At 37.5% G+C, this 121617-nt stretch overlaps 24 protein-coding genes across 24 annotated transcripts; 10 read left to right on the plus strand and 14 right to left on the minus strand.

The window, feature by feature from the left end:
• Positions 1 to 6652: 6652 nt before the first annotated feature.
• GCK72_024922 (uncharacterized protein) lies at positions 6653 to 7724 on the plus strand (the record flags this gene model as incomplete). Its single annotated transcript, XM_003099742.2, has 5 exons — positions 6653 to 6715; positions 6762 to 6821; positions 6933 to 7031; positions 7397 to 7492; positions 7563 to 7724. 5 exons carry the CDS (start codon positions 6653 to 6655, stop codon positions 7722 to 7724), a joined length of 480 nt encoding a protein of 159 aa, XP_003099790.2.
• Positions 7725 to 9595: 1871 nt separating this feature from the next.
• Positions 9596 to 11538, plus strand: GCK72_024923 (uncharacterized protein; the record flags this gene model as incomplete). The annotated part of the gene is made up of 7 exons (XM_003099737.2): positions 9596 to 9701; positions 9749 to 9846; positions 9936 to 10075; positions 10609 to 10708; positions 10754 to 10870; positions 10921 to 10997; positions 11352 to 11538. The coding sequence occupies 7 exons, from the start codon at positions 9596 to 9598 to the stop codon at positions 11536 to 11538; spliced, it is 825 nt and encodes a 274-aa protein (XP_003099785.2).
• Positions 11539 to 12258: 720 nt separating this feature from the next.
• Positions 12259 to 13411, plus strand: GCK72_024924 (uncharacterized protein; the record flags this gene model as incomplete). The annotated part of the gene is made up of 7 exons (XM_003099767.2): positions 12259 to 12382; positions 12437 to 12558; positions 12648 to 12763; positions 12810 to 12897; positions 12947 to 13069; positions 13116 to 13247; positions 13292 to 13411. The coding sequence occupies 7 exons, from the start codon at positions 12259 to 12261 to the stop codon at positions 13409 to 13411; spliced, it is 825 nt and encodes a 274-aa protein (XP_003099815.2).
• A 2107-nt stretch (positions 13412 to 15518) lies between these two features.
• On the plus strand, positions 15519 to 17377 carry GCK72_024925 (uncharacterized protein; the record flags this gene model as incomplete). Its single annotated transcript, XM_003099770.2, has 5 exons — positions 15519 to 15630; positions 16561 to 16682; positions 16739 to 16866; positions 16947 to 17040; positions 17087 to 17377. The coding sequence occupies 5 exons, from the start codon at positions 15519 to 15521 to the stop codon at positions 17375 to 17377; spliced, it is 747 nt and encodes a 248-aa protein (XP_003099818.1).
• Positions 17378 to 17833: 456 nt separating this feature from the next.
• Positions 17834 to 19609, minus strand: GCK72_024926 (uncharacterized protein; the record flags this gene model as incomplete). The annotated part of the gene is made up of 6 exons (XM_053736119.1): positions 17834 to 17917; positions 17966 to 18220; positions 18268 to 18422; positions 18617 to 18743; positions 18824 to 18888; positions 19528 to 19609. 6 exons carry the CDS (start codon positions 19607 to 19609, stop codon positions 17834 to 17836), a joined length of 768 nt encoding a protein of 255 aa, XP_053579685.1.
• A 7313-nt stretch (positions 19610 to 26922) lies between these two features.
• GCK72_024927 (uncharacterized protein) lies at positions 26923 to 32895 on the minus strand (the record flags this gene model as incomplete). The annotated part of the gene is made up of 8 exons (XM_003099725.2): positions 26923 to 26979; positions 27031 to 27120; positions 27171 to 27505; positions 29684 to 29772; positions 29911 to 30035; positions 30081 to 30284; positions 30873 to 31005; positions 32279 to 32895. 8 exons carry the CDS (start codon positions 32893 to 32895, stop codon positions 26923 to 26925), a joined length of 1650 nt encoding a protein of 549 aa, XP_003099773.2.
• Positions 32896 to 34091: 1196 nt separating this feature from the next.
• Positions 34092 to 34743, minus strand: GCK72_024928 (uncharacterized protein; the record flags this gene model as incomplete). The annotated part of the gene is made up of 3 exons (XM_053736120.1): positions 34092 to 34160; positions 34384 to 34551; positions 34726 to 34743. The coding sequence occupies 3 exons, from the start codon at positions 34741 to 34743 to the stop codon at positions 34092 to 34094; spliced, it is 255 nt and encodes an 84-aa protein (XP_053579686.1).
• A 20493-nt stretch (positions 34744 to 55236) lies between these two features.
• On the minus strand, positions 55237 to 55638 carry GCK72_024929 (uncharacterized protein; the record flags this gene model as incomplete). Its single annotated transcript, XM_053736121.1, has 1 exon — positions 55237 to 55638. The coding sequence occupies one exon, from the start codon at positions 55636 to 55638 to the stop codon at positions 55237 to 55239; it is 402 nt and encodes a 133-aa protein (XP_053579687.1).
• Positions 55639 to 59740: 4102 nt separating this feature from the next.
• On the minus strand, positions 59741 to 60526 carry GCK72_024930 (uncharacterized protein; the record flags this gene model as incomplete). Its single annotated transcript, XM_003101546.2, has 1 exon — positions 59741 to 60526. The coding sequence occupies one exon, from the start codon at positions 60524 to 60526 to the stop codon at positions 59741 to 59743; it is 786 nt and encodes a 261-aa protein (XP_003101594.2).
• A 977-nt stretch (positions 60527 to 61503) lies between these two features.
• Positions 61504 to 63716, minus strand: GCK72_024931 (uncharacterized protein; the record flags this gene model as incomplete). Its single annotated transcript, XM_053736122.1, has 6 exons — positions 61504 to 61545; positions 61594 to 62220; positions 62273 to 62392; positions 62629 to 62760; positions 63342 to 63530; positions 63582 to 63716. 6 exons carry the CDS (start codon positions 63714 to 63716, stop codon positions 61504 to 61506), a joined length of 1245 nt encoding a protein of 414 aa, XP_053579688.1.
• Positions 63717 to 68188: 4472 nt separating this feature from the next.
• GCK72_024932 (uncharacterized protein) lies at positions 68189 to 68407 on the plus strand (the record flags this gene model as incomplete). Its single annotated transcript, XM_053736123.1, has 1 exon — positions 68189 to 68407. The coding sequence occupies one exon, from the start codon at positions 68189 to 68191 to the stop codon at positions 68405 to 68407; it is 219 nt and encodes a 72-aa protein (XP_053579689.1).
• Positions 68408 to 70055: 1648 nt separating this feature from the next.
• On the minus strand, positions 70056 to 75036 carry GCK72_024933 (uncharacterized protein; the record flags this gene model as incomplete). The annotated part of the gene is made up of 11 exons (XM_053736124.1): positions 70056 to 70154; positions 70670 to 70846; positions 70897 to 71428; positions 71494 to 72023; positions 72071 to 72322; positions 72381 to 72563; positions 72607 to 72771; positions 72821 to 72970; positions 74061 to 74168; positions 74213 to 74305; positions 74956 to 75036. 11 exons carry the CDS (start codon positions 75034 to 75036, stop codon positions 70056 to 70058), a joined length of 2370 nt encoding a protein of 789 aa, XP_053579690.1.
• Positions 75037 to 75325: 289 nt separating this feature from the next.
• GCK72_024934 (uncharacterized protein) lies at positions 75326 to 76190 on the plus strand (the record flags this gene model as incomplete). Its single annotated transcript, XM_053736125.1, has 6 exons — positions 75326 to 75406; positions 75450 to 75554; positions 75601 to 75699; positions 75745 to 75825; positions 75872 to 76081; positions 76128 to 76190. The coding sequence occupies 6 exons, from the start codon at positions 75326 to 75328 to the stop codon at positions 76188 to 76190; spliced, it is 639 nt and encodes a 212-aa protein (XP_053579691.1).
• Positions 76191 to 76413: 223 nt separating this feature from the next.
• Positions 76414 to 77052, plus strand: GCK72_024935 (uncharacterized protein; the record flags this gene model as incomplete). Its single annotated transcript, XM_053736126.1, has 2 exons — positions 76414 to 76902; positions 76951 to 77052. 2 exons carry the CDS (start codon positions 76414 to 76416, stop codon positions 77050 to 77052), a joined length of 591 nt encoding a protein of 196 aa, XP_053579692.1.
• A 144-nt stretch (positions 77053 to 77196) lies between these two features.
• GCK72_024936 (uncharacterized protein) lies at positions 77197 to 77905 on the minus strand (the record flags this gene model as incomplete). Its single annotated transcript, XM_053736127.1, has 4 exons — positions 77197 to 77302; positions 77350 to 77501; positions 77554 to 77797; positions 77856 to 77905. The coding sequence occupies 4 exons, from the start codon at positions 77903 to 77905 to the stop codon at positions 77197 to 77199; spliced, it is 552 nt and encodes a 183-aa protein (XP_053579693.1).
• Positions 77906 to 78642: 737 nt separating this feature from the next.
• GCK72_024937 (uncharacterized protein) lies at positions 78643 to 80052 on the minus strand (the record flags this gene model as incomplete). The annotated part of the gene is made up of 4 exons (XM_003099766.2): positions 78643 to 78820; positions 78871 to 79130; positions 79189 to 79702; positions 79985 to 80052. 4 exons carry the CDS (start codon positions 80050 to 80052, stop codon positions 78643 to 78645), a joined length of 1020 nt encoding a protein of 339 aa, XP_003099814.2.
• Positions 80053 to 81824: 1772 nt separating this feature from the next.
• Positions 81825 to 83246, minus strand: GCK72_024938 (uncharacterized protein; the record flags this gene model as incomplete). The annotated part of the gene is made up of 4 exons (XM_053736128.1): positions 81825 to 82002; positions 82051 to 82328; positions 82378 to 82903; positions 83179 to 83246. The coding sequence occupies 4 exons, from the start codon at positions 83244 to 83246 to the stop codon at positions 81825 to 81827; spliced, it is 1050 nt and encodes a 349-aa protein (XP_053579694.1).
• A 1472-nt stretch (positions 83247 to 84718) lies between these two features.
• Positions 84719 to 85946, minus strand: GCK72_024939 (uncharacterized protein; the record flags this gene model as incomplete). The annotated part of the gene is made up of 4 exons (XM_053736129.1): positions 84719 to 84884; positions 84935 to 85194; positions 85240 to 85738; positions 85849 to 85946. The coding sequence occupies 4 exons, from the start codon at positions 85944 to 85946 to the stop codon at positions 84719 to 84721; spliced, it is 1023 nt and encodes a 340-aa protein (XP_053579695.1).
• A 1031-nt stretch (positions 85947 to 86977) lies between these two features.
• Positions 86978 to 88926, plus strand: GCK72_024940 (uncharacterized protein; the record flags this gene model as incomplete). The annotated part of the gene is made up of 7 exons (XM_053736130.1): positions 86978 to 87432; positions 87483 to 87791; positions 87845 to 87961; positions 88121 to 88318; positions 88363 to 88483; positions 88531 to 88794; positions 88840 to 88926. The coding sequence occupies 7 exons, from the start codon at positions 86978 to 86980 to the stop codon at positions 88924 to 88926; spliced, it is 1551 nt and encodes a 516-aa protein (XP_053579696.1).
• Positions 88927 to 91268: 2342 nt separating this feature from the next.
• GCK72_024941 (uncharacterized protein) lies at positions 91269 to 92540 on the minus strand (the record flags this gene model as incomplete). The annotated part of the gene is made up of 3 exons (XM_003099732.2): positions 91269 to 91411; positions 91536 to 91763; positions 91973 to 92540. 3 exons carry the CDS (start codon positions 92538 to 92540, stop codon positions 91269 to 91271), a joined length of 939 nt encoding a protein of 312 aa, XP_003099780.1.
• A 3237-nt stretch (positions 92541 to 95777) lies between these two features.
• GCK72_024942 (uncharacterized protein) lies at positions 95778 to 96824 on the minus strand (the record flags this gene model as incomplete). The annotated part of the gene is made up of 3 exons (XM_053736131.1): positions 95778 to 96050; positions 96109 to 96649; positions 96757 to 96824. The coding sequence occupies 3 exons, from the start codon at positions 96822 to 96824 to the stop codon at positions 95778 to 95780; spliced, it is 882 nt and encodes a 293-aa protein (XP_053579697.1).
• Positions 96825 to 98382: 1558 nt separating this feature from the next.
• On the plus strand, positions 98383 to 98951 carry GCK72_024943 (uncharacterized protein; the record flags this gene model as incomplete). The annotated part of the gene is made up of 2 exons (XM_003099764.2): positions 98383 to 98436; positions 98487 to 98951. The coding sequence occupies 2 exons, from the start codon at positions 98383 to 98385 to the stop codon at positions 98949 to 98951; spliced, it is 519 nt and encodes a 172-aa protein (XP_003099812.2).
• Positions 98952 to 99868: 917 nt separating this feature from the next.
• Positions 99869 to 100169, plus strand: GCK72_024944 (uncharacterized protein; the record flags this gene model as incomplete). The annotated part of the gene is made up of 2 exons (XM_003099774.2): positions 99869 to 100012; positions 100080 to 100169. The coding sequence occupies 2 exons, from the start codon at positions 99869 to 99871 to the stop codon at positions 100167 to 100169; spliced, it is 234 nt and encodes a 77-aa protein (XP_003099822.2).
• A 492-nt stretch (positions 100170 to 100661) lies between these two features.
• GCK72_024945 (uncharacterized protein) lies at positions 100662 to 102292 on the minus strand (the record flags this gene model as incomplete). The annotated part of the gene is made up of 6 exons (XM_003099723.2): positions 100662 to 100787; positions 100837 to 100940; positions 101099 to 101205; positions 101530 to 101630; positions 101675 to 101743; positions 102032 to 102292. The coding sequence occupies 6 exons, from the start codon at positions 102290 to 102292 to the stop codon at positions 100662 to 100664; spliced, it is 768 nt and encodes a 255-aa protein (XP_003099771.2).
• Positions 102293 to 121617: the final 19325 nt, after the last annotated feature.

Below are 121617 nucleotides of genomic sequence, written 5' to 3' on the forward strand. Positions count from 1 at the left end.
TATTCGATTTACTGAACAATGGGAAGGAGGGATTCGAGTGGACTTTGCGCTTTATGAAGATTTTTGAAGATGAAAAACCACACTTAAGAAACTATTTCGTAGTTTTTGGAACATTAAGTATAACATCACGCAAAATTTTTTAGTGGAGCGATGTTTCGGAATACATTGAGACACGAAATCCTAATATTTTGTGAAATTTGTTTTAAAAAAAGTGTTTTCAGGTGGTCTTCTGCAACTTTGCTTGGAATAAATAGTCTATAAAGGTTTGAAGTACCAGTGGTGATTGAATTGAAAAAGAAGATGACGCATGCTGCTCTACCGGCGAGCGGAAAACAGCGGAGGTTGGTTGATTGGCAGCATAATTGGTAGCGAAGAGCAGAAAAATGAGAAAGAGATGAGTTGACAATAGATTGGATTTACTTTGATCATGAAACAACAACTTAAAAAACTTTGAGAGGTAAGACGTTTTTGGAAATGGAAAAGATGAGCATTTGGTGATGATGCATTTTGTTTGGGTTTGGGTTTTATTTCTCGGTGATGATGAAAATGAAAAGTTTTTGGAAGTAAGGCTCTCACGTAAGCAGTGCAGAATGCACTTATACGGGTTCAAGATTTTGAGGGTGGTAGAAAAAAGAACAAAGAATCCCGGTGTCTAGAGAAAACTACTTCCTAATTTAGTTTCTCTATAGCATCGTTCTTTGTTCACTGAATTCACTTAAACTATTCAAAAAAGACACCAGGAATTGAGTTCACTAGACTTAATACAGTCTGACAATGAACTTTACTCAGTAGTGTAAAACCTATCAAATTGGTTTCCGGCAGGAACGGACCTCATAGGGAGAAATAATAGTAGTCATCATATTCCATTTGATTATGAAAAATGAAAAAATAGTTGACGTGAGCCGAATGAATTCATTATGACTATTCTCTTCTAACAAACAAATATTAACTGGAACCACAATGCGATAAAAACAATAAAGAATTCTTATTGACGCACGCATGTTGTAATGGAATTCTACATCAGGGTACCGTGAGAGCCGACACTAAGAACAGATACGTGGTATTATGGCGAGAAGTTCAAACAGTTCAAGTGACTAGAAATCAGAACTTTTATAAAGCTTATCAAGGGTCTAAAAAGTTTTGGTTGCATTTACCCACACAGTAGTTCCGGAGTCATAGGTCATATAAGGGATCTATGAAATACGGAAGCTTGAGGAAGTACACAGATCGACGTACCCAAGGAGTTAAGAATAGACGGGAAAACAACAAAACAATTTAAAATTAGCTTATTTCAATTTTTCCCCCGTCAAGACTTTAATTTAATTACATAATTCTAGTGAGCAAAAATTACTCACAGAGACTTCCTTCTTCCTCTGTCATATTTTCTTGTATGATTCACAAAAGGGACTCTTTGCAGGAAAAGTTCAAACATTTTCCAGTTGAAATGTTTAAGATACACGAAGACGTGAAAAGAAATTATATCAGACATCTAAAGCGGTTTGAGTATGTTTCTTACTTCCCGTCACTTTTTTTTGAATGGACTACGCATCCATGTAGAAACACTGAAACAAATTGAAAATGCCACCCACCCTTCTTGTGTCTGGGATAGTGATCAAAAGACATCTTCGAACCATTACGTAGATTTGAATAAGAGCTCGAAGCTCGAAATAACCTTGAAATTGAATTTTTAAGATGGAACGAGGAAATGAAAAATGAAAATTTCTTGATTAAGTGGGGCACAAATGTCGGAATAAGAAGAACACATGAAAATAATTGAGCGTGAACGGGTTAATTGTTGTTTTTTGTTATTGCTCGTTGAAGAAGCAGAACGTTTTAGTTAGATGAATGCAAGAGAATTCTTTAGACTATCCGCGGGAAACATATCTGTCCCTATAGTCTATGCATGTTTTGTAAATAGCATAAGATTCAAGATTATTTAATTTGTTTCATAGTTTAGAAAATCGTTTTCAATACATATCACAATTCTCACGGTCGTAACCTTTCGTTTCTGCAAAACTTCCATTCTGAACGTACTTTCTGTGCACCTTGAGAATTTTCTATTTTGGTTTTCTTTCTATTTCGGATTATTTTTTGAAAAAGAGTTTAGGTAGTAAAAAAGCTCATTTTCACACCAATAAGTTAGCCGCCATGTTTCTTGTTTCCACATCTTCTTTGGAAAATCACGTTCAGCAATTGTTTGTTTTGGGGAGAAATATTTATAAACGTGTGAGAAGTTTACTTTCTGCAAATTAGATGAGGTAAGGAGCCTATTGAGTTACTCGAAATACAGGCAAAAGGCATGCAAGGGGAACAAAGTGATATGAGACAAATACCGAAAATAAGTCAACCTCAAAATAAAATTGATTATCAGCGTCACAACTAAATTTTCCTGAAACCGAAGGAACGAGAACGATAAGTCGCCCATTCATCAAAATTAAGACCACTTCAGACCGGGCAAGGGAACTTTTGCTGTTTTACTAAGAATCTTAAAGGATGACTGCGGTATTCCAAGAATCCAGATTTTTATATGGATCGACTCAGAATTTTGTAGAAAGAAGAAAAGTCTCTTACTTTGAAAATAAGGCAAATCTTCACGGCGAAAGGCCCTTTTTCGACACTTTGAGGCCTCATAACTCGTTTCAGACCAATTTTCGGACCTGGCTCCAAGAGACGTTTTTCTTTTCTACAAAATTCTGAGTCGATCCATATAAAAAATTTCGATTTTTGGAATACCGCAGTCCCTCTTCAAAAAACGAACTGCAAATTTTAGTTATAAGGGATAGTACAAACAGTTTCAAAATTTTATAAACACGGGAAAAAAAAGAAACGTACGGATATTTATATCAATAGAAATTCCCAGATTGCGTGGATTTTTGGTCTTTTAATTTTGTTGTATACGCTTTTCAAAATTCACTAATTGGTACAAGGGACCAACATCAAAAATAACGGATTGCACGCAATATTTGGTCCTTCTCCCAAGATAGACATTCTGCTAAAATATCGAATTTCATGAATGTTGATTCATATCCAAATGTGCCGATCTTATGGTTTCTTGGAAAAAAAACGATGAAAAAACAAGCAAACATCGAAGTTTCGAAAACTAAATTAGAAAATAGATAACTAGAAACTGGAAAAAATGAAGAGTAACATATGGAAGCTTTGAGGCTGGCGGGCACTTCAGCAGTTAGAAAAATGTGTGTTCTTATTGAAGAATTAACAAGAAACAAAACAAACGGATGGCTTAAATGAGAAAAAAAGAGCAGAGGCCGACGATCCTCGAAACTGCGATTGTTACAACGATAAGGCCATCAATTAGAAGGTCACTTGATGCGAGGACCAGATTTTCATTCTAGATTTTGTGCTTAGATTTAAAACAGAAAAGATATTTGTACATAGTGTTGAAACAAAGTAACAAAATAAATATATATATATTGTTTACAACATATATTGTTTATATGCAGCATTATTGTAAAGTCCGAAACATTTATAAATTCCAGATATGCACCGAGCAGTATATGGAACACATTCGATCAACTTTAATAGTTGTTATCTTATTTTCAAACAGAAAAACATGTGAATGTAACTGACATTTTTTGTTTTCACTGCCATTCCATGTTTTATAAAGCTCATTTTTCATTCGTTTTCAGTTCTTATGTTATATCTATGTTTTTATCTAAATTTCATTTTTCTTTTCATTTTTTCGGCTCCATATTTTATACGTTCCCTGTCTGTCTCTGGTCTGGATAAAAATAAAATAAACTGCCTGAAGACTAAAAATGAATTTTGAGTACCCAAAATTGTGAACAAGGAACAGACCACTCAAACCGTTTGCATCATTTCTCGTGCAAAGTGTGTATCACATGTCATTCATTGTAATTCAGATTACCTCTCTACATTCTCGAAACCGTTGCACCTGCAACTCTACTTTTTCTCCTACTTCTTTCCAGATAGATGACGTGTTCCCGGAAATCGGCTTGGGACGGCTTCTTGATCTTGCTGGCAACAATGGAACCAATTTAGCGTGTGATGGGAGGTATTCCTGAAAGACAATTGAACGTTGTTGAAAAGTAGGAGAAGCTTATTGATGACATCAACATAATCTGTGTGGAGTGTATTCAGAAAGGATCGGTTACGTGTGTTTTCACGTAAAACCTGTTTAGTAATCAGTTTGAAAACGAGAAGTCATCTTTTCAGGTTATAAATAAATGGATTATAAATTGAGATTCAAAAGATTATAAAATCATAAGTGCGTCAAAAATGATTTAAGTGTTATTTTTGTTCTAGATGTAATAAGACAGTATATACAACTTATTTTATTGTCTGTACATCACAAAATTACAAAGTCATTAATTGGTCATTCAACATATTCAGACTATGAATAAACACACTTCCGGGATTCCCCATTCCCCGAAACTTGCAGAAATTGCAGAAGTAAAATGTACAATGGTCGTCATAGTCTACGCTAGTAGAAACTTCACACAATAGCTGCTGATTTTCGATTGTTACTAATGAAAACTGCACTTATTATATGTCAAGGTCAAATATTTAAATACAATTCGAATGGCACATCACTCTCCAGACATACAGCTGATAGAAGGCTGATCAGATTCCACACAGTTGACTCATTTACTTTTTCCCTCTATAAAAAGGAATACCAAACTTCTCAAGTTTTCACTATTCAAATTGGATGGCATCATCTTAATCCAGTCAAGTACTTCTTGTAAAGTGACCTTTTCAACCCTGAACTCTGATGTGTCTTCCCGTTTGAATTAATGGAACCTACATTTCTTTGAATTAAACAAACTTTACTACTTTCAAGTGGTTAGGTTCAAAAATAACTCCAGGACAAATCGATGGCAGCAGGACTATACGAAAAAATTGTTATGCCTTCTAGCTTATGAATTTTGATCAGATGAATTTCGCTCATTCCATTTAGCTCGAAACATAGGCTTCCATATTAGTCTTCTCTAATTTATAAGAAACTTCTGAATATTTTATATCCACTTTTTTTGTATTTTCAGGGAATTCAAAAAGCAATGAACAAAACTTCCATAGAATATTTTCCTCTGGTGTCTAGTTTTGATTCCTAATCAAAACAAGTTGGTTCCCATTTCATTTTCTCATTTTCAAGCATTATGTGATATCATACTTCCTCTTCTATTTTCTCAAGATCTTGCAGCTTTCGGGTTTTTCTTAGATATGATCGCTTATCCAGAAATGTTAATGTGTTAAAAATCAGAGTTGGATAACAAGGTAAACATTTTGAACTGTTCAATACATTGTTATTTCTCTCTGGAAAATTAGAATATTCTTCGTTTTAACCTCTGCATACTTTTGAGCTATGGTCACTTCCAGACCGCCACGAGACTGATCACCAGTCAAAACGTTTACTTTTATGATTTCCATCTGCCCGGCTATCTACTATTCGTCTGATATCCCAAAAAAAAACAGAATCACTATACACGTCATCACTTTACACGTTACTGGGCTATTCTATTGAACATTAAGTTCCCAAAAAAGGTTTCCTTGTCTTCCAAGCGACTGCGCTAATTACTCCAGATTCGTGGGTCCCTCCTAGGTCAAACTTGCTAAATAAAACTTTTTAGAAAATGTCACGGAGTGACGGGGTGATTCTAGTATACTTCCTGTTGTATGCGAGTGTTAGAAAACAAGAAAAAATTGTTTATGTATTAATTTAAAATGTATGGATGTTCCTATTTATATTTTATTGTATAGATGTATTTTGGATTTTTCTTAGTGTTTTGTTTTGATTCACAAGGCACAGTGAAAAAAGAATAATTAGCTGTGTTCTTTTTTGGAAAAAAAAATTAGCTCCTCCCATTTCATTTTGACAGAAAAGAATAGTAAACTCAACTGGTCCCCCACATACTTTTTATTCCAATTTGTCACGTTTTTGATCTCTCTGTAGAATGTTAATAGAAAGTCATCATAGGAACCTAATTAGGCAACAAGTGTTTTACTATTTTCATTATCCTTCTTTCTTGTTTTGTTCCTCCTACTTTATTTTCAAAGATCTCTGGAGACTATTCTTTGGGACCGAGCTCCTCCCACTCCAACTATACTATATTGAAATTTTTATATTCCCCAGAGGAACAATTAGGTGCCTGTTGTCGTACTAATATGCAGAACATTTTTGTAGAGGGGACTCTCCTCATAAATAATTCACCTGGAAAACATTATTAGTTTGATTTGCAAATGAAGAAATAAGAGACGAGTCATCACGTCACTTTGTTCTATCAAATCTATCCGCCCTCCTGAAATTCATGATGAGCCACCTATTTTTTGCTTTTTGAGAATCTATCCTCCATTTTCTGATACATTTTTAGTTGTTTTCTCTCTTCCTCTAATTTTGTATCGCAAAATTTATATCTACAAAACGTTTTATCTTCCTTCCTTTCTTGCAAGATTCATAGAATCCCCTCCCCCTTTTTTTGCTTTCAGCCCCTTTTTGTCGTAGGCTCCGCCCATTTTTTGAAAATGCAGGTGGAAACTTGAATTGCTGCTCAAAGCGGGGCAAAGTCGGTTTTCATTTCATTTATCACCAGGCTCATTCATTTTTGTTTTTGATCCCAAAATCTGAATCTGAATTCTAAGAAAAGCAAAATTTAACCGAATCATAACTCAGGACAACATGCAGTACATCACCGTTATTCTGACTGTTTTCTTCTTTGCTGGGGTCTCCATGGCCATTCAGGTAAACTAGTCATTTTCTTATTATTCATTTATTATGAATTTTTCAGGATTGGAAGATTGCAAAGTTTGGTGACATGAGTAATGGTGACAACTCTCTGAATTTTGATGTGAGTTTTGTGGTATGTTGAACGAAATAGCATTAGTAAAGGGATCTTAGGAAATGGGAAATGGAAAATAGGAAATTGCGTCGAAATTTGTATTTAATTTCAATTTTCCAGAGATATATCACTCATAAACGAGCGATCAACGGACACCTCCGTCGTTCGAGTATTCATTGGGGAAAACGGACACCGACGGGTATGAGGAGTTTTGAAAGAGTGAGTTGGTTAAACACATAACTATTTGTACCTGAAATTAAATATCAGTGTTTTCCCGAAAATTCCTACTGTAAGTGGTGAACATCAAAATACGATGATCTATATAAATTATTCATGAGAAAAAGAATAACAGACTAGACTTCATTTTTTATAGTTTTTCTACTCTTTCTTATCTATTTTTGGCTCTAGTTGGTATTCAAATGACCCTTACTCTTTTTCCATACCCACGAGTTTTTAACAGGTGGAAGTACATTTTGCTAATTGTATAAAGATAGAAAACGAAAAATTTGTCATTAGATTGAATAAACAGGTGAAACCACTTGTAGTATGTGTTGCGATGACTCATTAACACATCAGTATTTCAGGATATTCCATTGGTACCTGAAGAGTATTTGGTAATGTGGCCGGCTCCAGAAGATTCATCACAGAAGATGATGGAAAACGAGGATGTTTATAAAACGGTAAGTCAGGAAATGGTTTTTGTGTTGTCCTTATGTTTTCCCATACTCAATTGAGCAATTTTCATTGCAGACCACTTCGGCACCTGAAACCGCAAACCACAACCAAAGACCACAGGATGAAGTTGAGAACCATGCAGACTCCCTTTTCAAGGACAATCGTAAAATGGAACGAGTCGCAAAGGCCGGAATCCGACCAAAACTTCAGCTGAGCAGCAGACTTTGGGGGCGTTGAGAATGCACAAATGATTTGAGATAGTTCATGCAATTCTTCCCTCCGTGTATTTTGGTGAAATAAAGCTTGTGATCATGTTTCTGTTGTTTTCTTATTTTCTATCTTGTTTTAGAAGAACCTTTATAGGGATTCCCTTCCAGGAAGGAGTTTGCACTTTTCTTTCAGAAATGTAAGGCTTCTCTCGACAGATCATTTTTTTGATGAGCGAAATTCATACAAATTATGTTCAAAGTTGAACTAGAAAGGAATCAGATGCAAATTAAAAATAAGGGATGCATATTTTTTGGATAATAGTGTCGTGTCATACAATACAATTTACAGAGAACTGACACTTGTCTGACAAAACTGGATCTGGTATCTTGCGGGAGGAAAATATCAATAAAACCCTTTTTTCTGTGTGGATCGTTCATACGAAAATGAGAAAGTGAGATCATATTGCATTTCGCGCACAACACGTAGGCCAATCGTTTCCTGATCAAATTATTATGATTCACACCTATTATCTTTATTGCTTTATTGTCGGTTAGCTGGAGAAAAGGGTCTTGACAATTTCTCGTTTATGAGCGACTGTGTCTTATATCATCTTCCACAGTCTTATATTTTTTTATTCCTCCATCGGCCCACCCTCCGAGTGTCTTCCTACATTTTGCTTGTTTCTGATGATGTGAGTGATCGTAGTCATCTTTTCTCCTCGCATATTAATCTATTTTTACACAAATACATCCACACAAACGCTTGTTATTTTTTAAGAACACCAATATTAAATTTATGAAAATGATGAAGCTTCGTTTTCTCTCCTACTATCTTTTTCAAAATGAATTTTTCAATTAGATTTCAAACTTTCGATTTCTTCAACTTTCAATAGTTTTTCTTTCTTTTCCAAAAGATTCAAATAGTTGAAGCAGGTGAGAAATAATGCAATGAAGATTAGACAAGTATGGTAGGTCGTCGGCGGTTCAACATACTCGTTTCACAAAACAGTTCACAAGAAAATAATGTACGGATGTCACACTTCACAATTCATGCGTGAATCTTTATGAATCAAGTGCACTCAACCGTCTTCTCGCTATTATAGATCTTGTATAAAATCAGTCAAGATGTGGTACAAATTCAGTTCTAGTTTCATTCGTTTCGAAAAAATTTCAAACTCTCCGAAACGTTTTTTTGATTTGAGATATTTCTTGAAGATCGTTAGTGTCATAAAACATTTTTCTTGCAAAATGGATTCTCAAAAACATGTTTAGTAACTAATTGATTTTCTAACTAAAGTTCCAATCACATGACTTCCTTTGTTGGAACTTTCCAAATAGTCGTTTCCCAGTATTAATTTTCGAAGGCATGTCGGTTTGTAACTTGTTCCACATCAAAATTCCAGAGTGAAATACCTTTGGAACGACATACCAAGGCAAACATCGAATCAAAGACCAAAAGCAAAAAATAAAATGGTCACTTCACCGTCTTCCTGGTCGGACACGGACTTCTTCATTTTCCTCTCATTTTTCCATTTTTCTTGTGTTTCCATCTGACTGTCTGGGCATTTCGTTTGACTTCTTCATCTCTGTATATCTTATCCGCTTCTCTCTTTTCATGCTTAGGCAGATCTCAGTAGCTAAGCTTACGTAACAGGTTCTCTCTATTCGTATCGTTTCTTCTTTTTGGCGATTTTTCCTTTTTCACAGCTACTTTCATGCCGCTTATGCCTTCTTTGTTAAACTAGGATAGACTTGAAATTTGATTTGAAATCTTGATATGAAACACTTGAAATTTTTTTGGTAGTAACCCTTTATAAACCTCTCAATCTTCTTGTTTTTGCAACATTTTCCAGTTTGCAAGTTTGTTTCCTTAATTAGATCGCTTTTTCCAGATTGGTGATGGTTCAAACTTGTCTCATCCTTTTCGTATTTTCTCTTTCTTTCGTTTCTGCTCAATATCTAAACCTGAACCTCCACAGACATCAAAGCTGTGCTTGGAGAAAAAGTAAGCCGAAAATCTTCCGTATTTCACACCAAACCTATCCTTTTTAGGCTCTCACTGGAATCGCAAAATCGAATTCCAAGGTGGTCATTCGGACAGCGGAGCACTTCTCAAGTCAACAGAACAAAAGGGATGCTATGCAATTAGTGTGAGTGGCAATTGAGCCTCGAGGGTATTCTGAGAAAAACAACGGAGAGAAAGAAGTGAAAGTGTAGTAATAACTGAAATTCTGTTCAGGGAAAAGTAAAAATTCATGAAGACGTGAGCGACGAGCTGTTGATATATTTGTCTGTCTCCACCACCGGTGACACCCAGAGACCACCAGAAGTGTGCAGGGATGCGAACCCGGAGACTGGATGTGGAGGAGTTGGATCATGGTAATATAGTCGAAAAGAAACAATGTGAAAGTTTATAAGACCGAACATTCCAAATATAGACGAAAACTTCTCAAAAAAATCAGGCGTCAATATTGAACTTTTCAAAATAAGTGTCGTTTATTTTTATTAACCCGGACGCAAAGCCTGATAATAAGAGTGAAAATATCAAAACATGAAAAAAATAACTCTGATTATCAAAATAGAAAAAAAGAACTGAAGAGAGTGGGATTCGAACCCACGCCCCCGAAGGGACTGGTGCCTTAAACCAGCGCCTTAGACCGCTCGGCCATCTCTCCACATGCGTAAGGGTGAGGCGATGGTAATGATAAACGCGCCGCGCTAGGGGTTTTTTTCGAAAGTGAACGATTTTGATAAACTGTATACCGTTATAGGGAATTAGAACTCAAGTTTTGTGCAGTTTAGAGTTTTTTCTGTCTTGTTAGTATCAATTTAATGTTTTATGTAGATGTATTTTAATTAGCATAGTTATTTCTCAGTGTCTTCTACAGTATCATACTAGAATTCTTTTCCAGCCTTTATTGCCGCCCATGCGACTCTCTTGACTCGCTGACCAAAATTCTTGGCGCTCAACTTGTTGTTAACGGAAAACCAGCCGGATGCGAACCATTGAAAGTGAGATAGAAAACAAAAATTCATTTCTAATGAGTGTTTTTCAAGAAAGGAGAATACGACAATGTGGAACTCCGCTTCTGCCTTCCAAAACTTGCCGCTCTTTTGGAATGGCAGGGGATATCTGAAGATGCGTTGGATCATATTTTGGCAGCGACCACTCAGGTTCACTGGGATGACATGAATTGAAAGTGAATAGTGTTTTTTTCTTTCAGGAAGGAAACGGACCACCAAAGCTCAGTCTTTTTGTTACCGTATACTTGTTCGACAAGGATATCAAACCACTTCTGGTGTAAGTTTAGAAGCTATTTTACAGAGGGCGGTCTGAAAAATTTTAACACAGGTAGAAATATGTAAGTCCAAAAACACTATCAAGAAGTCCGATTGGTTTTGATGTAGTGATTTCATTTTCTATTTGAAACTTTTGAGATCTATGGAATAGTTCTATCACCTGCAGGCAAAAAATTCGTTACCCGGAAGTACATCAAAGTGAAATCACCTAAATATCTTTCAAAAAGTATTTCGGTGTTTTTCCATCAATTTGAATACCAAAGATGCTGAAATCTAAAAAAAAATATTCGGAAGTCACTTTTAACATTTTCCAAATACCAATAGGAACAATAACTGAACCTTCACCCTTTTACAGCTCTCAACGAAAACTTGAGTCACGCATCCGGGAGTTACGCAAGCTGAGCAACGACGAGCAGGTGGATTCTCAAACGTACTGGAACTTGCCCTTCAACCAAATCATCAAGAAGCAATCAGTATTTGTCGGATGCCACAAACTGTACGGAACCATTAGTTTGAGTGACATTCAAGCCAAGAGAAAGTAGAATGAAGATGATGAAAGAATTGGATGAATTGATAATTTCCTGTTTATTCTTTTAGTTTATGCGGGTTCATTTTCTGTGAATTTTGAAATAAATGTTACGAAAATGGTTTAGTTTTGATGATATGTTGTGCTGAATGCAAAGGAATCTATGCAGTACCGATGATCAATAGTCCAACAGACATACGTTAGCAAGAATGACGTAAACTCACATTTTTGTGGCAAGTCACAAACTGAACAATCAAATTATTTGAAAGTAGCTTGATGTCTCCTACGTTACATTTTGTAACTAGCTTTCTCGAGGTAAACGACTTTTGTTCAACTTTTACAGTCGAGACACTTGGCTTCTGATTCATTATTTTTTCCTGTTTCAGCAGCTTTACCCTTTATTGTCGTAGTATCAATAACATCTTTTCTATCTCTCTATTCATACGTCATAGTCTCATAACCGTCATGACCTCGAAATGAGATTTTACATATGAGGTAAAAGTAGCACTGAAAAGACATGAAAAAAGAGGAAAGTGGTTTTCATCACTTTTCATGTCTGACTTTCGCAATTGTTACACTTTTGTACAATTCTTCATATTCCCCTTTCACCTCCCCCACACAAAGTCACTGTAAACTATTCTGAAATCCAGCTGAAAAGGGGTGTGAAAGGAGGGCAGGTCCCTCGATTACTTCATAAGCCACGACACTTTCATTTTCGTATTGGTTTCAGTCGAAGATGTTGGCCGTCTTCTTAGCTTCTTCGTTTATTCTTGTCTCTGTGTCCAATGCGTTGGAAAATGTCGAGTTAGGCAAAGATCTCAGTGTGGCTCTCGAACTCATCAAACATCAACCATGTAAAGGTAAGGCTGTCGCAAAAAAAAATTGGAGAACCGAAGTAAATTTATTTGATTCAGGAGGAAAGTGGACAAAAAAACTCGAGTTCGAGCCGGGAAATGATAGAAAAGGTCCAAAGTTGGAACCACAAGCAGGAAAACCGAACTGTTTCACCATTGGAGGACAAGTAGAAGTTTTGGAAGTAAGTTCTGCAGATACAGTTAAAAAATATCTTGCATCGATCAAAAATCTAAATTAACCCACACAAGTTTTATCAAATTCTGCTTTAAGGATTTCGGAGGAGATTTCTCTATCTACCTTGAGCTCAAGAACACTGCGAAGAAGAACACAGTCCCAGAAAAATGTGTGAGACAGCCAGAAAACGGATGTGGAGGATTCGGATCTTGGTATGAATTATATCACCAACACGAAACTTTATAGAACTGCTTTCAGTTTATACTGCAACGCTTGTGAAACTTTCGGAGACAAATTAGGAGTTCAAGCTCAACTTCTCCTTGACGGAAGTCCGATCAGCTGCAAGGTATAGTTGCAAACTTACTTTTTTTTTAAACTAAATAGTAGTGTTTTAGGATGGATTGAAAAAGGGGAGCTACGATAACCTGAAACTTGCTTTCTGTCTTCCTGACATTGATGATGTCATCACTTCTCAGGGACTAAGCAAGGAATCTTTCTTGCAATTGATTGCAGGCGATGTGAGTTTAAATCTATAGAAATTTAGAGAAATTTAATTTTTTTTAGGATGGAAACGCTGTTCGTGCTATTGGAATTTTTGCTACTGTCTATGTATTCGATTCGGATGTCAGCAAGCAAATGGCCACCCAAATCAAGATTGAGGGAGTTTACCGTAGAACTAAATACAGCTTCTTCAAGGTAAACCTCACAGAATGTCAATTAAGTGTATATGTGTATTACAGGATCAACCACTGCCAGCTGAGGTCTACTGGTCTCTACCATTCAACCAAATGCTCAAGAATCAACAGAGCTACGTTGCCTGCCATAAGATTTATGGAAACTTGAAGGTCAATCGTAAATAATTTACTATTTTATGATATTATTTGTAAATAAATGTAATATTTGGTTATTGTGATATTCGTATGAATGGAATATGTTTCCTTTCAAAATGTTCAAGCTCGATTCAGTGCAGACTGCCTTTCCAAACAAAACACTGCATAGGAAAAGTTTAGGTGAATAATACAGAAATTCCTGCTCAGAAATTCGCTGAATTACAAAAATTGAATACCAACAAAAATGTGGAAATCGACTTCTTCCAGTGATGTCCTGATAAATTCATCAGATTTTTTCAATTCTTAATTTTATTGACAAAATTCTTAGAAGGTATTTCCCTAAAATCGTTCTCTGAGTTAACACTCTTTGTTTTCTTGGGAATCACAGTCTATCTTAATTTAGATAACAATCTCTGAGTGACACAACAATAAAAAGTCTGTTTGATGTGTGACAAGTACAAGATTGATATGATAGACATGATAAGAAAATGGTATCTCTTGGGATTCAACATTTTTATTTTAGAAAAATCACAGATAGTGAGGTCGCAGCTGATATTATAAATTATGACCAGTTTTTCAGCTATTTTTTTTCTGTTGACAGTTGAAGCTATCACAGTGCCACTTGGAAGGACAAATTAGAATTTGTGTTGAACATTCACAACACTTCAGAATTTTTCTAACTTCTAGTTTCAACCTGTTTTCGTTTTGAGTATTGCTTGTTTTGCACTCCTGTTGACTAAAATGTTCGAATGTTTCAGTGGTCACACACACAAAAAGAAACATATGAGAATGATACCCTGAAATTTCTTCTTTTAAACGAAATTTGCATCGAATTTCACAATGAAACAGCCGTCTAGAAACTAAGTATTCCATTCTGTTGTGCCCATTTTCTTTGTTCGAGGTTAGCCTCTTCTCTTTGATGATTTGAAGAAAATGTGAAGCGTCGAAAAAAGAAAAGCGATGAGTGGAATGGTATGACGTAGACAGTCGCCATACAAAGAATCGAAAAAAGGCATTTGATACCAGCTTTCTTGAACTTCTCTTCTCATTGTTCGGTTCCCTCGTTTTGCCTGGTTTACTTGTACTGCTTTACACAACAAAGTAATTGTGTAAAGCTTATGAACTACCTACTTAACTTTTTCTTTCGAAGTTTTACTCACAAATCACGAAATGTGTAAAGAGAACTTATAAAACTTCTCCCAGAAAGGTTAAACTTTGCTACGTCATAAATTTACCCAATTTATCGTAGCTAGAGGGCTACATCAAGATAAAAACAAATACACATATTAAATATGATGGATGAACGTAGAGATGATGTCACCGATAACGGGTCCTTTTCCCCCAGTTGTTTTTGGTTCACTTCTTGGTTTCTACGATTTCGTAGTCGATCATCACAACAAAACATAAAACATCAAACTTGCTGAACAACTAGAAATCAACAACATTTTGTTGACTTGATTATCAGGAACTATACCATATACGAAAAAAGAAAATGTTCAAAAAACCATACAAACAAGTAAGATTTTGGTCCGATAAGATTGGAAGTTTGAACCAAAAAGTCAAGTTTTTGTGATTATTGGTCAAACTACGGAAAAATTATTTCAAAATTACGTTGTCAAGAGGAATTTGAAAATACAAGCAAAGAATTTAGAAAAGCAAACCACAAAAACATTACCGTGGATGCAAAAACTTTTCGATGCCATATAATTCACACAATATTCATACTGGGCCTTTTTTTCACAGTCATCAAATTCAGAAGCTTTGTCTTCCTCAGCACTGAAATAGTAATGCTGAAAAAATCACAAACAAAAACAGTAAACTGCCTTTGTCTGCCGTGATTACCTATTTTCTAAAAGTTACAATCTACGTTTTTTTCAAAAGGTCAACCAACTGCTTTTTGTGCCTGGACAATGGCATTCTTTCTATTTCAGGTGTCGCTCGACCTCTTCTCCTCATCTTACTCCTTGTATTCATCGTATCGTTTTTTTGTCTCTTCAAGAGGTGGGGGTCGCGTGCCTAGGTAGGGTGGGCAGCCGCCTTTCGCGAAACAAACTCACTCCGCCCACTGTATTCTGCCCTATCACGTCGACGTCGACATCTCCTGTGGCCAGTGTGTCGAGAAACACGACTTGCGTTAATGACGACCCGAAGAATCGTACTGTTCTGCGCCGTCGCCGCGTGCGTCTCAGCCGCCTCGTCGGAGATCTCTGTCCGCATCGAGAGACATTTCCCATGCTCAGCTAGCTCAGGTTTGTGAATTATTTTTAGTTTCATCACAAAATAGTAAATACTAGGGTTTGAAAATAGATTCTATCTACTTCCAAAGTAATTTCACTTCTTATGCTGAACGATGTTCATCAGATTGTTACAGAGAAGTTGTCTGCTAATACTGTATACACATTTTTACCACTAACTCCTTAAGTTAATACAAAGAAGTCCTAAATTTAAGTACTTTTCCACTATTTCATTGAAATTAAGTTGAAGCAAAACAATTCGTTCATTAGAAAATCCATGCTTTCTTATTAGTTGATATCCCATTTTTCAAACAGTTCATTCTCCAAATCAAATTTTGAAGCATCAATATTACTACAAATCTTTAGAAGCTGTAAGTGGTCCAGTTTTTTGCAAATTGACCACTTCAGATGACCACTCCAAATTAGATCAAGAGACTACTCACGTCATTTTTTACGATCAGTCTACTAAAAAACGTGTTTCTCGATTGCATGTCACTTACGCAAAGTTCAATGTCTCAAGTTCTTCCCCCGATAGGAAGCTTTACTGTCAGTTGTTTCACAATCTTCTTATCCCAGTCAAATCGCAAAGGATTTTGAGAAAAAAGTGATTTGGACTGCAGGCTAGGAAGTGCGCGGCCTTGGAGACGTATACTGGTGTATCGGCAATAAAATACCGATAAAAGAGTAGAGGGGATAGGGTATCAGAAAGAAAAACTGACGATAAGGATGTCCCGATTCGATTCGATCTCTATGTCCATGGCTATTTCCTGTTTCATGTTTTGTCGGACGCTTCGCCAAATCCCAAGTCGGAAAAGGATACGGATTTGGTGATAAAACTGTTGAGTCTAGCACTACGTCAGAGGGATAGGAGTTTCAGAAGGGTCTACCAAGAAATTAAGTACAAAAAAGGATTAAAGTGCAATAGTTCAAATGAAAAGTTTTCAGGACCAAAGAAAGATACTCTCCTTATCAAGTTCCCTTCATACAAAACAGCTGGAGTTCAGTTCCATGAAGAAATCAGCGAGAATGGACACAAATGCTTCAGAATGTCCGGAGGAAAAGTTGAGGTGAGTCATTCCCAAAACGGATTAATGTAGAAAATTGAAAATTTTGAAAAATTCAGGTGTATGCCCCAGGACTCGATGGATCTAAAAAATACTATGTTCATCTTGAGACTAGAATTGGAATCCACGGAAAGCCAGAGAGATGCGTAAACGCTGACTCAAATGGATGCGGAGGAATCGGATCTTGGTAGGCAATATATATTTTTTATTTTTGAAATCCTTAAATTTAGAACATGAATATAATTAGGTAAAATTGGTCATTTTTAGCGTCCACTGTGATATCTGCCACACTATGGGAGGATCTCTTAAGAACTTTGTTCAAATCTTCCAAGCCGACAAGCCAGCTCAATGCTCTAGCAAGGTAACCACTACCATAAGATTCAAAAAGCATGTAATATTTCTTACAGGGACTCCCAGCCGGATCATACACCGACCTCTCCCTCCGAGTCTGTCTTCCAACCAAAAACGAACTCCTTCCATTCCTTGACCAAAACGCTTCCCGTGCCGAACAATTGTGGGATCTCTTCGTCAGCTCCCGCGCCCGTTCCGGTGAAATTCCACTTGTCATCGCTGCTCGTCTTTTTGACAGACCAATCAACAACATGGATGCCAAGTCATTGAACACACTACTCCATGACACCAAGGAAGGAATGATTGGATGCCACTGGATCTACGCCACTGTCTCCCAACCAAACTAATTTCCCACTAAACATCATTTTTATTATCTCTTGTTCTTTTTTTCTTTCATTACATCGATTCTGGTTGAGTCGGTGTGTGTATCTGTATGTCAGTGGACAACCGGGTAAAACCAAAATTTACAACTGTTTTTCTTTTTTCTCTTTGTCATCTTACCCTTTTTAATTGCAAGTTTTATAGAGGTCAGCACTCTGTATGAATAAATTTCGAAATTCTTTAAATGTAAATCTACATTTGCAAGAGATTTGACAGTACAAAAAGTAAAGGAAAGGAGAGTAAGTCAAAAACGCAGGGAAAATACACACCAGTTCAGGCGAGATATAAAAAAGGCATTGGGGGGAAGAAATGGTTTAGTGGCAGAAAAGATTGCACAGGTTTCACTGAAATTACAGGCAAAAAGAGATCGATAATGATTGAGCATTGATAACTGAGACATTGAGAGGTGAGATACTTGTATTCTAGATTTTTCCGTTGATTTCCTCCTCAGAAGAAGGAGGGCTTGGGTTGATGCGACGACGACGGAAACAGCTTTCGAAGCCCATCTGAAAAGAGAAAGATAATAATTTAATACTAATTGAATTTCTACTTACCTTCGCCACTCTGACAATCCACCAATCCCCATGTTCCATCTCCTCCTTCTTAACATCATCATCACTATCTTTCCTCTTCACACTTCCATTTGTTTCTTTCTCTTTCTTCGTGCTCTTCTTCTTTGACATTTTGACGTCGTCACTCATTTTGGAACCTCTTCTCCACGCGGTGAACGAATCGAAATCCATGTGGACCAGATTGTCCTTTCCTGAGTAGGTGGTGTTACGACGTACGAGAATCGGCCGAGCGGATATCTGAAAGCATGGAAATTTGTAATTGTTATAAATAAGACGCTGATTACCTTTGGCGGACAGAGATCAAACGCGGTGTTTTCAATATCTGGGTACGCTGGTGGAGGTACAGTAACCGAGAAGGAGACCCGTTTGGTTTGTGTTGTCTCACGACAATAGAACTTGCCGAGCTCGACACAGGACCACGATCGACGCATTCCACCAACTGAAACAAAAGGAATAAATGAAATCCTCTCAGAAATCTCAAAAAGTTGAAAACTAACGAAATCAGAAACCCAAGGCTCCTTTCTGAGTTTAATTATCGTGAGCACGCTTGTTTTCAAGGGTGCCCCAGCGTTGTAAATTGTCAGAAAGTACGTCATTCAAAAGCGCTGACAACAAAACAGAAATCAAGCTTACCAGGTTGGTAGAGCTCCTCCTTAAAGTTGGCCATCAAAACTGAATTCCGCCGTTTCAACTGAAATTGCAATTTTCTCTGACGTTTCTCACGTTCACTTCTGGGCATTTTAGTGTCGTTTGCGTTAGCCTGGAAATGGAAGTGGTTAGTTTATGAGGGGGATGTGAATGAGACACTGAACAATTAGAATGGAATGGTGATAAACTTACGTCGGACAGGGAGACGTAGATACCGTATAAGTGTTCAGATGAGGAATCGGTTGGGAGGTATGGTTCTGAAAGTTGACAGTTTTTTTTTTTAATTTTCCAGTTTTTTCAAATTCCAAGAATAAAAGTGTGAGAAAATCCGGGTTGGTATAATTGGAAGACGTGAGAAATTTAAAGTCTTTAAAAATTTTTTAAACTTTCTTAACTTGACGTCAACTAAAAGACTAATAGAAGTTATTTACTCATGGGCCGTGAGCATGAGGTCCCAGTTATAACAAAAAACGTCAACCGGAACTATTGTATGTTCTATCAACAAAAATTTTACGGAAGAAATATCAAAAACTCAGATAATATTCTATTATTGAAAAACGAACAAATGGATGGTAGAATATATCAAAAGATTACTCATGTGTTGTTTTTTTATGAAAATGTTCGTATCAAAAGATATAATGATTGTTCTTAAGCGTCAGACATCACAATATCCAGGGTGTCAATATATTCAACATATTCTGTAAGTGACACTTGACAGGTGGGATGGGGTTTTGTTGATATTCCCTTTTTGAATACAATGAGACCTTAATTCAACTCAACCTCGCGTCACTTCTCAGGGTCACATCATGAATTTCTCTATTTCTTATTTACAGATTATAATCTTCAACTTGTTTTGTCTGCCTGCTTTTTTTTCAAGAATCCACCTATAAACATACCTCGGTCCGTATTCCACCCGCGGAGAAAGTTGAATTCATTAGGCTTAATAAGCACTGGATCAGAAACTGCCGGTCGGAGCATTTTCTGAAACGGAAAGTTTAAATATAGAGTGAAGAAAATAAAGAGAGCATGAGTGAAAAAAGAAAAAAGAAAACAAATAAAAGGAAACGTGCTGTTCCAGATTTTAATTAGGAAAAAAAGGTTTGTCTATCTTTTTTTTTAATGGCGTGCTGGTGGCAATAGTCATTTCATAGGATCTATGTCGCTGCTTAGTATTTTCTGGAACTATGCTCTGTTTTTTTTTCTGCAGGTAGACAATCGTATGCTGATTTTATTTCCAATTTGCAGTGAAATAATTTTTGATTAGGTTCCTTATTACATAAATCTGAACAAAAAACCTGTAAACGAGTGAATTACTTCCTAAACGAAAGAACAGGAGACTCCGTTCCTTCTTACTTGACTGGTAATTAACTAATTGTTAGAATTATTCATTTGAGTGTGAAAATAAAATGAAAAAGTGAGTTCATTTTGCTCCAATGACTTAAAGGAACTTGTAAACCCTACATATGGGCAGACAACTGAACAAAATTCGGGTCTTACCGGGACAGAAGAGGATTACCATCACCTATCAGTGAGAACAAAAAATCTAGAAAGAAAATGTGATATAAATAACTTTCCTCTCCCACTCTTACGGAAAACTGAAAAATGAGCTGGGTTGGGTGAGTTGAAAAATAGAAAAGTACGCAGTGAAGAATTATTTCAACGGACGTGGGAAGAAGCAAAAAGAGTGGGAAAAAAACGGTGATAAATATGATGGGCTTAGGCTATTTTTTCTTTTCTTGGACTTCTCAGAAAATATGGAGAAATAGAGAGGGAAGGAGGAAAGTGATGGGAATAAATTGAAAGGCGAAAATTTTCTTCCGCAAGAATAGTTTTCGAAATTGAAACTTGAAGTCGGAAATAGTTTGTTTATTGGAGAAGTGAAAAGAACATCTGGCACAGGAGAAAATTTATGTTTAGCTTATTTTAGTAGATAGGAAGAAATGAAAAATGAGCAACTCGTGAGGACCAACTGACACTTATATGACGTTCTGTGAAAAGCCTCATTCCTGTATTAAACTAATTTCGACAAGAAAAATCAGACATTGAACAAGTTGAAATACAAAAGTACAGTCTAAAAATGGCTACACCACAAAGAAAACAAAAATTTGAATAACATTTCGGGCTCTTGGGTCTCTAAATCTCAAAACACAATATATTCGGGTCGCAAATCACTCAATGTTTCCTTTGCTTGAAGGGTCCAAATGCAATAATACTAGAAAGAGATAGAAAACGAACAATGGCTCGGTTTTAATTGGAAAACAAAATAAGAAATGATTTGAAATCGTTTCGACTTACTCGTTTCTTCTTTTTTTCAAAAAAAAACCAGTGGGTATGCTCCAAAAGCACTCGGAAACACATGACATTCATTATTTCTTGGTAGCAGCTAAACTAAATTAATCACGAACGTATGGTGTTGGCAATAAATCATCATCTTTCAAAAATGTCCGGAAACAAATACACACACCCACCAGTGAACACTACCTCTTATCGTTTTTCCAAAAGAAATTCGGACATAATTGTCTATTGTGTCGTCTTTCACTATCATTCACTTTCTGGCATTTGTACTGTTGTACTTGTTGGAGTGTTGCAAAAAATGTAAAGGTTTGTCACAACCGGTTATATTCTCCGGAAGAAAAGTTCATGACATTGGATGATCACCGTTCGTTAATAATCTTCTTGTTTTTTTTCTTTTTTTTCAAGAATACAAGAGAATAGACCGAAAATAATAATAATTATTATTATTCCCAAGTTGAACTTCTTAGTATTCGAGGATAGATAATTGGTTTCCATAGGTTCATGGGAACTTGGCGGATTAATGAGTGTGAATTATTGGAATACAGGTAACGGAAGTAGGTTTGAGAAGGACGAGAAAAAATAATAAGGTTGTTATCCTTGAATGTAACTAGAATAAGAATAACTCGTCATTGTGTTGTTGCTCTTATCATTTTTGATGGTCACTTGAACTGATAACGTTAAGTAATGATTGAATTTTCAAAAGTTGTATAAAATTGTATAAAAATGAAGTACAGAAAATCAACATGTTGAAACAATTGTTCTTCCTTTCTAATTTTCGAAATTGAAAACGACAATCTCCCTCACATCAAGATAAAAAAACGAGAAAGACAAGACGTCTGAAAAAAACCAAGAAGGGCATTGGTATTGTGTTACAACTACGTATACGAAGAAGTCACAAGTTGCGCTTCACTTGATAATTGAAGACTACAACTTGAGAACGGACACAAAGAGGACTATTCTTTGAAAAAAGAAAAAAACAATCATTATAGAAATTTAAAATGAACTAACATACATATAATATGCTAATATGTATTTCGAGAGCAATGAAATGGATACATTTGATAGGAAAACTGATTCGTTGTTATTCTGCTAACAAGTACTTTGTAGGCTTCTGCATATAGCTTCAGACTAGAAACTAACTGGTTTTGAATTCAAGAATTCATAGAATCAGAATCATCTCAATTAGATTCACATGAACTTCTCTGCACCCTAAAGGGTTTGAGAAAAAATCACGTAACAAGAGTACGTTTTTCAGATCAAGAAGGCAGATCAATTGTATCACTTTGAAGTTGCAAATATGTAGAAAACAACTGAATAGAAGGAAATTTTTGGTAGGAAGATAGATGCGATTATAGAAAAAAGGAACACATGGAATTCTAAATTCTCTACACAACTGAATGAATTTATACTTCCATACTTATTTTTGAAAAAAATTATTACTGATGTGAGTTATTATATTATGAATACGTAAATACGATGCACAGTATAAGGGATGATATCAAACTTGAAATCATTGGATCAACTCATTTTCTATTTTTACAAAGGGCGTGCAAAGTTACAAGAAATCTGCGGAATAAAATCAGAGAACCATAAGCAAAGCGGAAAAAAAAATGATTTGCTCTTTCAACCGACAGAGCGAAAATTGCAAGTTGAGGAAAATCATTTTTATGAGAAGTGGAGTTTAGGAAATTTTTGAGGTTTATAAATATATGGGGGTTGGCAGTAGAAGGATACAAAATCTGAAATAGGGAGAGAGTATCATATTGTATCCAGCAAGTGGGTGACCAGTCATTGTGTGGTAGTGCCTCCTACATATCTACTAGTCATACTTGACACCTACATACTTTTTTGAGTTTTCCTGTTTTGGATTGCTCAACAATATCTGAAAAGAGTTGTGTTTTATAGTTTCAAAGTTTCAAAGCAACAAGGAGAAACATTTTTGAAAAACACGTGGATATACATAACTCAGAAAGTACGAGTCTCCAAACGCTATCCAATTTTGTTTTCCTAATCCTCCTGTGAAACTGGGTTCTCAAAACTTTAATCCTCGCACCTAGAGTGAAAGTTATTCTTAGCCAAGGGCCGAGTGTACAACACTCCGTTTTTTTTCTGAATTATATGGTTGCTCCTCACGCATAATCTCAAGGTGCCAATCAAATTGGTCAGCAGAATAGGTTATTCAAACGACGTATACTTGATCAAGATCAGTAAAATAAGAGAAACATTAGATGAGTCATAAGGAAGTGTCTTACCCGTCACCTACAAACAATTTTTATCACAGATGTTACTGTTTCACAACACAGTTCTCTCGGTGTCGAGTCTAAGACACAATATTGCGCTTGTCCGATTTCTATTGCTTGACTATTTACTTATGATTTAGTTGACTGGCATTTTTTATTTTTCCTTACTACTCGCAGAAAATCAACAATTCTAACACTCCGACAACTTGATCTTTGACAGACGTACAAACTAAACACTTTTTGATTTTTATTTGTTGTTTTACCTGTTCGCGCTTCAAAATTTGTTCGAAACAGCTAATTTTTTTGAACTTTCGGTAATTTTAGTTAAAAAAATGTAAAAGAAGTAAAAGAAAACGGTTTCCAGAAATCTAGGAAGAGTAATGACTGAATCGTTTCGATAAGTCGTCTGTTATGTACTTTTTGAAATGAAAAATATTGAATCACGTTTTAAATTAAGCTGTTACATAAAAAACTGCTGATTTTTGTTTGTGAGCATCGGAATCTTAATCACAATCAACGAACTTTACGAACTTTTCAATCCCAATCTAGAATGGAAGGTTTTAAAGTCAATACCTTCTCAATAACATTTTTCACATGTTTATGAACTTTTGGAACCGAAGTAAGAAAATAATGCTGGGGACCTTTGACTTTTGAATTTTTGAAAATGTTAGACTCATTTTCTCACAATTTGAAATGAATAGTTTTGAAAAACCATATCCACATACATTATAATTTGAAACGTTTTGATGACGAGGCTCAAAAAAGCAAAAACCAACAGCAAACGAAACAAAAATTTGATTGATACTTTCAAGAGGTAATATTCATCAATAATTAATGTAGTAAAAAGTAGAACAAAACAAAAAAGTCGGTTGAACTCGGATCGGTCGCCACGCCGCCTACACGAGGTGATCGGTGGGGGTCGTCTCAACTTCGAACAACACTATAAAAACTGAAGAGAACCAGGCATTTAGTGTTTCCAAAATCAGAAAAGTACACAAGACTGTTGATATCACTTAAAACGACCACCAGCGGAAAAATGAATTATTTGATAGACACTGATCATGACTAGTTTAACATAGATCATTTAGAAAAAAAGAATTGGAAAAAAATAATATTCACCGGGAGGTTTTCTACTGTACGGATTAGCGAATGGGTGCAAAGAAAGTGGTCATTGTAAACCACGCTGTGATGAAATGCCCACAGACAGTATTATCGAAAAAATTGTTTACGGAACTTGAAACATGTGAAATGTTTCGAATCTTCACTATTCGAAATTCAACTCAAGTCTACTGGTTACTGGATAAACGTCAGGCTAATGTCATTTTTAGCAAAAAAGACAACAAGAAAAATAGGAAAAGAACAAAGCTGAGAGTCCTTTCGGTCGTACGTCGACATTTGAATAATTGATGAAGAACACATATATTCAAAAGGAAAAACTGATTGAAAATAGGATAAAAAGCAAGAAGAGCAAAGTGATGGATTGTATGAAATGGTGCAAGAATCAAATATGAGGAAATGTCAAAGAAATTGAAAGAAAAATAGGAGAAAGGTTCTGAAAAACGAGAAACGGACCTTGATAGAAGTGAAACAGAATAAAAAAAACAAAACAAGTTGATTGAAGAACCTGAACAAACGTATGTTTCGCCAATCAATCTTCGCCTCCTCATGGTTGAAGTGTAGAGGTTGGGTGGGAGGCAGTGGGAGTGGAAAACGAAATGGAATGGCGATTGATAGATACAAAATTTCAAACAAGGTCAAAATTGTTTCACAAATTACCCACTCCTGTACTCTATTTTGTTAACTGTCTGTTGTATTCAACAAATTTCGTTGTGTTCCAATGATTATTGAAGTATAATAGGAAAATTGAAATTTATTCGCCGATTATCTCACTTTGGAACAAATTTATTGTTTAAAAAAAGTTCGAGATCATTTTACAGATTTAATTTCTCAAATATTGCTGAACATATACAATAGTTTGTGTTTATTCCAATTATCTCACAATGATTGTTTTACACCTGAAAATAATGTCATACAGTAAAGGATTTATTTTTTAAGGAAGCTTTTCCAAAGACCAGAATAGGCCGTAGGAACCCCTTTCCGCTATCGAATTCATATTTATAGATGATTCTGTACCTGTATGTAAATACGAAATGCCAAACAAACATGACGTGGTGTATCTCTTGAGAAGTATTCAGGTCTGAAAATCAAATGATGTCAGTCGAGTGCACAATTTTTCAAATTTTGAGTTCAAAAAAATGGAATACAAAAATTTTGTGAAAAAGGAAGATTGTATTGAATGTGTGGATGTTTTGAACAGGGACTTTTTTGAAATACTTCGAAAACTGAGAGTAATTTTTTATTGCCGGCAGACTGTGACAAATAATTCTCAGAACAGAATAATTTTAAAATTAAATTGTATTTTGACTTGCTTTGTAATAACAGAATGTTTTATTTATCAGATTCAATTATTATAATCTGATTTCCCGGAAATCAGATTGCAAAAAATGTACACTTGATTATTCAATCAATAGTGGCAGTATTAATTTAAAAAAAAACAATAATTTTCATTTGAGTTCTGATTTTTTCAAGTTGCAATTTTCTGACCTACTCTTTTCATACCACAATAGTGTCTTGAACAAACAAAATATCGAATCAGAGTGAAAATTGAAATACTTCCACACTACAATAGTTCCAGCAACCAGTTTTGTTTGCATTCCCGTTTTTCCCGGTACATAATAGAACTTATTGCACTTGCGCTATTCATGTTTGTTTACAATCGGTCAAAGAATAAAGCTTGCTAAAAATCTAGCCTTCTCACATCATTTGGTCGATGCTGCTTCAAAATATTTGTGGGACTCTTTTTGCTGAAAAAAACAAGGAGATTGAGATTTTCAAAATTCAGTCGTCATCGTATTTTTATATATATAAAATAAGAAAAAAAACAGTGTTGTTTTTCAGAAATAATTTTATTTGGTTTCATTTGATTAAACACATCGAAAAATACATCAACGTTATTTATATATAGTTATATATTAAATACAGAGACTTCAAGCAGGCGAGAGGCACTACAGCCTAAAAATTAGTTTTTCTTTGTGTAGTTGATTTGCTTCTGGCTATTAAGGAGTAAATACATGTGGAGACTAACATAATAGTTTGGATGGGATCTGTGGTTTCTAAATGACGGTTTGAAAAGCAGAAAAGTGATGGACGAAGACGGGGAAAAGCAATAGGTAAGATGAATTTTTAAAGTTAAGAACAGGAAAATAGAAGTTTCAAACATTTGGGACCGATGGTGGGATGTTGTGTAATGATTTTTGTGGAAGGATGGAATTATATTCAAGGTGAGATTGAAAAATGATAAAACGGCAATGGCTGGGACCTACAGACCAAGCTGACAAGGGGCAACGTTCCTAGTGAAAACTATTTTGTTGGGATTAAATATAAGGGATTGAAAAATACAATATGTTTTTACACAGTAAACATGACAGATTTTGCATCGGAGCACAGCTCGCAAATTTCAAAATACGGGAAAAGGATCGACAAGAAGGGGTGAGAGATGTTTCTAAGGGAATTTTAGACGTGAGAAGGACCAGGAGGACAGGACAGACAGGTTTCAATGGAATAGGAATAATAGTGGATGGTTATTTAGAAAAGAGAGTACTGTAAGCTTAAGAGGAATAGAGGAGGAGATCATAAACTGGGAATTATTGACGAGTTCATCGGGGCAATATTTGTAATGTAGTATGTTGGGTACGTTTACATCAGAAGGATTTGACGGACAAAGTCGATTGTTTGTTGGTTGGAGAAGTCAAACTGAAAATATTCATATATAATTATTATAATTCAAGATTTTGATAAACTTACAGCGCATCGTCCGAGAATAGCAAAGTCATGAACTTGGAGTGACCTCAGGTTCTCCTCAAGTTTGTCGCAGGAGACCGGTAGTTCTGGGTCCTAAAAACAACATTTTCCATATTCTGCCGAGTGATGTTTGCGTGACTTACCTGCATGTCAAAGAACCCCAACTCATTTGGGAAGTCCAAGCTGCTAGCAGAGCTGTTGCTCGCCACGCTTGAGATCGGCGTGTTCTGGTTCAATTGAGCTTGACCTTGTGGCGTGTTGAAGTTTCCCATCTCTGGCATTTGTGGATGAGGCTGTCCCATTTGTGGCGCCGCTTGTCCCATGTTAGAGGGTTGATGGTATTGTGGTGGTTGTTGGGCTTGTCCCATTTGTCCACCATATTGATATTGTTGTCCCATATGGTTGCCCATCATCATTGCTGGATCTGGTTGCATGGCGCGTTGCATTTGAGCTGGCTGAGCTGCTGGCGGAACACGATCTGAAGAAAGGATGAAATGAATTATGAGTCGGATAGGTGTCAACAAGTGGGAGGGTCACATCGAGAGGCGGTACCTATCTCGGAAAGTCGGATATCGTCAGAATAGCTTATGTTTTTTGCATTCAAGAGATTCATGATTTTATTATTTCTTGACACTTTCAAACCCCGCCCACCCGATCTACGCTCGATGATGTTTGGAAACTTTTGGAGACAAATATGTTACTGAAATGAAATAAAGAGATTGGATATTGACATTAAAGGATATTATATCATACTAATAATACAAACAAGTCAAAATTGCAAGAAACAAAAAATGATTTCTGTTTCAGATACTACGGTACTCGTATTTTCTCGATATACTAAAAACGGCTTCTTCAATGAAAATTTTTTGGTTCAGTGGTTCTTAGAAAAAACGACAAGGATTTGGACATATTTTCAGTTTTTTCCTCAGTTATTTTCGTTTTTTCCTGTTATTTTTTTTCTGGCAGAGAACAGAACGGTCGCTGGGAAATAATAATGAGGGACACGGAGACTGAGGAGCACATGAAAACAAGAGTCGAATTCTTTGATCGTATAAAATCGGATCTGAGTGACACATTTATAAAAAAAAAACAAAAATCTCTGTCTTCCCTAAATTGGAATGGCCTGCTCTGCTTGAATTGATATGGTAAAGGCGATGCTTTTTATGTTTTGACATTGACACTCCTAAGCCCCGCCCACTTTTAGACTTTGATAAGCAGAGTGTAAAGTTGGAAACAGAAACAGGGTGTGTGTTTTGTTTTTCAGTTTTTCAGCGTTCCCCCAAGTTCTCAGTGTTCGGTTTTCAGACAAGCGGCACCGAAAACGACAAGTAGAGTGAAAGAAAAGATAGATCGGGTTGAGCGGCGACGACAAATAGCCTGTTTGCCGGAAAAAGCCCATTTTGTTGACCACACATGACGCCGCAGAGCAAAACGAACGGCAAGGGGGAGCAAACGAACACGAAGACGTGCTCTCTTTTTTATTTTTGTAGAATACGTGTTCATGATACACATGTTTTTCAGGCGTCAAGCAGTCGCGCGTTCTCACTACAAATCCTTGCCTTATTATTGCAAACAGAGAGGAGTTCCAGCTACTACGACGACTACTACTAACTACAAAAATATTTATGTCTGATAGTTGTCGTCGTCTCCAACGTCGTGCCCGGTGCCGTTCGTTCACTGGGAGTAGCAGAATAGGGGAAGTGGATGGTCATCAACATGTTTTTGTTTTTCATTACTACCCATAATTGCTCTCTTTTCCATCTCTTCTCGCCCCAAAGTTTTTCTTGTTATACCGTTGACCCTCTTAAGAGAAACTTGAGGTTTTGTTTTTAGGAAAACACTACATGAAATCCCGAATAATGTAATTTTCGAGAAGAGAGATTTGAAATTCTAATCTGCTTGTACATGGTGGTATCTATGAATGCACGTATCAAATCGGCTCAAATAAATCCTTGGCCTCCCACTTGTTTATTATTTATGTACAACATGTTTCTGGGAAGTAGTTCCTGCTCCAAGAGCATGTAAAGATCAAAGTACTCCGAATGCGGAAATGCAGAGCAGTAGAAGTAACAAACAAGAGAAATCTAATTTTCAGGAGTAAAAAAAAGTTTGACCTCTGGGATTTGGAGTTAGATTTTTGGTGTGAACGAAGAAAAAATACTATATATGAAAATAAATTTATAAAAACTGTTCACGGGAAATTTACTCTGGTTATTTCAAGAAAATCAAAGAATCGAATTCAAGTTCCTTATATAATAGAACAGCAGGACTATTTTTCTATTTTTCAGGCTTCAAGCCCTTTTTATAACAAAAATATTTACTCCAATGGCACAGACTTATTCCCGAAAAACTCGAGACAGACCGGCCTATTTTCTTCTTAGAACTCAAGTTGTTTTCTTTCTATCTTCCCTTCCGTGTAACTTTAAAACAAAAACTTGATCAGCTATTTGTGTCGAGTTTACAAACATCACTATTTATCATTTCCGCGTTTTTTCCCACTTCCACACCCCCATCTTCCTCTTATTTCAGTTCGCACGTCATGTTTCGGAAGGAAATGTATCTCTAAATAGCTTAGTGGATAATGAAGTTCTTTCTAAATTATAAATATAAATTGTAGCCCCAGTTAATCATGTTGATGGTCAGAAACCAAACTCACGTTGTTGCTCCAATTGTGGTTGCTCTTTTTGTTTTTGTTGTTTAGCCTGGATGGAGTTACGCAATTCCAAACGAACCATTTCCGAGGATCTGCAATATGAAATTGTTCAATGGAACGGGGAATTCAATAATATTGCAAATGAAAACATATATTCTGGTTTCTCACATAAACTAATATATTTCATGCAACGAGAGCATGAATAGGAACTCATAATCCGCCCGACCTACTTCGTATTAGTGTACGGGGCCTGCGAGCTTCCTGGAGCTCCGTGCATCATCGAATGATGTTGGAGCGGTTGAGTAGCTGGCATTTGATGTCCGCTCATTTGGTGACCTCCCATCATGTTGTTACCCTACAAACAATTGTTTATGAACCTAAAGTGCCACTCCGTTGGTACCTGGTACCCATAACTCGGGGGTGGTTGGAAATGATAGTTTTGTGGTGGAACAGAAACTTGTTCATCTAGTTGAGCCTTATTGACCGTTCTCTTCCTTCTGGAGTTGTTTTTTGGCGCTGGTTTCACTGGAGCCGGAGCTGGAGCCGGCGCTTGAACTGGAACATGAGCCTGAGCGTGTTGCATATGCGATTGGTAGTTCTGCATCTGAAAGATCATATTTTTTGTTTTCAATTTTCAAGAAAGTACAGAAAAACATCTAGAGTGACTAATCACCAGAGTCTAGACAAAATAAAGTGGTACACTATTACTAATACTGAATGAAACGAAAGAACGGAACGAATTAAATGAAATAAAAAGAAGGTGAATAATAGAGAGGAAGAACGTAAGACCCTATAAATCATAGCGCCAGAAAATACTTAATGCAGGATATACGTATTTCTTGCGCAGGTTTCTGGAAGAAAGCTTAATAGTCAAAGTGCTTCTGCAAGAAAATCCCGAAAGAGAAGTGGGGAGAGAGAAACGCACACCTTCCGCTTTCGGAAATTTCTAATGGGGCGTGGTGTAGTTAGCATCTATACATCTATACACTTTTCAGGTCACTCCGAATGTGTTTTGGAATTGGTTGGCTTTTAAGAATTGAGGAAACATCATGGAATGATGTGGTTGTTTGGGTAGAAAAAAAGCTAATTCGATGATGTGGATGGGTTCGTAAAGATTAAAAACGTGGGAGCGGACGGATATAGCAAGAAGCACTAAAATGTTTTAATTCCAATTCGAGAATTTAGTACTCACCTGCATTTGTTGTTGTTGTTGTTGTTGTTGTTGCTGGCGTTGGTAATGTTCCATCCGTTGCTTGTCCTGTTGAGAATACGCGGGCGGGTTCATCATACGTTGCATTTGTGGGTTGTTACCAGGATTGCTGGTACTGCAAAAAGCAAGTAATGAGTCAATGACAACAATGTGTTGTGCATTTTTTGAAAAAGAAAAAAACGAAAAGAAAAAAAAACACATGTGTGATCTATTAGACCCAGCGAATCATACATCACTGGAACATGACTAAAATAAGGAGAAACCGTGATTGTCAAAACAAGTTCTCACTAAGTCATGAACAACATGGCGGGCTACTAAAATTGAGAAAAAAGATATGAACCACGCAAAGACAACTTATCTGGAAAGAACGCGAGAAAAAAGTTGTGTGTACACATCTCTAGTATATCTGTGGTCAGGACCACTTGCCAAAACAACTAGTCTCCGGAACGGCGTTCTGATGGAATAAAGACTGGAATAATGCGAAAAATGGAAATAGACTCGTTCTCCTAAACTATTTTCTCTGAGAGAGCTGTAAATATGTTTATTTGTTTCACTGACAAGTTGGGTGGGGTGGAAACTAGAATTCTGCTTTCTCAAATTGTCAAACTTTTTCCACGTTTTTCCACCGCTATGTTTTTTTCTCTGTTCCATCTTATTTTCAGTTGAAACACTTAGTATTTCCTACTCTACCGCCGAGATGGAAAATGATTTGTTTTCGACAACACACTTCGCTCGTCCTCATGTTTTTCATTCCAGTTCCAGACAATCTCAAAAAACATGGTGATGACAATGAAGCTTCCGATAGGAAAATATTTATCTTCTAGGCTTCATTTTCTCTTATTAAAAAAATTTTGTGTGTTCTGATTAGACTGATTGATGAATGATCAAACGGAAACATTGTATAGACAGACTGAAAGAAAAACAACATTTCATCCCGTTGCACTTTATCTATTGAATTGAGGAAGGCTCGGAGAATATGCAAAGTCACGTGGGGTCACTTGTTTTTTTTCCTGAATGTTTGCTCAGTGAAAGTGAGAGATGTCTGAACTTGGTGAACTAGTAAAATTGACATGTGATATTTGGGAAGTCTGGAATAAGAAAGAAGATCTCACACACTTTTCAACAATAAGAAATTTCTGGAGAATATAATGGTTCAACCCGATTTGAAAAATAACAATGAAGAAAAGTATCAAATTTTAAGCAAAATATGAGTCTTTTAAAGGCTTCTAGACTAATCTTAACTATCTTGAGATCTCCGATGAATCACTTGATGAAATCAAGTCGTGAATTATCAGTTTTCCAATGTAAAATCGTGAATATAAACTTGCACTTTTGAGTAAGAGTTTGGGAAGAATTTAAGTCTAACCAGATCAAAAATTGTGACTTACGCTGGTTGGGGATGCTGATGTTGTCCCATTTGTCCCATACCCATTGGGTGTTGCTGCATTCCCATTGAACGATCACCCATCATACCCATGGATCCTGCCATGGTTCCACTCATTGGGTTGTTCATCTGATTATTTCCTAATTGTCCCATATTGTCCATTCCAGGAGCTCCCATTGGCCGATTGTCCATCTGGTTTCCGACCATTTGTTGTTGACCTGCCATTCTATTATCCATAGCTGGCATTTGAGTATTCATTTGGGCGTTCATTGGCCTATTGTCCATTCCCATAGACCCCATTGGTACAGGTGCAGCCTGTTGTTGTCCAATTTGACGGCCCATCATATTTCCCATATTAGCTTGGTGTTGTTGTTGTTGTTGTTGCTGTTGTTGTTGAAGTTGTTGTTGATGTTGCAACTGTTGTTGGTGTTGCTGTTGTTGTTGCATGGTCCGTCCATCCATCGGTACCATACCACTTTGTCCCATTTGTCCCATTGACCCATATCCTTGATGTGGATAGTTATAGGCAGGCGGCGGTGCTTGTTGTTGAGGTGCATACTGTGCCGGCTGTTGCCTAGGTTGTTTCGGCTGAGGCTGCGATGCTGGTGTAGGTGTGTACATCCTTACAGCCTGAAAAATAAAGCATATTGTCATTTACTTTTAATAATGAAGACAAGGAAATAGCAATAAGGAAATCCGAATGTGAGAAACTGTTTATTGATAATTTGGGGGCCAATGGAATGTTTTCAGTTCGTGAGATATTTGATCAGTTCGCAAAAATGACTATAAACAAAGAGGTGCAGAACACAAAGAAACAATAATCCCAATGTTTTGTTTCGGAGAAAGTACAAGTCTAGTGCTGATGATCAATTGCATGATCAATCGTTACAAACAATTACATTACTAACTTTTGGCAGCTTTTTATCAAGAAAAGAACACACTAAGGCGTTTAGACTTCTTCCAACAAAAAACAAACTTGTATTCAAACTCAGTGGATATAAGATATAAATAAAACTAGGAATATATAAAATGAGGAGAAAAGTGTTTTGATCCAAATCGTTCTGGATCCATTGAAGACAACCAACACACAACAACAAACCGTCTCAGTCCTCTCCGTGTCAGTTTGTATGACCCTTCGCCTCTTATTCCTCTCTTCGCTCGCCTACTTGTTTCTCCGCATGTTTTGAGGATACTGTTTATATCCGATCTAATCAATCCTTAGTCAGTCTATGCCAGACTCGGGTGATTGATGGATTCAGAGAAAGAAAAACAGAAAAATAGTTTCGTACGATAAGTATAAAAATGGGTGTGGATAGAAGTAAAAAGATACAAAATTTGGATTAACTAAAAGACTGGGAATGTTTCATTTGCTGCTTTCAATGTAAAGCTTATTATTTGTTATCTAGAAAATCATCATAAATGAAACAAAAATGAAAAACAACCTAGCCGAAAGAGAAACTGTTGTTTTCTCATTAATGGATGAGAAGCAGGAAAGATTAGGACAGGTTCCAAGCACGCAAATGTTTGTCTGCGGCAATTTTTTTGTATCAATTGACGGAACTTTTGATTCTCTCGAAATGGATTGGTAGGTGAAGATATGTCGGAGCATAAACTTGTAAATCAAGAGAATTCTTTCAGAAATGATATATATGTTCTTGTCATTGTTGCACAGGTGAATTCTCAGAAATAAGTGAACAAACAGACACTACGCTGTAGTTTACAAGTATTATACGGACCATGATTTATTTCACAGTTGTTTTACTGCATTGTCATGAAATTTGGTTTGGGCGTTTGAGAAAAAAACTACATCACCATCCTCACTTTCTGATTAGAGAAATTAATAGAGTAACCGGTTTCTGTTCTGTTGAATAAACACTGTCGAACTGCTGATAAAGAAACAGTTGAGAAGTTCAAAGTGAAATGGTCGTTTACGAGAAATATGGTAGTGAGATACGATGATATGAAGCGGACTGATTGTTGGTGGAACCGGCACGACACTAATAAAAATTATAGAGAAGTTGAGAATCAATAATTACCGTTTAGAAAAATTTGAAAAGCGATGAGTCAAACCACTTCACAACGTGCATTTATTTTCCTCCCCAATGTTACCTTGCATTTCTTATAACACTGGCACACCGGAAGGTCGTACTCGTACCAAGGCACGTGTAGGAGCCGATGGAGCTCCCTTGCCGCATGATCATCAGCCACGTGCTTTGTGTTTCTGCTCGGCTCTTGACCACTTTTCGACTCGTTCAATAGTTCATTTTTAAAGATTGTCTGTGAAACTTTGAGTTGATCAATTGCAGAGTCTAAGGTGATGACATCAGAGAAAGAAGTTTTTGAAAATTTGAATTCTCAGTTGATATTCAGAATCAAAGATCAAGATAGGATGGTGAAGAAAAAATAAGTTCCTTCTGACGTCATTTTTTTAAAGCTGAGAACAGAACTAACCTCCGGTTTGGAAACCATACTTCGCCGAAGAGTTACAGATAGAGCGGAAGAATTACAGTAGGCTATTCTTAGCCAGCAAAAACGGATGAAAGTCAAACAACAAAAAATTGTGAATTTCTACCAACGTACACTACATGTATTCTGCTCGTTACCAGGATTTATAGATCTCAATTTTATGTTCGTGACATGAATCCGATGGCAACCATTCCCTTTTCCCCCATGTCGCCCACGAAAATTCTCCAATTTCAAAAAACCTTTTTGAAACGAGAAAAGGCAAAAAAAAGAAAACAAAGACATCAAGGAAGAGGAAAATTGGTGGTGCGGGGATCATTTCTATCGCAAAGAAAACTGACGCCTTGAAGGAGTTTGTAGAGAGAAAAAATTGAAAGTGGAAACGAGGAAATCGAGATAAGAAGAATTGAGGGGAGAAAACGAAAACGAAAATTGACATATCGTTTCGTTTTACCCTCATTCACGCTTTCGTGTTGCTCGATTGCTTAATGTCTTATTGCACATTTCAGGAAAAAAATTTTCTTTCGCTGGCGTTGGAGCCTGATACCTATTTGCCAAAATACAAAAAGAGCATTGAAAGAACAAAAAACGTAGAACACACAACAACTGTTCAGTGAACTAATCTATACATTGTGGTAGCTATCAAGAGAGAAAAACGGATATGAAATGAAAGGATAGAAAGAGGACATGCAGACTAACTTCACTGGAGTCCTAGAAAAACGAAATGATTTTTCGAATGACTTCGGGTAGGTCACCTTGGATAACACCGAATAGGAATGAACATAAATCTCGAATCTTTCATTATTCTTTACAGTATCCAGATAACCTTCCTTTTATTGGATTGTGAAAAATAAATTAATTTTTCGGATCAGATAAGGGAATGAGGTGAACAAACAACTGGCTGGGTGGTCGAAGCTGTATAACTACCAACATCTAGAAAAAATGAAAGCAACACCATAACTTGACTACCTCATACAACAAATACTTGAAACACTAATCGTCGGTAGAATGTTCGGCAAAGAAACAACAACAAAACAAAAAACACTAAACCGGTCAAAAAAGGAAAGGAAAATTGAAGGAAGGATATTGTCGTCGTCAATTCTAGATTTTCTCTTCTGTTGACAAATAGGCAGATTGAGTATAATAAAAGAAACATACAAGCAGTCAGTGCGATTCCGAGGGATACTGACGTTTTGTGTTGTGAGTGTTGTCTCTCTATACGAGCGGCGTCATCTGTTCTTCAGGCACCATCCTCGCTTAGTCGCTCTCTTATTCCATCCTTTCATTCTGCGGATATGCGACGAACGAAGGTCGTACAGTAGGCGCCGGGCGCCGCCACTCGGTGCGAGGAGCCATTTGGGTCACTATTACATGTACTTAGAAGAGGGGACCCGAGGACAGGCCCAAAATGGGCGATACGCTAAATTATATAGTCTTCACATGGCATGTCGGAGATTAGATGCAAATTACTGTGGTGACAGATGTTTTTGGTTTTTGAAATTGGATTTCAAATTTAATAGACTGAATGGCTTAATGAAGATCTCAGTGCTGATTTAGTAAAAATGTGAGAAAAGCACGAAAAATCGAAGAAGTGTCAAAAAAATCAAGTAATCGTCTGTAATTTGGTCACGTGAATAAAAGGTGAATGTGCAACATTTCGAAACGTACTGACATCGAAAAATCATCATTTTCTCGATTTTGTAGTCAAAATAATTTGTGTACTGTTAACGAAAGAAAAAACGCTAACTCAGCATCTCTTCCTTTTTTCCCGGAAAGAATGAAATTTAGGATTTTAGGATTTGGATTTGAATATGATCAATCTGTTCAAAATGCTGCTGCAATGTTTCAGTAATCTTATCAAATTTGTTATAGTTCAGATTCATTTTGATCTCTACGAACAACAAAACCTATGAATTAGTTTCATTGCCTTCTCACCACAAAACAAAACAAACAACATCACTTATCACCCAAAGAAAGTTCAAACGGAACATATCTTTGTTATCAATCACATATCCGTATCAAGTCCAAATGAAAGATAAACTACAAGCCGGTTATCTCCCAGATCTTTTTTTTTACCTAGTTCCGCATTAAGCAATTGGTCTCCGAAACTATTCTATGGCAGTGCGATGAGGCCCACCCGACAATAGGTCAACAATTTCAAAGTATGAAGATGCAACTACGTGTGGCAGTTTGTTTGTGAGAGGCAAGTAGGAAAGAGAGGTTATAATAGAAAACATAGAGAGAGACCGATACTTTTTTTTGCGTTGTTTTACAAACCAAACTAGAGAGGTTTTTTTGAATGTGGGAGGTATTAGGTCAGAAGAGTAGAGGGTGTAGGTATTAAAATAATAGTTTCATAGAAGGGATGAACTGACAGAATTCAAAAATTCGAATAAATGAGAAGGATGTAAAATATTTTTTGAATTCGCAACATTCGATGCATGTCATGAAATTTATAAGAAGATTAGATTTTAAAAATTTCAAACGAGCTCAAAAAATTCTCTTCTTCTTCAAAACGAAGGAAATATAATGGCTGCTCAGAATGAGTCACGAGAATGAAAAGAGGAACGAACACTGGGTCATATCTATTACACTACGGCATGATTCTGAAGGTCCATCCACCTTTTTGTACTTTCCAAGCACAAAATCATCTTTTTCTCTGCTTTTTAGCGCCAGGCACCGATAATTGTTTATGCATGTTGAAAAAGTGATGTGATGTGAATGTAAGCTACGGAAAAAAGTTATGTGCAAAAAACATTTCGATTTAAGAGAGAAACCTTCGAAAAAAAGGGAATAGATGAAAAAGGGAGAAACATTGCGGGACCCTCCTGAAAGTATCGGATGTTGCTCAAAGGACCTCTACGTGAGAAACTGGATGGCGGCTAGCAAGAAGGGAGAAAAAAGGACTAGCGGAGCATGTTCCTTCCATTCGACCAATAAAATTGTGTGTGTGTTTTATTCTTCTCGCCATTTTCATCGACTTGAGGATGTATGAAGGGAAAAGACAAGGATGAAAATGGATGTGAAGAGGAACCGGTCGATACAATTATAGGTTATAAAATCGAGTCGAGTGACCAGTTCACCCGGGAGGCGACGAATAGTCGAATACAGCAACCTCACAACCACCCTCGTGTTTCGGTAGCGACGTGACTTCACAAGAAATTTGGTTTTTTTTAATGTAGACGTTTGATCTCTCGGAATTTTAGGTAATTTTATTTTCAGTGAATTAATTTTTTGAAAGGAAAGAACGTTTCGAGTGCCTTTAGAATTTTTTTCTGAAGGGTACACGCTACAGTACCGCGTGTTTTTTTTTCCTTTAGAAGGTTCAGATGTTCTTTCTAAATTATTTGAGCGTCCAAAACACATTGAAACTAAAAGAAGCAAAAAAAGTAATTAATTCAAAAAAAAAAACTAGCAAAACCGCATGTTACATGCACTTCTCTATAATTCCATTATCAGCATTTTTCATTTTCTGCCCATTCATCTTTTTGTGAGACCCAATGTGCTCAGATTTCCTTATCGCATTTCCGGATTATTTAGATCATAGGGACCCTGGGATCAAAAATAAACTAACCTTTATGTGAATTCTGCAAAATTCCACTCAGCTATGCAATATGCTGGTTTTGGCTTGATTTAAAAGTTTGACGATCCGAACTGTAAAAAAATAAAATTGATTAGGTTGAAAGAGAACATACACAAAAGTTCGGTTCGAAACAGTAAAACGATAATGAAACATGTGATTTTAAGGAGAAATTTTCAAGGCATGGTTGAGAGAATTGCGGGTAAAAGAAAGAGAAAAAAGAAACACAGATAGTGGCTACCACAGTTTTTTGACTGCCATATAAGCGAAAAAAATGGAGAACGAGAGAAAAGAAAGGGAAAGAAGAGAAAAATATAAAAACAGTACATCTAGAGAAACGGAATGTGAATAGCGGAGAAAGTTTCAAAAAAGAATACGAAACAGATTTGTGTTTGGTTTGTGTGCGAAAAAAAGAACTGACGGTTATCACAACGTTTTTTGTGTCATGAAAATGGAGGAGACATGGTCACATACGGAATTGGAGTACATACATCTTTAAGAAATTGAGCAGTTGATATGGATGGAAATAAAAATATACAAGAGTTAGCTAAATTGTTTAATCAAACTTGGTGGCAAACTAAAAACCAAAAAAACAGCGGTTGGAGTAGACAATTCACCTGTTACTCAATGATGTAACGAATCGGCTCACAGAGTTTAGTGGGCGTATCAATTTTTTTCTAAAAGTGATTTCGGTTGGTGACAATGATTGTCTAATGTCAGTAAATTATTGAGTAGGAGTTGATATGACGAACAATGATGTGTTGCAAATGAGGAATGCGGCTCAAATTGACTTTTTAGGTTGACCCCTAGGGGGATTTGACCTCGGTCCTTCCTCACTGGCGTCATTTGCTGCTCTATATGGATGGAAAGAGTGAGAAATTGACTCGACATGGACTTTGATGTCGGCATCTCTCTCTATTTTCAACCCGAAAGCATTTTCGAATTAGAAAATGGGGAACCTATTTTTGTGCTCACAATTTACAGGAGGTTGGTATTATAGGTTACAATAAATATTTTCAGGTATAAAGTTGTCAAAGTTATTTTGATGTAGTTCTATAAAAAATTCTCTCACATTTGAAAAAAAATTCTGGTAATTACAAAATGAGTGTCTCCCTCAAAGAATCCGATATCTTACAAAAAATGGATGAAGACGATTATGCTTGTATTGTGTTGTAGTCCTATTAATATATAGCAACATGTAGCGTAACAAATATTGCGCAGGATAAAAAAAATCTCACAAATAAAACAAAACCGTGATGCGGGCGGGATAACATGAACAATTTACAATTTCGAAAAATTGCGAATAGTCTCATTCTCCATTGGTCATCCTAGTGTCCACGATGTGATGCTGGATTTCGAAAGAGAGTACAAGAAAAAAGGTGCGGAAAGCAAATAAACGGTGGAAAGGCGCGCGGTGAAATGAAGAAAGCCATGGACTCTGACTCATCTTTGTAAAAATTGAGTTGGACCGGTCCCGGTGACGATCTTGGTATCGTAACATTCACAGTAACTAAATGACAAGCTAACTCTTCCTATTTTCTTACAGGTTTTCCAGTGACTAATTAATGAAAAATGTGTATCGTTATCGAAAAATAACACCCAGAAATCTTATTCTCTAGGTAATTGAGCACGCCCACCTGCTCATCACTCAATAAACTATGATCATTAAGGAAAAAGTGGTGAGGACAAAGAGTGGACGACGGATTCTTGAATTTACGATTACGACCTGAACCAAAACCAGTTAGAAAATTGAAGAGTGAGAGAAACGAATGTTGGTTTGAAGTTTGGTTGGTTTGTTTGAAACAACTGTTGCCATTTGCCAAATGAGGGGTCGAAGGGGATGGGTTGTGTGAACTTGAATGACTAATTCCGAATACTGTTTCACAAAGTGAGGAATTCTAGGGGTGAGCAATGAGAAAATGAAAAGTTGGAGTCTTTCCTGTCCGTACAGAACACAAAAAAACATGTTCAGCTTCCCACAAATTACTGATCGAGAACTGGTGTGAAGAGAAAAGAGAAACGGATGGATACACCACTTTTCATCTCTGCTTTTTTCAATTGACTAGCAGTTTTTTTCCACTGCGTTTTTTTCTTGCTTGTTTGAGAAAAAGAGAAGAAGTTTCGAAACATGACATCATTATTGCAAACGGAAGGAAGAATTGGATTGAGGTGAATTGGAACATAGAAATATCTTGTAAGCTGCTTTCTGGTTTTTCGAATTTATACAGATATTTCCATGGGCGGAGTTTAGCTTTCAGACTATTCTAGTTATGTTCCATTTTCGGAGCAACCAGCGTGAAATGAGAAAACCATGTTAAAAAAATTAGAAAACAACCAGTGGAGCTGAAAGTGCAGAACTGGAACGGCAAAAAGTTGGTAGAGGTTTTCAAGCGTAACTGGAAACTGGTAGGAAAAAAGAGGTGAATTATCAGTGAAGCAATATATGAACAATGAACAGGTCAATGTGGGTCTCTTCAGACCGCAAGCATATGGCAACACATCAAAAACTTAGAATAAAAGTTTCGAGTATTGTTCAACCAAGAATAGAATAAAAAAACGGTTCCGATAAATGTAAATGAGACACAACACAAAAGTTTCAATCTATACATTCAAAAATTTCCCAGACAGCACTGAAAACAAATTGATAAGGCATTAACAATGCAACAAAAAAGTGCAGTATTGGTTTGAAGCGGTCTCAGCGTAGACCAAAAAATTTATTACATGCGAACGACTGTTTGTCAATTCAATTGCTATGCGATGCGACTTGACTCGAAAAAATGCGTCGAGTGCATAGAGGACCGCGGCAGAAATCGGTCGCCGCAGTCGCCAAGGCACATTTTACAGTTTGCAAACAAACCCAAAACATTGGAGAAGGTGGGCGAGGAAGCGGTTGCCTTAGTGTTCTTAAAAATGGACAGTATCATGGGAAGTTGTCTTGGAATAATAATAATATTACAGTTTATTAACTATTAATTAGGTGTAGTCATCAATACTCAATAGAATACTCGCTGAGTGATCCAACCATAGCAAAGATATCTTGAGATACAACAAATTCATAGAAAACTTCAGAGACACCGACAACTTTTTAGTTGACCCAACCATTCTGAACATCTCGTTACAATTTTATGAACTCGGGAGACGCTCCTCCAAGTGCAAACTAGCCGGGGCCCCACCGACCGACACAAAGGTCATTTGGACTGCTGGACGAAACGAGAAGAGGGGACGACAAAATGTTTCGCCCTCCCCAAGAAATATAGAGGGAAGGAACAAGGAGAAGTAGAATAAAACGAAGGAGAAGGAGAGAAGTAGGAAGAGTGGAAAAATGAAGAAAATTTTTGGGGTGAATGTATGGACTGCTGCATGGATTCTTCACTCTTTTGTTCTTCCTTCTTCCACACATTACAAACCCATGAAGCAGAAAGCTGCCAGTAAGAAAAAATAATAAAATTTGGGTGGTGTCGAGGTCAAAGTGATATTTGGTATTTCAAAAGAATCACATAGTAACCTCTTTTGTTTAACCCAAATAGTTGAGTAATAAGTTTCAGATGTATATCATATTTTCTATTGGGTTTACTACTGTAGATAGCTTCTCACTAGATTTAATCAGATTACTGTAGCTACCCGCCACTTTTAAAGGTCTGAGGTGAAACAAAACGTCTTCTCAAAATGGTCCAAATGTTTCGGCCCAAGCGGAAATAGCAATGAGTGCCCAATGAGTGTTACTACCACTTGCTCCAAGACCTCCAAACCCAGAACCACCCATTTGCAACACATAATGAACACTAGGCCCTCTTTTTCATATCCACAATAAATGAGGGAAGAGGAACCGATTTCTATCCATAAGCTAAAGCGAATTGAGAGAAACATCGAGAAGGAAAATTTTGGAAAAAGGGAGAAAAGGGGGGAGGGGCGCAAGAAGATGAATGCGCAGATGCTTGTCTTAATAGCAATTGGTCCGTGGGCGACGAGATTCTTCGTAGTCGTTTGCCTGGATGGCTGACCGCAGAATAAGAAGAGTTTAGTGGTCAACAAAGAAGGCAACGAAGAAGTAGGAAAAGATGAAAACGATGGAAAGAAGATGTGAAGAAGAAGAAGAAGAAGAAGACTACGAAGAAATATGAGCGATAATTGAATAAACGACCAGGGGCTCACTTCGGCAGTTTCAAGAAATAGAAATTCGCATTTTTCTTGTACAAAGATTCAAAAAAGTGGGGACTAACAGACGCTTAATACAAATCTCTGCGTCATACAGTATTCTGAAGTTACCAATACAAAGCATTTTTAGAATTCATCCTACACTTGGACCTTTAGACTACTGGCAGACGAGTTCGAACCAAAAATTCCAGATCACTTCAAAATGCATGAGAAGCTAAGCATTCTTTCAGAAAAAATTTATGTATTGAGCAAAGGAACATGATATAGAGATTTTACTAATTTGAACTTCGAATTTTGTTAACTCTATCTGCTTTTGGACATGGCCATACATTCGAAAGCGTCGCAACTCGTTTGGACTGCCATTTCTCTTTTTTCTCTTTTTCTTCTTTAAAGTTCACATGTGTCCGCAGACGTTTTCACGTGCTCTTGGACTCTGGATCTCATCAAACGAGAGAGCTCGAGCCGAGAACATTAAGAACTGCTGGCTTTCCAACAGCTCGATATTTAAACTGAAGATATGAATGTCGTCCGAGTATTCGAAATTTTAGGAAAAGAGGGAATAACGTTTAAAAATTTAAATGTATTTTTTTTTTCATTTTGAATTTGGATATGTTAAAAACAAACCGACTGAAAAAACTTCAGGGTTATTAGTAGCCTTGGACTACGGTATGTGTGTGGATCCCAAACTAACAACTGACCATCTATAAACAACCCATCCAAAGTTTAAGCAGGAAATTGAGCGCATCATGAAACTCGATCTCGCTCAACTCATAACATTATGCCACAACTCATAAACTAACTTTTTTTTTGCCCGGAAGAGCATCAATGTTTCTTGCTCTTCCCCGTTATGGCCGGTAGGGAAAAAACGGATAGAATAGCTAACTCTTCTTCCCATTTTTTTTTGCTCTAGCCGTTTTTTGCTCTCGTGGAATGACATGAGCGAATGTTGGAGAAAATGGGAAAAAAATAAAGGGGAAAAATACTGAAATGGAAATTGAACCAGTACCACTCTTTCATGAGTTTGATGAATTGACCTATTCCATTTTATTTATTACTTCCCTTGGGAACAGATGGAGATTTTGCAGAAAAAAAATGACTGGCTGCTCAAAAATTTCATAGCGCGACTTTTCTAGGAGGGATCTTGTCCTACTCTCTTGGAAGAATCAGATCGATAAAACTGATGAGTGCAAAATCTAAGGTAGAAAGTCCAAAACGATGAAGAAAAAACCAAGTGACGGTGTGGAGGTGCTGCTGTGTCGGTGGAAAGAGCAAACATTCTAGAGAGCTGGTTTCGGCAGAAAAGCTTGTGCCTTGCAGGTTACCTCCGGTAATAATCCACTGCTGGAGCTGAACCATGGAACCTCAAGAAGCTAACCGTTTTGTGGGAGAGATTGGATTGCTGATAGGATTGTTCCCCGCTTACTCAACGAATAAGGAAAGATAATATCAAGGGACTGCATAAAAATAATCAACTTTTTTGCTATATTCTAAATCCTCTTTATGTGTTTTAATAAAAACCTGAGACGTTCTACTGTCAAAACTATCATATCTTCAAAGAAAGGACAGTTCACGCACTTGTAAAAGTTTGTTGACATTGAAATGTATCAATAAACCTCCGACAACATTAGGTCACTGATATGGTGGTACACTCTGGCACTGACAAGTAGAAGATTCGTAGCTGATAAGAAGATAAAATGTATCCTCTTTTGAGGAAAGTATTTTCCGTTCTGCATTCATTCGTGTTTTTGACCGATAAATCTATGTCCGTTCCACTGTAAACATGTAAACATAAAATATAACATATTAGAATGAAACGAACGACTTCAGATAGGAGAACGAACGAAGAAGATATTTGGATGGAGGTCTGACTAGTTCTTGATTGTTTGTCATGTTCCGTACGTCGGTTGGAATACGAACAACATATGATGATGTTTTGAGGAGAGGATGAAAAGTTTCCGAGTGAATAAATGTTGGATAATATAGGTAAGATGGAAAAGAAAAAAGAGTTAACCGACATGTAAATAGAAACACTGAAGCAGCCGAAGAGAAGAAAACATAAGCAAGTGGGAAACACAAGCCCTATGAGTGTTCTGTGATGTTGCGCGAAAAAAAAAACTTCAATTGCCTCATAGAAGGAGAAAACAAAGTTTAGGAAAGAATTAGAGGGGAATAAGGAGATGTGACGTAAACCAATTCGAGGTGAAGTGAGATGACCACATCCAATGGAATTCAATGATTTCAAGGCTGTGCCTGAGAAAGAATTATGATGAATTTGTTCGTGGTTTTTTTAGTTTTTAAACAGAGAAGCCAAATAACGTCCCGATTTAGAGTTTTACGTAGAACTAAGCTTCTAGATTTTGGATCTTTTCTTAATTCCTAGCCCACCAATTGAGTACTTATGCACGTTTCAAAAAATGTGTTCCTGCTTATAATTTGAATTTAATCTTACGTTTCTATGAAGGAAGTAGGAAATACAACAGGTGCAAAAAAGACTGAAAACCAGTTTAGCATTTATTAAACTCATGTAGACTTTGACGTAGTTATCAATCAAACAGTTCCTACTTATGGATATGGCTCTTCAATAAAAAACTTAATGAGTAAAAATCAACAAATCTGGGATCACTGGGGACGATGAACAAACACAAACTTTTTTCTTAGAATACAAAGAAAGACAGCAGAGAAGTCCTCTTGGCACTTGATCGTTCTCCCGAAAAAAGTTATTTAGTTTGATGCGAAGGGGGGCGTTTTGATTGGATATTTATTATGAGAAATTTGAAATGAGAAAAGGACATGACAGAACAGAACAGATATGAAGAATATGATAGGAATTTGAAACTTCCGTTTGGAATCTGTTTTATGAAACATGTATGAAAACAAAAAGAGAAAAGGTTGTGATGAATGCGAGAACCTTGACTAACAATTGGTTTTTTCAAAGAAGCAACTTCCTCTTTTTTCACTCAGCTAGATAATTTCTTATAAAAAAAAACTTCACAATGAAAAAGTGATGACTGATGCTTAGTGGTGGTACCAGTGGAAAAGAAAAAATATTGGAGGAACACATGGCCAAATTAAAACTAGTCGGTCCGCTGAAGCGAACGAACGGCAGCTTCCATAAACAGAGACCACCATCGTCAACCGGGAGTTGTTGAAGGCTTCAACGCCAACAACAACAAAACAACAAAGTTTCGCGTAAACAAAAAATCAGGCACACTCACAAATACACAGAGATCGGGAAGTGAAGGAAAAAAAAGAGAGAGAATCTGGATATTTTCAGATGACTCCATCCTTTTCTCTTTTCAAGTCTTAGTTGTTGCTTGTGTCAGCAGTGTCAGCAAAAAACAGGCAAAAAACTAGTAGTAGTAGTACATTTGCGTTCTGGAACGAATAAAGCGATTGTTTTTGTTTTGTTTTTGAGACATGTTCGGTGGTATTTTCGACAAACATTCATGTTGAATCCAATAAACTTGTATGGTCCAGGAATAACTAATTTTCCGTCAACATGTAACTTTGTGGATAACTTTTGAAGGTTCGGTCAAATTTCTGCCGCAAACAAATTCGATATTGATAAAGTTTCTTTCCTGACACCTAAAATAGATAAGTAGTCTAAATATAAATTTTATACCTAAATATAGAAAACTAGAAACAGATAGTTGGTTCACGTGACACTACAAAGGATTGCACCTGACCACTTGATCGAAAAAGTTTTAGTTTTTGATGTCACTTCCCTATGTCAAAAAACGCAGGTTGATTTCTTGGAAAACGTTCCCAATTGGTACTGGAAAATGGAATTTAAAAAAAAACAGTAGATCTTAAAAAATCTCTGGAAATATAGATATTAGGTTATTTAGTGATAACAGTAACAAAAAAAAGGTTTCAAGAAATTGAATTATTTCGAGAATTAAACTAACCTGAGTCTAATAAAAAAGTGAAATTGAAGTAACAACGGCTGTGAAATAAAAAGGAAAGTGGACGCAATTTCAACTGATCGTTGTTATAGCGTTACAACTTTGTGTTTTGTAGTTTTTGAAACTATTCATTGATGAATTCAATTCCATTTGTTTCAAAATTACACATCACAGTTATATTCAAGTGTTTGTGACAGATACAATTGTGAAGTTAGGAATTCTGGGTAGAGCATTCTAGCAACGAGAAAAACGGAAGGATCAGAAATAAAATAATTAAAAAATATTAACACTATTGAAAGAAAAATTAACCACGCTAAACATAAAAATTATTCTGAAAAATGAAAAAAAAAGAGAAATATTAACTTGAAACGATTGAACTAATGATCAACTTCGGCCGTTGACGCCAATCTGATTGTTTATTCTGTGCTTTCTTTTTTGTGCCTCTCTCATTCTCTTGTCATAAACTATTGCATTCTTATAAACCCGGCTCCATTCAAACCGTAAACTTATAATTCATAACTTTTTTAAACAAAAAAAACGGAATACTGATAAGGTGTGAAATGTAAATCGATTGGGAAATTGGAACAAATAATGAATTGGATTTAAATATACCTACATGTTACATGAAGTGCAATATGTATTAATGATATCTACATAGTTAGATCTGGGCGGTCTAATCCTAGAATAATCTTTTCTCCCCTTCAATTCTTTTCAAAAAAAAAACGACGACGTCAATGAAGTACGGAGCTAAAAAAAAACAGATAATCCTTGAAGGTTTATGTTTTCTGTTCTCTTCAAATCTCTTTTTTCAAAAAGCTTCTAAAAACAGGGGAGCAAGGTCCGTAGTCGTCTAGTGTTTGTGTATGTTGTGAGATATGTCCATTCGAATATACGACGAGGAGGCGACTATTTTCCAAAACAATAATCCCCCCATTAGATGTTTTTGGCTAGCACCATTGGCTCACCTTGCACCAACTAATAGCTTGGTGACCACTCTTTTAGGAGCTGGGAAAAGAAGCAGAATTTCAGGGGAATTTATTATTTGAAAAATGTTGAAGCTGTTTTTTTTAGCAAAAAACTGCAGGAAATTGGAATAAGGTTTCAGCCGAAATCATCTTTATTGTAGGTATATGCCTAATTTCCTGTGTCGTGCTGATCAAACGTTTTTTTCTGATATAAATCACACTTTTAGTATTCTACGCAATGACCACGCAGACTTTGTCAGAACAGATGAAATGCAAGAATCAGGTGGAATAAGCAGGGCGAGATACATTTTTTGAGAGTTGGAGATTTATAAATAGTGAAGAACAATAGAGTAGCCATTCCCACATAACTATAACAAACAAGTATTAAAAAGTAGGTCTCTGGATGATGTCCATGACAATGCAAGACAACGAGTGCGAAAAAGAGAGGCAAAGACGATTGAACCCCAGATCGGGAGCCGGTCTGTGCCGAAAATAGACGGTATGTGGGAGAGGAGGGGACACAAAAAGCAAACAGGAGCGAACCAGCGAAGGGCGAGTGGCGATCTACCCTCACGAAAACACGTGCACTTTGTCTTTTCATTCCGCGTCGGGTCTCCCGACTGGCGCTTGTTTCTCCCCCTATCCAGGGGGGTCGTCCGGTGACGGATGAACGATTCAATAATCATACACATACAAGCTGCCGACCGGTGCGTTGCATGACTGACTTGTCGATTCGACCATTTCTTTTCAACAGCAACTTTCACTACGTACTTCAGATGAGAAGCGCGTTTTCAGTGGGTTTTTGGGGATTGAAAATGCTACCAATCGCAGCAATACGACGCAGGTTTTAACTGTTCAATGAAAACGTCTTGGAAAAAAGGTAACAGGGATTTTAAAAATAGAAACTTTGCTGAAAAAACATTAAGATATGACTTTTTGGTAGATGTGTATGTGTACATGGTTTTTGCATAAAGCTCATTCCGCGATAAGCTTCAAGAAATCAACCGATTTGTTTTCAGAAGTATGCAAGTTGGAAAAGAACGTGACTTTCTAAATAATTTCATGGGTATTATTCGGTGGTGGTCTCTGCAATATGAAGGATAATGATGTCAAGAGCACTTCTGAAAAGATGCACCACACTGATGTTTCAAACAGGTACATTAATGTACGAAGGAAATCTGAAACTTGGATTATAAACATTTCAATTAATGTACTTTGTAAAAATAACCCAAAACATTTATTTTTTGAAACGTCATACTTGAAAACCGAAATGTCTTAAAATAACCATCCCGAGCTTCATCAGCATACTGTAATCTCATTTTGTTTCTCCCAACCCTGTTTTCTGTGACAATTCTCTAGAGCTTAAATCGCTTTGCTTTGTTTCAAAAACAAAATAAGCGGTTCCGAAGCTGATGATCCCAATTGTAAAATTTTGCATTCATTTAGTGGAACCGGAAAAAAGGCGGAACCATGGAGTGCAGGAAGATCGTATAAATACTAAAAATTAGGATTTTATTCAACAGTTCGTTTATAATTTTCTATTCAATATAGCAGAATCCTTTCTTGATTGTGAAAAAAAAACGGAACGCAGAATGTCTGTGGCAATGTACTATAGAAAGGTGAGTTCCTGTTCCGATGAAACTAAAAATTCCCGGGAAGAAAAAGTGTTACTCAATTTCCGAAAGAAGTTATGTAAATTTGAGCTTATAAGCACATGCGTTTACGGGTTCTTGTTGTTTTCGAGCCCCCTCGCGCTATTTTCATAATATCACACCTCCAACAACTTATGTTACTCGAATGCAACGATGTCCGAGTGGTTAAGGAGATGGACTTGAAATCCATTGGGCTTTGCCCGCGTAGGTTCGATTCCTGCTCGTTGCGTTAAGTTTTTCTTTTTCTTTGCGTTGATGCCCTAAAGTTTATTTGACAACTAGAGTCAAAGTTTGCAAAACCAGACCGGAAGAGGTCAGAACAGGAAAAATACCAAAATAATGTCATGTAAACATTAAGAAAACATTATGCCTACTATTTTTGGATACCGGTTGCGCAAACAAAACTGTGTGGCCGTATAGACAAAATTTCGTATTCTGTTTCAATAGGGAAATGGATTAAAATCTGAAATGTTTTAATGTTTCCCATCAACCTTCTCCATTTTTTGTTCCAAAAATTCCCAGCCAGAATAAACCGTGAATATGAAAATATTCATTTTAGGGATGTGTTATTTATTTATTTATTTCATCACAGTCATTAACTCTTAACTGGACAAGAAGCGGCGGTAAAAGGGAAAACCTGTTGTCAAAAATAGACAAACTCGTCCCTATGGCGACTAGCAGTCAAAAAATATTTTCTGTATCATCCAGTAATCGTACGATTTCATAAAAATATTATTTATCAAAGCTTTTCATAGCGTTTTTGCCAGAATATAACATTACAACAATCGATCTGAGTATCCTGTTAATTTCCTTTTTCTTTCTTTTTTCTTTTTACACCATGTGGGTGTTTATTGCACCAATATATTTATTCGAGTAGCTTATGTCTGATACGTTTTTCACCAATTCTCCATTACTTTACTTTTCTTCTAACCCAAACATTACAACACGTTACACTTGTTTCTAAACATTTCTCTCAGCATTCCTATCATCAGAACAAAACACACATAAACACTTCAAAATTAAATTTAAGAATGAAAAAAACGATCTTCATACCTGTATAAGTTTCTACAATCTTTTTTCTCCTCCCTCTCTTTCCCTCTCGCTTTCCCACGCGCGCTCTTCAACACCTTTAACGTCCCTCTCGTTCACCGGGGGCATAGCTCAGGGGTAGAGCGCTCGCTTCGCATGCGAGAAGTCCGGGGTTCAATTCCCCGTGCCTCCAAATCCCTTTTGCATTTTTTAGAGGGGACTGCCTTGACAACACATGACTTCTCGTTCGACTGGTCTTTTATAAATTTGCGGAAATTGACATTTTGACCATTTCCAAGTTCTCAAATCCATGTGAAACTATATCACTAGGTATTACTAGCATCCAAACATCACAGAATGTTATACAAAAGCAAAACTCGACGCAACGAGCAGGAATCGAACCTACGCGGGCAAAGCCCAATGGATTTCAAGTCCATCTCCTTAACCACTCGGACATCGTTGCACAAAACATCATGAGCCGTTCGAGGTATACACCGAAACCAACGACTGAAGAGGAATGTGACGAAACGAGAAAAAAAAGAGCGGACTACTGCTGGTTAGGCGGTTGAAACGACAGATCTATAGAGAAAAAAACGAGGAGAGTTAGTGGTGGTCAGTAGACGAACAAACCGATAACAAACAGGATTGGGGTTGGTGAGGGTCTTGTTGTGTTAGGTGACTCAAAGCAGAGAATTTGTGTGTTTGTGTGTGGAAAGTTTACTAATTTCAAGATTATGTAACTTTGGCTAGTGATCTGTACAGAAATTCACAATAATCCACAAAAGTTGCCCAGATAGGTTTTGATTACACCAACAACTCTTATTTAACAGAAGAAAAACAAAAATGTTGCAATCGTTAGAGACAATCTTATATAATATTTGCATTTGAACATTTCAAACATTGAAAATTATTTCTATAGAAAATGATGTTCTTATTCCAGCGCCGATTTCGAATTTCATCGTTTTCCTAATAAGAAATTCTCATACTTGTCAACAGGGCCGAAACGGGCCGACACGGGCCGGCTCGTAACTTGTGTCAAAATAAAAATTATGAGATCAAAAATATACCAAAATGTAGATCTCGATGAGTTCTATGCCCGTGACCTACTACGGGCCGGATGGATATTTGTTAATGTGCCGCGGGCCGGGAAAAAGTGCCAAAAGACGCGAAAATGGCCAAAAAAGCCATTCTAGCCCGGCCCGCGGAACATTAACAAATAGCCATCCGGCCCGTAGTAGATTACGGACATAGAACTCGTCGAGATCTACATTTTGAAATATTTTTGAGCTCATAATATTCATTTTGACGCGAGTTAGGAGTCGGCCCGTTTCGGCCCGTTTCGGCCCGGTTGACAAGTATGGAAATTCTCATAATCTCGAACTTTTTTATTAGTTTTTATCAGGATGTGTATAGATAAATATTACAGAATATACTAGGTATAAGATTCTTTATCATACCATAGTACTTTTTCCATTTTTAACCTAATCCACACCTTTCTCGATCCAAGGTGTGCCTAGCGGCGTATTATATAATCCATTTAATGGAGATTCCAGGCAGTTCCACCTGAATAGACGAAAAGCGGGGTAGATCAAAGCCGGACAAAGGAGATTCTAATCCGTCCACTTGCCAGAACGAGAGCATGTTCAATCTTCATCTTTTGTCTCAGCTTTATCTCGCTCAATTTTTGCATTTTTTATAGCTTTTCGGTTTTTTACTGATTTCTGACTGATTTCGGAGAAACAATTTAATCAAGGTTGAGAACTCTTATATCGAAAAATAACGACATGTATTTCACTCCACAACATTCTTGAAGCTTATTAGTCGTTATTGTTATGCGAGCGGTGATACGTCCTCCTAAAATAGGCAATTCGGCAATAAAGCAATCAAAACGAATGGGTGGAGTCAATGCCAGTCTTACCGTAGAAATATAAAGCACCTTCGCCTGATAATTCTCCGAATTTCTCGTTAACTTTTACACCTGCTCTGGTAAACGAGATTCTAGAATCTCATTTTTATTTTCACTCGTTTTCATTTTTCGTATCTGCAAAAGAGCTACTTGACTATGATTTTTTTTGTTCTCCCAATTTTGTATTTATAATTGACTCGAATATTTTGTTTTTATTCCGGTTTTGACTTTTCGGAAAGGATATTTTTTTCATTATTGTGAGATTGTTATTCAAAAGTTATTTGAATTTATAGCATATGAGTCTGGCATTTGTGAAGCTCAGAAATTCTTCAAGCACGAGTGGGATATAATTTGCGAGAAACTTGACAGTAGTAATTTCGTGAACTTCGAAGATATCAAACATCCCAAATTTCACATGTTGCTCCAAACATGTGGAAAGTTGTATTTTCATATTTTCAATCATTCTGTGTTGTAGATTTCTTTCGTCAGAGCATTTTTAAACGTCATTATTGTATTGCTCAAGTTGTGTTGAATGACATAATTATATTGACAGACACATCCCACGAGATTGTAGTGACGTAGATTTCTATTTTACTGTTTTTTGATCAACTTGTTCTCAAAACATCGAGTTTCTGATATTTGTAGAAAGCTTTTTCCTCTCTGTCCATCAAAATACTGACTGAGAACCAAATCTATTGGCAGATCCAGTAAGATCGAAATCCTGAATGTGATAAGTGGTTCTTTGTGACGCACCATTTCACGACGAGGCTAATTCGTTAGTTCTTCAAGGTTCTTGAAAAGTTGAACGAGATGTGTCCGTGAATAATCTGAGTAGCTTCGTTGCCTGAAATCATCTGGAATTCTCTTTTGCCCTGCTTTTCTCACTAGACAGCTTTTTGTGAGTTCGGGAGAAAGTTCTTTAGGATATCTCAAGCATATTTCCATGACATTCATTACTTTGCTTTCAAATCAAAAAACGTTATCATGGGAACCAATATTGAAAAATTAAGTATTAGAGGTAAATAATGTGAGAACAATAGAACTTTGAAAAAAAGTCTAATCTCAGAAATTGACACCTGGCTTGCTGAACCGGACTCAGTTCTTTTTATTCAATAATGTTGTTTGAAACTTTTCCAAATTAATTGGGTTAATCATGACATGTTCACACTAAAGTTTTAAAAACGACTCACAATCACATATTAGCCCAAGTACCGTAAGATGTACCACCTCATAAGCGGTGTGAATAAAAAAAAGATGCAGATGTACTTGGTAACATTATCAGCAAGGTACCTTTATTGTTCAATAAATCAAACAACCGAAATGAGCTGTCAAGTCTTATACCTCAATTTGACAAGGTAATGATACCTTTCCCAATGCTACTCCGTCTATACGAGTTAGACTAATTGGATTCACCTCTTATTTCAAAATTCAAAAACTGACATATTCAGTGCACATGTCTTTTCCTCTTGCCAGTTCGAATAATCTCTCATTTTTCTATTCAAGAAGTTCACCGATTTAGATTACACCCACTCAATATCACGAGGGAAGGTTTTTGTACTTGATCAGAAGTACTCATGAAATTGTTTTCGATGGCAACATATTTCTATGATTCTGCTTTTGAATTGACACGAATCGTCAATTCATAGTGCTCTCTAAACCAGAAGACTGGACATATGTACTTGTCTTCTATCTGGTATCATATCTATCTAATCGTCTTCAGATTCATTTCTTATTTTCAAGTCTCACTTCGAGTATTCCATTTTCAATAAAATTGGATTAGTTCTATTTTCTTGATTTGAGTTTTATTCGACTCAACTGCAACAAGATTAGTCGGAGAGAAAGCTCGTAAAACCAATAACAGTTAGTAGTCATAGGTAACGACACCTTGAAAAAGTTGAAAGTGGATATGAAGAATGGCTTGGCTGGATTATAAGAATGTTGTTCAATTCGGTCAAGAAGTCAAGTTATTTTGTTTGGAGGCTTTGAAAACAGATTGTTGTCAAGGTTTAGTGTTTATTAATAGATCGTTCTTAATTAGTTTTGTTTAAATGTATTCCAGAACCACAACTTTGAATGACAAGGAAATCATAAAATGACTGCTAATAAACTTCGAGACCAATTCTAGACATTTTTTTCTCATTTTCTGAGTTTGCCAGACATGTTCCAAGCAATTAGTTTCACTAGTTGTTGCTTCAGACTTTTCAAAAGTGGCTCTCTCGAATAATCTTATTTTTAGGATATTATGAGATATTATTACTTCCTCCTTGAGCAGATAACACACTAGTCACAACCAAATAACATTAGAAGCAGAAAACACAGATTAGTAGAGAATTGAGACAAGAATAAGAACTACACATGTGAGAAGGTGATAATTGTTAGATTTATGATAGATTTGATGTCATACTTCTCATCAAAACTTAATTTAAAGTTTTGTTCTGAGCGAAAATCACCTTTATAATATCAAAACGTTTAAAAACATCAAATGCGGTCAGTTAGGCGAATTTCAACTATTTCTTACAAACTTGTCAAATTTGCACCCAATCCTGTCAGCCCGGCTTTAAGGAAAGACACCTTTTAACCAAATGTTATTGGAATTGAAAACATTTTATCTATAAAAATCCATTTTTTGATGTATTACTAGATTTGATTGAATTCTGAAGTAGAGTAAAAAAAATCGACATTTTTGGAAAAATTTCAAAATTTCGTTCAAAATTTAGAACAATTTTTGAGTTTCGAACACCTGGCTCCAGACCGGGTCATGAAAATTTTCATATTCGGGCCGTTACAAGTTTGATTCTTAACAATTTTTTTGGGAAATTTCATAACTAGTGACTTCCTGAAATTACTGAAAATGAAGAAAGACGGAAATACTATGCCAAATCCAGTAGCGCCCCAAAATCCTCGAATCCCCTGAAGGCGATTTAGGATTGGCAGTAAGAGGAAGAATAAGAAAGAGAAAAAGACGACTTAATCTCGGACAATATTTTTTATGAAGAGCCATAGGCAACCAACCAGTTCTCACACAGGATTTTGCCATCTTTTTTCCTCTTCTGACCTCTATTCCGTCATGCCTTCATACACGACTGTTTGTAAGTTTTGTTGGGTGTGCTTTGCCTGATATCCTCACCATTTTGTTTATTCGTGCGATCTTTTCCAAATTATAAGGTCCATCCAGTTTCCGTAAACTCTGCCACTCCGGGGGCGGACTTGTCCATTCACACAAGCCTGCAATTTCGACAAAAGAGCAAACTCTCCGATCGTTAAATTGGTAGTTACACGCATCAAAACCTACTTATTTGTTTCGGCACTAAACTTCGTCTTCTTCTTTCCCTCCAACCACCTCACTCCTTCTAGAAATTTTCCACCCAAGTGTACTAGTAGCACTCTGTCTAATTTGTTTATCTGATTCTTGGTTTAGTTCCAGAAAACTTCTGAGATGGAGAACATCAAGGCTACCACCGAGCAACTGCGTGCTGAGGCTGCGATCCAACGGAAGAAGGTATCGGAGGTCTCCAAAGAGTAAGTTGTCATATCCAATATTCATTCGAAATATTATTTGAATTATTTCAGACTCCTCGAGTACTGTGAAAAGAACAAGGGAGGCGATCTTCTTGTCTCCGGACCAACCAACGAGTCGCACAACCCATTCCAGGAGAAGAAAAGCTGCGCCGTTCTCTAAATTCTCATCATATAATCCCCATCTGTCCATTTCCTACCAAAAATTCCTATCAGTTTTTTGACTCATCCTATCCTATACCGTCTATTTCTCTTTTTTCTTCCGCATCTCTAGTTAGATCACAGCGTCCGTCAGAAGTTTGCTGCATTTTGTCGATACTCACACCAATGATCTCGATTTCCACTTGCAATTCTCTTCTTACTGAAAGCCCCCTTAGTTTCTATCTTAGGAACTGACCACTTAATGATCAGTTCGGGTTTTTTCAGCGTATGTTACCTGAAAGACTGTTTTCTCTTAACTCTAACTGAATGCACTCATTTTCGTAGCATCCGTTTTTTCCCCCGCGAACTGTTTGACAATATTTCTGATTCATTCTTCTATGTATCAATAAATTATTGTTGATTCTAAACAAGTGAGATCGTTATTTAGAATGGTTTTGTTATTGGACAGGTAAGTGAGTGTAATTCTCATCTTGCAAAGGGTAAGTATTTTGCAGACCGTCGAAAACAAACCCATTATACCGTTATGTGTTCTCATATGCTACAAGGCACAACAGTATTACAGGTAATACTGTAGTTTGAAAATGCACTCACTACTAGCCAAACTGAAAAGCATGTGGGAAGGCCCCAAGGCCCAGGCCGGCCGCGTATTGAAAAATGTTTGAAGGCCGGCCCGGCCGAAGGCGCAGCTTTAAAAAATGACCCTTTTCCAATTTTAATTGAAATTTTTCAATTTTTCCTCGAAAATGTGACCATTTCTGATGATTTTTCAGAATTTCTTCTAATTCAGAATGATAGTCAAAAATTTGATTTTTTCGCAAAAAAAAATTGAAAAAATTGTAATTTGAAGTTTAGCGTCAAAACACCCGGTCTTTTCCTTAAGAAACCTAAGGCGCCTTTAATCTAATTTAATTTAATTTATTGACACAAAGAAAAAAAATCAGTAGTTAACACTTGAGACCTGATCAAGCCCCTCACGAGGCGAAAGACCAGGTAGGGGTGGGGGAACAATGTATAAATAGAGGATCATAATGGCAAGATAGGGTTGGGGAAAGATAAATTTAAAACCGAATATTGTGGATGTATTGGTGGTGAGAATTTCAAAAAGAATAAATTAATATGACTGACAGTTAAAATGGAATGGGGCGAGTGGGGGGCGATATAACATATTGGAGGTGAAAAAGCTCATAATTATAACCGCTTAATGGATTGTTCAAGAAGGGAGATGAATTTACCGGGTGGGAGAAATTCGGGGCAATTAGATGTGATGGAATTCCAGATGGGGACTGTGGAAGAGAAAAAGTCATTAACTTGGGGCCTAATACAAATGAGTGTCATGGGGCGTCTGTTAGAGTTGGACAGTCTGACATATGCCTGGATTTCAGGGAAAAAAGTAGCGCCGCAAATGATTTTATAAAGTAGAATTAATTGTGATTTGAGACGACGGTGACGGAAGGAGTATAAGTCAAGAATCTCGAGACGATTTAGATAGGAGGTATAGTGTATGTTACACCTCTGAAGAACTTTTCTGGTAAACGAACGAAGAGGTTTTTCAAGTTTATGAGAGAGGATGCTAGAGGGAGACGGAGAGTAAACAGAAGAGCAATATTCAAGAACTGGAAGGACATAGGTGTTGAATAAGTGTTTGTACAGAGGAAGGGATCGAGATCGAAATGACTTGAGTAGTTGGCTGCAGCGTAGGATAGCTAATGAAGAAGATTTGGCGATATGGCTATCAAATTTCAAGTGTGAATCTGTTAACAATCCTAAATCCCGTACTGCTGAAGATTCGGTGATGGTGATGGAGTCTATGTTATAAAGATGACCCGGGTTTTTGGAACCGAGCCGTAGAAGAGTAGTTTTAGTATGAGCAAGAGGGAGAGAGTTGGAGGAGGCCCATTTGGATACAGTATCGATACCGGTTTGCAAAAGAAAAGGGTCGTGAGAGTAGAGCTTGATATCATCCGCAAAAGCTGCAAAGTGTAAGCTGGGAGGAAGAGAAAGCAGGAGATCGTTTATAAAAACTAGAAAGAGGAGAGGGCCGGCTACTGTACCTTGTGGAACTCCAGAGGGTATGGGGGAAACTTTACTATTCAAAGAACCATTAACCATGACGGAGAAAGTACGATCCTTCAGGAAAGATTTGAACCAGGAAACGTATTGGGTGGGGATACCAAAACTGTAAAGTTTCTTGAGTAAGAGAGTGTGGTTTACCTTGTCAAATGCTTTCCGAAAATCGAAAAAAACTACGTCAACAGTCTGGTGATCTTTAAGAATCCTTTTGTAGTTGGACGTGGAGTAAACAAGAGAACTGGGGCAAGAACGACGAGGAAGGAACCCGTGCTGGTGAACGCTAAACTGGTGACCTACGTCCAATCTGATTTGACGGCAGATTATTCTTTCAAAAAGGCGTGCAAAGGGATCTGTTAGACTTATGGGACGGTAATTTTGAGGGGCGGAGGGATTACCTTTCTTGAAGACGGGTATAATAGTGGCGTGCAACCAGGCTTTGGGGACAATTGAAGATTTAAATGACTCAGAAAATATTATGGAGAGGGGTAAGGCAAGAGTAGTGGCGCATTGTTTGATAACGTAGTAGTTGGCTAAATGAACTGAGAAACCACATTTGGAGGGAATCTTGGTGATAGCTTGCTCAATAACCCATGGGGGGAAAAGGTCTATGGGTGGGAGTGCATGAGGGGAAGATGACGGATTGATGATGGGAAAGGATGGAGAGGAAGGCACGGTGGAATTATAATTTGACAGAAATTCAGAAGAGAAAATAGAAGCTTTAGCGGAATCTGAAGTAATAAGTTCGTTGCCTACGGAAAGATGTGGGATTGCAGACCTGCCTTTAACCCGTGTGTTTATCAAGGCACGCGATGACCTACTGTGGGGGGCGGCGAGGATATGATTTTCGCGGCGGTAAAATTTACGTTTGATACTATGCTGAATGTTTTTGATTCGGGCTTGGAATTTACGGATTAAAGCAGGGGGAGGAGTGGGTAGTTTGAGAGCTTTAGAATATGAGGAGCGTACCCGTTTGAGCTGCCTGGCAAGGTTAGAAGGACCGCGGGTTTTGACAGGAGACATGAAGGGGGTGTGGGAGGAAATTAGATTAGAAAGGATTGAGATAAATTTATCATATTTGTCAGATGCTGAGGGGAGGGTGCTGAGTAGAAGATCCCAGTCAGTAGAAGCCAGTGAAGAGTTTAAGGCTTTGAAATCGCATTTACGGTAGTCAAGGCGATTGCGACAAACGGGTGGAGGTCTGGATGTATTAGAGTTTGTAATGGGAGGTCCGAATACACAATGAACGCTGAGATGATCTGAATTGAGAAGAGGTGGACTACATTCTAATTTATAGATGGGAAAATCGTTGGATGTGATGATGAGGTCGAGAATGTTGGAAGAAGTAGGGCCAATTCTAGTAGGAAAGTTTGTGAGCTGAGCAAACCCACGGGAATCTAGAAAGCTCTGAAAGTTGTGAGGAGCATGAAATTTATGAGACCAGACTATTTCGGGAAAATTGAAATCCCCGATTAGGAGGCAAGATTTGAGAGGGAGGAAAGTATTCAGGTGATTAAAGAGAGCTTCCGACTCAAGGGTGCGTGAATCGGGTGGTCTATAAACTAGGCATATAGTAAATGGAGCGAAGTTGGAAAAAGAAGCAGCGGCTGGTGCAATCTTGCAGGAAAGAATTTCAGACTTGTGGAGAGGATAGTGGACTGCTGAATTAATTTCAATTGGAGAGACTGTGATACTACTTTTGGATAAAATTGCGACTCCGCCTCCTCTAGACTTATGATGAAGGGAGGGATCGCGGTCAAACCTAACGATGTTGATATCAGGAAAGGTAAAGAGAGAAGATGATACAGTTTGATCAAGAAAGGTTTCGGTTAATGCTAAGAGGTGGTGGTTGGAAGATCGGAAGAAGTCGAAGATAAGGCAAATTTTAGACAAGGAAGCGACACCGCGAACATTGGAAAGTAGAACATCTAGGCTTATGTCAGACTGTCTGGATTGGATGATTGGGGAAGATGGAGTCAGATAAGAGTGAGAAGGAGAGATGGAAGAAGAAAATGAAGGAACTAACTTGTGAGAAGAGAGAAGGGAAGAAGGAGGATACCAGGCATCTAGATAAAAGGGCGAGGGTTACGGTTCAGCTTGTAGTCGATATCCACCATGATATACTTGGAAGACTTTTCCTTCAGATTGTTGTCGTATACGAACTTTCTCGATTCGTAAAGTCTTTTCAGCTCCTCCTTAGTGAGATCCCTCCGAGCTCGTGGGCGGTTCTGGATAGACGAGAGAGACGGGTCGGAGTTTTTAACTTTGTAGAAACCATGGAGAAATTTGTCACGCTCGGAGTTGTTAGCGAACTGGAGTTTCAGTGGACGACAGGCGGTCTTAGAAAAGTGACGATGTGCTTCGGAAGGCACCGGGAGTCCGTGAGTGGTACTGAATTTTGTGAAAAAAACCAGGTCTAACTTCTCCTGATCAGGGTCTTCTTTATTATCTGGCATCCTCTCGACGACGGCCCGGGTGGCCTTGTCCATGATTTTAGCGGCCTCTTTAGCAATAGAAAGTGTATCGATAGGCTTAGCCAAACCATTCGAAGCAGCGTTAGCGTAGGATTTGGTATTCGTGGAGGGATCAGTGAAGACATCGTCGCGAACAATTAAACTAACCGGCTGTCCGATGGGAAATGGGTCTGGAAGGATAGGACAAGTGTCGGTCAGCCTTTCGCTGACTTTGGCGGACGCGGATTCCATCAGGCTAGATTGAAGTTCATTGATTTGGTGGGTCAGTTTCACGACATGATCGTAAAGCTTCCTGTAGTCTTCGTAGGCAACATAACCGTCGATAATATCAGAATCCGTGAGAGCCCTTTTAAGGCTAGGGGGGCCGTGTTTCAGCATCGAAATATTGATAATACAGCAGAATATAGAGTAGAAAAAAATCAATGGTAGAAAAAAATCAATGATAGAAAAAAATCAATGATTTTTGATTTCGCTGACATGGCCCGGCCCGGCACAGTTCGGGGCTTGACAAGTATGCTGAGATATCATTCGAAGGAAGAAATCTATAAAAATCTGTCCAGCCTTTAGAACTATTTGGCGATTTTCATCAAAACTTTCCTGAAATGTTCAAAACAACAGTTTTTAACCCATACTCAACGCAACCGCCGCGCTCTCAATTTAAATCAAATTTTTAACGGCAACTTGCGTTTATTTTCATGTTTTCTAATTCTGAAAATCATGATTTCCGTATTTAGTCGCTTTCAGGAATCCTTCAGATGCCAAACAAAAACTTCGTAAAAACCATTTTAAACAGTTTATTATAAAATAAAAGTAAAAACCAACCAAATTATACATAAAATGCATTCGAATAGCCCTTTGATCTAAAAAGAGACTCTCATATACATAAATATACTCTCTAGATGATCAGCTGATTATTTGACATGGTGAAGTGTAGCAGGAAGCATGAATTAAAAACCGGGACACATAAGCGTTTTGAGGGGAGGGGAGGAGTGGGCTGTAGAAAAAATGCTGGGCGAAACAATAAATCAATATACGGGCAAATACCATTGAATTCAAACGTGTCTATTAAACTAGTAATCAATTTGTTTGAGAGAGAAATTATTTGCAAAACCGGTAAAGAATCATCTACCATTCTGATATTATCTCAGAATTTATGAAGTCTCTCGGCTGGCTAGCTCTTCAAAAAAGCTCAACGTAAAAATCCGACTTTTGAAGTCGGTCCCAGTAATGAAACAAAGGTGGAGAAGAAACAACTTCGAGATTTTCGAAAAGAACCCATCGTTTAGTATTAAAAATGCGGCATTGAAGGAAGAAATGTAGATTATAGATGAGGGATTGGAGAAGTCGGCCGACGGTTAAATGTCACGCATCCATCCGTCCTTGATAATTCGCCCGTACTGAAAAATATATACTAAGAACATGTTTCATATCGAAACTTCTCTTACCTGAATGTCGTTGATTGTGTTGTAGAACTTTTGCATAACTCCGTATTTGCTGGCCATGGTTGGGATCTGGAGCTCTTCGTACTCATCTGTGACTTTGTTGTGGTAGAGGATCTTTCCAACTGGGGACACGACGCAAGCAGTTCCTGCTCCGAACATCTCGTAGAGTCTCTTCTCGGACAACGCCTTCTTGACTTCTTCCATGTTCAATGTACGTTCGGTGACTTTGTATTCTCCCCATTCTCTTCCGAGTTGAAGAACTGAATCTCTGGTGACTCCTGGGAGAATGAGTCCGCGATGAAGTGGTGGGGTGATCAGTTCCATCTCTCCCTCTTCGTTCTTCCAGAACAAGAAAATGTTCATGGTACCGACCTCGGTGAGATCCTCGTTCTCTCCGTAGAGCCAGAGGACTTGTTGGCAGTTCTTGCTGGCGGCTTCCTTTCCAACCCAGATAGTTGGCGCGTAGTTGCATCCCATCTTGTATGCTCCAACTCCTCCTGGGAAAGCACGAATGAAACGAGAGTCGGCGAGTAAGCTGACTGGTTGGAAACCAGTTGAATAGTAGGCTCCGACTGGTCCAGTGATCACGAACATCTTGGCTTCAGTGGAAACTGCGACTCCAAGAGTTGGCTGAAAAATTGTTGTTTTATATTTAAGTCTGTGTCGTAGGTAATAATCCTACATCTGTTCCGATGAGTGTTGGACGCATGTAAAGCGAGCAGACATCTGAGTTTGGAACCCATTCTTGGTCCAAACGAAGCATCTCGGTAAGCACACTGATCATCTCCTCGGAGTCGAAGTCCTGAAATTTATCCATTTTATTTCTTTCGTGAAGTATTTTCTTCTCCAAAGTTATTTACTGTTACCTAGTCCCTTGAGACGTTCCCCTCAAACTAATTACTTCTTTTCCTTCTTTCACATGCTTTTAGTGGATTGCACCACGTAAAGATGAATATCACTTAATTGGTTTTCTTCCGAGAGCTTCTTTTTTCTTGTTTTTGTTTTTTATGTTTTACAACACGAAAGAAATCTAATTACCGGAAGTGCAGCACGGATGGCGGTTCTCTTCATACGAGCCATGTTCATTTCTGGACGGAACATACGGATCTTGTTATCGACTCCACGGTAGGCCTTCATTCCTTCGAATAGCTCACTGGCGTAATGAAGAACCTGGAAAAACGGGATTAGTTCTGCTAATTAGTTTCCTGTTTTGTTCGAAATTGCTGTATGATCTCCAGAAGAATTCTCAAATTTCTAGTTTGATGCAGGATGCTCATAACCTAGAACTCGAGTTACATGTCAATCTCTCATCATTTTTGGTTCGTGGTCCACCAAAAAGTTTCACTTTTTCTAGTTTTGTCACTTCAAAAGTTTCACATTTCTTTTCTTCGTTTTTTCTATCCCTATCCGATTTCCCTGCGGCTAGAGGTCAGATAGGTGAAAAGACAGGTGACGTTGGTTGCATCATCTTTGAAAATCTTCGAAAGTTGCTGCCCGCAAAACGGATAGAGATGAGACGCCACGGAAAAAATGTTTCGATGGCTACCTGATATGATGTGGATTGCCACGTGACGTCTGCCGTTTTGATTGACATAACTTTTCGCACTTTCTCATTAATAGCCTAATTCTAGAGATAAGAGAGTTGTCACTTCTGGAACTATTCTGGCTAGAACAATGACCATTTATGGCGCCATTTCTGCTAGACTTTGATTGAAAGGTAACTGAACGAATTTTATGTCATTTCTGCTTACCTTTGCTCCTGGATGAATTTTGAGTTCTGCAATTGGTTCGATCTTTGGATGATGCCATCCGGTCTCAGCATCCCAGTCGCAGGTCATCATGTAGTCAGCGTAGGTGTGTCCGAATTTGAGCTTGGTTGGGTCTAATGGCTTGGTCTTTAATTGAGCTGGGCTGGCAAGTTGAATCTCGAGGTCTTTGTGCTGAAAATAGGAAGAATGCATTATTTTGGATTCGTTTTTGGTGCAGCTTACGTAGAAAGTCTTCTTTCTGTCGTATTCCTTGTGAATCTCCTCTCTTGGAACGGTTTCCAATCTGGCGGCGGAGGCCATGAGTCGGGATCCGACATAGTTGATGCGTGGAGCGACTCGCGACAAAATGGCTGGCATGATTTTTGAAATTTCTGAAAGAATTATCAGTTTGAACCTTCGAAGACTGTGGGAAACGAAACGAGTGACCGATTGATAGCGAGGAAGTGATAATAATATAAGTGTTAATTAGAAACAAGATTAAAAAGCGAGGAAGTTGTGTCTCCACGTGTGGAGAGAAAGAACAGGACATCGAAAGTGTCCAGCTGTTGTGGCGATACAACGCAGTGCATATGGACGGGCGTATTGGCGCCAAGGGGGATGGATAGTATGGCAAAACTGGAGAGTACAGAGAAGGGGCAAGTGTATGGCGGTTTGTGGGCGCTAGGCACGTTGTAGAAAACATCTCCTAGTGTTTCTTGGCCCTCCTAGCCGCAGACGACGCAATGAGTTCAACTGAGACTTCAAGAGAATCAGAGAAGCCAATGGAAAGCAGGGGCCCCACGAAGGGTGGCGGGGCGCACGTGGGGAGAGCAGCGCGAACAAATGATGAGATGTTGTGAAGAGTGTGGCCGATGGGAGGGTATCGGCGGGGCAATGTTAGAGGGGCGGGAAGGCGTCGGCGACCGACCGATCGACCGCGGCCTCCCGTCAGGACGTGACTCCGCCTACTTCTTCCTGATCGGAAAGCGAGAGCTTTTGACCTGAAGAAAGGCAAAAACATGTGGAGAGAAATGGAAGGTTGGGCTCTAGTCGGGAGACGTCATCGGAGAGAAAAACTAACTTTCAATGGCAGAACATCAGGAGATTGAGAATCGCAAGATTCCCCCTCATAAGAGGGGAATCGTTCGATTTGAAATTTTTGGATCTGGAAGATTCTGATTCTAATAGTTTCAACCAAAACGTATTAATCTTCAGAAATGCACAAGAATTTTTGAACTTCTTAATTAAAACACTACCGTATCGGATTACGAATGTTTCAAGCTACACTTAAGAGCCTTATTTCAAAAATCAGATCTCTCTTTTCAAATGTTGCCAACTCCCGACCAAACTCCGAGAAGAACGACTGCATCTCCGAGTGCGTCACTTGGTTCCCAAAAATAAAAAACCTCCTGAAACCCATCAAATAACGGACAGATAGAAGAAACAGATAGAAAAGTAGGGGAAAGAGAAGAAAAATCAAAGTGTGCTCTTGAGAGCCTTGAGGTTTGTTAAAGCTCAAACAAAACCTTTCCGTCACAGTTTAGCAGACCTGTGGTCGTAAAAAATGGTAGTTCAAACAATACATGTAGCCACGTGAGCCACTGTGTTTGGATAGTTAAAAGCAATCAGAAGCGCTCAGCTGAATGAGGTTTAACTATAGTGGTAGTTACTACCAAACCTGAGAAAAATAGAATTGGGGGATCGGATCCTGATTTTCAAGGAATTGGAACAACTATCATGTCTAAAAGTTATGATTGACCTAGTCTGTTTTGATAATCTTCTGTTATTTGGGTTCAAAATCTTCCGTGAGTGCTTCTGACAATAGTATTTTTAGTACTAACAGGAAATGACGAGGTGAAGACAATAAGCACGAGGATCCCTGCACATTTCGACCGCAGCCACGAGCTCCACGTGGTTCCTAGTCAATGGTTGATGATCACAAGAGTCGTGGCCTAGACGAATAACAAAAAGAAACAGAGACCGTGAGAATGTTGTCCTTCGATGACAATGGTTGAATGTGATGTAATATCAGACAAACATTTCAAAACCATCATCGCCTCGAAACGACCTAAACGAGCAGATGAAACACGAATTGAGAGCATTGAGACAACACCAATAACCAAGGGAAATGGTTGGCCAGCAGTTCTCGAAAAGAGATTACATCATGTATGGTAACAGCCTTGCAGGAGAGAAAGAGAAAACTGGAGATGGCGATAAATTTCTAAGAAATATTTTTACTTGTGTCAACGGAAAAAAGAATCAAAATTGGAATCATTTTTTCTCTTGTTAATTTGAGAGATATGGCTATCTATACTATCTATACGGACGTCAAAGAAGAACTATGCGCCGTTTTTGGCATTGGTGATCATTTTGATCATAGGTCGGCAGTAATTAGTCTGGACGTCTTTATAATCACTTTTCCTACTGTAATGAGTTTCTTTTTTGAAAAAAAATGAAAAAAGATGGGAAGTATCGTATGACGGTTTTATGAGAACGCGGGGGCAAAATTTATTACCATCTTCCAAGACATCAGGTTCATCACCACCTTTTCCAATTGTTCTTTGAGGTTTAAGAAACGCAGAAAAGGGGAAAAACTTATAAAACAATATAAGAAAAGAAACTCTTAAGTTTTTTTTTTCTTTTCCATCATTTTTTCTTCTTTCCAATCTTCCTCTCTGATAATAAAGTTTCTCTTGGAACACGGAAATATGTTATCGCTTCGACGAAAAGCGAGGGAGGGGAAGATGTTATCAGCTTGTGGAGGCAAAAGAATCGTATAGTTGGGAGCGACTCAATCGAATGACCAGCACTGGTCACTCTTGCAGCGATCGAGCCATTACAAACTCTTTGCCTTTTGATGATGAGAGTGTAACTGAGAGATATTGAGATAAAGATCAGTAGATGATGGGAAGTGATTAGAAAGGAAGAAAAAAGTAAGAAGAATCTAAAAAAAAAGATGATTTTCACTGATATAAAGAATACAAAAAGTTGAGAGAGAAAGTTTTAACGGCATGCCATCCCTTTCCCTTTTTAGAGCCTTCTTACAGTTTGCCAACCATGAAAGGGAAAAGAGATATGAGAGAAGGCTATTCGACTAACACGACATGGCTAATGATGGATTGGCTGAAAGGTCTGAACGAGTACTTGGGTTCCCATCGACACTGTCGTTCGCTATCACTGACATCAGCTGGGCGAGAATCACGTTGGTCAAAACAAAGTGATGTGATGATCTCGACTGGAGGAGTTTTTGAGTATATATATCGAAACAAGAATGGATATTGTTAAATGAATGAGGAGAATAATCAAAGATTAATTAGGTGGAACAGGGAAATATGTACGATGATCCGGATTGTTTTGGATGGAAATTGAAATTTACAAAACAATATCGATGCGATCAAGAACGACACTCTAGACGGTTGTTACTTAAAAACACAAATTTGAATGACTCGTATAAATGATTACTATCGAAAAAAAATCCGATCTTATTAGGCAAAAGAATCGGGAGAGAGACAAAAAAGGCGGGAAAGTGAGCGAAAATGACGAAATCGGAAACGGACGCGCACATATATGAGTCCTCGGCGAACCGCGCGGAAGACAGTGACTAAGACAGTCACGTGGTTGCCTATAATGACGGAATGAAGATAAGAATATTAATAATGCGCACGCGGCGGGAAATAAGGAGTAGACAGTGGCAGAGTACACGTCATCACCAAAACAATAACAACTGGTCCATTGACTGTGTGCGTAGCAAGTGTGCGGGTACCCTGCGCACCCCGTCTTATGCACTGAGCATACTACACATATACGGACTGTCTCCTTTTGGCAGGTTCTTGGCGGGTTCATATCCACAGTCGACATCCGTCTGTAGGTGTTTCTTGTAGTTTGTAGTCTCCGATCCTATGATAAGAGAGAAAGAAAGAAGCTGGTGAAACATGACGGAGCAACCTTTAAAGATGGATCACATGACTTTCAAAAGTTGACAAGCCGATGAAAAAAGTAGTTCATCTTTCCGTTTTCGTTTTCACTTTCTATTTTACTTCTTGGAATGTGTGTTTGACGCCAAGAAAGATAATAAAAGAGTTGAGAAAAAAAAAGAAGAAGATAGGTTTTGAGAGTTTGGGAGTTTGATCTTGACTTGTCAACTTCTCAAACTCCAGCTGTTTGGAAGTGAACTTTTTCTATTTTCTGTTGAGAGGAACAACAAAATCTAGTGTTTGCTCTTGAGACGAAAAAAAAAAGACGAAAAAAGAAAAGTTAAGGGATTGAGTGTGTTGGCAGGATGAATTGAGAAATGTTCTAAGTGTCAGTAGTTATTCAGGGTAAATGTGGTTTTTGGGTTTATATGGAGTGGTCCATTCATGATTGCGGTTCATGTGACACGTGGGTCACGTACCATGGGCTGTTATATTTGAAGCAAAACATCTGAAACCATCTGATTTCAGAGTTCTGACAGGAAATGATACCAGTTTCAACACAACACGTTAATTGTCATACGATACTTATTTCAATTTTCCTGCGCACTTATTTCACCATAGCCAAAATTCAAATCTAGCCCAGATTAAAGTTTGATCTCCAATCTCCACGGCGATATTCTCACGCACTTCATTTCCTTCCGTACACCTGGCGTGGACACAAATAATTGGACACAAGTCTCATTTGCATACAATCTTTTCTAACACAAGATAACACAATCATATTTGCCTTCTTCTTCTTCTTTCATTCTATCTGTTATCAGCCCATCACCTCGCCCCGACGTCACTGTTTGCAGTCGGTGGCCCCCACGTGGCCCCCAGTTAACACAACTGTCTATCTCTCTGTCATATTTTCTGCAAAGAGAGAAGAAGAGAAAGATGTGCTGCACGCAACAAGCGATCGTCCAAAACCTGAAACTTGTCAATGATCTGATGGAGGAGGCAGATGAGAAAGAGAGAAATAGAACGTGTCTTATCAGTAACCGAGAGCCATCAGCCAGTCGGCCAAGTTTTATCGAACTGCTTCCAGGTATGTTGACATCTGGTGGTCTCCTCCGCCGTCATCAGAGTTCGAACCACCAGTGCTCGATCGCCTGATGGTCTTTGTGTGAATGTTGCGAAATATTCTGTATGCTTTTTGTGGCGTGTGCTGATAAAAACCGGGAAGAGAGACGAATGAACAACTATATCATTGATAAAACAAGCTTGTTGTGGTGGTGATATTCGGAATTCATCGGAGGAAGGGGATGATATGGTTTGACATCACACGATGATTAATGAAGAACTATGTAAAGCTGGAATGTTTTAAAATCATGAAAAGTTTGGTTATGATCTACAAAAAATATTTACTCACTTCTTGCAAACAACTCTCGAAAAACTGCAGTTTTCAATCTTACGTGATTGGTGTATCACGTTTACTTTATTTTTATTATATTTTCTGCACTGAGCGCCAAAAATAACTGAAAACAATGTATTTTCGTCATTCTCGTCCAAAACTAGAAATGCACACGTGATAATTGCCAAATTAGAAAAGTTATTTGTTGTGAAGCAATTTTTAATCTTAACAACTACAGTAGTTTCTTATCAGCGTGTCTTTAAAGAAATCGTGGTGATTAATACTTTGCGGGGGATCGTTCGATGAACGAGGTCATATCCAATCTTTGCATTCAGCTTTAATTGTTTTGTAGTTGTTTAGATAAAAAGTTAACAAACGTCATCACACATTAAAAAAGAAGCTAAACGGTAAACACGTCGTAAAATATGACCGGTCAGCTTCACACATGCACTTGATACAGTAACCCTGGTCTGTGATTCCAACTTCCTCATAAATCTAAATTTTGTCCTTAGAATGATCTTATGCCGTTGTTTTTCTGTTTTTTCTTTGTTATTTTCAAACCATCCATCTTCCAACTGTTCCTATCTTATTTTGAGACCTCGGAAGTTTGGAAACTCACGTTTACACCTGAAACAGCTCATTGGTCTAATGACGTCGACTAGAACATGTGGACTGATGAGAAACACGCCAGTAACAATATATGAAGAACAGTTGCCTACATGTTTCGGGTTCACAAGATCACTTCTCAATTTCAATCTCCCGTTTTTTTTGCAGACCTCTCGATCACCATCACCCGAGGAGTAGGTCGTTGACACCGACAGCTGTTACTTGGAAAAAAAGAGAAGAAGAAGGCATCTGAAACTTTCAACGATCGCTCGGTCGTTTTCCTGATAAAACAAGTGACTGATAGCGTTTGGTTTCCAGAAAACTTTATCAATTTGGGAAGTGTGGAAGATCGAAAGATTAAAACAATGAATTGCAAAACCCTACAATAATTGAACAACCGTTGAGTGTTAAGGGACCAACAAAAACACAATAAGTTAAAGAGTTTCCCGTTGGAAAGGAGAAGATTTTGATTAGAACTTAGTTTTTACGAAAGCTGGTGAGAATCACAAAGTTTTGAAAAGATGAGGGATTTTGACGGAGAACATGATGAGATTGCATCAGACATGATGAAAACTCAACACATCTTTTGTCATCATCCTTCTATCTTTTCAAATGTTTTCCGTTTTTTTGTTTCAAAATGTTTCAATTATTATTTCCCATGAAAGTGATATAAAACGGATTGATAGATGTATGACAGATGAAGAAAAGAATGTTGAAGCTGTTTTAGATTGAAAGGTGATTGATGTGAAGGGGGGAGAAAAGTTCAAATGCACTTTTGTTGACTACTGATTTGATATGACAGGTTTACAGTTCCGACGCGTCGTGTTCAGCTTCTTTCTTCGGCTCTTCTGTTGTTGCTGATTCATCTTCTTTCATGTTTTCGCTCTCAGTCGGTGGAGGTGTCTGCAAACATTTTCAATAGACAGGGGAAAATCAAAAGTCAGAAAGGGGAAAAAAAGGAAAGAAACTTTGGTTCTTCTTTTTCAGGGACAAGACATGGTTTCTCAAGAAAAAATGTGATTTTCATGATTTTCAGCAGATTCCTTCAGCAGACATTAATAGAATAAAAAACAGATTTTCAAAGGGACACTGGTTGTTCAAACTACCAAAAATTTTATACTAGTTCCCGGGCGGGGCCTTGTCAGCAAAATTGAACCCGGGTACTTGACGCCAAAGTTGAAATTTCAAATGTTTACGAATTTTTTGGCAAAATAGTCAAATTTTCGACCATCATTCAGAATTAGAGGAAATTCTGAGCAATCATCAGAAATGTTCATATTTTCGATGAAAAATTTCAAAATTTTCAAAAAAAAATTGGTCCATTTTTTTAAGCTCGGACCTTTTCGGGCCTTGACAAGTGAAAAATTCCATCTGGAGCATTAAAAAATAAACATATCGAGTTGGATATAAAATCTTACTTGTGATTCCTCGGTCTGCTCCTCGGTCGTGGTTTCTGGTGTATCATCATCCTTCTTCTCCTTAGCAGTATCTTTATCTTTTTTAGCCTTCTTCTTTTCAGATTCCTTGCTCTTCTTGGAGCTGGCGATCTTCAGTTTGTTAACAAGATAACGAACTTCACGTTCCAAGTCACGAGCCTGAAATTTGAAATTAAATTGATAATTAAACATCTAAAATTGCGACAAACCTTCTCAGCGACTTCAGAAGCCTTTACAACAACATCCTCGTTCTTTGGCTGACTATCGAAAGCGGTCTTTTTCTCAGTCCACCACTCAGTGGTACTCTCAATCAACTTGGTGAGAACTTCGAGTTCGGTCTCCGTGAAAGTCTTGTTTCCTTCCTCGAATTGAGTCAAATTGAGAGCCATTGCATGGAAAGTCATGGATCTGTTGAAATGGTCCTCGAGAACCTCAGCAACCTTCGGCACATCAAGTCTTTCCTGCTTTCTGGCGTTTGGCTTAGCAGTGAGCTCCTCCAACTTAATTCTTCTCTCATCGAAGTCTTCTTTCTTTGTTTCCAAAGAAACGTCATCTTCAAACCAGACCTTCAGCACAGCAACCTCCTCAAGAATCGCCTTCTTTTCATCTTCAGTGACGTACTCTGCATATTCCTCGCCGTCCTCCAAACGAACAGCCAAATCATAAATAAGTCCTTCTAAGCTGTTCATGGCCTCCTCACGATCGTGTTTCTCTTTTTCCTTGTGCTCAAAGTCTCCGAGTCTGAAAAATTAGATGTATTAGAAAACTTATTGCAGCTATTTATGTCCGTTTAGTCAAAAACTCACACTTTTTTAGCCGCTGTCACTTCTTCTTCGTTTAAGTCAATGTTGTCAGTTTTGGTTTCCTTCACGGTCAGAGCCACGTTGATTTTCTTTGCCTTTGGCTCAACTGGCTTGGTCTTCTTGACCACGACTGGCTTCTCAACATCTTCCTTTGTCTCCTCATCCTTCTTTTCCTCAGCAGCAGTATCCTCTTCCTTCTTCTCTTCTCCAGCTTCCTTCTCAGCCTTCTTCTTCTCTTCCTTTTCTTTCTTTTCAGCTTTTTCCTTCTTCTTCAGCTCTTCCTGTTCTTTCTCCCACTCATCGAACTCCTTCTTGTCAACCTCATATTTCTCTTTCTCCTCAGTGGTTGGCACTTTCTCAACTACAACGCTAGCCTTCTCAACTGACACGATTCCTGACAAATCAATGGAGAACGTTGTCTTGACTCCTTTGAGAATAGAGTTCTCATCAGTGACCTCCTTCTCGATAGCATCCTTGACTCCGGTGATTTCAATAGAGGAAAGTGGGTTCTTATCAGCATCTTGAACGTCGATCTGGAATCGAAATCGTTGTTTTTGAATAGAAACTGATTGAAACAAACCTTGAAGTCATCAGAATAAGAAGAGAAGTGCATAACTCTGTTTGGAACTGGATAATTCTCTCCAAAGAGTGATTTTCTGATCGGTTTCATGGTTCCCTCCTCAGTTTTGGTGAGGAAGTTGACGAACACTGGGTAGAGGATCTTTTCGTTGATGTTGAATGGGAGAACCTTGAAGGATTTGGACAAGTGAGCAGCTTGGTAGACAGCTCCCATAGCAATCGCTTCATCGGTGTTCAGGAAGTTGCTGATTTCCTGTAGGAATTCATTATATATATAAATATTTTGATTAGAAAAATGAGCTAGGACCTACCTTATCTTTCAAAATAGTTTTCAGAATATCCTTGACCTTCGGCACACGTGTTCCCGCACCCATGAGTACCACCAAATCCAAATCTTCAACTTTCAATTGGGACATAGCAATGGCGTCAAGAATTGGAGCAGCGATTCTTGGTTCGAGGTCTTCGATCATCTTTTCCAACTCATCACGGGTTACCTGAAGAATACGAGATATAAAAAATTTTAGAAAGAATTATTACCTTGGCTCTGAAGTTTTGCTCTTCGAAAAGACTCTCTACTTGAGCGTATGTGTCCTTGTTGGCAGAGAGAACTTGCTTGACACGTTCTGCCTCCTTGTGAAGCTTTCCGATAGCACGGCCGTTGGTAGAAATGTCTTTAGATGTGCTGACGGTGTCACGGAATACCTGAAAATATATTCTTCTCATTTTCTGCCAAATTCGACTGTTTTGCTACCTTCTCTAGGTGGTCTCTAAGTCGGTTAGTGATTTCCAAGCCTCCAAGAGTTTTGTCATATCCAACTCCCACGGTGCGGAGTGTTGGCTGCTTGTCTTTTCCATCTTTGCGAGTCGATTCCAATACATATTGCACAATGGTCGCAGTAGTCTGAAATAAAAGACGTTCCAATTTGAAACTGATAATTTATGCATCGAACACTTCCAATTATTCTTTCATTTTTGTTGAAGGACTCCTCGACTAAATTGAAGAGTAGTAAGACGACGCCTACTATGACTCTTTTTTTGGAAGGCACTGCTATTTTTGACGCCATTTTGCAAGCTCTTCAATCTCACAAAAAACGTATACTCCCCTTTTTTGCGTACCCGAATTAGCCTTTGCCATTCTAAAACAGGAAAGAGCATCTCATTTTCTTTTATAAGCTTTATTTCTAAGACCACAAATTCATTTCATTTTCCGTTGTCAAGTATAGCTGGAGAAGTGGCGCGTGCTGTTGAATTTTAGGCGACATTTCGAAAAATGGCCAATGGTGATGATTCATTACATTCAGTTTTTTTTTCTTCTTTTATTTCGTAACAAAAGCAGGTCATGTGAATCTATGAGCGCCTCAGTGAATTCCGTTAGATAGAAAGTAGTTCGTTTTGAATTTTGGGAACATGTAAACATATCAAAGACTAATGTGAGATTAAGAACTATGCTCCGGTTTTGCCCAAATTTTAGTCTTATAACGTGATCTACAGAAACACAATCTATGATTCCGATTTGTAAAAGTGTTCTAATATAGCATCTAACATCTCCCGATTATAGTTTTAAAGATTTTCTCAATAGTGATTCCAGCATAGACCTTTTTTATTTTTGTTCTGTGCCAGTCACAACTTTACTTTGTGCCGGAAAGTTTTTCCCACACTATTTGTCAGCTTTTCTCAGAAAAAAATCCGCAATTTTCTCATGTACCACTTGGACTTCTGGTCTTATTGTCTTCTATGACAATATGTCCCTCATACATGACAATTCCGGATATAGCACATATCCGGAACTCATTTTTCTAATGTTCTATGTCATATTAGGTCAAACAATATTTGTTCCCAATTTGGTGTCCCCTGGTCTAGAATTATAAATAAGAATCTGCCAGTCAATTCAACAATGGCTATTCTAGTATTATTTTTTAATTATTTTCTCATTTCATATTCTGTATTGACTAGTCTCATCAAACATCTAGCAACGTTGAGCCAATCTCTACCTTAACAGCTCCCATATCATAAATCAACATATGGGTTGGCTTCTCAGTGATTTCCTTCCTTCTGAAAACTCCATAATTCAACGCAGCAGCGGATCCATCATTGAGCAACTGAAAACAATAGATTAGTTTGGATTGCAAGAATTTGTCTTAACCTGGAGAAGATTGAGTCCAGCAATTTCGGCGGCGGATGCGATGGCACGTCGTTCAGCTTGATTCAAGAAAATCGGCACGGTGATGACGACATCCTGAAAAATGTAAACATTGAGGTGATGATGCTAATTTAGTGCGCTAGTCTTATTATTTTCAGAATAAAAATTGTTTTTCCAATCAATTCTCTTATGTTTTGAGTATTTGAATCTTGTCATCTCTCTTTTATTCAGTAGCTACTGTTTCAACTGAACGACTTGTTCAAATTATGTATGCTGATTCATTATTACTATGAATCATATACTGATCGACATATTTTTTCTCTCGAATTCACACGGAGCGATGGGCGGAGCCTCATGCGTCCAGAAGACAACCAGAGGTTTTCTACCCGCCCAATTTCTCCATTTGCCCTCGACTCAAAATTTATAAGATTACGCTTAGTCTTATATATTTCCTCTTTTTTTTCATTCGTACTGACACAATCAATCGTCTCTTCTAGAAATAAGTTTGTCTCGCAGTAACAATTCAGTGAATCTTCTTCCAAGCGTATTTCGAGTCTCCTTGCTTCCGTCGATTCCTCACATCCACAATTAAGAATTTGCACTTTTTGTTATTGCGCTCTGCTCCGACAATCCTCTTCAGAAGTTGTGCTAAATTTAAATTCAAGCAAAGAGCGTGACTCTTTGTTTCCAATATCTCGATCGTAAACTTTTCTCATTTCAAATGCAAAATGTCGTCTTCTTTGTACCATTGTACCAAAAGTTCTTCCTATTCCTAATGAAATCACCACAAAATCTTCATCCAATTGTTCCTCGTGAGTTTGCTGCATATCAAAACACAGCTAGGAGAAACTATTTACACCCTCCCTGATCCGGTGCTCACATACATAGTTTCTTATTCTAAGTTGCTCCCTTCTCCAAGTTACTCCATCCGCCCAAGCAATTAGCTTTTCTCATGCTCCTCCATGTTCTCAAAGGGTTCACTCTTCTATTTTCTCACCAACTTTCTTGCTTTCCTTCTTTTTTGTTGTCCTTAGATGGTCAAAGAAGAAGACAAAGCCAATTTACTCGTTCTCTTTTTCAAGATTGCTCTCATCCCTCTCTCGAAAGTTTCAACCGATGTCTCGTATTCCCATCAACCTCGAGAAACCAATTCTCGATTTCGAATCTCGCCAGGTTCCGGTGTTCCAGGAAGTCATTGTGAGTTGAAAAAAGGAAATATTGTGAACATTTCTATCTCTAGGAGAACTTCGAAGAGAAATGTTGTGACGAGCATCACCCACAACGTTTACAAGTTGCTCAATCCGCTAGGAACTCTCTGAAACTTCTTCGAATGAGCTGGGAAGCAGTAAGTAGAAATTTGAAGTCATTATCAACTGAATAACAATTTTTAGAAAGTGACTACCGAGAGGGATCAACTATCCGTGTACGCTCAAGTAATGGGAGTGACTGTTGGTGACGTTTTGGAGCAGAAAAACAACATTGACTATCATGTAAGCGATATAATCCATATTTTATTCGTATTTCTTCTATTCCAGCGATTCTCACTCATCCTGGCCCAATGGTGCACCAAGTTGTCTCACATCCAAAAAGAATTTCAATCCATGCATACCCATGAAGTGAGTTTTTTTTTTCAAAATCTAACCATCATCATAAGCAAGATAGTCATCGCAGCTGCTCACCCTCAAAATGCCACCTGGAAGCCATGAGGTCTCTCAGAATCATTTCCGAATGCACTTTCGAAAGGCTATAATGGCCTACACGGTCCTCACGTCATTTGACCGCAATCTCCCATCTTTGACCCCGGTCGTCCAGTTCTTTATAGCTCAAATTATCAATGAAAGCCGCACTTACCACGACCCAGCTGTGTACCATGTAAGTAAAAACCGGTTAATGGTTTTGTACTTTTTGAATTTAACAGATGGTGTCACTCTTCATCGAACACATCATTCGAGAAGCCAACAGTTTGATGCTCCAGCGTTGAGACCGATTCTCCGCCCCCGCGATCTGATCATTGCTTCTTTTTATTTTTCCTTTTTCTTGATTCTCATTCATTTGATCTCGTATGAATCAATTTTTCTTGAGTCTCCCTTATTACCATATATCGATGTTGTGTGCTTTTGTCGTGTTGTCGTGTTTTTTCACTAGATATCGTGATTTGCCGTGTTGTGCCCTTAATGTCTAACACTATTTCAGGTGCAGAAACTATGAACGGGTTGCTTGACTATATTGAGGGAACCATTCAGCATATGAAGGACGAGCATGCTGACTTGATCACCGAAACATTCTCAACTCTCTATGCCGACTACGAGACTAATCCAACTCAAGAAAACTTGAACAAAGCTGTTACCGGACTTCAAGAAGTGTACAACATCGCATCGGTAGGCGGAGATGGAAGATCGCCTCCGCTTCCAACTCTGAAGGAGCTCGCTGATAAGATTTATGAGTGTGCTCAGACTGAGCTCCGCATGGTGCATGGAGAGGACTTCACTCTGCCAAGACAGCATATCGACATCGACTACGACGACTGCCCCACCGACGAAGTCAGTTCAATCAATCATCACATCCCGGAAATCCAACGGTTGAAGACTTCGTTGTATCGCAACGTGTGCTGCATCTACCACAAAACCATTCACGCCGTCAATGCCAGTCTTCTCAACATTGTCATCGGAAACCACTCGGAGTCGAACAACCAGGTAACAGAGCAGTTTGATTCACAGTTTCCAACTATGGTATTATTTCAGTTGACCGAGTCCATCTGCGGATTGATCCATAACAATCTCCAGCTTCTCCGCAACTCCGTCGAGATCCATCTTCGCCGCATGGGTGACGCCTATCTCGATTAACCGTGTGTTTCATCCGTTTTCTTCATCCATCTATCCAATCCCATGTTATTCTTTTCTTTTTACTCTGCAACAATTCTCCCCGCCCAGACAACACTTTCCTATCATCTTTTAGTACATTTTTCTATCAAAAGCTTTACGTGTTTCTCAAATAAAACTCACTTTCACGGTTTGATCGGCGTAGGCTTCGGTGACCTTCTTTGCGTTCCACAGAATCATTGCCAAAAGAGTTTCCACGTTGTATTTCTCTTCCCTGTAAAACTTTTTTTGTCTTCATAATAAATCAGCATGGTAACTCACTTGTACGGGAAGATGACAGTCTTTCTAACATCGTCGAATTCAAAAGCGGTGAATGGGAACGTCTTCTTGAAAGTGGTAAAAGCATCATCTCCTTCCTTGCGAGCAATTAGTGAAAGCAAGAAGTTGTAGGTTGATTGAGGATGGGACGATGACTGAAAATGTTATAATTACCATTATTTTCCAATTTTAACATTGAAAACTTACCATGGCGGCGGCTGCCTCTGCGAAGAATCGTTCATCGTTTTTGAAAGAGATGACATTTGGTGTTTTTCTTCTCGACTCCTTGTTCAACACAATATCCATAGGCACTCCAGGTTTCACCAGTCCAATTTTGATGAATTGACTTCCCAAATCGATTGACATTGCGGCCAGAGCAGCATCTGCAGGTTGGTAGAAGCAGCAAAATGCTACCAGAAGCCCTAGAGGCCCAAGGATGATCGATTTCATACTGAAAAGAATAGTAAATTGAAAAGTAATAAGTTTTTGAAAGGAAAAAATAGACTGACGTAAGAATAAGAGCATTAAAGTTATGCTGACGTGTACCTATCGTGAGCATTTTCATGTAAAAATTAGTGGAAAAATCCAGAAATGAGTTTTCTTGGTCCGAAAAAATTCGCCAATTTTTTTTAGTCATAACACTTTTTCAAAAACAAAAAACCCAATGAGATTTTGCACAAAAACTGATCAAAACGCTAATTATTAGGCAAAATCGAGAAACGCGTCTGTGCACGGAAAGCGTGCCAAGAGAAATGTTTGCGCATTCCTCGTGGACACGTTGGAAGAAGGAACTGCCCCGATTTAATTGAGCTACACGGGCCAATAGAAATGAGTTTTTTGATTTCGTATTGAAAAAAATCATATATATTTTTTAATACAGAACTTTGCGTGAACTTTTTCTCTATAGGCTACCAAAACGAGGAAAAAGACATCGCGAACAACTGAGGTCAATCGATTCCTGCGCACACAGAGTAAATAGAGTAACTGTGACGTGGAACGTGTTAGGCAATTAGGAAAAGAGGACAAAGAACATTCTCGAGATCCACAGGGTGACCAACACGTATGGAGGAAAACAGTCGAGCTAGGAGAAGACGAGTGGGAACTATCTGCTGTTTGTTGTGCATGGAATTAGTTACTTCTCAACAATGATACCTGGCAATAATTTATTCATTTTCAAGAAGTAAAAGACATACAATACAAAACTTTAAGAACATTAGAAAAAAACCAGCAAAATACAAATAAATCAATATGAGAATTAGAAAGCAATAAAATATGAACATTAAAAGCAAAAAAGGATCAGAAAAGGGCTTGAATCTCCGGGAACAAAAACAGACATTTTTTAAAAACTCGCGTGTTCCAAACGACCATAGTGAAGATTGAATTCTCCTGATCAAAATGTAAAGATGCCTTCCTTCCGAAATTGTTGTGGATGATTGTCCCTTTTTGTTCAAAGTACGCAGAGAAATGGGTTCGTCTGAAAAATAATGACCTGTATGCTATGAAACCGTGAAAAATGAAACGCACTCTTCGAACTTGGCCATTTCTTCATCGTTCCATATGTGAGTAAGAAATCCTTCCGTGACTTCTAACATATTCAATCCGGTTACTACACTTGCACGCACAAAAACCAATTCATTTAATTTTCCTCTTGTCCATGTCTTAATAAGATCACGCCAGGCTTCGATTCCAATTTTGAGCCCGGATACAAGGACGTAGTTAGTCCAATATTTATCCGATAGCCAACAGTCACTGAACCGGAATTTACTTTCCACTTCTCCGTAGTTCTGAAAACACAGGAATAATTTGAAACTTGTTGAAAATTTGTTACCATAATACTCGTACCTTTGTTCCTATGTTGATTTTGTCCCAATGATAACCGATCGCAGACATGTGGTTTTTCTTACAATACTGGTTTGCAAGGTTTTTATTGTTTTCTGATTCGACGGGAAATTTAAATAGTTTTTCCTTGAACAAATCCAGATCCCATGATGAAAGTAGTTGGAGAGTGCGTTCATTCAACTCATCTTGACAACAGAATAAGCCCAGTTCAGCTTTTGGGAAAATGGTCATGTAGTACTGAGCCAGTGTCCAACAGGGAGTGTAAATATCTTCAACCACTGTTTCCCAACTTTTGTTCTCATCGCCAAACAAGCAGAAAACATTAAAAGTGAAGGGTCCGATAGTCCTAACTCCGATTGGAGCAATGTCATCGGTAGTAAACGAACTGAATTTGATTTCAAATTCTCCAATCCAGATATCGGCTGAATAATTACAGATTTCAATCTCAATTTGTCCCGGATTGATTTCGTTTGTGTACTGCTCTCGAAGTCTACGGCTGGTTAAGGAAATGTTGATTCTGTAAGAAAAACAAGGTCAGTGAGCTGAAAAATTGTGCGAACAGTGGCTCGTTTGGCTTGGACGGCTGGTGTGAACAATAACTTTCTCTCAATGAGAACTTAATTATTTTGAAACTTTTTAGAATACTAATATTATCGTTTTAAATAAACGTAGCTCACATTCAGAATCACAAAAAAGTTACTATCTGACAGGCAAAATTTCATTCATGTCTCAGAAATGCTAAAATCGGGTGCGATTTCCACAACGACTACGCTTTGAATCAAATTTAAAGTCAACTTACAAGTCGGGTATTTTCATGAACTTCAGAATTTTGATCAGTACAAGCCATGGAAACTTCAACAGCTTCATTTTCAAATTTGAGAGTGGTAGTGAACTCTGAAATATTTGAAAATAATATATTAAAAGAAGAGAATATTAATGAACAAAAGGAAGTTGAAGAATCTATTTGAGATTCTCACGATTTTATTGAAAACAATGCGTGGAATAAGAATGATTTCGAGAAATTAAATGAGAAAACCCGAATAAAGGATAATTTGGAGTAGTCGATGGTGAGAAGAGAGGAAGCCATTACCATGAGGTGTCCTGGCTTGCCTGGAGGGACCATACAAAAACGGAGAGACAAGAGACAAGGAGAAAACAGAGTCTGTAGTCTAGCAAAGAAAATATAACACACACACACACCAGTTCTTGCCCCCTCCCCTAATTAACCGAATAGTGTAAAAAGAGGTCATTTTTGGGAGGATCAGAGAAAAGAGCGAGTTCATACCAACAGAGACTGCACAATTACCAACACCAATCAGCAATGAAATGAATGAGAGGTTAATGCTTCAAACACAACCAAGTATCTATTTATTGATATTAATTCCGATAAAAAATAAACGGGAACTAACAGATTATTGTTTTTTCTTTCTTCCGAAGGCTAAATCTGTTCAAAAACGTTCTACAATCTTTTTGAATAAATATCGTTTCCAACACTCCTGAAGTGGACTTTTCTGAGCTCTGAGAAACAGAAGACACACTTCTTGCAAGTGAAATTGTAAATAATGTACTGTTCCTATGTTTCCAATTTACTTTTCCGTGTATTTTCCTTGCTCCAGATTTTTCAACAATTTTAAAAACATCTTCTTTGACATTTGTTTTGTGAAACATAGTCAGATTCCTGATCGTACCCATTTATAATTGAATGCCTTCAACCCAGTTCTTAACGCTGTCAGAAACAATGTTGATTGAGATTTATCTGTTCTGGAGCAGTTCAAGTCAATGGTTTTTGTTGATTTCTCTTTGCAATACCGCCAAATCCCTATTTATTGCTGCTCATTCTTCCGCAAATTAACCAGAGTGGAAGTTTTCTCACAAACCCGAAAATAACAGTTTATTAGAGTTTCTCGAAAAAAAGCAAATTTTAAAACTGAAATTATCTTCTTTTTTCAAATTTCTTGAATTTCAAGCCATATTGACTTGATTCTTATATAAAATAAGTTCAATAATGGAACGTGTGATCACACAATTTCCTTACACCGAGTGTATAATTCTTGACAACAGTGAAACTCGTGGCCGAATGGTCTAGTGGTATGATTCTCGCTTTGGGAGAGGTCCCGGGTTCAATCCCCGGTTCGGCCCATTCTTTTTTTTCGACTTGAATATAATTAGCCTTTCGCAATCTGAAAAATTCCGAGGCGCCACACGTTTTCCTTCATATCGTAAGCAAACGAAAAAAAAAAAATTTGATAATGTCACAAAAGTGTTTAAAGCTTCTCCGAGGTTACGAGTTTCCAAGTAACAAGTTTTCAGAAAATGGTAGAAATCGCGTGTGAAATATTCTGAATATCAAAAACCTCACTTCTAATTTTTGACCAAGAACCCTGATAAGCTTTTCTCCACTTTTGTTTTTTTATTTGCCAGCTTTCATGTTCGGTTCCTGCGGATGCAGTAAATAAATATGTGCATGGAATTAGTTAATACTCAACAATGGTACCTGGCGACAATTTGTTTATGTTTGAAAAGTAAGAGACACAGAATGCAGCACTTCGAAGAGAGTTTGATAAAAATCAATGAAATAAAAAGAAATCATTAAAAAAAATAGGCATCAGCAAAATATGAGCATCAAAAGCAAAAGAAGATCAGAAAAGGGTTCGAATCTCCGGGAACAAAGAAAGACATCTTTCAGAGGCTTGTGTGTCCCAAACGACCATAGTGAAGATTGAATTATTTTGATCAAAATGTAGGGACGCCTTCCTATTTTTCCTACTGCAAATGATTGTCCCCTTTTGCTCAAAGTAAACTGAGAAATCGGTTCGTCTGAAAAATGATGATACGTGGACTATAAAACCGTAAAATGAAACGCACGCTTTGAACTGGATCATTTCTTCGTCGTTCCATGGATGAGTTGAAAATCCTTCCGTGAGCTCTAGCATATTCAAGCTGGTTACTCGACTTGCACGCACGAAAACAAGCTTATTCAGTTTTCCTTCAATCCATTTCTTGATAAGGTGACGCCACGCTTCGAGTCGAACTTTGAGAACGCAGACAAGGATGTAGTTGATTAAACGATCCAATTGCTTACAGTGACTAAACCAGAATTTACTATCCACAGGTAATTCATTTTCCTCGTTGTTCCGAAAACTCTGAAACAATCAGAAACTCGACGGAAATTTGTTACCATGATGCACGTACCTTCGTTCGTGTGACAATATGGAAACCCTCATAGTGTAAACCGATCACAGACAGTTGATTGCTCTTGCAATACTGATTTGCAAGATTTTTAATGTTTTCATTGGAATTGACGTGGAATTCAAATCTCTTTTCCTTGAACATATTCAGATCCCATGATGCAAGTAGTTGGAGAGTGCCGGCATCACACTCATGTTCGCACCGGAAAAAATTCAGTTCAGCTTCTGGGAAAATGGTCTTGATATGCTGAGCCAGTGTCAAACAGGGTGTGTAAACGTCTTCGACCACTGTTTGCCAACGTTTGTTCTCTTTGGGAGGCAAACAGACAGCATCAATAGTGATTGGCCCGATAGTCCTAACTTCCTTTGGGACGGTTTCTTTATAGCTACCATATTTCTCAAAGACGATAACGAATTCTCCAATCTTGATACAGGCTGATATGCTACCGAATAAAATCCCAATTCCTCCGGGTCTGATTTTGTTGATGTATTGCTCTCGAAGTCTACGGTTGGTAGAGGAAAGGTTGACTCTGTAAAAAAAATATCTGGGAGCTGATAAATTGTGCGAATTGTGGCTGGTTTGGTTTGGACGGTTGGTTTGGATATCGACTTTTAGAACTACACTAATTTTTTTACAGTATTTTAAATACTAAATTTATGTGTTTTATCGTTTTAAAACAAAAATAACTCAGAATCACATGGAATTTACTAGCAAAGAGTCGAAATTTCTTTCACGTCTTACTATCAGAAGTGCTGAAGTCGGGTGCGGCTTTCACAGCGACTACGTTTTAAATTTAAATCTTACAAGTCGACTGAATCCATAAACTTCACAATGTTGATTAGTACAAGCCATGGAAACTTCAACAGCTTCATTTTCAAATTTGAGAATGGCGATGAACTCTGAAATATTCGAAAACAATATATTAAAAGAGCAGAATACGAATGAACGAAGAAAGTAGAAGACTATATTTGAGGTTCTCACAATTATAAGGAAACCCGCAGAAAAAGGGTAATGTGGAGTAGTCGATAGTGAGAAGAGAGGAATAGAATAGCCAATGGTATCATGGTTTGCAGGGGAGGACCATACACAACGGAAAGACAAGAGACGGAGAGAAAACAGTGTGAACAACCGAAGAGGTCAGAAAAATTCATAATTTGGGAGGACCACAAAGAAAAACGACATTTGACCGACCAACTCAAATAATCGACAAGTGAGAATTCTGCAAAGCGGTTGCAGTAACACGTGTTAGACAATGAAACCATTGTAAGGCTAATTATTAATACACAGCCAAGTTTTTTTATTGATATGGAATACTGATAAATAGTTAACGAGGATTAACAGATCAGACGAAGGTCAGATAAAAAAAATTCAAACGACGTCTTTGATGGGCAATCTACAAATTGGCGGTCCCAGAAGACGACGAATAAGAGTTATCGGTCGTAGATCTCAGGTTGCCCAACAAGTATGAAATGAAATGATCGAGCTAGTAAAGAACTAGTGGAAACTGTCTGTGGTTTGTTGTACATCAAAGTTGAGCGGAATTCCGCCTTCTGCCAATTTTTTCTTTCCGCCTTCCGCGAATTTTTGGCTATTTTTTTACACTTTTTAAGAACTAAATCTGTATTTTACAAATTTAATGGTTGCTTACAAGTCGAGTGTGTCCATAAACTTCAGAATTTGAAGCAGTACAATGTATGGGAACTTCAACAGCTCCATTTTCAAATTTGAGAGTGGTGGTGAGCCCTGAAGTATAAAAAATCAATCAAAATTACAGCTTAGGAATGAACACAATAAGTTCAAGAATATATCCTAACAATTTTAATCAGAACAATGCGTGGAATAAGAACAATTCTGAAAATTACAAAAAGAAATCCGGCAGAATGGGAGTGATCCGGAAAAGTCGATGAGAAGAGAGGAAAAATTAGCATAAAGTCTCCTGGTTTGTCTATGGGACCATACAAAATGGAGAGGCAAAAAACGAGTAGAAAACAGTATCTGCTTGGCCTGAATAACCAAAGAGGTCAGCAAAATCAATAATTTGGCAAGACCAGAAAAAAGAGCAAGATCTGACCAACAGAAAATACGCATTAGAATAATTGGAAAGTAAACATTCTGCGAGACGCATGTAGTGAAACTACAACTTTTAATCTAATTGTTACAGCATACTTCAAAATATAGCAACAAGACAAGAAATAACGACTTCTGGAAGTGTTAGATAATGAAACCATTGTAAGCTTAATGGTTTGAATTTCGAATACAACCGACTTTATTTTTAATGATATGAATATCGATTAAATACAAACGGGGATTAACAGATCAGAAGAAATTTAGATGGAAAAAATATTCAAAAGATTTTTTTGATTGGACGGAACGTGCGATCAACAAATCGGCGGTCCCAGAAAACGACGAAGAAGAGCTGTATGTCTTCCAAGTACTGGATTGAAATAATCTCATCGTCCCACTTGACGATGAATCCTTTCAAGTCAAAGTATTGAGAAAAGCATTCGATTCTGTAAAATGGTATAGTTGTTCAACAATATTGATTTATAAATAGACCAACCCTCGGTATTTTTTCATTTGGGCGTCATTCCATGGTGACCAATCTGTGCCTTTCAACACCGTCTTCAAGTCGATGTTCTTGACTTTTTCTGCTTTCATGATTCCGCAGCATGGAAGTTTACCGGTTTGCCATAGTTTCAAGAATTCAATGCAATCAGCATTTGTCAAGAGCTCTCCGTCCAACTTCAAGACTTGCATCCCCGACATTATACATCCAAGTGTCGTGAACCAATGAAGGCCTCCGTGAGGATCAACTGGATTCTGGAAACAATAAGTGATTTGTTTTTTTGAAGATTCAATTTTTACCTCCGCCATGAACCAGATTATTTCTTCGTAATGAATTAGCCCTTGCATTTTCATGTTCTTCGTTTTTTCAATCAAGGATGGAAGCTTATTGATGTTGGTGAACAGGTCCACCTTCTTAATTTGTTTGACATCAAATAAATCAAACATTGGAGCATAAGTGTCGACGTGATTCAAATCCATCTTCAGATTTTTGATCTTGAGTTTTGGGAATATCTTCCGAATCTTCAGTACAATCGATACCACTTCATCAAAATTTTCATCAGTTGTGTTTGAAACCCATTTGGAAGATGTGAAGCCAGTGACGGGGTAGCGGCCGAATTCTGTTTTTGAGAACAACTGAGGGCCAAACCAATCTGGCTCATCGACTTTGTTGATGGTCCATTTAAAGTCTCCAGCTTTGATTATTGCAATTTGAGAATTGATGGTAACATCCATGTCTGGCACCTTGACTTTGGACACCATCTCAGCCATCCACTTTGACAGTGTCGATGCACGGAGCCTGAAATACTTATCAACTTACCTACATATTCGAAATAACGTTTTAGATTTAAATCACAACTAATGCGGTTAAAAACGTTTCAATAAGCATTTAGCTGAAAATCAACTTACAGATCTGAAAACTCCATTGTATGCAACACGTATTGCTTGGGAAGATATGGAAGGTCCATAAACTTGAATTCAGGAGGTTTTCGTTGTACATCACTCATTGCGATCCACTGAAATGCGACCTGAAACAGGTGTTGATGATTTTCATGACAAAAACGGAAAGGCTTTGAAAGGAAAATTCGGAAAAAATAGGACGCTTAAAAACTGAGAGAGGAGATATTTGGAGGAAATTGGACAATTTATATTTTACCGCTGCTAAGTTCATTTTGTTGTTCGTTTTGTTTTGCAGGTCATTTCCAAAAAATTTAACAGTGTACAAAAATTCAAAATCGGCAGAAATCAATTTGAACTTGTCAGTTCGGGCTCCCGCGCAAGGCCGGTTTTTGCGGACATTGTTACCTGGGACGGAGAGGAGACTAGAAAGTGATGAAAATAATTGAGAAAGCGAGAAAATTGAGGAAAAACCGAAAATAATAGATTTGGGATGGAAGACTTTAGAAGTTCTTAGACTACGAGTTGATTACTAGGTGAAAGCGCGGTGCTCAAGTTGGATAAAAAGACACATAACACATTTCTGGAAAAAAATCAACCAAGGTACTTGGGGATTTGAGATAATACAGAAACAGTTGTTAAAAATCATATGGGAAGAGTTGTAAGACAGTTATCCAAATTTAATAATCGTAAAACTTCTCACAAATGTATCTCATTCGAATTTTCAGTCATGGAACCAGTGTCAACGGAATTTTTAAACTTATTGTCTTATTTTCCACAATTCTGAAAGATTGCGGTAGGTTTTCTTTTAAACAGATCCTATCCCACGCTTATCATCTTCTACGCCCGCGCATGGGAACCGTTCACATGCATTTCAGCACTTTGTGGAATACGGTAGTTTTATGATTTGATTTCCATAAAACTTGAGAAACGAAATGGTCATGCGACTCAACGGAAATAGTTTTATGATCTTGGTCGATAAAATATGCATTTTTGGCCTCCCCTTCTTCATTCTTATCACCGCACACCCTCGCGGCTGGTCGGGTGGATGCGGCTCTTCTGTTTTTTTGGCGATTTCGTCTTCCCTTGTATTCTTCCCGTTATTAATCTATTATTAAATCATTAAGTTTTAGGTAGAGCCATGGCACCAAAGAAGAAAACTTTACCGATATCAGAAAATTGTGTGAAACTGCAAATTGAAATGGGGAATCTCTCCATCAAAAACGACGAAGACCAACTTTCTACTCACAATACAAAAACGATGCTTGCCGAACAATCCGAAATAGCAGAGCAACTACCTGTTGGAAAGACATTGAAGACGAAAGCTTCTGAAGTTGGGATACAAACCATCGAGGACGGCTGGACAAAAAACTGCGCAAAATGCACCCGAACCTGTGAACACCATGCAAAGACCAAAGAAAACTTGAAAGAGAAGATAATAGTTATCAGAGCTCTTAAGAAAGAGATGGAAATGTTAAAGAAGGAAAATGAGAAACTCATCAACGACGACGTCGAACACGTCGAAACGGCGCAAGGTTTTGAAAGAGCTTTGGAAGTGATCAGAAACCGAGAGGAGACAATCAATCACTTGAATAGGTGAGTACAACTCTAAATTCGATTCAAAAGATATAATTAAAACTTCTCAGACGTTTGGAGGCATTTGGAGAAAAACAGTGCCTGAAAGAGCAGGTGGAGATTGATACCGAGAGAGTCAACGGGCTATTGAAGAAGAAATGCGAGAAATGTTTCGAAAACAACAAGAACTATGAGGAGGCTCAGCAAGAATTGAAAAAGAAAGAATTTAACATTAAAGCTCTTAAAAAAGAACTGGATCTGGTAAAAACAGAGAACAAAAAGCTTATCAATGATGGTAATTGCAAAGTGGAATCAGAACATTTCGGTAGAGTCTTGACGCTGATTAAGGAAAAAGGAGACACCATAAATCACTTGTATCAGTGAGTATTCATTCGAATTTATATACCGAAATAACGAAAAAAACCCATTCGAGACGCCTGGATGAAGAAGGATCAAAATCGCGGGATCAGATGTATTCCTTGAGAAAACGCATTGAAGAATTGGAACAATCGCTGACATCTACCAAGATTCTCAACAAAAATCTCGAAAAGTGAGTGATTTTAAAAAGTAAAACACTTAAAAACTATTTACAGGAAAGTTCTCCACCAAACAGAGCATATTGATACTCTTCAGGCTGACCTTACCGTTACAAAGAAAGCATTGGAGAAGTAAAAATTGCAATTTTCTCAAATTCTTAGTATTTTTTCAGAGAGACGCATGAAGCAAAAGAAGCAAATCATGTCTGTCTTATCTACTACAAAAAGATTAAGGCTCTCGAGGTTTATCTACCACCTGAGGTTGAGAGAAAAAACAAGAAATACGAACAAGAACTCGAAAAACTTCGCAAAGAGTTGCTCTGGTTCGATAGTGAATATTCCGTCAAAAAATACGTTGAAATCAAGAAAGAGTAAGATCAGAATAATTAGAGGAAGAAAGAAAGCTAATTTTTAGAGTCCAAGCAATGGATGATGCTGATGAGCGCAAAAATCTCGCTCTCAGCGAGCTTCAAGCTTATTCGGATGGATTGAACACATGCTGTGCCGTGTACCAGCGAAACTTTACCCATCTGAAGGTATGTTGCTTGTTTTTTCTTAATTACGACGACAATGGAATTTTTAGGAACAACGGAGCCTCGATGAACTGGAGAAAGTGCCACCAATGCCCGTTTTCTCAACTTATTTTTCGTCGATCGTGAATCGTTTGAAGAAGAAGAGTGGTTCTGGATATCGAAGAGTTCAATACGGAGAAACATCAGGAAATTCTCAATATCAACAACACAACTCGTACCAACAGGGCGACGATTGCTGCGTTTGTCTCTACAAAATATTGGAGACGGAAAGAAAATACCGGTGCACAAAGTGTCAAAAATACTTCCATCCATTGGTAAACTTTAACTACGAAAATAAATTTAAGCTCAGCTCATTACAGTGTGGAAATGGAACGAACGAATGGAATGCAATCTGCTCAAAGTGCACAGAGTCTTCTTCAAAACAGGACGGCTACTCACTTTTTTGAATCAGAAGCAGTGTACACCGTCTGAACCGTCTAATATAATTTATTATTCTACCGCTTATCTTAAAATATTATAATTGTATTGAATCCATTATTGTATTTTGTTTAATAAATGGGAAAAAAGGGGAGAAGGAAGTGATCAATCAAACCGCATTACAGATAATTCGAGTCGAAACAAAATCGTTTTTAAACTAAAATAAAAAACATGATGAAACAGAATGATTCATTAATCAAAAACACAGAATTTCATGCTAAACATATAAATTGTTTACATATTTGCAGAAATTTCGTCCTGAATTTGAAACTCCAATCATTGTCATGTATAGTTCTTTCGGAACGCAAAATTCCTGACAATGTTTTCCTTATTTTTGTTTCAGATAACTGAAAAATGACAAATTTCAGATCTAATTCAATAAATATATTTTTATATGAAGTTTTGAATAGATTACCGAGCTCAAACAGACATCTCCAAAAGAAAACCCACTACAAATCGTCTCTCGGAGATCTGATATGGCAATATCATACCATTCATCATATCTTCGTGAGGCCTAATCTGTCCAACAACTCCCTACGATCTTCTTAAATGATTATCGTTTTGAACACCTCTGAAGCTTCTCTTTGTCAAAACGATTTGCTTCCATTTTGTGTCCAGATTCTTCGTATTGTGATGACGAGTGAATTGTTCTGAACTTTGAGGAATTGAAAACATATTTCTTGGGGAATGAAATTGTGAATGATGAGAAAAATCTCACCTGACGTATTGTCACTTCGTTTTCGAATTACTTTCCCATCTGTTTTCCTTGTTCCGGTTTTTTTTAGCAATTTGAACCATTTCTACTTTGACATCTTATCGTAAAACTTTGGCAGATTCCTGATCGTGACAATTTATACGTGAATACCTTCAATTCAATTCATCCAGGTGTCAGAAAAGAGCTTTATCTGTTTTTGGAGCGATTCTACTCCATTATTTGCAAAATAATCTGATTTTGTTGCGAAATTCTCCGTTCATGATGTGGTTGTTCACGTCAACATCTACAGTGAAAGTTTCCTTGCGAACCTGAATAAGAAGAGGTTATAAGGGTTTTAGAAAAAAAAAACAAGATTTAAAGTTTACATAAATTGTTTACAGTCCATGAATTTGATTGTGATTCAAACTTGATTCCAAAATGAATTAAGAAAAAAATGGAGCGAGTGTTTACACTATTTCCATACACCGCGGGGACAACTGCGACCAATGTCCACTAAACCACGCGCAAAGCGAGAAAGTGCGGGGAACGAAAAGCCGCGGAAAACAAAACTTAGCGTCAGTTGAAATCGTGGCCGAATGGTCTAGTGGTATGATTCTCGCTTTGGGTGCGAGAGGTCCCGGGTTCAATCCCCGGTTCGGCCCATTCTTTTTTTCAACTTGAGACAAGATCGTGTTATCTGAGATATGAAGATATCATCTACGCTTTATAATCCATAATGTGAAACCCTTAAATGTGATGCATTCTTATTGAACTTGACCCATTTTAAGAATAGCATACCCAAGATACAGATGTGGTAGTCTCCAAGTCTCATTTCCAAAGTTTGATTCAAAAACACAGTGATCAATGTTACTCCACCTCCCTTTTTTAGCAGATAGAGAAGGAGATGTGCTTTCGACGGCTCTCCACAAATTTTGGGACTCGGCCTACTTTCCAACTCTTCATGATACCACATGTTTTTTCCATCATCAGCAAACCGGAGATTCGATGATGTTCCAAAGGTATTAAAATTTTTTTGCCAAGTTACAGAAACATGGCGAAAAAAGTGTATGATGTAAAAATAACAGTTCTGATTTTTATTCAAAAGCCCTGATCAGCTTTTTTCCACCTTGGTCTTCTTTTAATGTTTCTCACTTCCATGTTTATAAACCATTGTCCCTATTTTTATTTCGTGTCTATTTTGTATTTTTCACTCAAGAGCCCAGATAATTTTTTTTTTCCACCTTCGTCTACTTTTACATTTTTCCGCTTCCATGTTCGGTTTGGCTTATTACTCTTCATCAATTGGGTGGTGTTGTGAGTTCCTGAAAATTTGAATATACTCCTGAAATCCATACTTTCAATTCACACAATTTTTCAGTGCCGCTTACTTGGAGTAAGAGTCTTCTGGGGAAGTTTACTACATTCAATATTATTTATTACGTTTTTTGTATTCATTAAATTAGGAAGAATGGAGTTCAATATTATTTTCAATCAGGTCAACCTGCAAACCAAGTATTTGAGTCGACCCACAATAGTTAGTATGTATAGAATTAGAATGAGACAAAATTCAATTGGAAACATCAGATCATTGATTTAAACATTTTTCAGTCTTCAGCCTCAGCAGTGGCCATTCAACTCTTGCACTTCGGCTGCTTTATGAGCCCGCTTCCTCTTCGTACATGATTTGACTTGATTATTTGATGTGGATTCAGCAACGACTTCAGCAGCGGCTTCAGCCTCTCTGGCTAATCGTTCAGCTTCTGAAAATTCTTGTCTGGGATCAAAAATATATGGCCATGCCATAAGAGAAAATATATAACTAAAACCGGTACACCAGCTTTCTCGTCATAAACGTTTTATTCCGAACTTTTATATCTGACTCACCTTCTTTTTTGGCAGCCTCCTCTAGCATTTGAGAGATAACTTTTGGACGTGTTACTCGTGCCATAATTTCCTCATATGATGGTCCCGGTGGAGCATCTGCTCTGTCAGGGTCGAAATGTTCCCTTAAATCAAATATATCCAGTGGATCTTCCGGTGGAGGCGGCAATCCCCTTTTCGCGGCTTCTTCGACAGCATACCTTCTCATATACAATCTTGCCTCGTCCAGCTCTGAAAAGAAAAACAGTATATGTAAAAGCAAAAAAAGGGTAATTTGGTTTGTAATCTATCTTTTTTCCAGTTACAGTACTTTGTATTCCAGGTATCATAAAAATTTCGAAAACTAATAAAGTTACCAAAAAATTGGCTCCAGAGTGTTTCAGAATGCTACTAACACTCTAACTCAACTGCATGTTTTTCCCCTTATTTTTCAAACTCACTTTTTCTTGTTTCAGCATAAGTGGCGGCTTGTGCCTCAAGATCTCCAACTTCCTCAGCCGCTCTCCTTTGCCTTTCTACGCGCTCTTTTTCGATTCTTGCCAATACGATTGCTCTGAATGGATTTTCAGGAAAAGGTACTTCCGAGCCTCTTTTATTTGGTTTTATGTCTTGATTGTTTCTTCTCAGCGCCTCCTCGTACAACTCCATCGGGTCTACATAAGTTCCGTTCCTTTTCTGTTCTTCAATTTCTGCTTTTTGTTGAGCAATTCTTTGCTCCGCCGCAGCTCTTCGTTCAGGCGTCAACTTAACGACAGGTTCTGGAGACGACTCCTCGTCCTCTTGATACTCAAAAGCAGGATAGTACTGACGAACAGGATTATTTTTCTTCCTAACCGTAACTGTGTTTTTTCTTGTTTCTCTTCTTGTCCTTTTCCCATTGGTGGGAGCCACATCCTGACGCATCATTGCTCTTTCTCTTGCATTAGCCAACCTCGTATTTCTTTTTGTCATTACATGACGCGATTGTGGTTCTGGATCGATATCTAGTTCAACCTTGAATTGCTCCATTTTCTGAAAAGAATGAAAAGTCAATCGGAAGATCAAACTGAAAAATGAGGAATGACGAAACGAGGAGAACAACAACAGAAAGTAATTTGTAGAAAATGAGGTATTGAATATCTGATTGATTCGAATCGGGTAACTTGTCATGTTTCAAGTTTTAATCAGGCTTGCAACGGGCAGAACTCAGAATTCGTCCGACGCGGAAGTTCAGTACTGAACAAATTCATTTTTTTTTAAACATTTTCCTTTTTTTCAGTAAAAGACTTTTTTAAAAACGAGTTTTCATAGGTTTCAATAGTTTTTGAGGGATCTACTTCAGAAAAAAAAGGAAAATTTTTGAAAAATAATATTTTGCAAAAAAATTGTAGTAGAAGATTTTCAAAAATTCAAATCCGGGCCAATCATATTTTAGAACTCTTAAAAATTTGACACAATCAAAAGTAACTAAACAAGTGAGTGAACAATCAGCTGATGAAGCCACTGCTCAGAAATTCCATTAGCATTGCTGTGTGGTTCCGATGGCCGCTTGTGTCCGCGAGTGTGTGCGCGGATCGATACGTTGCGACAGACGTGTGATGATAGATAAGACATAAAGCAAATACGAGAGACGCAGAGAAAAGAATGGTTGTCTTTGCGTTTACTTCGCGGTCGCTAGAGCGCGTATGAACAACTTTGAACGGGAGAGCGGAGGAAGGTAGGGAACGGGGCGAGATATATATGTGTGGTGCATAAGCCAAATGAATAGAAGGCGAGAAGCAGATTAAACAGCAAGAGAATATAAGACATGTGAAATAGCAAAGAAAAAGCTATATGGCTTCAACTGCTAATAGAAATAAGAGAGAAAAAGAGTTTTTTGAAAGCGATGGGGAGAATAGAACAAAAGAGAGATAACTGAAAAAATATTCAAGCTAACAGGATGGTTAATAAACAAAATTTAATAAAAACTAGTTTCTTGATCAGTCTCGGGACACTATCGACTTTCATCCAAAGGATGCAACGGCACAAACCCTGAACCGAGTACAGAAGTAAAATGTGGCCTTCTCCGGAGACATCACCAAAGAAAGAAGACACACACTGCCTTCGATAACATGAGGTCAGATCGGGTAGTTGTACTCATTAGGAATTGAATCATATTTCTTTGAAGAAATATGATTCAATTTTTAATGAGTAATGAAATTCTGCTAACATAGAAATAGGAGAATACTCTTATTTGGGTTTTTGATGCATTTAAGGAAAAATAACAGGAAGAAAAAAGTAAAGGTTTGTTTCAGGGGGCATGGTTTTGAACACCGATCAAAAGAATTTCTTGTTTGATATCGAAATAGCAATTTGCAGTGATAAAATTCTTATTGGGTGCAATGGGATCTGAATACAATTTCCAGTTTGACCGATTTTATACCATTATTGAATTTCACGAAAACATGAACGAACAGAATTTTCAGACAAGTAGCAACACAGATATTTCAAATCTATCCACAATCCTTGACAAGAGTAGAGTAAAACAATAACAAACACAACACTTTTGTCTTTACGAGAACCCATAATACGCATAAAACTCTCTGTGAAATTATTCGCAATTTTACAGTTGTATACAACTTATTCACGAGCTTTCATCATCAACACCAATTTTAGACACGAATTTTCCATGAAGCGTGTATGATTTGAAATGGAAAATATCTCGAAAAGAGTTGTCGATTAGAATTTCATGAAGCTGCCTTCCACGTGATAACCTACCGATGCATATTGTCATTGTTATTATACGAATATCAGAAAAAATTGCAAATTTTCCGTTAATTAGTTTCAGGATAGGAATAAACTGATTTGTTGTTAAACTGACACCGTACTTTCGTCGAAAAAGCTTTCTTACTGTCAAACAACATTGAACTGTATTCCCCATTAATCGCACATTCAAGAACATATGGAACATCGATAGCCAGTTGAATTCCTGGGCATCTCATTTCTTATCCTTCGAGAGCAACAGAAAAATTCCTAATCCAACTGATCCTGTTTTGGATTTTCCTCGAATGCAAGAATTTTTAATCTTTTCATTAGATTCAACTCTCATTTCAGGAGTTTTTTCTCAAGATGATATCTGATTTGAATTTAGGTATTATCACCCTATTCACAGTACTCCAGCGTTCTATTTTCCTTTCTTTCCGCTTAGCATTTCTTTTAGAACGATTGAATTGAGGCTTAGTCGCCAATACTTTGCCTTCCGATACATTTGTATTGTTTTTTTGATGACATCATGGTCTTGATTTTGCTTCGATTCTATCAGTCAGTTTTTAGAAGTGATGTTGGTGCAGTTTTTCTGATTGAAGAATCAGCTAAATCTGTATCACGTTGTTGAGTTGAGCTTAAAGTCAGTCATTTTCCCCCACGTTTCTAATAATCACGACCCGAGTGTCAAAGTCATGAATTTTATATGGTTCACTACAGGCTTTTTCATATTCTCATTTTTGTCATCCGGTTTTCGTAAGGAAATCCAATTGTTTTGCGTTGTATACTTCTTTCAGTTGACCATGCAGCTACATGACTCCGTCGCTTTTTAAACCTGAAATAAACGAACTCATACATTTTTTATGAGAGAAATTATTTTTCGTATTGTCCTGTGTTTAAGTTTTGTCATTTTAGTATATATGAAACTTATAAACTTGATTCTAAAATAAAAGAAATATAAAATGAAGTGAGTGTTTACACCGTTTTTATACACAGCGTTTACAGCTGCGACCAATGTCCACTAAACCACGCGCAAAACGGAGAGGTGGCAAGAAAGCAGGGCGGTGTTAATTGTGGAACAAGCGGCTGCTGTGAAGGCTTCTTGGAATTAGTGAAACTTGTGGCCGAATGGTCTAGTGGTATGATTCTCGCTTTGGGTGCGAGAGGTCCCGGGTTCAATCCCCGGTTCGGCCCATTCTTTTTTAATACGCAACAATGGTACCTGCCGACAATTTTGTTCATTTTTCGAAAGCAAAAGACGTATACATAATACAAAATTTGAAGAAAATTAAACAAAAATCATTCAAATGAAAAGAAATCAATATGAGAATCGGACATCAGCGAAATGAAAGCATTAGAAGCAAAAAATAGGCTAGAAGATGGCTTGAATCTCTGATCAAAATGTAGAGATGCCTTCCTATTTCTCTTATTGCAAATGATTGTTCCTTTTTGCTCAAAGTAAACTGAGAAATCGGTTTTTCTGAAAAATATTGATATGTATGTCACAAAACCGTGAAACAAAACTCACTTTTTGAACTCGATCATTTCTTCGTCGTTCCATGGATGAGTAGAAAATCCTTCCGTGAGCTCTAACATATTCAAGCTGGTTACTCCATTTGCACACACGAAAACCAGCTGATCCAAATCCTCTTCAACCCATTTCTTGATAAGATCACGCCACGCTTCGATTCCAACTTTGAGCCCGGATATAAGGATGTATCTGATAAAATATACCAGGTCAGGAAAGCGATCAAACAAGAAATCACTGTCCTCAGGCAATTCATTATCTTCAAAGTTCTGCAAACACAGAAATAATTTGAAACTTGTAGAAAATTTGTGACCATGATATTCTTACCTTTGTTCTCGTGACTTTGTAATCTCCATCTTTGTAATCCCCATCTTCTAAACCAATCACAGACAATTGGTTGCTTTTGCAATACTGATTTACAAGGTTTTTAGTGTTTTCATCGGATTCGACGGAGAACTTAAATTCTTTTTCCTTGAACAAATCCAGATCCCATGATGCAAGTAGTTGTCGTGTGCTCTCTTCCATCTCGCATTCATAGTCGCAACAGAAATAATTCTGTTCAGCTTTTGGGAAAATAGTCATGAAGTACTGAGCCAGTGTCAAACAGGGAGTGTACCTATCTTCGACCACTGCTTCCCAAAATTGGTCATTTATGGCACGCGAAAAGGCATTAAAAGTTATAGACCCGATCGTCCTAACTCCAATTGGGACAGAATCAGCGCTAGCATCGTTTCTGAAGTCGATGAGTCGGGAACCTTTAATCCCGATAACTGCTATATAGCGACTGAACATTATATTAATTCCTTCCGGATTGATTTCGCTTGTGTATTGCTCTCGAAGTCTACGGTTGGTAGAGGAAAGATTAATTCTGTAAGAAAAACAAGGTCGGTGAACTAAAAAATTGTGCGAGCAGTGGCAGATTTTTTTTCGGCTTTCACAGCGACTATATTTTGAATCAATCTCAAGTCCACTTACATGTCGAGTGTGTCCATAAACTTTAGAATTTTGATTAGTACAAGCCATGGAAACTTCAACAGCTTCATTTTCAAATTCGAGAGTGGTAGTGAATTCTGAAATATTTGAAAATAATATATTAAAAGAAGAGAATATTAATGAACAAAAGGAAGCTGAAAAATTTATTTGAGATCCTGACAATTTTAATAAGAACTGCGCGTGGAATAAGAAAAAAAACAATGAAATCCGCAGAAAAGGGTTAATTCGGAGTAGTCTATAATGAGAAGAGAGGAAGTGAAAAGCATATGGTCTCGTGGTTTGCCTGTAGGGGGCCATAAAAAACGGAGAGACAAGAGACAAGAAACGAGGAGAAAACAGAGTCTGCTCGGCCTTGTGATTAATCGAAGAGACATCGGTCTTCATCGTAATAATGTGGTTGTTAAGAGCATCTAAGCCTCATTTTCCAAATTACAATTAAAAACCAGTACTCTATCCCGGACCCCATTAAAATGTTCTTATTTTAATATTTAAAAGCCCCCCCCCCCCATTTTGTTCCATTTTGACTCTAAGGTATTACTCATATAGCAGAAGCCAGTTCCTAACGCGAGTTGTCTATGCGAGTTGGTTATAACAGGAGATAGAGAGAAAGGGTATCTGGGAAACGGGCGGCTCTTTGTGTCTATTTCGTCTTTTGCTCACTTGCTCAAACCGTGGTTGCCTTGGATCACTGAACAGATTACACCCAGCTTGTCCTTTCCATAGCTCTCCACCAACTTTTAAAGGACTCCGCCTACTTTCCAATTCTTCGTGATATGAAGAATCAGTTGACCCATTTTTCTTTTTTAGCTTGTCCTTTTTGTCGGCCCTGCCTAGAAAACCAGTGAGTTTTCGTTTTATTCTCATTTCGGAAATTGGTATGTTCCTTGTTTTCTTGTTTTCTTCAAGTTATGAAACTATTTTTTCCTCCTTATGTCGTTGCTCTGCACTGGAATGCTGCAACTTGCTCAGATTATGATAAATTTAACATATATTACGTATAATATTACCAGTCATTCCTCAATGTGGTATCTAATGCTCTTACGTCTTGATATCTGTATTCTTTTTAAATATCAAGTCAAATTCAATTACGTTGAGAATAGGCATTCTTACACCTCTCATTTTATTCACTTCTAGTCTACAGAATTCTTTCAAATTTCACTGTTTTTTCATTAGCAAAACGACTACATCATACATTTTTCAGCCTAAAAACATTTTGTTTTTTCTACTATATGGCGTAATTCCACGTGACAACGTATTGACTTCTGATTTGAGATAGAGTTTTTTCACAATTTTAAACTTTTTGACTTTTTGAACTTACAACCTCTCTTATTTTGCAATATTCCTTTCATCCAACTTATATTTTTGAGGTAATTCAAGTACTGAACATGCCAAAAGGGTCCAAGCGCAACAAGAATGGAAAGACAGGAGGGGCACGTTCTCAATCGACAACTCCCAAAGCACGAAGAGCTCCAAAAGGACAACACGCGACTAGAAAAGCGCGGAAAACGCCGAAATCGAAAAAAATCCCGAGAAGAAGAGAAAGAATTCAAATATCCTGACCCTTACACAACTGGTCTCTTTACCATCAGTCAATTTTACACCTCGCAAATGTTCGAAACCGATTGCAGTGATCGAAAAACTGAACAGATTCGTGACTTGAACGTAAGTTACCCTTTACTGGATTCTTAGTTGTTGCTAAACTTTATCTTTAGAATTTCTCTCATCTCATGCAACCACAAGTTCGAAATGCCAATCCTGGAATCCACGAGTTTGATATTTTCGCCTTGATTCAGGCAGTGCCTGAACTTCAGGCAAAATACAAAGAGTTTCAAAATTTTCTGGAGGCTCAAGAAATAGTCCCAATGGGTGATGAGCTTCTGGATACCAGAAAGAAAGAAGACAAGAATACAGATAGTGATCAAAACGTGGAAGAAGATGCAACAAAGCAGAAGAAAGACCCCATTATGGGATTGAATGAAAAGTCGGGATGTGATGGAATGGCACATTCGAGTACCGAATCTTCTCGCAGTAACAAAAAAACAACCGAAATAGACGCAGAATTATCTGAAGATGTTGATGAGTCGAGAGAATTAGCATCGAAGAGCGCTGAGCCAATCGATAAAAACGCTGGTCTTCATAAAACTTCTCACCAGTTTCGTTTACTGAGGATCCAATAGCATCAGATAATGGGCAGGTGAGTGTTCAGTAATTTTGAAAATGTTATGAAACAGCATCCATGATATCTCATTTTGCCTTCTTCAGTTGAAAATGTCCAACTTTGAGAGTGTGTGGTAGTAGAACAACTCTTCCCAGAAAGTAATTGTTTATGAATCAGACAGATCAAAAATAGAGCTCCGTTTTTGTAGTTATCAACTTTTCTGTATAGGAACTTCCTAGCGAATTATAGTAATTTTATGTGAACAGGTCAAAAATAGCACTATTTTAGCACTGAAATAAGTCGATTTGAGGACGAAATTATTTTTTCGATATGTAACTTGCTAGAAATCGTCCGTACAAAAAAGGTCCCAACCACAAACATGAAGTTCTACTAGGTCTGTTTGATCCATAAAAAGTTTTATTGTGAGACGATTAGTTTACCATATGACACTCTCTAAGTGGGCATTTTAACTGAAAATAGAAAATGATATCTTTTTGGCAGGTACTGTAGCTACATGTTTTCAGGATGAGCCCAAGAACAAAGACTAAGCAAGCAATAGTCAAGAACACGTCTGACACTTCATTTCAGCAGTTTTAACATTTCAAGATGACACATTTCTCACAATCGACACTATTGCTGACATGCTTCTTTCGGATGATTTAATCTCACCTGAATAACCAACTAGGATCTGCTTCCCTAGATTTCTTAATATAAAAATCCAAAAGTTTGTTCATTTTCTGATATAATGTATTTTTGATTTTTCCCTCCCTTTGGACTCTTTTATATTTCCCAAAAAACATATTTTTGTCGTTTCAAGAAATCATTTCGCAATAAAAGAACTCCCTTTCAAACAACTTCGATAATTGTGGCTTTCCACACAATAGACCACGTGAAAGTCGACATCAGCTCACAAAAAAAATAGAATTTCTTTCTGTCATGACGCAAGAAGTCGTTGAGAAGATTTATGAAAAAATCGACAAGGAACTTGGTGATCAACATATCGAACATGTTGTAAAGAATCTGATGGATACAGAAAATCAAGAAGAAGCAGCTCGTAATCTTATGGAACTTCATAAGCAAGTAAGTTAAACATTTTTGAATAACGTTGTCAGTTGCATAGTAAGTATTCCATTTGGATTTTTTTTAGTGTTGCTCGGTATTTCTGAACTTCTCACCTCAATCAAGTGGTTCTCGTATTAACTCAACACAACCAAAAAGGATTCTCAAGAAGAAATAAAACAGTGCTGATTTTCTCGATATCTTTTGTCTTGTGAAATTGTAAATGAACCAATTCGAAAATTCTTTTGATGATTCAAATAACTTATTTTAATTGTATCAATAAGTTTGATTTTATCGGTTTTTTTTTTGAAGTAGTTTTTTTCAGTATTCTTTGGTTCCGGCGGTAATTTTTTGAAGTATTTCTTTAGGTGCCAACGGAAAAGTTAGAGAACAAAAACCTCTCCATTGCAAAAAAAACAAAAACGTGGAAACCCGGAACTAATAGTAATTTTAAAATCGCGTTTTAACAAATAAAATAAAATCTATACCGGTTTTATTTCTGCCAAAATATTTTACTGGTGACCGCTGTTTATAGAATCAGAAATATTTATTCAAAATGTACACGCATGGACACATTTTCTCAAATTTTTCAACACTTTGAGGTAAGAAACAAAAAAAAACCATTCTTAAATATTATATTATGGCATTTCAAAAGTATTCAGACACTTAATTACTTCAGTTTCGTGTAGACTACTCTAGTGTGTTCAAGATATCCAACTTTTGGGTGAGTAGCCGTTCTCATCTCGATCACTTGCTCCATATACCTATCGTCATGACGGATGAATGTTCTTCTCAACTGAAAATCTTATTCATAATACGAGAAACAATGAAAAATGTTCTCTTACGTCTTCAACAGGCAAGTCTCGAGAGAAAGAGATGCGTCCAATATCCTTTAACGTGAGAACCAGTTTGTTTGGCGAGACAGTGCCAGTTTCGTATGTGGTGAATCCTGCAATTCTATTGGATATTGAAATTGGCATTATAATTGGTTTCAATAAATTTAAACGATCAGGGTACACGGTTTTATGGTATAATGCAATTGCCAAAATATAGTTTTTTTTCAAAAAAAAATTATTCAAACACCCAATTTTTGAAATATTTACTTACCATTGTTTCCGGTCGTCATTAAAGTAGCATTTCCAAGTGGATCAACAGTCAAGAATCCCCATTCGTCATGGAAGTGGTCTTTGGTGGAGTGAGACCAAGCACGAGCCCTAAAACGGAACTCTTTTTTCATTGACCTTATTCTGCCCTCTTCCCAAATCACGCCGATTAGTGATCCCTTCGGATTTTAAAAGAAACAAGTTCTCTTCATTTTTTTCTTCCTTCTTCTCTCTTTTCCATTCCCTGAGAAAAGGAAACGCTACTCGAAAAAAACACTAGTGAAACAATCTCTATCTGTCATTGATAAAATCAGACATAAGGAAGTTTTTAGACACTAAACTTTCGATTTCTTCGAGTTTTGTTTGCTACAACCTATTCTATGCATTGTTGAACTTTCACGTACTAGAATAATTTGAAGGTCAGAAAATACTTACGAGAAGTTGAGAAATTGTACATTGGCCGATTTGGCAATTGGCGCCTCATTGATTACCAATTCCTCTCCAAACGTCATGGTTGGCACGGTTGGCCAGAAGATCTGTTTTCTGATACTTTGAAAAAAAGCAAAACTTTATAACCCACCTTTCCAGAAAATTCAGATCTCCATTTTCCAACAATCCATTCTAACTTCTGATTGTGCTCATTCAATACCTGAAAACCAAAAAGTTTGAATGATCTCGGGCGGGCTCGAACCGCCGGCCTTCTGTGTGTTAGACAGATGTGATAACCGCTACACCACGAGACCTCATGGAGGTATGCATGCGCTGGCTAGTTTAAATTTAGATGGCGCCGCCAGAGGAATTGCGTCAGCTCGGTAGAAATGAAACAGTGTAAGGGAAGAGATAAAAATCAGTACGAATGAAGATAAAAACTATTTTGAAACTAAAACTATAAAATTAAATGTAAAACATACATACCTGTAGTGAGAATGGAACTAACGTAAATAATAACAGTACTGAAACATAGACGTGGCATCTGAACGACGACATATCCACAAGATGTGCCGTCTGTTGTCCTCTTCTCTTTCCAACAACGATGAGGAGGAATGATGACAGTCAACGAAGGGCGAGACCGGTCTACCATAGTCGGTTTCTCCCATCGGCGTCTCCACCCACTTGTACAATCTATCGCTGGCAACGTCTTCTTCTGCGCTTCCACCGTTCCTCTTCTGCTTGTCATTTTCTTTCCGAATCCATCCATCCTTTCGTTTCGTACACACATACACACATATATAGAGACAGCCTTTTGACTGATCTCACTTCTGCTTATACGCCATATCAGCGTTTTCCTCCTGTCTCATGAACACCGCTTCACTTCAGATGGAAACAACAGATATGTTCCCTGTCACCTTTGCTAGGTCTTTATTACACGAAGGAAATGATATTTTTCTTCCTTGTTAGAAATAGAAAAGATAATTACTGAAGGGTGATGCTGTATCGTGGGTTGTGATTTTCAAACCGGATAGTTTAGTTGAACCTGCAAACAAAAAGTAAAATGAAACAAATCTGCAAAATAAAAACTCAGAGGTAATTTTTAATTTGTTTATTTTATAGGTTGCTAAAAAACTTGACCAGTATTTTCTGGATCAATCATCCCGATTAGTTCTTATTATCCGAAGATCAAAAATAAATGATCCTGATAAATTTTATGAAGACTTCCTTCTTAGAACTCAAAAACCTCCGTGTTTGGAATAAAGACGTCGAGAAGCTTACCACAAACTCCAACTAATGAGCTTCTAGTCACAAAATCTCGTTCTGCCGTGTTTTGAAAAGCTGATTTGTTTTGATTTATATACCTTGAGAGGAAACTACAAACATTTTGAAATGAGTATCATTGGGAAAACCTACAGTAAACATTTAAAAAAAATTGAAAATAATTTTTACAGGTAACATTCATAATACAGGTTTCAAAAATAAAATCATCAAACATCGAAAGTACACTGCGCAATGATTTTAATTTTGATTCATAGTAATCGGTTTTCAAACATATTGTATCTGTGCCAGATCATCACTGAAAAAAACGGCGAAATTTGAGTTGATTACAATTCAAAATAAAGTTTGAACTGACAATCTTCTTGTCTTCAACAGTTTATACAAAAAATTTCTTTGCTGACTGATTTCTGACCACTACGGATCCCAAATGCTTCAGAATCTAAACAAATAAATAAATCCCAAAACTCTTTCTGTGACAACAAAGAATTACGTGGGTGTTCATCCCAAAAGACGTCATTATAAGTTTCACACGAGTTGTATCATTAAAACAGTATAATCCCAAAGGAAACTTCTGGTATATACTACACAACAATTTCGTGTCTAGTTTGACGTTTCTGATCAGGAAACGCTATCTAATTATGATTACAAAGGGATTGGAGGCGGATTCGAGCTGAAGAGCTGGAGAAGAATAGTAATGAGATGACAACCGTCACATCTAGATGACCATAACGTCTACTACCAGCAGTTGCAACTTGAAATCGAAAATCAGATACAAGTTCACTCTTTTAACATACACACAATACCTCTCTCCCGGACAGAAAGATGGCGCGAGAGAGGGCATCATTTTTCGTTGAATAGTTCGATTCAACTTTTTTCTGCTGCGTTCGCTTCCACTTAACCCGGCAGCCAGTCAACATGAATAATAATCACTTTCATAGTTTTTTTTAACACTCATTCCAACTGCACTCTATTGTATCTTCATTTGCAAAAACGTATATTTGTGACGTTCTGCCACGTGTATGGTTTTTTTTTCCTTCAGGGCTAGTTCTGATACAGGAACTGTTTGAAAATATCTTGTTTTTTTGTTCCTCTCAGATCATGTTTTTTTGTCAAGAGAATTACAGTAGTTCCAATTAGAAGTATTATCTGCGTTTTGTTTGCCTAGCTCTTTCTGATAAAAATGAAAAAAACCGTTATTTTTTCACAGATCGAATTTTATTTCGATGTTTCTCGGCTATCCCTATAGCGATAAACGTTATCATTTTCTTGATGTAAGCACATAACCTTTTAGTAATAATTCATGACATCTCAGAAATCATATCCGCAACGGTTTTAGAATGATTACAAGATTTTCCGCCTACCTTATTTGTCTATCCATGAATTTTGTCTGCCTCCCCCACAACCTTTTTGCTGGACTAGAGTATATATGCTTGACCCATAATCTCTCAGATCATGTGCTCATCCATCACCAGCACACTCATCCCATTTCTCAGTTCTCGAAATAATCACCGTATGCTTTTTTTGTTGCTTCGTCCAGCAGAGGCCTTAGCATCAGTTGGTGTGTTGCAACTCGTGAATTTGGATTGGTTGGGAGAAGATTTGAAATCAGAGCAAGATTCGTGAAATGAACGACAACGAACGTGCATAAAAACGTTTAGAGATAGCTCATGCCAGATGCTCAAACGGAGAGAAGAAAAAAAACTAAGGGTGGATTCTAGAGTCGCGTTGGTTGCACCGGCAGAGTTTGTGATTTTAGATTTTGAATTTTCTTCTAATTGCTTTCAGAGTTCGTCAGTCGCTGTTTATGAATCTGCAGACATGTGGGAACGTTTGTGTGATGGGGAATATGGGAAATCTGCGAGCAAAACAGAAAACATCATGTCTCCAGAATCTTCAAGGACACGAGTACGCTCTCATTTCATTTTTCCCCCCACTCACCTATCTTTTGCTCTTTTTCCTAAACTACTTTCTATCATTCCTCCTATCCGTCATCTTATTTCTTTCTCAATTTTTTTCCCCAACGTGTTCTGTTCCCTTCTGTTTTCTTCTCATTTGTTCTCTTCTTCACCACAGGTCAAACTATCAATTACACCCAATCTCAACTCTCGTAACGACTCGTCCCTCCTCAAATCGAGTGCCATGAACTCCAATGATCGTAATGGCACGGGATTGGTTGTCAACTGATATAAATTAGTTCACGCACGGAACTTAATCCATCCATCTTCTTCGAGGCTCTTGTGGTATTACACCCCATGCGATTGCACAGACACACACACATTTCAAATAATGGACGGGAGGGGATTGTTTTGTTTTTGAAACAAGCCGAAATAACCACACATATTGGATAAGACACTATGGGAAAATGGTATCGTGAGAATGTTGCTCCGAAGATATGGATACGGTATCTCAGCATGTTTTGTAATCTGATAGCTAATTTTTAAAACTTTCCGAGTTTTAGATCCGAATTTATTTTTTGACACTCCTCTAACCTGTCCAACTCAAAACACAATCTCCTACTCTTAAGTTTTCTTCTCTAGTGATCTATTTTCAGAGTATATCTTCTTTTTGCAATTTCTCAACCCACCCGAAAAAAACTTATCATTAATCAACGAAGACATCTGATCAGTTTTGCTAGCCACTTGCTCTTTCTCTCTTACGCTCGCTATGAATACTCCCTAAGATATGTCTTTTTCATGCGTTCGCATCTCATGGATCTTCCTCCCCTTTTTCACTCCCAAACCCTTCCATCTTCATTCCCAGCTTTTCTTCCCCATCTTCATTTTGCTCTTTACACATTTCATGTTGTATTACACAACTTTGAGCATCTCACACAGCACACAATACAAGTTTATCGAATACCACTATTTGACAACTTCCAAAAATTGACTTTTATAATTTTGACATCTAGAAAAATTATTAGTGTGGTAGATCGCAAAATTTTGGTGTTTTTGAAAATACAGTATTTCTTCCAAATGATATTTACTTTGGTGGAGACTGAGACTTAACGTAAGCCAGCTATGATAAACATTTTGAGTTTTTTGAGTTTCATGCTCAGACCACCAAAATATTTAGTTTACACTAATTATGTTTTGTCAAAACTGTCAAAAAGACCGTGGGTCAATTTTATAGTAAAACTCCCAGCCATGAATTTTTTTCAGGCAGAGGGCCAGAAAATTATTTTATGCTCACAAATTCAGCCCTGAATGGTTTTGTACCAATAATTTTTCTTCTTTTCCTTATTTATAAGTAAAAATTCGGATTTTTTCGATGAGAACGTCTTTCCATAAATCTCAACCGTTATCGATGACTTTTGTGATTCTTGCATAGTTGTCAAGGCCCGGGCCGGCCCGGCAAGGCCCGGCAAGGCCCGAAGGCCCGGGCCGGGCCGGGCCGGGCCGGGCCGGGCCGGGCCGGGCCGGTAGAAAATTTTCAAGGCCCGGCCCGGCCCGAAGGCCCGGCTTCAAAAAATGACCCTTTTTTTCCCAATTTTTTTTTTCGAAATTTTTTCAATTTTTCATCGGAAATGTGACCATTTTTGACTATTTTTCAGAATTTCTTCTAATTCTGACTGATAGTCTAAAATTTGACTTTTTCGCGAAAAAATTCAAAAAAATTCAAAAAATTTGAAAAAATTTGAAAATTTGACTTTCGCGCCAATTTGCCCGGGCCTTCGGGCCGGGCCTTAAGCCCGGCCCGGGCCGGGCCGGGCCGGGCCCTGATTTCGCCGACAAGGCCCGGCCCGGCCCGGCCCGGGCCGGGCCTTGACAACTATGGATTCTTGGTTCTTTTCACATTTGTCTTTGGAGATTGAAGACACATTCCATCCCGCAAACTTTTTTTGACTAGTGTACCCTCCGACCTTTTTCTCTCCTATTTCACACACTCATACACACATACACTGCTCAATTTCTCAGCTCATCCCTCATGTCATAACGTTGATCGGATGGCAAAGTGTTGCCAGTGTTTCGGAGTTCCGAACCCCCATTTATCATCATGATTACTGACGCCTGGTCATTTTCCTGGACTGTTTCCTTTTTTTCTTTCTTATCGTACCTCTGACCTTACGAATGTCCTGTCTCGCCCTACTCCTTTTCTGTCTAATTTGATACAATACAATATTAATTGTAGCTAATCCAAGCGCTAGTAGATCAAAAAGCACTACATGCGCATCTTCCGTCTTCTACTCCTTTTTTTTCTATGTTCCGACGACAACAAATTCCGCGATTCTAGCGGCGAAGGTCATTTTGCTTTACTTCTACAAATCAGACGGCGTCTTCTACCAAAATTTTATGCGGGAAGGGGTAAAACGATTCTAAGAAAAGGAAGGCACACCTTAAATTATCCTCTACTCCATGTCAGATAATCTAACCTCTTTTTTCCGAAAGTCAGTGGCATTGGGTTACTGTAATTCCAAGAGTCTCGAATCTTTCCACTCAACTTTTTGGTCATTTTTCTCAACTAACCCAAGTGTTTACATGTGTAAAACTAAACAACCAATCTAAACGCAAAAAGTGATAAATCTTATCAGCTGGGTGTTCCGTCTCCATCACAGTTTTCTATTGATGACCCATTGTTAGACGCCGCCCTGCGAGAATCTTCTTATGTCTTCCGGCGGTGCCACTTTGTCTGGTAAATCATCTTTTGATTTTTTTTATATTACATGGTTTTTTTATTCTGGTAACCAAAGATATGACAGTAATAAGCAAAATAAAACATCACATTTTTGATTAGTGGTTTCTGGCTTTTTGAAGGATGTCATAGCTAAAAAATATAGGAAGCTTACTCTCCTCACAAAATATTTCATAAGATAAGTCAAACCTTTCATGACATCCGTTTTTAACCCGGCCCACACAAATTTACGTTTCCTAAATAGTCCCCTTCACGTCAAAAACAACTTTGCGTAATGGGAAAATTTTTGATCCGCTCTCCCAACTCATACCTATGCGTATTCAATGATGATATGTAATTTTCTGATGAACGTTTTGCAAAGCTGACGTCAACTTGGCCCCTATAAGCTTCTCAGGATCTTTTGAATCCTGTAAGAAGGCGGAGCACAATCCACTAAAAGTTTATGACTATAAAATTGAAGCTTTTGGGAGAAAAACAAAACCTCTTTCACAACAAATTTACGATTTACCTACCACACAAGGCAATCAGAACCATAGCATTTTCACTTCCTTCCTTTTTCCATTTGCATCTTTTTTTCTCTTCGTTAAACCAAATAAGAAGAGTGTAGAATAGAATGACTTTTTACGATAACTTTTGATCATGAAGTTGAGAAGCCACAGAAAAAAATTCATAGACGACGTCGCCATGACGGTTACGGTCTACTTGTTAGAAATACGGAAAAACAACGAACAATAAAGCTGAAGGAGGAAAAATGATGTTTGACACATGTTCCTGGTCTAGGAAAATAAGGGAAATTTCTGTCTTATGGTCAAGGCTGAGTGAATTTTTCAAGACTTCCTAGTTCCACGCTGTGGTCTAATAAAACACTTGAAAAGTGATGAGTGAGAAAATATGGGAATATGGAAACGAATGAGAGACAGTACACTTTGAATGTCTGAAGTTTTGGAAAAAAATTACGAACGGAACGGATAATAAACCGGAAAAACCAATTTTCTAAACAAATTGTTGTTCTTCGAAAAAGCAAACAATCATCTATCTGTTTTTTTTCTCGTTCACTCCATTTCAGTGCCTTCTCACCCCATAGTGTCAACCATCACACTTTTTCATTTTCTTATCAATCACCAAATCGTTTCGGAACTTTTTTCTCGCAGTTTATGTTGTGATTGTTTCTTTTTTACTACACCAATTTTTATCAGCAGTTCCGACATCACCGAGTTACAGAACATTACCAAGCGACCGCATCTTGACTATCTTCCGCCCTCACATTCGTCATCGGTTTGCAATCCGGATAATCAGGTACACCGCCTTTCAAACTATTTTAGTTTCTTTATGCAACCTATCAGATTCTTCTCATTCTCTGAGCTGCTAATCTAGATTCTAGGCCTTAAATAATCGGATACGACCCCTACCTAAAAGATCGCGCGTAAAAATGAGATTTCTGGAAGGTTCTCCATACGGATTACCTGTGCGTAAGAGGTTATTTTCATAGGAATCACGTCAGCAACACTGTTTTGGTTTATGGCACCTACCTCTTTTCAGGATTAAGAATTCCGTCATTACATCTAATTATTTTCTAGAAGTATTACACTGAATAAGTATATATAGTTTGGGTGGCCTATCAATTTCGAAATTGTCAATCTTCTTTTGGTATCTGTGAGATATGATCATTAATCAAGTCTGTCAAGACATTAATCTGAACTGTTTGTCTTCAATTTAATTTATTAATGGATTCTTTTAAAGATGTATAGTTATGAAATATTTGAAATATCACCAAATATTCCGTTTCGTTGAATGACCGTTTGTATTTGAGATTATTTCCACCAACGGATGTGTTTTGAGAAACTTGAATGATGAATTGGTAAATTAAATAGGTGTCTTCAACACATGAGCGTTTCGACATTCATCCTTTTACGTTTATCACATGATCCCAAATATTTTTTATAAGAATACCCACCTCACTTAACGTGTTATTTGTTTTAAATGTTTTTTATTCAACACTCAACTTATGTGCATCACAAGCTTCAGAGTGTTCTAGGTCTCTAGAAGAACACGCCAATTTTTTGTGTCTTCCTCCTCATCCAAATTCAATTGTCAAAACCACTTCTTCTCGTAAGTGCCTAAACGTAAAATGAATATGTATTCACTGTTTTCCTCTTTATTGCTCTCTATGTTTTGTTGGGTTTTGATGATTAGCTTTAGTCATGTTTCATTTGTTAATTACGCTTATTATTATGACGTATGATAATAATTGTCATTTCTTAATTACTCTAAATGATCAGTTTTGAATGACTTGATTCGAGGGAAAAAAGGATTTCAAGTTCCGGTACAAGATGTTTGCTCATTTTCATTTTTTTTCATTGTCATCTGAGATTTTGCCGGATGTCACTATTCGATTCCAAAGTTTTTGTTGCAAATTACAACTTTAAAGCAAACTTTTCTCTTACATCAGCACAAAAGTTCCCGATGTCTAGCTAATTGAAAATTTTGTTGGTTTTTGTGATTTTCCGTTCTGATTTAACATGTTGTTTTTTGTTTCCGAATGAGTAAGTTTGAGAAAAAGAACTCAGTTTTTTTGAAAAATTGTGAATGACGGGCCAATGAGGAAGAAAAAGCAGAGTTAATGACTTTGATGATGTCAAAAGGCTGCTAAGGTTGATACATGGAAACATGAATTCACGAGAGTGAGGGCGGAAAGTGGATTCTAAGATCAAGAATGTTGGGTGACACTTCATTAGGTCATCTACATTAAAATGTTAACAAACGTTGCCATGTTGATATATTATCTTGTTTTGAGTTTCGTTTCATATTAACTGATGTGAGAACCAGACTGTGTGCAACTTTGGATCTGACTGGTTTTCCGGGTCTACCGTGATCCTATCATTTATAATAGGACCACATCATAACTCGGAACCAATTTTAATCTTATGTAGTTCGGACATGTATGGTAGAAGATGGCTGACCAGTCTGAATAGAACAGTTTATAGTTAGTTTCTTCGCATGTACAATGCCCTCTTTGAAATTTAGTTTACATATGTGAACATCCACCAGACTCAAGTTCACAGCAACTGTTAGAATTTTTTGTGTTTAGGAACACAGCAGCAACTCAAGAAATGGGCTCTTTATTCTTTTCTTGTCCATTCGTTCAGAAATTTTTTGAAAATTTGGTTCCGTATTGGATGTTTTGTTTCATCTACGTGTTTTTGAAAAAAAGTTTTACGTAGTAATTTACAACAGACTTTCGAAAAGTTGAAATACTTCTCTGTCTGTAGAAAAAACATCAGAAAACAAGCTATGACTTTTAAATAAGAGGTGTGGCTTATGGCTAAGATCAGTATATTAGCGTTTACTTTCAAAAATTTTCTTTGATTTTCGATGGTTTAAATGCAATTGAATTGCAAAGGTTTAACAATTTTTACATTGGATCTATGAATTTATGAACTTTTTATACAAATCTAACATTTTTAGTCGAACTTATTCCACGAACATTATTCCGAGAAAAAATCCAGAGCGTGAGATTTCTTCAGCCTTGAGAACTCCAAAAAATTACTGCTCTCCGCAAAAAAGAACATGAGAACTCAAACCAGCAGTTGTTAGTACATACGTATGTACATCCATAACTTTTTGCATGTCTCCAACTACAATCTTTTTTTTTCTAACTTCCCTTCTTCATCCATTTTTCACAGAACATTTCAAAGAAGTCCATGGTTTCCCTAAGGTATAGAGAATACTCTCATATCTACTATCTCATTTGAACACTCATTCGCTTTACTTCGACTTTTTGACTCTCCGAAAAAAAAAACGTCGGGAAGAAAGTCTAACTGGACCCCAGTTCGTTAAGCTCTGTCTTCACTTGAATGACCTTTGGCATGGGTCCCCTCTTCCAAAAAAAGTAACTTCTTGTCTCAAGCCACCGAGCAGAAAAGTAGAGCCGTAGAATCCATTTCTTAGAGAAAAGGAACTTTGAGACATCATCGTTCTAAATAATTTCTTGACTTTGCCATTTTCTCATTGTGTCTAGCGAACGAAAAGTAATGATTAGTGTAAGATCTTTCTTGTATGAAATTACAGATGTCGTTGTGAAGCATAACAACAGATTTTTAAAGTTTCGATGTTCGCTATTTTGAAAATTCTAGGAAATACTCTAGGATGTCTGATCAAACTAGTACAAACATGAAACATTCTGTGTGTTTCGTTTTGAAACCAAAAAAGGATATCGAATGAAAAAAGAGACAGCCAGCTAATTTTCCACTGACACGCGAACAATGTCCCTAAAAAGGGCAAAAAATGTCTGCAGAGTTTTGGCATCCATCTCTTTTAATGTTCCTTGCTTTTCTTCCCGAAAATATGATCCGAATCGTGATTGTATTCCTATCCTATCCTCCAGTCTATTTATTTTTATAGTTTCTCTTGTTTCAAAGTCCCTCCCCCTCCCCTCGTCCACCTTCACTAGCAGTTTTTTGTGTCGTCTTGAATTTCACAAAAGTATTCTTTCTTGTTGTACGTGGAACGAGAGGTTGAGAAAAGCGTACTATGAGACAGACACTGAACAAATGTTTGACTTCCTGAACGATGTGTAGTCCTAGCCTATGAGGCCAATGGCATCATCGAAATAACCCTCATTTTTTGACATTAGCATTTGTCCTTTCTATGTTTCAGTACGGGGAATTCTCACAGCGTCTAGTCTTGCAGAGTTGGAAGAAGTAGACTGGATTTTCAGAACATTGTATATCACGTTCTCAGATATTCACATTTCTTAGTATACTGTAGCAGGCCAACCACTACAGGGTTGGGAAATTCCGGCCCGCGCTGACAAACATTTTTGCTGACCCGAATTCAAAAAAAATGTGCACAATTTTTTTTCGTTTCTTTCAAAATTTTTTAGTCGGCCCGGTCCGGCCTGGAATTTTCCTACCCTGAACCACTATCAAAAATTGTAAACAGTTTCCGCTCACATCTGAATGATACAGTTTACCAACTCTGAATTTCTTCGTTCAGATCAAAAGTCTTCCATTGTCTATCAGAAAAATTATCAAATCGTATCAAATCAGGGCTGATCCCTGAATAAGAAACCAATTTCTGGAATCGCCATGTGGTTGGGATTATGATGGGATCGGATCATTTCGGATCAGATTTTTGTTGAAAAACAATATCAGAAGTTGCAAAAAATATTTTGGTATACTGTAGCGATATCAATCTACATTGAAAGCAAGATTTGGAAAATTTATATTATTTAAAAATGCTTAGGATGTAGGATCTACAGTATGACTTTAATCAAAAGTTGGTTCTTGCTTTGTTGAATACAGCTTTTTTATTTTTTGAATCCTTGGTTCAAGTATGTTAGGTTTTCCAAAAACCACACACCAAAAAAAATTAGGATCTTCTCACTCCCATAAAATGGAAAAAAGCTAGTTGGTGTAGTAGTAGAGTTAATGCGTTCTTTTTTCTCATCCACCCAATTGTTTCTTTTACTACTATATTGGACGAGACAACTTTCACGAGACGCTGGGCGCCAGCGCTTCTCTCATTTTTTGTCGTCCGTCAGTTTCGTCTAGTTGTGCTCTTGCTCTTTTTTGTGTTGCAGAAAGATCGAGGGAGTGAGTGAGTGAGCACCACAACAAAAAAAACTTGGCGCCGGCGACAAAGAATAAAGCGAAAGTGAGAGATAGTGGTATGGTGTGTAGAAAAAAGGGCGAAAATGGCAACATTTGTTGTAGGAAGATTCGTTTTCAATTGCTCTGACATACGCCTTCAGGGATTTACGGAAAGAAAGAGAAGGGACGTTTTATTGGAGCAATGTTCTTAGTTCAACTCATCAGACTGAAGAAGGACTACTGTAGTTGCTGGAGATTGATATGTTCCCCGCTTGGCTGTCTATTCTTTTGATGTTTCTTCGAACGCTTTCGAAATTCACCACTTTTTGGAATAAATCAAAAGATGGGTTGTGTCCAATTTGGTTGGGAACAGAAACGGGAAAAGAAGAGATAGATGAACTTGCCTCACTTCTTCTGTTTTTTTTGACATAGAACTTTTTGTCTTTTTCTGGTCTTCCAAAAATTTTTTTCCTAGAAGTTATGCGATTACTGAAAATGTTTGTTACTTCAGATTCTTTTTTCCTAGAAATAAGAACTTTTGCAACCGAGAATTTGAGCAATCATCAGACAGTAGTCGGTTTGATCTATCCCACACACGCCACTTTTCTTGTCTCCAGTATTCCAGACACGTCGAACAAGAAGCATGAGAAAAAAAATGTGAAAATGTACGTCAAAAAAGAGAAAGTAGTATTGAGATGATTGAGCTCGACGTTTTTTTTTCGTTTTCTCTTTCTCTCACATCAGGAACAGTTAGCCGTAAGTTGAAGTGTGAAAAAGACGTAATCAGATTTTGGGATAGAACTGACAGATTGTTTCGCAGGGCGATAACTTCCCCATGTCACATCTTACTGCTCTTTTTTCCTAGAGCCATCTTCCACATTTTCTTTTTGTTTTTTTGTGTTCCACCACTTATCATGTTGTGACGGGATAGTGTATGGAACCCCATAGGGGGAGTTTCTGGTGTCACGCAAAAAGTCGTTGAAGATGTGCAACAAGTAGAGTCGTGGTGTTTGTAAGAAAACAAGAAAAGGGAGAGAAAAACTGAGAAGCAAAGGCGAACATCATTCTATCAATCATATTTTGTAGTCGTTTAAGCCACAAAACTGACACGAAAAAACTACCTCTTGACGAATGGATATTCAGAATCACAGATTGTAACAATAGCTTTCTTATTTTTAATTTCTGCAACTGGTATGTAAAAATGTGAGTAAAATCTGAAAACTCATGTATTGGTATTTTTTGCACATCGTAACATTTTGCATGTCAAAATTTCAAGTCGTTAGTCAAGTGAGTTTTCTGTAAAACGTACTTTCGCAACTGTAGTTTAATCTTTACATAAAATCTTTTATCCTTTTACAATTTTATCCAGGGCACTAATTTAATGTAATTTTTATTTGATTGAGCAGAAAACGTGTACCGGAAAACGGAACTTGAGTCAATCTTTAAAAGCTGACCTGCCTAGTTTGGTGTTGCTAAACACGGCTAAGCGGATCAGCAAGGCTCAAGAAACCAAACCAATGTTAAACATTTTTGAAGCAAGGAAAACACATTTTGAAAAAATATGCGGAAGCAATTAGCCAAATTACCAAACAAAAATCCACCTGCTATCTTGATCGTTGTTCAAGATCAACATATGCTCGTTGGTATTTATTCTCGTTATTCCACTCCACAAGCAACTACCGTATTCCCAAGTCCATTCTCAGTGAGTCAGACCTTCCGCACAACTATTTCAATTTCTTTTTGCGTATCAGATTATTTTCTTGAACTGCGCGTGTTTCCTGATCGCATCTTCTTCTTTCCCTATTCTTCTAATACGTAGGGAAACATTTTTTCTCAGAATTTTTTCATGGAGAAGAAATCACAGACTATTGCAGGAGTAAATGTGTCTTCCTGGAATCAGATGAGAAAAGTTTGATGGATGGATAAGAGAGGGAGGAATTAATGGATGGGAAGGGTGCCTTAATATTTTCGATCAGTGACTAAGCAAAGTGATCGTACGACCCTTTTAGAGTACTTCCGTGAAAAATGTTGTAGGGACATTATGAGATCTCACATAGGTCGTACTAGAAAGAGGCGGAGCCTAATCTAGGAGGGTACTTTAAGATCTTGAATGCAGTTTCAGTTCCTAGAAACATATTACCTTATAGAATACGTTCTGTAAAACAATTTGAACATTCTGCAAAACAAAAGATCCTGATCATTACGGTTTTTGAACATATCTTACTATAAAAGGACTTCCTGCTAAAATACGTTCCTCTTCCTCGTTTCACCACTTATTTTTCTCCACGTCTTTTATCTTCTCCCCCTTCTCTCCATCTTTCTTCACTTTCAATTAACACGTTCCATTGCTGAACATGTCACTTTTTTCACTTCCTACACTTCCTATTCAATTAACCTTTTGGCATCCCCAACCTATTTCTTTTCTCCTTGTTTTTTCTACAACTCAAACTACAACTCGAAACCTTCCACCCCTCATTTCACCTTCACAGAAATTTTTTTGTTATATTTGCTCTCGTTTGTGGCTATCAGCTGTCGCGTGCGTATTGTGTGTATGTGTGTTCGTTTGAAAAATGCTCCGATTTTTGTCTGATTTTTCATTTTTCTCTCCCTGCCATCCTGAGTTCTCTCGAATCCCCGCACTCTTTGGTACTCTTTCTGCCACATCTCGAACTGTTACTTTTTTGTTGTCTTTTTCTTCTTTCCCTCGTTTTGCCAATATCTTCTTCATTCTCTGGGTATTCCTTAGATTGGGACACATATCTTCTCTGATCTTTTTTTCTCCTGCGTTCATCCACCCCCACCGAGGTGAGAGAGGCAGCCTGAATTTTGCAGAAGTTGACAAGAATTATTGTTTTCAGGAGTCACTAAAGTAGAAAAAACTGAAAAAAATCGCGGGTTATGGCAGCTGCATCCTGATTCTGAATTGCCACCTTTGAAAAAAAAATTCTGAAATTTTTCTTAAAATCAAAGAGTTTTCTAAACTTTGATGTTTGTTGAAAACTTAATGTCTCTAGGGAATATCAACTTCCTACGAACACTATTGGTGCTAGGTACGATGGGGGTAGTGAACTTGATCGAGATATGAGAAAGGAAGAAAAAAACTCCCTAAGGATTAAGTGATGAAAGTTTGATTGACTCTACCTTGAAACTTTTAGATTAGGGATGGATAGCACCAAATGTTCCATCTTTTTTTTAAAGGGGACATGTCCCTTATTATCTTATTTGAAGCCAGACACACTTTCTCCACATCCGACTCATATCAAAAAGCCACCTCCAACATTGCACATCCTTAGCTCCGCCCGTTTTCTGCGATCCGGCTCTTCATAGTTTCCTTATTGTTTCCGTTTCCTGTCCAGACAATTCTTCCTTACGTTCATTCATTTTCTCCCCCGCATCTTTAAGGCTGACATAAAATAAATCATCGTGAATTAAAATTCTCATATTTCCCATAAAGGAAAAAAATCAACTGCATCGTTTCATCACCGTCTCTGCAGTTCAGTTTTCTTTGCCTTTTTTGGTGTCAGCCCATTTTCTTCACGACACTATGGCACACAACTATTCACACACAAAAAAGGTTTAGTTGGGCTAAAAACGGGACGTGTTCTTTTTGTTAGTCTTGAATGATGTTCAAAAAACGAAAGTGCCCACTATTTGCATAATTTGTGGCGGCGTGGAAAGAGTAGTTCGCACGCAACTTTTCACTGAACTATGCAGTTTTAGTTTAATCTCCGGTAGTTTTCGATATACTTTTGATTGAGGTCAATATTCTTTTTTTCATATTCATTTTTTTTGCATTTGCGTTTTTTTTTATTTCATTGAAATTCTTCATCGGTTTTGAAAAATAAAAGAAATATGATATCAGTTCAGTTCAATTTGTTTTTTTTTTCATCATTCATTCTTTTTACACAACACTAAAGTAGTTATCTTTTATCTTATCTTCAAGTTTTACTGGCTGACGCATATACTCACAAAAAAGTTTTTTCTTACTTTCTCTACTGCAAACCCAATTGCATCGAGTGGTAACTGTTCACTGCTATTTCATCTCCATATCTTCTCTTTTGCTTTATCTTTCAATTTCACTATCACCTCCACTGCCTCGGAGTTTGTAAAGTGTGAAGGTTTTTTTTGGCACTTCCCACCAAACCGTTCTTTTTTCTCTCTTTTCCCGTCATATCTCTGTTTCATTCTTCTTTTTCTTACCGTTTTCTCTTCTCATGTTCAACATTTCCTTCCTTAGAACCATCGTTCCATCTTCTTCATTTTCACCGTCACCGTCTTCTACCTCTATTTTTTTTCTTACTCTGTCGTCGGACGACCGTTGGCGCTGCCGCATCTTTTTCCCAATATTTGAACTATACCCGTTCACTTTCCGATTGTTGTGTGTTTGTATTTTTTCTGCCTAACTTCTCTGTCACGCCCGACTCTAGCTCTTTCAGTATCTTTCTTGAAAGAGATCCTTCCTAAAAAGGCAGAATTTCGGTTACGGTAGATTCAGAAAAGGTCATAAATGTGACGAACCACTAAAATTCCAGAATTCCTGAATTACTTTCAAATTTTAGTACGATCATAAAAGGTTTCATTTCAATACCACCTATATACTTTCATTTTATTACGAAACGGGACCAATGTGCCCTTTTTTGCAGAACACCATGCTCTGAATATCAAATTCATGGTTTCCGTGACTCAATATCTCTAAAAATTGTAATATGCACTAGAGCCAATTCGTATATCTCATCTAGGTCCAATATATTATATTCAGTTATAAATGGCTCCAAACGACTGCTCTTTTTTTCAAGTTCATTTTAAATTCATGAGTGATAAAACATAAAATATAACTGAATGTCTTCGCACTCACAACCAGGAAAAGTGCATGTTCCATCTCGACACCATTGCATGTTCCATCTCGACACCATTCCATTCCTATATCCAAGTTTGATACTATATACGACAAGAAGAAGAAGCAAGAAGTGAAAAAACGAGAAGAATGCGAAGAAGTCTCTAGTGAACACAAGTTCTTGAATGCATGACATGCAACACCAAGAGTGAATTGGAGCTACCAACTCGTCTATGGGGTGGAAGTTGTATATATGTGTGAGTGTGTTTGACCGAGAGCACTTTTTTAGGAGCAAAAAAAAGATGAAGGACGGGGGAGGAAGCGGGAGACATTGCGTTCTGCGGCTGCCAAACCCATCAGCTATTTTTTTTCAAAAGTTACTCTGTCAGCTTCTTCAAAAATGTTCCAACTCGAATAGTTAGTCGAATAAGGAGTTTTGAGAATTTTAATTTTTTCTTTGATCTTGATCTTTGGGTACTGTAACTAAAGTATAGTATTGCCACGTCATAAGATTCAAGAAAAAAACGAGCGCTAGTAGTGTTTGATCAAGAGTTGACGAAAATTTACAAATACAGCCACAAATAATCAATGTACATAATAAGTTCCAGTGTTCTACATTCTGATTCTTGGGTTTGACCCTTCTACTTGAAATTTTTTAAATACCCTTTGTTGAAACATAATCATAGTACCTTCAAATTTTACCCGGAAATACGTAATCATTTTCACTTACTCTGCAGTACTATGATTCACTAGCAATGTTGCGTTTTTCACACTTCCGGCAGGTAAATAGGTTATGAATTTTCCCGACTTTGTAGTACTTCTAGTTTCATTTTTTCTATTTGCTCTACCACCCACTTTGGCTTTAATTTTCGAAAGTAGACATTTTGGCACCACTTACAATAATTCAAGTTGATGACTACAAAGAAGGAAACTGATCTGGATTAGGCTGGTCACTGATCATACTCTAGGACAGAGCTTGAGCAACGATCTCTGTCACACTCTTTTGTCAGAAACTGTTAAGCTGCCCCGCCCCCTTCTGTTCTCGCCTATTCCTTTGATAGTCATCATTCCGAAAATGACGGAGTAATTCAACTTTGGCATTTGTTATCATTTGTACTGATCGGTGTGATTGTCGTTGGGACGAGTTTAGTAATGTCAATGTGTAAATGTGAATGACTGCACCATGTCGTCGTTGTCCGAATTTTGACGTTTCTTTTGATAGCATCGTTATTGTAGTTAAGATGTTCTTTATCAGAGAAATGGTTTTCTTTTGCCACTTTTCACACACTTTTGTCCGAAGTAACTGGCCACATTATTGATAACATAAGTGGGCGATAGAATTTAAAAAAATGAAAATTCCAGAACAAAACCTGTTTCAATGAATTCTTGGCATACGGTAACTGATTGACTAAACAAGAAGTGTTCATCAGATACCGTTCTATTAGTAAAACTACCCTAGTATACAAAAAGAAACTTTGTTATAGTAAAGCAAACAAATATTTGTTTGTAACCTTTTTTATGGTAGCAGTGCTCTGCCTCTGTCCGTTTTTTTTGTTCTCTATCCTCACTTTCTCTCCTCTACACTCATCACCAGCACCACTACCAAACAGCAACACTACGTGGGAGGTTTTTATTCCGTATTAATTGGCAAATTTAAATTCTGCCCTCCACGTTGATTTTCTATTGCTTTATCTTTTGTACTTTTTAGTAGTGCACGGGTGGTGATAGGCCGAAATGCACAGTTCTCGTTTTTCGTGTCAGCGTAGATAGTGCGTAGGAACAGATAAAAATGGGCGCTTCGGTTTGTGGAGTTGACAAACATTTCTTCGAGAAACAAATTGTTCTAGAAAAATGTGAGTTTCATTTTTTCAATTATGCACTCAAACTTTGACTCATTGCTCAATTCCAATGATCTGTGTATGTTCTTTTTCAGTGTCCGCTACATGACCATTTCAATAGGTTGGAAGTCTGAATAGCACCTGACAATTCAAAAATTTCCTCGTTTCTTAATTTCAACCTGCTCCTCGCAATTGCTTATTTACAATTTTGCAAAACGGACAGGAATGTTTGCTTTGGTAAATCAGCAGCCTCCATCCCCAGTTTTTCTAATTCTGAACATCCGAACCCAATTAGTCATTTTTGAATTTATTCATATTTGAACTGAAACTTGAGTAAATTGAAATGATATCAGTTCTAAACAGTACACAAAACTCCAGTAGTCATACGTTTTTTCGATTCACCTGACAAGGAGCTTTTTTTCATTCATAAAAGTACAAATGACTGATGGATGAACTGATAACAAAAAAAATCAGGAAAAAATTTTTGAGAGAGTCGTGGCGATCGTATTTACAATCAATAACCAATAAGAGTTGCGAAAGAGTTCCTATTGAGAACTGTCAAACCATTTCTTCCCCTTTTTTGGTTTACGTTATTGTTGGTAGAGCAAACTGTTATCTTTCATTTTTCGGTTTTTGTTGAAACACATTTACCCCAGCTGATTACTATTTGTTCTATTTGTTCTGGGTGTCAATTTGAGATTAGTCACGTTCCGGTAAAAAAAACTTTTACAACTACGACCCTTAGTGTTTTCATAACCACTCAAAATTATCGCATTGTCGTGAGACAAGAAAAAAGAACTTCTGAAACTATACTCTACATTCTTTTGGCATTCCACGTTCTTTTGTATTTATTGTATCAGTTTGCGAGGGAGGGGGTGGCAGAGTATTGGTATTTGTTCAGGATCAGTTTAGTTTAGTTACTCAAATCGTGGGTGACCTCGTTTACGTTTTTCAAAACTTTTTTCGAGAGCTCTAGGGCCAAGAGTCATCGTTTTTTTTGAGCTGAAACTGACTGACGTTTTTTTTCAAAACTTTCTCTTTTTTTGACATTGGGTTGATTGATATGACCATGGTTTCCTATGATGGCTGTCCACGTACTCTCCCGCATTTTGATATTGTTTCAGTTTCACAATTTTTGTGCTTACCACTGATTTCAACGAAATATTTGTGTTTATCAATAAGTATAGTAATATTTTATAATGTAGCTAGAATTTTCTGAAGGTTTGTCGTTGTCAATGACCAGGAGCTCAGAATTCTTAGTTTTTCTAGATTTCAGAAAATTTCAAATTTCAAAATCCTGAGTAAGTAAGAATTTGCTAACTAATTGCTCATTACTACATGTTTCATAATATGAGATTCCTAATCAATGCTAGGGATACTGTAACCGCGTGTTTTAGCTTCCGCTTCTTAAATCTGAGACTTAAGAACTAACAAATAAATTTCATTAAATTAACTGTACACCTTTCCAATGATCCAGTTCCTGCCATTTTGAAACTGACTCATTTTGCCATTTTTTCTTGTTCCAGAAACAGTTTCTCTCCTATTATACTACAGTTTTTTTTTCTTTTGTACGCGTGTATGTGTGTTTGTGTCTCCTCTATACACAAACACAAACACATAGACGTACATGCATAAATTTTTGTTTAGTATGTACCTGTGTTCCGATTTTTTTTCTTTTTTCTCACCATCTCTCTCCGAACTGTTTTCTCACACTTTTTCTGAAACTGTGTTGCTTGAGGGACCACACCCCACCTTGAACTGACAATGACACAAAAAGATGGAGTACAATAGAGATACCAGGGGAAAAAATCAAGAGAAAAATGGAGAAAATATGGGGGTGGAAAATGGATGGAAAAGCCAGAAAGTAACATTGGAAAAACGCTTAGTTTCCTGCGTTTTATTGTTTGTAAACCTGTGAAAA

This window comes from Caenorhabditis remanei, chromosome X (genome assembly GCF_010183535.1).
Source record: "Caenorhabditis remanei strain PX506 chromosome X, whole genome shotgun sequence".
NCBI lineage: Eukaryota > Metazoa > Nematoda > Chromadorea > Rhabditida > Rhabditidae > Caenorhabditis > Caenorhabditis remanei.